We start from the raw sequence: 143,093 nt of genomic DNA, 5'->3' as shown, positions 1-143,093 counted from the left end.
GGTCTTCGATGCTCAGCTCTCGCTGGTGGTTGGCAGCAGCGTATAGAATGACACAAAACCCCGACTTCAATAACACACCAGTACAGTTATAATCAAGGGTGCACGACTGGCTACGTAAGCAATGGGTATTTATGTACCGGAACAAGAATAAACAACCCTGCACACAACTATGGACATATAAGAAGATGCCACAGAACAGACGAATATAAACAACACTGTACACAATTGTGAACATGAACAAGATGCGAAACTGTGTGCGATTATTGAGAATCACTTCGCTGCTTACACACGAGTCCACAAAAATGCTCGAATTGTCACCCGGTCTCTATTGTCGTCCGTTTCCTCGAAGCTTGCTGTGGGTGTCCAATGAAAAGGGAAACATTTGCCGACAATTGAAGCGTTGATGTTTCAGCGTAGGCCTCGGGGAGTCCCAGAACCGTTGCCTCCGACAGACGCAGCACAATCGCGCCAAGTTAGTGTCAAGGTAGAAATCGAAACTAACGTACGTTCACGTTGTGCTCCCTCTTGAAGCATAATATCCCTCATAGTGCTCCTTCGAGGTTCCGCGTGTAATTCCAATGCTTGCTGACAAGCGTATAGCGTAATATTTTGGTGACACCTACAAACTCGCACCGACGATTTGCCTGCCTCACACGTAAAGAACCTGACAAATGAGGTAACGAAGCAGGCAATACTAAGTGACCCGTCCATGCACAAGCGCTCGGTGAACTGCCCACGAGGATATTGAGGGATGGGAAACCAGCGAAAAAAAAAAGGACGCAACATAGAAGGAGAGACGCGACATCACAACGCTGGACTAGCAACTAGCAACTCAGTTGCTAGTCCAGCGTTGTGTTGTATCGTCTAAACGTCTCTCTCTCTCTCTCTCTCTCTCTCTCTCTCTCTCTCTCTCTCTCTCTCTCTCTCTCTCTCTCTCTCTCTCTCTCTCTCTCTCTCTGTTGCGTCCTTTATTCGCTGGTTTCCCATCCGTAAATATGTACTAACTGGCCCAGCAAGCTGCACTTCTGCCCATGAGGCCTTACTACTGAAGAAGCCGCTCATCCCCATCCCGTCCACACCGTTACGCTTTCAGCGATCCATTCACTATACGCGTCAACCCACAGGTTTCAGAGTCACACGTGTACATGTGGGACGCCGAAAATGCATGCGCACTGGTCACTTGTTTAGGTCTCCAAACGATGGAAGCATTCACGCCGTCACTATAAAACTTGACAAGCACGCAGAGCTCTACCGCATGCTGTCCCACAAGCGGCCGAGGCTTAATCAGCCAATGACTATAAAAACAAGGCGGCGTCGATATAACCCCCCTGGTCACTCCTGCAGCCGACCGAGCACTCCGCATAAAAATCTGCCAGACTAAAAAACGCGGTGTTATTTTGGAGGACTGGCCTTTTCAAATGCACTTGGCAGCCCTGTTTGCGTTAGCGATATTCGAATGTCAACACGGAAGCTAGCAGGCACGCGTATGGGCAGGCTGGTAAGTAAACACAGAGCACGAAACGTCCAGGTCAACCGCCGCATTTTATGAATATAGCATCCCTTTAATCTATGCCCTCGGCCCCACGCTTTCGAAGAAACATAGAGGAATAGTAAAAATCAAAGCCCCTTTTTTAAATGATTTCTCCCTGCATACCGAGTCAAATCAAAGCCCAGAATCCAAACTGCCAGAGTCCAAAGCCAACGCCCGTGCAACGAACCCAAATGAAATGCTAGGTTCGTTGCGCGGTAATGGGTTCGTTACCGTTGCGCGATAATACGATAATGGCGCAATCCAATGCAGAAGAAAAAAAATTACCCCACCTTCCCGCGAGGGGAACCCTGTGGAGATGCGACGCATCTTGGGGGTTCACTTGCTGTTGCCGTTGGGTTGATTCTCTAATTGCGTGAAACGTGTGAGGAGCGCGTATGATGTATTCTTTATTTCTTTGGCCGGTGCTGGAACGACCGCGGCTATGACGCAAGGTGGCGCGGCTATGACGCAACCCAATCCAACACAATCCACTTTAATCCAATCCAAATCCAAGCCAAGCCAACCCAATCGAATCCAATCCAATGACCCTCGCGAGAGAGTGTTCGCTATCGGAGAGGAGGGGGGGGGGGGTGAGCGGCGGAGAGCGCAGCTCGCGCGGCGAGGAGAATGGGAGAGGGGGGTGTGGACGGACAACAACAACAACGCCGTATTGAGGGACAAGGCGAGTGAAGAGGTGCCGTCGCATCTAAAACAACCGACCGGACACCAGCACCCAACACAACGGGAGATAATAGAGGCAAACGCAGCTATGCCTGCTAGGCTACTTACTGCACATTCAACCACAGTTTTGTGGTGGCGCTAGCTATTGGCACGCGACATTGTGACGATGATAGCTAATTCACTCGGGGAATACACAGATAGACGGCGGTTCTATTCAACGCGAGAGTTGCAGCGCCAAATTCCTAATACTGATGTTCCAACGGCGAAAATAAATTATGTGCGTTATTCTGAAAGATGCGCCATATTTAAATTGGTAATTCTGAACTATTTTTACATTGAAAATATTGGCAACCTGTAGGGGATTCTTAAAATATTCGTATGTTCGAGAAATTTGCTATTGTGGGGTTTGTATTGACACGATTTGACTGTATACTGGCCCATACATCTACTAATACCTTCCTCCACAAAATCGCATGTATTCCTGGGGAGCGCTGTAAGTCATTGGCATATGAAAAGCGAACACGCAAAATCGAAGAATTTCGTTCGTAGAGATCACATAATGACGCAGTTGTGGTATATTTGTAAAGCCACGTTTGCAAGCATTGCTGCTGTTGTGTAGTGATGCGGCAATTTGGGTTGCATGATAAGGAATTGCCCTAGTTGTGCACTCGTTCATATTTTCGCATTTCACCAGCCTATGACTGCACATCGAGCGCATTTGAAACCGGCTTCATTACAATACAGTGTACACAAATGCATTACGTTTTCTAGCGGCAATATCAGCGGTCTAATGCCAAAATATTAAGACATTTATTAGCAGCATTTTTCTATGCGGCGGAAATGTGACACATCAAGCCTTAGACAGGTTTCCTCGTTCAATCCGCGTAGAAATGCTTAACCATTAAAAGAAACAATCGGCTAGTGCGCCGTTGGAGTTCGGGGATCACCACAGCTTTTTGATTGATTGTAGGGGTTTAATTAACGAGCCGACGCAACGCAGGCGATGAGGCGCGCCGAAGTGGAGGGCTCCTGATTAATTGTGACCACCTGGCGATCTTTCACGTGCTCCGAAGTCTTCTACACACGGGCGTTTTTGCTTTTCGCCTCCATCAGAAAAGCGGCCGCCGCGGCCGGGAATCAAAACCCGCGACCTCGTGCTCAGCAGCGCAACGCCTTAGCCACTAAGCCACCGCGGCGGGTATCACCACAGCTCTATACCATGTTAGTTATAATGCACTGGATATCATACAGGGGTGGAAGCCGGCTCGAGCCTTTTAGAGCAGCTGAGGGAGCAGGAATAGTGCGATTATGGAGCAGCTTTGTAGCAGTAAAAGGGCAGTTTTAGAGGGCCGAAAGGCGAGTTTTGGAGCAGAGCAAGTCTGCCTGAGAGCACATTTCTAGAGTCAAACGTTATTGATTTGCAATATTTTTTTTTTTTTCATTTCTGGTAAATACACGCGCATACACAAAAAAATTCAAATGGCTTTTACTCAACTTTCTATCAATACTGAGCAGACGACTTTTTTGACAAGTTAGAAATGTGCATCTCCAGAATTGAAGCATCACAATGACAGAAAAATCCCCCACCAAAAAAAAGCTGGAATAGGTGATGCTTTAAATAGCTGCACCTAACTAGACTTCAGACAAATGAAAAATAACACCTTTCGAGTCATAAGAAACAACCAAGAGGAGACCAGAGCTAAGAGAAATGATCTTTCTTGTACTGGCAGACTTACTTCATTTTACACCAACGAGTCTATAGACAAATAAAAAAACTAGGAGAGGAAGCAGTTAAGAATGAAAGAAACTAAGAGGATACAATAGTTAATAACTATACCTGGGCAGACTCCAAAGAAATTAAAAATACTAATTAAATGTTCATGTTCACAAAACAAAGGAAAAACATAATCCAGCGTATGGTGTCTAGCAAACTGCCTAATTCAATTTCCCTGACTTTTCCAGGTTTTCCATGACCATTTTAGTTGAAATTCCCTGACCAATACAACACGCGCCATTTTGTGGAAACGGTCCATGAAGCATATCAAAAGCGTAGAGAAAAGACATCCTATCATACAGAAAAACGCATTTGTTGCAAGTGCCCTAATTCTCAAAATGCACTTTGATTAAATTCAGTTTGTTCAGTTTGAGGTTTGCGTGCCTTCAGTTACGGCTTCAGAGAGTTTATTTCATCTTGCGGGATAGAAACTTCAACTTGCGCTTCAGCAAGCACCTTTTGCTTTTTTTCTTGATTGTCCTGGCTTGACATGCAACGTGAACCGCATGGTGCGTTGCGCGTGCGCGTTGCGCGTGGGATTTTTTGACGCCCGCGTCGACGATTCGCGCGCGCGGCAGCTTCTGCCTCGCTCAGAAAATGACGCGCTTCGCGCGCGGCAGTGGGAGGAAACTGACGACTTGCACCAATGGGGAGCCGCGCGCCTCATGGCGGCAGTTTCGAAACTCTCGAGGCAGCCGGCTGGCTCCGCCAGACATGTTAAGGCTTACCACCCCGGCAGGTATTGCACGGGCCCTTTCAGTAGCGGCGCGGATGATGTTTTATTGTACTGTTTTCGCCCACATTATAAGCTCCTTTACTTCACAAGCAACTTCGTGCGTGCCTTGTGCGGCATTTTAGAGAGCGCTTAGAAGCGGTCGCTCGAGCTCCCGTCACCATTCTTTCCTCCATGCCCGTCACCTCTTCGCGGTCGAAGCCGCCGCCATGTTGCTGCCGCCGGCAGCACCACGCGCAGCGTGCGGGTAGTTCCGCGGCAGCGCCACCGCGCCTGTGACGTGCGCTGCGCGTTTTCGCGAGCAGAAAACACCCCATGCGGTTCACTGGGTTCGCGCTAAACCATGTTCCTTTTTGATTATGTAATTCCGGCTCCTGATGTCATAAGGAAGTTCTTTCAAAATTAGCCTCCCAAAAACGCTGCCTTTTAAAATTCGCTGGATAAAAAGGCCCGTTTTGCGTGCGATTTGGGCACCACCTAGACGTCCCTCAGTCGCAAATGCACCCAGCAACCTAAGCCAGGTGCGTGAACCGCACGGCGTGTTTCTGCACGCGATTCGTGCGCGGCATTTTCACGGCCGCGTCGACGATTTCGTGCCTGAGGTGCCTCCTTTCCTGCACAAGCAAGTGCGTTTGTGCCTTGAGTAGCATTTTAAAGAGCGGTTAGAAGCGGCCGTTGGAGCTACTGCACTACTCCGCGGCCGGTGCTGCCGCCATGTTGCCACCGCCTACCGCTCGGCACGCACCGTGCGGGTGGTTTCCGCGGCGGCGTCAGCACGTTTCGGGCGTACACGCCGCGTTTTCCAGTAGTATTAACTCTATGCGTTTTCCCTTGCAGAAAAACCAGAAAACGTTTCATCCGGTTCACGCTTTCGTCGCCCGCGAGCGTGTTGCGTTCTGTTTGCGTTCGCGTTGCGCTCGACTGGTTTCCCCTATTCTAAAACTGTGTGGGCAGGCCCCAAAGTGGTTTTCCCTGACTGGTACTACTTGATTAAAAAATTCCATGACAATTTCCTGACTTTTCCCGGTGGCTAAAAATTCCCTGACTTTTCCCGGTTTTCCCGGTCGTTATTCCCACATTTCACCGAGCAGTCTAAGCAAAAAAGGCATCTAAACAAAAAATACTGTGCAACTGTGTCGTGTTTATCGAAATGACGTACGTACCAGTGTTTATCAATTTGTTTTTTCGAGCGATAACAGCGTGCTTACCGGATGTAGAACAGGGAGGGGGGGGGGGGCGAGGTCGGAGGGGGGTGCGCGCCTACCACCCGTCACCCCCCGCCCCTCCCTCGCAAGGAACAGGCGGCGTTGGGCAAGACACGTCTACGGAGCGGATCACCTGCAGATAGCTGCTAGCTTAACAGAACCTCCCCTCTCGCTTGTGCCAGGGCATCACCTGTTACAGTAAAGCCCGCTTATATCGAACACGGATATATCGAATTATTGCCTATATCGAACCGTTGTATAATTCTCGGAGAAATTACATGCATTTAAACTTTCTATTGTCGGGCACCGCGGGGTCGCAGCGGAGCGCAAGAGAGCAAGTACCAGCGTGGCAGGCTTTCGGAATCGAACTGCCCGTGCCGTGCTGGCGCACCAAGCACGCGCCGCTCGTTTCTTTATTCTCGTCTTTCATAGCTGGCGCCAAGGCGCCGGCTAAGAGCGCCAACCAGAGGGCGCTACAGGGCCCTGTTGTTCGGTCCGTGGTTCGCCGTGGTTCGGTCCAGAATACCCTGCTTGAGCCGCTGGTACGGAGCATCGTTCAAAGGTACACCGATGACGTCTGCCACTTCATCAGCCACCTCCGGAGGCAGGTCGCAAAGCAAGTGGCGAAACCGAGTAGGCTCCGAGGTGACGCGGTGCAGATCGAAGACGGCTTCGACCTGGGCGAACCAGACGTGTGGGTTCTTGCGCACGAAGGTGGGCAGACGGAGCTGTATGACTGCGACGTCCGGCGGCCGCGAGGAAACGTCAGGCAAAAGAGGGCCCAAGGGCGCGAGGTTGCTGGGGTCGGTCATGTCTCAGTCCGGAGTCACCACTGTCGGGCACCGCGGGGTCGCAGCGGAGCGCAAGAGAGCAAGTACCAGCGTGGCAGGCTTTCGGAATCGAACTGCCCGTGCCGTGCTGGCGCACCAAGCACGCGCCGCTCGTTTCTTTATTCTCGTCTTTCATAGCCGGCGCCAAGGCGCCGGCTAAGAGCGCCAACCATAGGGCGCTACACTATATCGAACGCGATTTTGTTCACAATGGATATATCGAACTCTCCCGCCCGGGATTTTTCACTCTCCTCAGGCATGCGGCAGGCTTTCCCGCAGTACATCGGCGCGAAGCGGTGGCGCGGGTGCAGCTTCGGTGTCACCGAACTTCAAGTCCGCGCCACTCTCTGCGCGCACTTGCTCGGTTCGCTGGGTTCGCCGTTATTCGCTTGTATCCATGCTTGCTCAGTCGAAGACGCCGAGGACTCCGTACCGCTTCCGAGCACGAGCGAAGCCGTCGCTGCCGTGGCCCTGCTACGGCGATACTGCAGTGCCGCGTTTACATGAATGCGACAAGTGGCGCATCGCATCGTATCAATTTTCTAGCGCATCGCATCCATGTAAACGGGGCTAATGCGCTAGGAAAGCTCGACGCATTAATGCGCCAGACCGGGGTGGATTGAGACGCGTAAGTCGACTTTCGAAGTGCATGTAAACGCGAGCGCATCGCATTAGGAATTACGTCGACAATATAAGTAAGCTCTGCAAACGCATTTAAAAACGTCTAAATCAAGTGTAAGACGCCAGAAAATGCGAGTCGTGAAAAAAAGAACAGAACCAGCCGTGCCAGAAGCTTTGGAAGCGCCAGAAACGCTGCTTTACCTTCGATGTGCGACACCGTATACATGGCGCTACCATCGCACCAGGGGTAATGCGCTACATGTAAACGCTAGCGCATCGCATTACTCGTGATGCGCTAGGAAATCTGACGCGCTGCTATCGCATTCTGTCGCATTCATGTAAACGCGGCTTAGGCGGTCTTGCGCTTGTCGACTGTTTAGATACCGTGAAGCAAGCAGTCACCAGCAACGCGTTGCGCTCCAAGAAGCAGGCTACAATCATGCAGTTTTTCCGCCCCAACAAATTGTTGTTTTCTTTCCGAGAAAGTGTCGTATCAATAGTGAACTGCAGGGTGGTAACAGCTCGTTAATCCGTCGGCAAGACTGCTCTGATATAAGCTTTTTTTTTTTTGCTTCCCTTTCTATATAGAATTTTTGCTCCATCGAACTATTTTACAATCCTCGCGCTGTTCGATATAAGCAGGCTTTACTGTATCTTATCCTATTCGACACAGCCCGGTGGCATGTAGCCCTTGGAATGGCAAGCGCAATCGCGATAAGATAAAATGGCGAGAGTCCTACAGAAAGATAAAGCTATTTTACTTCTGCTTTTTACACTACGTGCAAAAAAATCAGCAGCGGCTTAGCTCGGCTATGCCAGGATATACGTAGCGTGAGCTAAGGTTCAGCTGGTTATTCTTAAGTTTACCGGTTGTCTAGGATTAGCTGGTTATCATGCTTACCGCTGCTAAAACGATTTCCAATTCAATCCAATCACTGCTCATCGCTCCTGCGCAGCACGGCTCTCCAGGAGCCACGCGAAACGGCTATTAAGCGGCTCCGGCGCAGCGTCAGACTTGGCTACTGTGCAACGGAGGCGCACAGCTGGGCACGCGCCGGCGCCAGTGCGTCTGCCGCGGCTATGACGTCACTCCTCTGGAATGCGCAGACCGGCGAATGTGCGCACCCAATTCTCAATACACCCGCACTCCGATTGGATTGGATTTCCAATACAATCTAATTTAATCCAAATCCGATCCAATCCAATGCTCCTCACGCTTGCGCAGCACGGCCCTTCAAGGTCCACGCCAAACTGCTCAACATCGGCCAGTGTACCTGACGCTACAAAATTGCAATGACGCTGGTGCCAACTCGTGCATCACGGCGCACCGCGCTCTGCGGTGAAGCCGCATTTCGGGCCAAAGTTCGCCTAGCCCTTGCGTCCCAAGGTCACACAATGGGCCATTAACCACAAAACCGCGCCGCCACTTAGACCGGGCAAATGTGACGAGCGACTCCGAGCGTTAGTTCGGGGGGGGGGGGGGGTGCTCCCCACGTCGTGTATGACAGCTGAACGTCTTGAGTCCCTAGTGCTCCCTGCGACTACCAGTGACTACCTAACAGTTGCCTCACTTCTCGAGGCGCTGCTTTGGAGAAGTTTCGGCGCAATACTTCCCTTGGAGCTGGCTGGCCCAAGAAAAGCTGACGGGCGCAGCATATTTTCACCCCTCATAATAGGAACTCGACTGCCTTTTGTGAAGCTGGCGGATACAACGCGCCCCGTCTCGTCTCCACGTGAGGTTATTCTTATTAAAAGCCAATAATTTTGTCGTGCGCACAACTGTAACAAGGTTTTACATTAAAAAAAACGTTTCGGTCTGCCGCAAATCCGAAATCACGGACGCTTAGTCTTGTGTAACTTTAATCGATCCTATAAATCACAACCCCAACCTATGAAGAGGCCTCAGTACTTAAGTCTTCCTGGGGATCCATTTTTTCCGGGGCGGTATATTTGATACGATTGCGTGTTAATTATTGGCCGAATGGCACTTAATTAAAAATCTTCAATTCCCCATAAATCCACATTCAATACAACCGCAGCAAATAGTCTTCTACGAAAATACATAGGCATTAGGCCCTCATAAATACCACTTTCACATGCGGCGAAAGTTTCACAGATCGTGTTAAAGACGGCAAGATGAATTTTGTCAAACCCATACAGAAATTCTTCAGCATTGAAAAAAAATCGCGCGAAGGGACATAGCGGCCGCTGCGGCGAAAAAGCAGTCAGCTGACTGATGTAGCACATCAACAAATGAGTCCAGCGGGCCCCTATCAAATGAACAAGACGCGTACCTCGAAAGGCTGGTCCCGACGGCCATCCCCTGAGCAAAGGCAGTCGCAGCAGCCGGTCCACTTCCGATCGCAGCCCCCGGTCTGCGTAGAGCACGGAGTCGACGGAGTCCAGCCACCGCAGCTGGGCCACTTTCTTTTCGAAGACCTCCCGCGAATGATAATCCCTCCCGTAGTCGACATATTCCTGCCGCGACAAGTCCATCGGCGCCGAGCCGCCTTTGGTCACGGCCCGAGGCCTGCGACAGCGGTCGGAAAACTCACTCATCTCGGACGCAGCACAAGCAGCAGCTGATGCTCTCCGGTCGGCGACACTTCCGTAGAAAGACCGTCAACGTCCTCTCACGACCAGCCACCAGCGGCTATGCACAACATCGAAGCCCGTACGCGAAGATGGCAGTTAGAATGCGATCCCACATTTATAGCCGCTCACGGGCGTCTCACTGACGTACACCACCGCACACAGGCCGCCCGGCGTCAGCCGCAACCGATGGCGTACTTGACTTCGCCACCATCCCCACACATCCCCATCCAACCGAACGCCCGGCACGTCACGGGACCACGGCGACAGCCTGGCGCCTAGAGATGGAGGAGGTTCCGTCAAGAGGGCGCACGGGGGAAGTCCGCACAGACGCGCATTCCGGAGGATCTTTCCTCCATGCGGTGGATGCATCCTACGAGTCACCTTGTTTCTCGCTGTCCTCCTCTCTCTCTCTCTCTCTCTCTCTCTCTCTCTCTCTCTCTCTCTCTCTGTTTCTTTTTGTTCTTTCTTTCTACGGGAGGAGTCAAGCGGGAGAAGGGGTGAAAGTTTCGATAGCCCTGCTGCGGGCGGGCCTTGAGCGGTGCGGAGAGGCGCCCAGCTGTCCACGCGACACCTTGGCGCCGGTGGCGTCGGGAGGCTCTGCTGCCGCTACTGCTTGCTACTGGAAGCCGCCGATGGAAAGGCGAACGGAACCGTGCATGCCAAAGAAAGTAATAATAATAACAATAACAGGGGATTGAGCTGCCGGCCTCCTTTGGGGTGTATTCTATGCGGACGGACGGTAGCGGGCTTCAAGTTAGTCCGTTGAACGTTATTTTATTTGGGATGTGTTTTGTTGCGGTGTTCTCTTCTGCGAATCGTGCGAATCAGTGATGTGTTGAAAGTTGTTGCGCGCAGCCGAATGTCAGTGCTTTCAAGTGCGTATCGCAGTGACGTTTTTTCTCGTTCAGTCAGACCGTCCGTTGGCTGCCTGTATTTATTATTCTGGTGGGTTCGCTCTCTGTGCCTCAATAAATTATGATAAATAAACAAATCAAATAATAAATAAACGAGTCGACTGCCGGAAGCAACTCGTGTCAGTCCAATCGGTTATTATGAAACACGTCAGTATTCGATTACATGTTAAGGTGCACGCGCCTGAAACCGGCAGAAAGTTCACCAAGCAGCATTTACAGTTCTTTTCGGCAAGTACCGCGCTTTCTTTGTACGAGGCGCGTGGTATCATATGATGCCCTAAAAAGCTCCCGTACATCGTTCTCTAGCAAATGATGTAACAGCGAAGCTCAACATGATTATCGCAGGATCACACGGCATTTTAACGGGAAAATCGTGGGAGTAATAGACGGACAACCTGTTCTTAGTTCCTCCTCTGACCAAGTTGAAACTACTGCGTGAATCTTACTACCGTGTAAGCCAGGTGCGGAGTTATTGCGTTTTTTTTTTTCTTACGGGCTCAGAAGTCAGCGCCAAGCGCCGTTGGAAGGCAACTTTCTAATCTCACGCACTGTGACTCGTGATGCTCAAGTTACCTAAGCCGGCGCCAGTATCGCGTGTCGGCTCTTCATCGGCGCTCATCTTGAAAGGCACCGACAGGGCGCGCAGCCGCCCAAGGGGCGCCACAACGTTTCGCACTCGGATTTTTTGTTTTGTTTTCTTTTGCTAGGCATCAAACGAGCAACTTGTTTGCTGCCGAGCCAATCCAAGCTTCAGGACCTTCTTACATCCCCTGGACATCACCCAGGTATCCTCCTTGCATCATCTGCGCAAACCTTTCAATTAAGAACATGGACTGCCATGGTCGGGGGTAGGACTCTTGTTTCACGCAGGTGCTCCGCTATGCCGAACTTTTTTTAAGCCTCACCGTTCGGGTCAATACACGTCCAGACATGCGCTCTGCACCTTCGGCTATGCCTAACCAGTGGTTCACGAGTTTGCCCATTGATTGAGTGATTGTAGGGTTTAACGCGCCGACGCAACGCAGGCGATGAGGCGCGCCGTAGTGGAGGGCTCCGGATTGATTTTGACCACCTGGGGATCTTTAACGTGCGCCGAAATCTCGAACACACGGGAGTTATTTGCTTTTCACCTCCACCAGAAAAGCGGCCGCCGCGGCCGGTAATCGAACCCGCGTCCTCGTGCTCAGCAGCACAACGCCTTAGCGCGAGTTTACCCATCTCTGTACATTACGTATACATTTTGTGAATTCTGCCAATAAAGTTTCTTTCAAGCTGTACTGTTGTACCCTTCGTGACCTTCGCCTGTTTTATGCTGGGCGCCATTGTTACGAATCCTTCGGCCTCCTCGACGCCCGCCTCTGGCGGCACAGCAGATTGTCGGCCACACCTGCAAACCTCTCGCCTGAAACTCTTGCTAACTGCGGTTCGAGTGGATCAACCCCGGGGGCAAGGATAAAAAAATTAACAGTGGCTTAGCTCGGCTACGCCAGGATATACGAAGCGTGAGCTAAGGATCAGCAATCCATTCCAATCCAGTCCAATCCAATCCAGTTCAGTCCGGTGCAGTCCAGTCCAGTCACTGCTCCTCGCGCATGCGCAGCACGGCTCTCCAGGAGCCACGCGAAACGGCTATCAAGCGGCTCCGGCTCAGCGTCAGACTTCGCTACTGCGCAGCGGAGGCGCACAGCTAGGCACGCGCCGGCGCCAGTGCGTCTGCCGCGGCTATGACGTCACTCCTCTCGAATGCGCACACCGGCGAACGTGCAGACCAAATTCTCTGCACACCCGTACTCCAGTTGGATTGGATTGAAATTCTGTCCAATTTTATCCAATCCAATCCAATGCTCCTCGCGCTTGCGCAGCACGGCCCTTCAGGGTCCACGAGAAACTGCTCAACCTCGGCCAGTGTAGCTTACGCTACAAAACAAGCCAAACGCACCGATAACGGTGGTCGGCATCGGCGGTGCCAGCTGAAAGCGAGCATACGGTCCAACGACGATGCTTGCACGCATTGGATGGAGGAAAGAAAACTTTTGAACGCATGAGCGTTTCTATGTCAACTAAAGGAGGAAACTCGTTCATCCGTCTATAACACTAGATATGACACACTTTCGGCGAATGTATTAAGGAAGGGAACCTGGGGCCTTCATAGCTTGATATAAGACCGCCAATATTGCCCTTTGGAAAAGGCCTTCCCCGCAATTCATTTCTGCAATGGAGCCGAATTTTTAAGGGGCTCTGTGCATAGCGACCCCTAATGGTGCATGGGCTGCTCTGAAAGTAAAGGCTCTACTGCCTTGATACTTTGCTATGCGGACCCTTGTATTGCCCTGGGAAAACGTATTCTCAGCATTGCATTTGCGTAAAGCAGTGAAACCGATTTTAAAAGGGCTAGTTCTATGGCGTTCCATAGCAGGCAGGGGTTCTTGAGGAGGTAAAAAGCTCTGGGGCCTTCCAATTTTCACTTGAGACTGCTTTTATTTCCCCTGGGGAGATGTCTCACTAGCAATGCATCCATGTACAATGCTGAGGCCTACTTCAAAGGGCTCTGTGTATAGCAGGGTGTTGAGGGCCATGAAAAGGGTCATGTCTTTGCTCGCGACAATTAACCGAGCAACCCCACTCCTTGGCCGGAGGATTACGACCCGATGGACGGGTGGGCTAACCAGGGAAAATACAGTCGCCAGGAACTGAAAGGGCTCCGCCACTTCCGCGGCTTTCTTCCTCCACCCTCGCCGCACTTAACACGACATCTAGCACCCTACATCCGCCAAGCCGAAACTCTTTGCAGCGCTACCTTTTTCAAGTGCATTTGTCTTGTGAAGTGGAGCCGACTGTATAGTTGAGATCGGTGTAAGCTTGGTCTTCGTAAGCTGGCTTTCCCACATGTGTGTTGCGCGGTGAAGCCTACTCACTTCTCCTCACTTCGACAAATCCCCTGCCTTGCCCTAACCCGCACCGGCCTAACCATCCTATCTTCCCCCAAAATTAACCCGTCCATCCCTCCCTCCTACCCACCCTTCCCATCACTCCAGAATATCGAAAGGTTCTCTATCTCCTCCGCACCCCCCGCAACAGCACCCCACCTATCACAGAAACCGTCGCCTGACGTGAGCACACCACCATGCCAAACACCCCTGCCCCCACCTCGTCGTCAGAAACCCCACCATACCTACATTATAGCAGCAGTGAAGCACATCCCAAACCCATCAACCTCGGTTACCATTCACACTGCACATCCCCATGAGGTGGAGAAAACTGCAGTCGCTCCGCCCCGGCTCGTTCTCTCCCGGAGCCGGAAGTTGCTTCTTTAAGCCACTTCCTGGCGAAGAGCGATGTTTTCTGGCAATCCGGAAACGAGTGAAGCGATGAGCGGATTCCTCCGCGGCGAAAAGTAGTTTTTTTTTATTATTGGGGAAGTTCGCTATTCAGCGTAAGGAAAAAGTAAATGTACAGATACACTCCAGATTCCCGAAGGAATCGGAGTAGGTAGCCATGATGTGGACCTTGTATCCACGCCACGAAATCTGGCGGACTTATTAGGCGCGGGCCGCAGGAGGCGATGTGCCCAAGGCATAGGCTTCGCAGAGCTGGGCAGCTCCACACCAAAGTCTCTGCTGTAGCCTGTTCAACAAGAGCGGGGCAAAAGGCCAGGCCGTGCCAGGGGGAGCACACCGGTCCCGTGCCCCCCCCCCCCCCCCCCCTTCTTCGAAACTTTTCATCTCGGGCTGGCGTGCGGTTCAAGTCGCCTGCAAGCGCGGAACCTGAAGATTTGAGGGAATTCTTGTTCATTCAAAGCTAAAAACAAGGCCTGAGCCAATGTCTGATCCTTGTGGCCGCTTCAGGTACTGTACATGTCAACATATACAGCCGGGGTTCGCACCCGACTCCGAATAGCTCCTGCTGCATTTCGCTGCCAGAGCCGAGCTGCGCCGGGAACCCGCCGCGAAGCGATCGAGGCAGTCCCGCTGTTCCGCTGGCGGAACAGCGCGGCCGGGGAACGGCGGAACAGCAGGAAAAGCCTCATATGGGCACACATGTGGTCTGGACTTTACCGTGTCATTTGGAACAAAGTTTAATAACATGAAAGAGCATGTCACTGTGTTTTGTTCAGTCAACTATCAATCTTTGATGTATTAATTTTCCTCCTACCGACATCGCTTTTCATTGACTACTGCGGTTCAATAATTTCCGCTGTATGAAAAGCATTCTGTTGCTCTCCCCATCTATTGCCTCCACATCAACAAAACTGCGAAATTCTATTTATTGCGGAGCTTTGTCTTTTTGGCGCTATTCCATTGCTTCTTTGCCTCCCTCTTGGTTAGAAGCAGCATTCTGTATTTACTTAATTAACCGCAATTTCGCCGAAACAAAGTCTGTTCGATTTAAAAGCTAATAGAACGAAATTTCAGAAACGTGCAAGAAGCTCAACACTGATCAACAGCAGTGCAATAAGGTGTTCCGCGGAGTGTAGGTTTACTAGTGACGTTATACGAGCACAGAAAATAACAAATAACTTGAGCACTGAGACACGCGTTTGCTGGCTTCACCGCCATACTGTACGAATGGGCTGCAAGTACAGTCGAGTGCGATTTGAAGGTTATCGCGTAAGCGCAACTTGCCCAAATGAAGCATAGGAAACACCAGCTTGAGTGGACCTTCCCTGCCAATTTTGTTATCGTCGGCGTAGACAAAAGGCAACCAAGTCTGCGCTTGATCACAACGAATGTATAGCTTAAAACAGACATGGTGGCAAGTTGGTTGTGGCGGTTATTGTTGCGGCAGGGAGAAGTCAACAGGGGAGAGAACAGTGGGAAATCCGCGAAGTCTTGATTTTCATGGTTCCGACGCGAACCGCTGGGCCCTTGGGACGCTTGGCCGGTCAATGCTCGGGTGATAACGTTGAAATTGTGATCGACTGTAGTTCATGGCTGACTAGAAAGAAATTGGGCCCATCTCCCCGCGAGGGGGACTCAAGTAAATGCGTCGCATAGGGGGTGGGTGTATTGCGTTAACGTTTAGTGTTTGGGGAGTTGGTGGTAGTGAATGCGTTGTATCAGCAGCTTCTTGACGTAGTTTGAATGAGTCAAGGATATAAGGCGCGTTCGTAGCCTCCCATTCTGCGTCGGCTTTGTGGCGCAGTGGGTAGAGCACCATGCACAATGCGTGCCGCCGCAGGGTCGAGGGATCGAAACCAGGCGCCGGATAGTATTTTTTTTTATATAGTGTAGGGGGAGGGGTGCGGACTACGACTACGGACGTCAACGCGGGTGACATCGTGAGTTACTGCAATGCTCTGCATTTAAAATTACTCGTCCCTTTCCGAAAAGAAAATGCAAAGCGCGCGAATCTTAATAGTAAACACCCAACGTTGGCCTCCTTTTGCCTCCTGATGAACTTCGGGGTCCGCGCGCCGCTCACGAGCCCGCCCCCTTTAACGCTCACGAGCGCGTGCCCGCATAACCGCCCGCTCTTCGGTCGAACGAATCACCTGTGGCTTACCCATACACCTGCGAACGTGATATTCAGGTCATCAGCATCATCCAAACTCCTTAAGGTGGCCTTTACTGTTAGCGTTGAGCATGCACACATCGCACGTTCAGTTATTTCAAGCTTCGTTTGAAAAACAACGCCCAAGAAGCCTTGACTTCCTACCTCCCCTCTCCCATCTTTTGGTCGAGCCCCCCTCCTCCCCCCTGAAAAAAATGCCTGGCTACGCCCCCTGGCAAAATGGACAAGTGGAGTCAAACGGGGCATGGTACTGAGGTGGCCACGTCCTCGTCACAGCCGGCGTGAGGGTGACGCCCAGGCGAAGACGTCAGAGCAGGACCTCATCTTGCCGAGGCAAGCCGCCAGGGAGATCCGTACCGCGCGGTGCGCCGTAGACGTTCTTTCGCACTGGCAAGGCGAACAGCGTTTGACGAAGGTGCAAGAGGAGCGGGATATTGCACACGCACGGGTTGCGGGCCGGCATCTGCAGCCTGCATTGCGGGGGGGGGGGGGGGGGGGGGGGGGGTTGCGTTGGCGCCATGACACGCGAAGACGGCATGGGTAAGGATCCAGTATGTTCTGAATTCCTAGCAGAACGTCGTTGGACGTAAGAGTTTTTAAGAAGCTATGGTACCGCTGCCGATGAATCTGTGTAAATTGTACACTGTGGTGAAGCCGGGTTGATTAGCAACGATGTGTGTAGCAGAGCATCCCGCACTGCGAGGAGTTCTGCCTGCGTTGATGTACACTTCTCAGTTGTAATCTAAGTGCACATCGCCGGATGGAGAACCACAGTCGAACAACGGTATGAGGGAGGGTATCTGAAGCACTGGCGTCGACAAACATCAGCGTAGGGGAAGGGCTAGCAAGGCCCATAGAAGGCGGCATCGGAGCACCAACCATCCGGGGATGAATACGGGTGGCACGTCGTGTATCTGGTAATCGAGGAAACTACCTTGGGGCCGTATAGGGACCGGGCAGCTGAACGGGTGGCGCCACCACTCGGCGCTCCCTTCGTTAGTGGAATGGGCAGGTGCATTGGACTACGCAGCCTCCCGCTGTTTTTGCCGTGTTTGCTCGCGTGCTTTGAAGGTTTTGGTAGTGCTGTGAGCGGATATATGCGGTGAAACGAAGTGTAGGCAGATGTGTTGGGTTCTTCGATGCAATAACGGCCACGTAAACTTGTCGAATGCTTGTAAGGTTGGGTACGGGCTACAACGACATGGGCGCTTTTTGTAGCGAGCTACGCTTGCATTGTGTACCTGTTGCCTTGTTAAAAGAGGCAAGTGGTCAAAGACATTCACCCATGCTGCTTAGCTGTAAAATCCTCACGTCCTGTATAATGAAAGGGGTCGCACAATTACTACACTTCCATGAACCTGCCCACAAGTACAAGCAGTCTTTAATAGCTTTACATAGTCATGTATAGCTTTGCTCTCATCAGCAGTCCATTTTAGCACAGTGCGCTGCCTTGACTGCATTTGCCTAAAGTAGCACGCATTTGTTTTTGCACTATGCATGCACACTACTGGGCGCACACACACACATATATGTATGTATGAATATCAGGGGAAAAACGAGCGCATAAAAATAGCATGAGTGAAGCGTTGGATACGCGAGAAGAACAATAACAAGTACGTTTACATATGTATCGGAACAGGGGCGGTATTCTCGAGTTTTGTCCCTTTTGCGTCCCTTTGAAAAGCGTTCTTTTGGCGAGCCTTGATTGGCTAAAAGCAAACAACCGGAAGTGACGTAACGCAAGCGCAACAAACCTACTGCCAACGGCCACTGCTTAACGGGAAGTACGTCACGATGAAAGGGACTCAAAAGAGACGTTTTCAAAAGGGACAGTGACGAGAATACCGCCCCAGGACTTGCCTTCATCAGATTAAGGGTACAGATGTACATCACATTACATTTAGAACGCATGGAATGAAATTTTCAACCTGTACGCGCTCTCTGATGCAGGCAAGTCCCTTGCCAATACGTTAGTGAACGTCCTTGTTATTGTTTGTCCTGTGTAGCGTCACTAAATCAGTGTTGTACGGAACGCCGTTCCAAGGAACGGCGTCTCTGCAACTGGTTCCTTTTGGGAGGAACGGAGGAACGCCACCGTTCCATTAAGAGTGCGTGGGACTGTAACCGTAACTCGTTACGCTTACGGAGGAACGGCAGAGGGAACGTCGTTCCTTCTGTAAACGTTCCGTCGCAACCTTCCAGACAACTATGTCTGGGAAGGTTGCAACAGGACCACAGGAATGAAGAGAGGGAGAAGTGTTGGCATGCTCATTAAACAAGGGACCGAATGGCAGAGAGCGCATGAAAGCTGTAAAGAGCATCTATGGAATTAGAGGCACCATAGAGGTGGGAAATACTTGGTTAGAGGTGGTGTATCTGTGGACCGGAAGTAGTGCTAGGGAGGAAAATGAGGAAATCGTAAACTGTTTGAGAAGAGATATAAACGAGTTCAAAGATTCGGGTGAAATGATCTTAGTTGAAGGTATGAATGCCCACATGGAAGGTTCAAATGGATACACAGACCACAACGGTTCTCTAGTGATAGATCTATGTCAGGAAAGCCGGCTTGTAATAGTAAACACGGAAAGCAAGTGTGACGGACAAATAACGTGGGAAAGTGGCAACAGACAGTCCAGCATAGACTATAGTCTAGTATTCGAGACAGTATACGAAAGGTTGCGGGAAATGAGGATAGAAGAAAATGGAACAGACAGTTTAGGAAGCGACCACAAGCGGTTTACCTTGCACTTGGAGGCGCAACCCGGACAAATTTAGAAATACGTACAATCGTAGGAACCAATTTGAACAATGAGCAGTTAAAGATAATCGCTGATAAGATTGGTAGATGAAATCAATAAATACCCAGACAAAAATTGGTATTACGACGAAATGATTGCGTTCATAAAGGGTAAGATGAATGAAGCAAAGCAACGAAACCGATGGAAAGGGAAGAGAAAGCCGAGAAGCTCGTGGAATAAGGAAATAAAAGAGGCTGTTGACCAGCGAAGAAAGGCGTCGAGAGAACAGAGAAGGAAAACGAAGTGGTATGGAATCGGAGGTAGTGAAGGAAAAATGGGATATCTACCCGGGGGAAAAAACTAGAAGTGCAGAATCAAGCAAAAAAGTAAACAATGAATGAAAGAAATACGGAAGAAAGACAAAAGCGCATCCAAGAAGTTTTGGAACTATGTAAAATTACTAAGTTCAAAAAACGAGATCCATTAAGAATTCTTGATTGATGAGGAGGGGAAACATTCAGAAGGAGAGCACGCCTTGGCGCATATTCATCGAGTGATTAGGGAGAAGTTTAGGTAAATAGTGGTAGGGAAGCCTGCATCGACAACATCAGGGCCACAGAAGACTGCGGAAAGGCAAATAAGTTTGAGCAACCTTGATTGGAAAAAGCAGAGCAAAAGGTTGGGGGAGCAGAGCACTCCCCCAGACAGCAGTTGGTCCGGACGGAATACCAATGCAACTGATAAACCTGCTTGGACCTAAAAGTAAGGAATCGTTTATGAGGGCAATAGATAAGGTGATAGAAACCAAACAAATACCAGAGGACTGGCTAGAAAGTAGGATGAATTTAATATATAAAGGCAGAGGCAGCAAAGCCAGTATAGATTCATACAGACCACTCACAGTAACGTCAGTGGTGTATAGATTCGTAATGCAGGCGATAAAATCAGAAATTCAAGCGTGGATGGAAGAAAATTAAATACTTCGGAAACTGCAGAATGGATTTAAACAAGACAGGCGATGGGATGATAATTTATTCGTTATAACGCAATGCATGAAATTGCGAAAGCGCAGAATAGACCATTATAGATTACGTTCTTGGACATTAAAGGGGCATATGACAACGTAAACAGAGAACTGCTGTGGAGAATGCTGAAACTCCAGGGATTAGATGACGAGTTAATACAGTTCCTTATAGCTATTGTGAGCACAGGAGTCATCGTTCTCTCGTAACTGTTAGTCGACTGGCCAATCCCACCTAGCAACTCATCATCAGTGTGGCGCACGCGAGCACCACTCCATCTTCTTCATCTTTCATCCTCGCGCCTTCTTGACCATCGCTTTTCGCAACGGCCTCTCGGCGAGGTTGCGTCGTCATTAAATGCGTCCTTCGAGTCGCCCGTGTCCGAGTCTTGCACTATCTATAAAGACAATAGAGTGCACCTTACATGGGAAGGACAGAAATGCGCCCAGGTCAACACCCATCGGGGACTGAAACAGGGATGCCCTTTGAGCCCAATACTGTTTATGCTTTACATGGCAGGGTTAGAAAAGAAACTGGAAGGAAGTCAAGTAGGGTTCAGCCTAAACCATATGCTGCAAGGGGAAGTGGTACAACAGCGTATTCCGGGAATGTTATACGCAGACGACATTGTTCTTTTGGTTGATAACCAGACCGATATGCAACGACTAATAAATATTAGTGGCCAGGAAGCCACCTACCTCGGGTTAAATTTTAGCGCGGAAAAATCGGGAATAATGGTTTCCAATGACGCTACCACTGACGCAGTGTCTATCCATCAAGGCGAATTACCCAGAGTGAAGGAATACAAATATTTGGGAGTGTGGATAAACGAAGGGGATAACTACTTCAGAACTCACGAGGAGCAAATTAAGGGTAAGGGGAAGCGAAACGCAGCTATAATGAAGCAGAGCTCTGTGGGGGTATAACAAATATGAAGTAGTGAGAGGAATGTGGAAATGAGTAGTGGTTCTCGGTCTCACATTTGTGAATGCTGTACTGTGCTTAAAATCAGACGTTCTATCAGGCCTTGAAGTGAACCAGAGAACGGTGGGACGTTCGGCCTTAGGCGCGCATGGAAAAACAACGAAGAAGTGCAAGGAGATACGGGCTGGGCGTCATTTGAAGTTCGAGAAGCACAGAGTAAAATATGTTTTGAGATGAGGTTGAGAGCAATGGATCAATGAAGGTCGGCAGCTAAGGTTTTTAGGTACCTACACTTGAAAAGCGTGGACACGCAGTGGTTAAGGAAGACTACAAGGCAAACGATGAAATACGGAAAGAACAGTGGAGAATTCAAAACAGCCAAGGTAACGAAAAAAGAGGCAAGGCAGATTGAAACGAATAAATGGAGAGGAAAAATGGAAGCTAAAACGTCGTTAGAGATGTACAGGGCCGAGAAATTGAACATCAGAAAGGAAAATTTCTACGATAATTCCCAGGGCAGTGCTTTGCTTTTTGAGGCTAGAGCAGGTTGCTTGCGAACTAAGAGCTTTGTGGGGAAGTATTTACAAAATGATGGGGTATGCGTGGACTGCGGAAAAGAAACAGAAACTATGCGGCACATAGTGTTAGAATGCGAGGGTATCCATCCAAATGTATATGAGGGAAATATATGCGGCACATAGTGTTAGAATGCGAGGGTATCCATCCAAATGTATATGAGGGAAATATTCGGCTTCCAGAAGCCCTAGGATTTAAGGGTAGCACAGAGGAAGTTAACTTCAAGGCTGTCGAGGCGACGTAAAGAAGATTAGAATGCTGGCGGACGAAAAGCAGAGAGAGGAATATTGCCTAGGGCAGTTACCACCTGTAACAGAAAAAAAAAGTATTTTGTGCCTAATAAGCTTTTTGTGCCTGCCCTAAGCAGCGCTAGTATTAAACCAAGAGTATAAAACATGGGTATATTACTCCCTTTTGGTAAGATGACATGTCATCACCCCGCTAAAAAGTGGAAACCAATACCAATAATCATCATTATATCAGACCGTGTTTTACACATATATAAAATGCAGCTCTAGAAACCCCACGAAACAGATATTACTAGTTTCTGTCCAAAGCCTAATTCCTAGAACAGCACTGGCATGACGTATTCGAACCTTCTGAAATACAGATTGAAAAGTCTGATTGACATTGCTCCTAGATCGTGTACTTCCGAAAAAGTTTAAGAGCGTACTTCCGAATCCGCCGGACATTAGGCACGATTTAAAATATCTCTAAAATTGCGGGAATGCTTTATTGAGTTGTCAGGGCTTATAAGACAGGGTTATAAGACATTTATTTTGTGTAAGAAAATTGTTATAAAAGTGACAAGGAATTGGTCTGGCCAGAAGATCCGACGCTGTCATTGTCAATTAAGGACGGCACCGAACTGCTCCAAAGCAGCTTCGTATTTTATTTGATCATACAATTTCGATTGTGAGAGTAGTTGTAGTTTGCCCAGAAACTGCTCAATTGCTCTGTAGTTGATCACCTGCCCACAATTTTCTGCATAGGTTTTTGGACGGCGGTTGGGTGGTCACGGAGCTGCGTAAGCACAAATCTCCCGTAACAACATCATTCAATAAAACAGCAGCCCATAACCAGTGTTTTCTTTCTTTTTTTGCAACATTTGAATACAGTCTAACCTCGTTATAAAGAAGTATTATCGGGGCACTATATAGTATGTTATATCCGATATTCGTTATAATCGTAGAGGTAAATCGGCAATCTGGCTCGCGCAACAAGCCTACATGGAAACGCATTGTTCTAGGCTTCGAACCCTCTATTAACGAGGTAGAACTTATCTGTCTCCTTGTGGAATTTCAAACTAAACAGACCGGAACGTGAGAACGTGAAATTACAGCAGAACAAAGTTCGTTCGGCAAAACAGGCCGACCTTCTTATTTACTTGAAGGAAGATGTGGTGGCTTTTCAAAGTCTGAGCGGAATGAAGCTTTTCACAGTGTCCACACAATAAAGGGCCTCAAGAAACTAAAAAAAAATGTTTTGTCTCGCTTTTTTTTTTTTTTCTAGCTGCCGAGTTTTTAGCCCCGCGGGAACCAAATATTTCTTCGTTATAGACGATACCGCATCGAGGTTTCGGTTTCGTTATAAAAAGAATAGGTGTCATTGAAATTAAGCGTGACCAAGCAAACTTCATATTTAGTTTGCTATATCCGATATTTCACTATATCAGTGTTCGCTAAACGTCTGTAAATGGAACCGACTTCACCGCGTTCATGGTTCTAACTCGGCACTTTATTCCGTCGACCTTCACTATTTTTTTTTTGTTGGTGTGGGTAACGGGTCTGTGATGCAGAAAGAGAAAATGAGCCATTTTTGATGGGAAGGAAGAAATAAAAAGTGAGAAAACGCAGGTTGTCTCCTCCTTCTCCCTTCGCCTCTGTTGAATATTTCGGGTTTGAACTGTTATCGCTGTTACGAAATGACCACTTAGCCTCCGGTCTGCCTTCCTGCCCCAAAATTTACATCACAGTTACTACTATCGCATTTAAATACAGAACCCAACCACTTCATTCTTAGTCAGTGCTGTCTGCGCAACCATAGCAACCATAGCACACCACGGAAAGAAATCCCTCTTCGCCCCATCAGCTTTTCTCCGTTCTCGGCCGACTCGTCGCTGCAGCCAGCAACAATGGGCTCAGCTCATGATCGCTGTTGGCCCTCTTCGAGTTCGGGAAATTTCCTCTTCTCTGCATTGACGGTTGCTGCTCGTACAAGTGATCACAGGTCAGCTGAACTTTCTGTCTTCGCTGAAAACGTTGTCTGGGAGTCTCTGAAACGCTTCTGAATGGGGAGCGCGCTCCGTTTGCGTGTATCGACGCCCAGCTTTTGTACTGCATTCCTATGGTGTCGTAATCGGCTTTCGCTTGTTTGTAAACTCAAGATCCCACCACCACTTCCTCGTCTATGCTTAATGCTTGCACCCGTTCGAGTTGCCGAATTTTTCTTTTTCACCCGCTGTGAAATCAATGTGAACTGGTCGCCCAATCCGTATACTTGACAAGGCGCGAGATTTTTCTTTTTTTCGTTTTGACGTCAACAACCGTTAGCAGCGCCGTAATGAGCGCTAACGCTTATGGTTTTCTTTGCGTGCTGTCATGTGCGGGCTGTATTATATATGCACTAGTTTAGGAGCTTGATGAATATCAGTGGTTAAATTAAGAAACTCAGCCTCTTAAGCCGTCGCAATGCTGAAGAATCTAGGAGAGCATGTTGGCTTTACAGTTAACGCACTTGACGTGAACCTTGCAACTTGCAACATTGATTTGCCATGCTTTATTGGACTTCGTCAGTCACGCATATTCAGCCGCGTTTTGAGAAATGCCTGTTTGAGAAATTGAGATCTCATTGTACGGATCAAGACGGCAAACTTGCGGCAATGAACTGATGACAGCTGATCTCGTCAATTGTTTAGGTTGCTTTTAGCAGAACCTAAGCAGCAAATAAGGCCAGGAAAACTCACCTGTAAGGTAGTTTGAATTAAAGGCTCTAGCTGTGTGCGTCGCGCGGCTGAGCGCTAGATGAGAATCTAAAAATAGAGCAGATGTCAGCGGAACACCGTAAGACCAAGAGTCAGTTTTTTGTAGAATCCAGTGTATTCGATTCTTACCTGCCCTCAACAACTGCACTTTTTTATTCAATTTTACTACTTCCAAATCACGCCCTGGTGTTATGGCAATTGTAAGCTGGTCCCCAATTTCTGAATGTCAAGGTCCTGTTCATATCGCAACAACGAACTATCGACCTCATTTATGTAACATCTGTGGCGTTGAATACACGTTAAGCAAAAATTTCTACACTTTCTGGAACGCTGTATCAGGGGGCAGCTATTGCATTGATAATATAGTCATAAACGATGTGCTGTGGAGATGCTTTGTAAAGTGTATTGTTCAGAGCTTCAGTCCAACTTCTCGCTCAATAAGTACACAGTTTTTCTTTGCGGTGGCCAAGGGGTGTTGGTGGAGAACAAACTCGTTCCGCTGACATAGCTTGATGGCAGCTCTAGAAGCAGATCTTTTGCTGTTAGTCTCCCCCTGAAACCTGGCTTCTCTTCATTGCAGCCATTTTATTCTGTTACATTGTTCCTTTTTTCTGGGTGCTGCAGATGTGGGTAATTGGTAATGTGATGAGGGCAATGGTTTGCGTTGTGTCATCTAGCGTTTCTTTTATACATTTCTCTACTTCGGGGCCTCACTAAAATCTGACCATTGTCGTTTCCGTCCAAAACGCAAGAGTGCTGCCCAGCCCTGGAGGTGTCTTCAGCGAGTGCCCGAAGATGGCAGCGGCAGCAACGTCAGTGGCCCTGATATCCGCTGGCCGTGGCTGCTGCACCGACGATGCTGCGCATTGAGCACCAGGAGCGCCGGTTGCCCCTTCACCTATGGCCTGCCCTTGTCAGTTGCCTCTTGCACCACTCGCGGGCTGACATGGGCGAGCAGGTTTCCCCGGGGGGCTCGCCCCACGGTCGCTCTACTCAGGATGACCAAAGATCACGGGAAGACAGTCTTGAGCAGCCGCTACGTGCAGGCCACCCGGTCATCTTCCAGGTCGACCTGCACCCGTCATCTTCCGGCCAGAACGTCGGGGTGTGGGAGGCAAGAGTGCCGACGGTGCGGCCAGTGTCGCGAGGCGACGAGGAGCGCGGTGCGACGGGAGGTGGTGAAATGGCTTCGGCTGCGGATTGGCTCCCCCGAGAAAACACGGGAGCCTTGCCCCTGAGCGTGTACATGGCCTGCCTCTCCCTGGACTCGTGCAACGTGTCCACCCAACGCTGCCGCCTCGAACCCGCCTGCTGCTGCGACTCGCGCGGCGCCCGATCAAAGTCGTCGTCGTCGCCTCACGGCACCGCATTTGGCCACCACCGGTCATCGGGCCGTGCCGACGGCTCCGCCGCAAAGGCCTCGTCGAAAACTCGCGTCTCGTCCTTACTCGATGAGCCCTCGAACTACACACTCGTTCTCAAGCCCAAAGCGCTCAAGCCCTGCCTGGCCGGAGGCTCCGTCCACTCCGTGCACTCGACTCACTCTGCGTCCTCCGTTGGGGCTTCGTCGTTTGAGAGGCCAGAGGTCGTCAGCCGTCCGGGAAGCACCCCCTCGCAGGTGCTGGGGTCAGGCGAGGAAGGCCGCGAACTGCTCCCCCCGATGCCGTACAGCAGTCCTAACAGTCCCGTCCCGTTCCTCACGGCATCGTCGAGCGACGCAAGCGCTCGCAGGAAGGAAGACGGCAAGACGTCGTCGACGTGCAGCAACTGCCGTCGTTCGCGCTCGGCAACGGTCGAGTCCAAGAAGCAGCTGAGGAGCAAGAAGAGAAAGGCGAGCTCCCGCGCCGAGCGATGCTGCTCGGAAGAGCTTGGGACGCACGAATCGTCTGAGGAGCATGCCGGAGAGGGCGTTTCTTCCGGCCAGGTCGGAAAGGCATCCCTGCGCACCTCGCTCGGCTCTTGCCTCGGTGCCCGGGGTCAGAGTGCGTCGAGGGCCGCTGACAAGGGGTCGTCCAAACGGCGCTTCTCGTTCACGCTTCCCAGTGCGTTGCTCAACGTGTTCCGGCGGGGTGGATCTAGTGCGGCGCCCTCGGTGCGGAACAGTTCGAGCCAGACGGATCCGTACCCCGAGGAGGTGGTCCACTGCAGCGAGAAGGCCACCAGCCCGTATGCAGTGCGGGCGCTGCCTCCGCTGCCCGGCGGCAATCCGGCGGTGGCCCTGTGTGACCACTTTGCGGGAGCCGACACGGTGAGCTGTGCGTCGGACGACTCGGATCGGAAGAGCCTCGACTACGCCTCCAGCATCGAAAAGGTTAAAGACGTGAGTACCTGTGCATGTTGTTGGCGGCTATTGGTTTTCTATGTGGCTCGATTTTGCCTTGGAAGGTTTGAATGGTGTCACTTTGTGCTGTAACTTGTCTGGAGACGAATGCATAACCAAGACTGTCGGGGATTAGGACTATTTTTTTTATGCGAGCAGCATGCTCCTTTCCTGGCAGGATTGCTTGTCTCTAGCACTGGATATGCAAAAGTCTTTTCTTTTTTCTTCTTGGTATTGTGGGTGTAGTTGCGGTGCAAGAATGATACAGGGTGCAGCAGCTGCGCCATTGAGCGTCATACTCATTTATTTACTTGCGCCATCCGTGGCCAAACTGCCTCTATTGTGCCAAACTCTATTATCAGCACTGTCCTCTACCGCATAGCCCGAAATGAGCGAAAAGATACGACCACCGGGATTCCCTGTGCCCGAAAACGGGGCTGAAACACCGTGTTTTTGGTTTAATTGCAGTTATGTTTCAGTTTTATCGAGGCAATAATTAGCGGCTTTGGACGTTGGCTTTTGCTTAGCCGTAAGGCCGCAGGCACTAAGCGCCTTCTCCGCCTCCGCCTTGGATTTATTTGCGTTGCATTTGCACAGTTCTGTTTGCCGGGGTCGGCCACTGCACCGCAATCATTTTAAAATAACCAAAAGTGAGCGAAATGTTTTTGTGCCGTATCGCAAATGGATAAAAACGGTAATATTCGCTAGAAAGGTTGCAGTTTATTGGAGGTGAACTTAGTTACTGTTTTTGACAAGCGTAGCTGCACGTATTGAACGAACAGGGTCTTGGACGCTTTGCCCTCCCTTGTTAATTTAGTTTGCCTTCTTTGTGAGGTAATTACTCATTTTTCGCCTGTGAACTTTGAGGTTAGCGTTGCTTATCTGGAGGATGGTCCAGCATAAAGGACACGCTCTTGTTTCATAGTCTACAGCGTTACAGGGGCCCCGAAAAGTAAACGGAGCATGGGCGGGAGATTTTGAAGGGATTTCTCTGCCATGTGCTTAGCCAGCAAGCTCTGAGTGACTTTTCAAGAAAGTCATTCTAGAATAAAATCGGGGTGCAAATATTTTGTTACGGCTGGCAGCCACATAAAATTGAAATTATTCTAATTTCGCCTGTACATTCGTCGACTCTTGCAGCACCGTGACGGGCGAAGACAAAGCTAATTTCTGCTTCGCAAGCACTGAAGCTGCTGTTCGCTAGAAAAAATGCAAGCGAACGCTTTGTTTTAGGCACGGAGCAAGAATAAGATAAAAGGCAAAACTAGGCTTCCTAGCGCGGCCAGATAATGTCACAAGCGCTCGTCACATGTTAAGCTAGCGGCATCTGCCGCGGGTGAAGAAACTGCGTGGCCGCCACAATCGGCATTTCACTGCTCAGCCGCGGCAGGAGTGCGGCCGCTATCACTTCGTCCATCAGGTGCCGCTACCCTCTCCTTCGCCGTCGCAGCTACGAAGCTTTGCAATCCGCCTTGGTTTTCATTGTGACATTATCTGGTCGCCCGTGCGCGCTTGCCGCAATGGGCCGTTTCACCTCCTATATATCTTTGCTCCATGGTTTTAGGGAATACCGCCGTGAGCTCGCTTAACAACACTGCCATCTACCGGACACTAAGCAATGGCCTGTTATCAGATCCCCTTTGATGTGCGCATGAGGTTTACCCTTTGAGTGGTGATGTAACGTGGTGCACTTGCTGGGGCTGAAGGTAGATAACTTGCATATTGTAAATTTCCAGATATAGTACAAGAACTGCATTCCAGGTGCGGAGTAGCTTCTAGTGCAAGTTGGAATGCCTAATATAAAGATAGATTATACTTAATTGACAGGGGGCTACTACAACAGCCTGTGCCGGCCCCCTTGCCAATACGGCCTTTCTGGCTGGTCTGTACCTGCTCCAAGCCTGCTAAAAAAGGAAATTTTTTCTGCACCCAGCACTGCTCCCAAACCCGTGGACTCTGTTCCACACCTGGTGGTAGCGACGTGAGATCAATTGCCTTTTATCTCCGTAGTACTGTGAAAGGTAAAAAATGGGGGCGTGACGGTGGCACTAAGTAAGGTACATGGTGGTGTGGTGTCCTTGTACTCTGTACAAGAGAGGTGCCATTGATGGGTTTGCATGCAACTAAAAAAATGAAATTCACTTGACCGTCAAGTGTCTCGTAGAATCACACCATTTGCGTGTTTTGACCTTTGTGTCCTTTATTATAGGATTTGTAGAAAGGCCCGCCTTTTGCTATCTATCACGTGACAAATTGGATTCTTGTTGTAGCGCAGCCGTAAGTTCCACCCGCTAAAACTTGTCTTTGTCTTGTGCATTGCTGCACATTTTCAAGCCTTGGCTTTCGTAAAAACAAGAGAAAAAAAAGGAAAAAGAGGAAGAAAAAGAAATAAAGTCTGTCATGTATCTTTCACAATTGCGCAATGTCACAGGTCACAGTGTGGAGCATGATCTGCGGTGGGGATTCTGGCATTTACTTTTCACTGTTTTCTTAGTTTATCAGGGAGATGTCACCACAAAATCTGCTGTACTATTTGGGGACTTGGCCCATCAGTCTATCAGTGCAGATGACCTTGCAGGGTTTTGCTAAAAGCTCACTGCTTTGTTGTCCTCACAGCAATGCTTTTAGGGGTGAAGCCCCATAGCGGTTGGGGCTGTTGGCGTCTCCTGTCGTCGTCGTAGTTGTCATCTCACGTGGTTACGGGACTAAAATACTGGGAAACTCGTTTACGCCTTGCGGTAAAACAAACCGCGTACTACAAATACTCCGGGACACTCGTTTACGCCTCATGCTAGAACGCTTCAAGCTTCAAAGACGAGACTTTCGCAGCAAAGCTGTATACTTCTACCAATGGTTTCATTTTCGTTGGCAAGAACGCCAAGGCGCCAAGAACGCACTTATAAACTGCATGCTTCGCCCCTCCCCAGGTTTCACAGTAGTGGAGATGGCCCGGGATTTTGTTTTTTTAAGAATGGCCTGGAAAAGAGGTGGGAGCAGTATTTAGTGACACTATGGTGTTTTTGTGCAGTGCGGCTGGTACTGGGGCCCCATCAGCGGGGAGACGGCGGAGCGGCTGCTGGCCCACGAGCCGGACGGCTCCTTCGTGGTGCGCGACAGCTCGGACGAGCACTACATCTTCAGCCTCACCTTCAAGCTCAACGGGCTCGTGCGGCACGTGCGCATCGAGCACGACCAGGGTGGGTGCCCCCTCTCCTCTGCTCTCTTCCACGAGTGGCTGCGCACTCCGGAGTTGTTACTCAACCGGGGCGTCAAAGGGAAACCGCCATCAGAAGGACCCACAGCGGTTGCTCAGTGGCTAAGGCATTGTGCTGCTAAGCCAAAGATGCAGGTGAAATGCTGGTCGTGGTGGCTGCTTTTCTGTTGGAGGTGAAAAGCAAAAACGCCCACGTATCAAAATTTTGGCAGACATTAAAGATCTCCTGGTGGTCAAGATTAATCCGGCGCCCTCCACTACAGCACGCCTCATAGGCCTGGTGTAGCTTCAGTGTCAATCATTCAACCAATCAATCACAGTTGGAGGGGAATCACAGGGGCTGTGAAAGCAAAGCACAGTCTCGTTTAATTTGAAAGGTCGAGCCTTTGGTAGATCACTCGGTTCCATTCCAGCCCCAAAAGACTTTTTTTCAAACAGGAAAAACGCAAGGAAAGTTGAAGAAGTTCCAAATTCCATGCTGCAGTGATGCCATAGTAGCAGCACTGACACTGTAAAGGCCAGCAACTATGTTTTAACGGCGTAAGGTTAGTGCTCAAGCGACAGACACGATCAAGAGGAACTAGAGGCCCCGCTACAATTTTCCAGTCATGTTTCTTGGTGGTTGCTTGAGTTGGTGGCACAATTGCGCAAATGAGATTCTGTGACGACTTAAGGGGCTGGGGAGTCACCACTGCCTCATCGGTTTTCCTTGATATCTCGATTATTTCTTTGCAGTTTGTGATTATTTCTTTGCAGTTTGTGATAAAATTTGTATTATCATCATCGGGACTGAGTAGTCTCTGTAATAAATCGAACTTACATTTTGTCTTCATGGCCCCTGTAAAACCTCATCGGTGGTTCGCGGTTCGTTTTCGTGGTGAAGGAGTCCTTCGCTGCTGATACTCAATTGTGACGGTGATGAACAATGAGAAGAGAGGACAGTGACAGCAGGGCACGATGGAAAAGAAAGAACTGTATTCACAATTACAGTAGACTCCCATTGAGACGAATTCGAAGGGAGCGTAAAAATTTGTTTGTATTATCAGAAATTCGTCTTAAGCGAAGGGATTTTGCATTGTGGACGTTACAATAGAGCAAAAATGTTCGTCGTAACCATAGTGCTTGTCTTAACTGAGTTCGTCCTAACGGGGAGTCCACTGTGTTTACAATGGTATTTACAGAGCATTGCTGTCTTAGTATTGAGTCTGAACTGAGTTCCACCCCAGAACTTCTTTCTTGGTGATCGACTGTTTTGCAGGTACGCCCTAGGTGGCAAGCTTTTACGTGCACTTAGCACGGAGGCCCGCAGGTTTTACTTCACACCCTTTGTGTGCAGTTCAGCACAGCTGATTGGTGAGCCAACCTGCCAAATAAACCAATGGTGGAGCCGAACGCTGTCCCACCAATGTCCTGATGTTCCTCTCCTCTCCCACCCGCAGTGGTTGAAGGAGAAAGAAAACATGCTGGCAGAGCATGTTTTTCACAGCTCGTAAAGGTTTCAGGTGTCGTCGTGCGCGCTAGTATCATTGCCCCTTTCAAACTGCAAGCGCAACACATTGCTTTTGAGGCACGCGTTTGGCGCCCGCAAGTCTATGTCGAGACAACTCCCCAACGACACTTTGTTATTCCTTTGTGGGTACGTCATCCTGGGGTGTCTTCAGCTGGAGCTGCGTTCCTGAAATGCCTTTACGGCAGCAACTGCATGGTTAAGTTTCACTGGTTATATGGGACCCGCGCACACGCGTCTTTCATCTCCCATCTCCCTCCCATCGGTATGACAACAAACAGAAGATGTTAGCAGCCTTACAGCTCCTTTAAGACCAACCACGTTGGCTAAGGTGTGCTGCTGAGCATGAGGACCCGGGTTCGATTCCCGGCCGCGGCGGCCGCTTTTCTGATGGAGGCGAAAAGCAAAAACGCCCATGTGTACGAGATTTCGGCGCGCGTTAAAGATCCCCAGGTGGTCAAAATTAATCCGGAGCCCTCCACTACAACGCGCCTCATCGCCTGCGTTGCGTCGGCGCTTTAAAACCCTACAATCAGTCAAGACCAACCACGTCAGGTTCTCTTGTGAGCTAGAAATTATTTGATACAAGCCTGCTAATGTCTAACATAAGGCGAGAAATACCCTGTAAACTTTGGACAACCAGCTTTAACATGTGGAATAACTCGTTTCCATGAAATTTGTTGATTATTTCACCTCGTGCCCTATTGGCCCTTGCTTCTCATTGCATGGCCCCATATCCATTCGGTTACTTGCATTTTGCGCACTCTCAAGTCCGGCCAAACTAGGCCCCTTCAAGACACAATGTCGTTTATGCAAATTTGCCTGCTCTTTTCTTTATATGCTTGCATCCTCACCCATAGGGTGACATCAGTTGACGTTCATTTTTTCGGGGCTGTTCAATCTGCTGGCCTGAGTTACCTTTCATGGGGCTTTGTAAGACCCAAAGTTTGGGCCCATTGGTATGTGGTGATAGTGCACGATTTGTTTCAGCGGTAAATGTCGCCAACTCTTGACTATTCGACATCGCTTTTGGAATGTTTCTGACCCTACTTGCATAGGTTACATTCAACTTGAAAGAGCTGCAAAAAATTCAGTCTGTCCATGAAGCCGCCTTCACTTAAAAATTGCGGGACCGAATATTTCTTTTGATGTGAAGTTTTACAGCAAAGCTGTCTATGGCTTGGTTCCTGTGACAATTTTTTTTTTATGCTGGTCTGCAGAATCAGCTTTGCGGCAAGCTAGCTCCCCTTCAAATTTTCTGTTACTTTTATTCTAATTTATTCTAAAAACTCATAGAGCAATCGGCCACTGCAGTGCCTCTGTCGTTATGCCAAGTTCTATTGACTTGTCATGGTTACTTACCTCACTGTGTAGTTGTCAACAGTTTAGAGTTTCCGCTTGCTGTCGATACGTGGGTTTCTACAGGAGGTGCGGGGTTACAAAAAACGGCTTTAGCTCGTGTTTAATCAAAAATCAAACATATCAAGAAACAAATTTTTAGATTTTGGACTGCTGAAACGACTCCATAGCCATCGGCAGATTAATCTTAGTGGGCATCATGGACAACTATCAGTAAAAGTTTTCTTACAGGTAAACCGGGGCTGCCATTCCAAAGTCATTGCAGCAGTATCACAAAGCGACTGTGGAAAGGACCAGTCCCATGTTTGTCTCCTAGGGTGAAACTGTACTCCTTCTAAGGCTTGTTAGAACGCGCTTCTCGGCAGAGCTAGGCAAGGGAATGACGCGCGTCCCAAACAACAGCAGAAGGTTTATTAACGGCACTGTTCTTGAAGATAACATGATTCTTCCGCAAGCATGTACTCTTGGCATACTCCCCAAAACACCGCTTTGCATCATCACAGTTCTCCCCTCCCCCTAGTGAGTGCACCAACAACGGGTGCACTCGGACGACATGCTGTGGTCCATCAATTCATGCACACCGGAGGTCTTGTACGCCATTCAACTTGCATGAACCTTGTTAGGACTCGTTACGGCTGTCCTACGTGATCTGCTGGGAGTCCTTGTGGCGATGAGGCTCGAGGTGATGCAGGTACAGTAAAGCTGTGTTACAAGAGACACTCAAGGGACCCAGGAAACATGTCTCTTGTAACCAAGGTCTCTTGTGTGCAACTCTGCTAACATGGTGAACATGAAAAAACCAGCCAAACCACTTTTATTCAAATGTCTCTTATAACCAAGTGTCTCTTGTAACAGTGTCTTTTGTGACAAGGTTTTACTGCACTTCAATGTCATAGTCCACGTGTGCTAGCTTCGCGCAGTCCAGGGCAACGATGTTAGGACAGCCACCTCTGTCGATCGTAATAAGCTTGTCTCCACATTTCACCTCTTTGAACGGCCCGTCATACAGGGCTGGAGTGGATGCTGTACAGCTTCATGCCTCACAAACATGATGGCAAGAGGAGAGATCACGGTGCACATGGACAGGCCTTGCTGCTGGTGGACGCGGAGGCACAGCGCAAAGCTTGCTCACGATGTCTTGCAGTTGCAGGGTGTAGTCCGTGTTTGCGTGGACGTCTGCATCTTTACTGTCAGCGAAAAACTCTCCTGAAGGGTGAAGTGTTGTTCTGTACACCAGTTCAACTCAGCGGCATCCAATATCTGCTTTCAGGGCTGTTCTAATTCCCAGCAGAATAAAAAGCAGCGCTTCTACCCAACTGTGACTCGCAGTTGCCGTCAGGCTAGTGAACCACAGCGATCTTGCACCTTGTACTGTCTTTAACGGAAGCAGCAGGGCAGTTTACCAAAGAGGATATCAAAAGGCAGCATCTGTGCTTCGAAAAGTGATGCCACTGTTGTCTCTACACATTGCTCTGCTATTGAAACAGATAGAATTGCTCTGCTGCCAACTGACTTGTAGTTTTATAGTTGTGGAAATTCTAGGGGGTAATTTTTAGTAGTGGCAAATTAAGCGTGTTCAACAGCATTGCATCTGGCAGGGCTGGGTAGGTTTACCAAAAAGGGAGCCAAAATATACGTGTCTTCACTGTGTCAACATGTCTCCAGGTCATTTTGAATATGGTTCTGGTGGTAAAGTCAATGATGTTGCAAGGGTAGAATTACGTTTATAAGCACATTTCATTCTCTGGCACCATGCATGCATTGTGGGTTGCAAATCTTTACTTTACCAGAATGTTGCCGAGCATAAGAAACATTCACGATGCCTGTTATTGATTCTAACATTGCTTGAGTATCAAAATAAAACAGTCGTTTCTGTTGTTCACTGTGTAGTTTGGTTAGTCCATGTTGAAGTGACACTGCACCTGACCGCACGAATACAAGTATCCGCTATCCCCAATTCTAGTATTCTCCCCAAAGTGTCCCTTGTGTAAGGCTCTGTTAACTTTGGGATGTTCATCAGTTTGCCACTGTTCTTTGTCCTTGCAGGAAATTTCAGCTTTGGCTGCCTGCAGAAGTTCCACAGCAGCACCATAGTGGACTTCATTGAGAACGCGGTGGAGCACTCGCGCAGCGGCCGCTACCTCTTCTTCCTGCACCGGCGGCCCGTGCTGGGTCCCATGCGCGTCCAGCTGCTCCACCCGGTCTCCCGCTTCAAGCAGGTCCAGTCTCTGCAGCACCTCTGCCGGTAAGAACAGCGGCGGCAGCAGGGGCAGACCTTGCGGGCAGCCGAAAAGGGGGTTACCATTTTTTTGAGGGATATAGCCTCCGTCATTGTTAAAAGTGAGACAGAGGTATGTCCCAACTTCAACCTACCTCTATCAGCTGAGTCCGTTTTTGGCCACCGTAACTTCCTTCCTTCATTGCTCCCTCCACTGTTCAGCTTCTCCATGTTTTTCGGTCCTTCTCTTGACAGCTACTTTGTTTGTCTGTTGTACATTCCTCAAGTTGCACATGCTACCCAGCAGCAGATTTCAACCACCATGTGCTCCTCTTTAGTCTGCTGCTCTCTAATCCATGTCGCATGCTTTCTGTCCCTGAGAGGGTACTGGTTGTCCCTTCAACAGCTGCTTGTGGTTTGCTAATGGTACCTTCAGCTGGAATGGGGGTGTGGTTCATTCGCAGCATACCACATGCCAAAGCCATTCCCATTCATTTGTGCCTGTTGAAATGCACTCTGGCGTAGGAAGCGGAGCAGAAAATTCATCAGTGTGCTTAGTTCAAAATATTCGAACTCCGTCAGAGTCATGCATGGAACTCTCACCTTTTCCCCCCTCTTGTCAGCATTCTCCTTTTTCTTACTCTGCTGGCAATATATTTTCCCAGCTGTGCAAGCAGCGAATTCCAGCTGTGGTCCTTGGGGTTACTCCCATTGCTACTCAGCCGCTATGGGAGTTAGTCAAAGGTTTTTGCCTAAACTGGGCACAGAAAGGATGTTGACCAAACTCGAAGTGGTACTGCATGCCGTGTCAGGCAGTGAAGGGATAGCCTGTCCATTTTTATTATTTTTTTGTTGTTGTTGGTCTTGAACTTGTGCAGCAAAGGGCAATATGTATTAAAGACGGGAAAAGGTGCCAGCCCCTCCGCCTCACTTCTGGCGAACACGAGGAGCATTGCTGCACTTTCACGCATAGAACTCATCTCGTGCATTAGCTGTACCTCATTGTCAGGCGTGGGTTATGTTGCTAAGAAATCCAAAAGAATATCCTCGGATATTTTTGACACATTTGACTGCACAAAGCAGCGTTTAAAGATTTTCGAAAAGGAATAAATGCACTAACGGTCATCAAACCATTGTAATCCTTTACTCGCACTTTAAGCACGGCATATCTACTGATTTGATGGCTTGTAAGTTTCTTCTGAGGTTAGAAAGGGGTTGTCAAATAAATGTGAAAATCCTGGTTATATCATTCTCCGTTCAGAAGCAATTTAATAGTTAAAAAAGGTTAAAGGAAAGCTTCTGTTTAAATGGGTGGCTCTTAGGCGTTGCTATCCCATGCTGCCTTGGGGTTGCTTACCTTCACCAGTACAGTGCGCACTTCTACGCACACCAGGGCCGTACCCAGGGGGGGGTTTGGGGGTTCAAACCCCTCCTAAAATCTTTTCCAGGCAGCACGTAAACAATACTTACTGTTGCTTTCAGCAAAACTACCCCCTTCCAAAAATTCATAACCCCCCCCCGAAAAAAATTTCTGGGTACGGCCCTGACGCACACATCTGTGCACACATCTGGGCATACCTCTGCAAATCGCTGCAGTTTCTTAGCCTTGCCAGTGACCTGTAGGTCCCATGTGTCTGAGCCGTCGAATGTTATTGCCTGCAATAACTGAAAGAATAGCCCCGTTTTTTTCAGCATTGCATACATCCCCATCAGTGTACGCCTCAAGGCTGCTGTAACTCTCCATCCAACGCTGGACACCGTCCTTGATACAGATTCACTCACATTGCTTTTATAGAAGATGCTGTGCGTTCTTTCAAGCACTGCAGCCATCTGCTACCTGGTTTGGTGGTGTTGCGGCCAAGAACAAATAAAAAACTAATGGCCTTTTCGCTTGCAGGATTAGCCTGTTCTATGCTTAGGCATCTACAAGCCATTTGTAGAGTGCTGCTTCTGTGCCACTTTGACTGGTAGCACGAATCCATTTTCGCTCACTGCTGCCGATGTCATTGTCCAAAACAGCAGATAAAACCACTGGAGAAAGCCAAAAAATTCGCTTTTGCTGGAATTTCGTTCCAGCGAGAAGGAAGATAATGACAGTAAATTCGCCCGCAAACCTAAAATTTATTTCCAAAAAGACGGTTATATTACTTTGTGAACCTTACCGTGCAGCAACTTCACAGCTCAGCTCTCACACTAAAAGAAGTGGTTCATTGCTAGTCATCATGCGCACCTTAGAGCGACCGAATCGTGTCAAATGCATCCAAAACGTCCGGCGGGTTCGCCTTCTCCGCACATTTTTGTCCTTGGTCCTCGTCATAGAGTATGTCCGAGCATGCAAGCGAAGTTGAGCTTCTTTTTTTGACGAACTTTGCCACGCAGTGGCACCTCGTTGTTCCAATGCTGTTCACAAAACCAAGTGAGCACTGCTTTGTTGATGTCCAGAAAGGCCACAACCGTCAGTGTTTTGTTTCACGCACATGTGCCAATAAAGATTGGCGTTATTACTTTTCAAAATGGTACAGCGAGCTGCAGGCTGTCCCAAACTTGTCGGTGCTATCCTCTTTTCCTCCACTTGTCCAATCATGGCTGCTTTATCTTGTAGTGATAAAAACTTCCGCTTCTTGGCCAGTGGATTCATCTTACTGGGAGCACACATGCTCATCGCTGCACACTCAACGAACGCACGCGCACCACGTGCGCTGTTTGGCGGTAGCCGGCTAGTGTAGCCCAAGCCAAAGCCGTGAGTCACTGTGTGTTGCCCTTTGGTGGTGTCGCTGGTGTTGTTGCGCTCTGCTGCTGTCGCTGCACAGTCTTTTTTGCAAACAGATATGGTGGTGACCATGCAAGCTTGCTGTGGCAGAAGTTTACGCACTTTCAGTCCGGAAAAAAAAAAAATGCATTTGAGCACTTTTTGGACAATTTCAGTTTCAAATAAGTAGATAAAATGCCGACCGGACTTGCAGCGAATTTTGTTAGCGTGGTGTCACTTTCCAAAAACATTTCATTGCTGCGAGATATGAAATACATGGGCTTCTATGGACATTTGCCGGGGATCTGAAAATATTCCGTTGCCGTGGCGATTTCGTACTCATGGGATTTCATTATTGCAGAATTTGATTGTATTTTGGCAGCATTTTTTACGATTGTCGTTTAAGCTGACTGCGCTGTGTTATGCTTCCACACATTGTTTGTTTTCTCTACGCTGTTTGGCAAACTTTATCCAAAATATGGCACATTTCACTCTTGGAGAGAGCACCTTTCATTTCACCTAGGACGTTCCGAGTCTCACTGGACTCGTCATTGCCGGAGGCACAGGGTAGTAGATCAAGCTGCTACTGCAGAGAAGTTCAACCGCCCTGTGAGAGCTTTTATATCAAAACAAACTCGTGCTCATTAGTCCACTTTTGTTCGGTCTGTGCGGATCATTGCATGGGAGTTCCGCTCGGCGAAGTGGAGAGGTGGAAAATGCTAGGCCAGGAAGGGTGAGGGAAAGTGGCAAGGCGGCAAGGAGCCCATGAGCAGGCGTTGAGAGTGCATGCCTCAAAAAAAGAAACGCTTCCCATGGTCGGAATCGAACCTGGGTTCCTCCCGTTATGAAACCAGCGTCTATCTGGTTGCCCTATCATCACATTCGGGGCACACAGCATTTTCTTCGGGTTTGTAGCGAGGGTTTTGGCTTCGGACTCTGGCTGAGTTGGACCTTGGCTTTGGACAAGGGCAGTTTGCAATTCGGACTTTATCGTAGGGTGACTTGTGAACTTTAACTCAGTTTTCATAGAGAAAGCTTTGTTCTTTAACCCTCTTTCTCTTAATTAAGAATGGAGTAGACCTAAGAAAAGCCAAATTCAACCTAGTTAAGACCCCTAACTCCACTGTTTCCTCAGTCTTCACATCTTTATTTGCGAAGGTGGCCTATGGTGGCCTATTTTGTGTTCTTTTATTTTTTTTTAACCATTGAGAAGTGACACTATGTTTTTTTTTTGGTGTGGGCAGGCAGGCCGCTTGGTTTAGCTGGTGGCATTGCACCGTGGAGCAAAAGCCACTTGGAAGCTTGCCAACGTACATTGCATTTTTTTTTCTGCGATGAAGCACCACTGCATGAAGGGAAATGTGATGGGGAGGAGAGCTTGGCCCAGCAAAACCGGCAACCTTTCTGGAGACCCCCCTAAAGGGCTGCTGAAGAGCTTTTAAAAAAAATTTTATTGGTGGCATTATTTTATAGTTTTCTTGATGCTGAATTCGAAAAAACATGTTTATTTTGTGTGTAAACAGGCCCAAACCGCTTTTTTTCATGAAAACAAAACGACCCCTGCCTGGAGGCACTGGCAGAGCCCTGGCTGCCTTTTGCGATTGGCAGGCGGTAAATGACATATTCGGAAGTGCCGGCGTTGCAGTGACTGCTTGGCCCGAGGAGCTCATTCTGTTCTTGTTCAGATGCAGGCCAGGAAGTCCTCTAGGGAATGGAAGACGCGCACAGCCTTTCCTTAGAAGATGGGAGCCTGAGGGAAGCATAAACACAACAAGTTCACTCGCTATGAGCGTTAGGAGGGGTTTTCCCCCAACGACTCATGACTGAGTTCAGTTTCCCAGATGCAGGGAACTTGTGCAGATATTGGGTCGTCGCTTTCACTACCAGCACTAATCACAATTCTTAACACCATTTTTTGGCACAGCATCATTTCCTTTTTTGCATGTGTAACTTTGTTTTTGCATACGGCCAGGTGGTAACAAGCTATGTGCAGCGGCCTGCGTCGATTTATGCGCACAGGCAGCAACGATGTGGCCGCCGCCGGTTGCCGCGTTGCACAGAGTTGCTGGGGCTGGGTCGCTCCGTGGCCAGTCAGTGGAATGTTAGACCTGGCACTGCTCCACATACGCAGTCTTAGAAAAGGGGAACTGAGCATTGGGGGCTCCACAAAAGTTAGGGGAACCCAAATGCAATACGCTCGCGTGCAAAAAGTTTCAGAAGAACGCCTTCCCCAACAGCTCGGACGTGGAGAACTTTATGCTTAGCATTGAGGCAGATATTTGTTTGCTGCTATCCCTACAAATTGGGAATGCAATCCTTAACACAGTATTTCACCACACTATCATCCCCTTTCCAGTATGTGGAACTTTATTTTCACGTTGATTGCGATTTTAGCGATGAGTGCTGTGTTCGTTCTTGCGCACAGGTAGCGCCATTCTTTGGCCCCTCGCTGCATCGCATGCTCGGGCAGGTGTGATTGCTTTGTCAATTAGCCTCTGTGCCCGGTCGACATAGAGAAGTGTAGGCTTCGCATCCCTGCACAAATTTGATCGCCGCTTTCATCTCGGATGACAATCGCTAGCACTATTTTTCACCACACTATCATCCACTCTCTTGCATGTTTACCTTATTTTTCACAATTTCTGTGGTTTTGGGCAGCAGTGACAAGCGGTTGCTGTCATGGCCTGCGCTACTTCGAGCTGCTTTGTAGTCTGTGCAAGCATGATGCATGGTCAACGCATGTGCAGAACGCTTCCGCGCTCAGAAAATGTTTCACCCTTTCCAGCTTGCTTGATTTCTTGCTAACGATGCGTGAAATCTACATACTTGGCTGAGCTGTTCTCACAGCCCACAATGTTGATCTGGAAAACGAGCAAGACATTATGGAAACCCAGAGCATTGCGGTTTCCTAAATTTTCTAATCCCCTTATAATAATGGATCAGAAACTTGGGGCACTTCCACATTTATTTGAGCCAGTCTTTTTGTGTATGAAGCATGGAGCTCCGGTGACACGGCCAGCCCGGACTACTCGTGAAGGCTATGAAGTAGCCACGGGTGCTCGGGTAGGAAACCTTTAGTATCTAGGAGTCGTTTTAGAGGATAACTTAAAAACACAGTGGAATTATGGGTAAAGATCAATAAAGGCTAATAAAGTTTAGATTATACGCCTGCTTAATTCGGAACTGTGCCCAAAAAACTGGGAAACAGCGAAGCGGCAGCGCACGTCACTGGCTGTCTTCTGAAAATGACGTTACTGCTGGTCGCTTCCTGTCGATTTCTTGCTCTTCCGGCGGTGCGGGAGTGAGCAGTTGGCGGGGCGTAGGGTCAACTTTATTGACAAAGACCACTATCCCCAAGCTAAAAATGCAGAAAAGAAGTTTACAGGCATTAACTGACAAATGTATTAACAGTAAAGAATAGATTTTTATCTAATTTTAAAAGCACTTCAGCAGCCCTTTAAACCAGCCATACACCTGCAATTAGCTCATGGCATTGGAGAAAAAAATTGGCTGCGTAATTGTCGTCGAAAAATGACAGTCTTCTGCTGCCACTCCCATGTTGATGCCTGTCTTCTCTCCTCCGCCTACCTCTGACGTTTTCCTCCTCCAGTCTCGCTCTTCCATTGATAAACATGGTGGAGGTATGCTCAATTCCCGTGTTCCACTGATCACGCATTATCTTTTGAAACCTTTCATTACTGTTGGGCTTTGAATGCCATCACAATGCCCATGATCCAGCGCTAGCTCTTCCTTGCATTTTTTGATCAAAGTATTGTATCAAAGTAGGTGATTCTCGTTCGAAGTATTCTCTTACTCTTGGCTGAAAGGCTGAATCGAAGGGCAGACACACATACAGACCAAACTTTTTGGGTTTGAGTAGCTCAGGAAAGACTGCCAGCTTTAAAAGAAATAAGAAAAAAAAAAAGAGCAGAGGTGCTCGCTTGGTTTGGAGGCTACAACCAAGCAGCACTGGCTGTGTGTGATGTGGTGAAGCCAGCTTGTGCAAGAAGCCAAGCTTGGCAAAAGGGTAGGCTGCTTGATGGACAATGTTTTTTTTTTTTTTCTTTAAAAAGCACTTTGTCTGCTAAACTGCTAAATTGAATTTGTTTGCTTTGTTAAAACTGGGCCAAGAAGGCGTTGAAAATGAGGAAATTAGGCAATCACGATCACTTTGTTGTGACCACTATTTCATTTTTAGTGGGGTAATTATAGCAGAATACACAGTAACCATCATCGTGATGATAGCTATCAGTTTAGCCACTCTTATTGTTGTAGCTGTTGTTACCATCACTTTTCCTTTTAGCTTGTGTGATTTAGATCAAGGTGTGTTCGTATCTTTTATTTCTGTACGCCTCGAGCTTCGCGATCACTGCGCCGCCTGCTGCTGCTTCTCCGCAGCGATTACGGGAGCAGTGCTGTGTGCCTCATTAGGACTCATGCAGGGTTTTGGTTCTCTTTTGCTTCTTTTTGTCCTCCCGCACCCAGCTTGTTACGGTGATGTCTGTAAGCAAACAGTACATTTAGGGCACTTCAAAAAACAGCTGCGTCATGGTAGAGTGCTCGAACGCCAACAAAAGCTATCCGGTGATGCGGTTCTGCGTGCTTCTAGGCTGCTCTTACGGGCATAGGCGATGGCAGTAGCATATCACCACTGTCACCTCCGAATACGTCAGGCACAAGTGAATTCTACTGTCACCTTGTTTAGACCTGATACTGGCGCATTGAGAGGTTGGTTTTGTTTTGCAGCGCGGACAACGAATGTGGCTTTGTTTCGAATATATACGTCGTAGAAAAATATGTTTCGGGGATGGGATTACCCAATACCTGACAAAAATGTGCCTTTTATGGGAATATAAGCCACGCAAAAATGTTAAGTATATTTCAAGGCGGTGCCCACTCATGCCTTATAGCAAGGACCAAAAAAAGTTAATGAAACCACGGAAAAATAAATGATCTGCCAAGTCCGGAAGAAACAGAGCAGCTTGTACGGGTATGAAAAAACCCAGTGCAGCTTCGTAAAATACTAAAAACGTTTGTCGAAACTTAGCAAGGTAGGACTCACCGGGCTTACTAGATGCGAAATGCACTGATATTTCGCAAGACACGGGGTTGGGGGACGCTCAACTATATCGTTGTGCACAAATGCAGAGCAAAATCAAGGGACAATCGAACGTTTTAGTAATCACACACACAAGCTGCGCGTTCAGTTTCCTCTTGTTTTTCGACTTCAGCGCACAGCTGATCACTCGGTGGATGGATTTTTCGAAGTACAGGGCAGGGAGTTCACAATGATTAAAGGCGTCACTTGAAGAGTGTGGTATTTGATAAGGCCATCTGATTTAAGTTTGTGCTAGTTTCTGCAGGATCCCTGTGTCGTATGATAATGTTTCGAAGACGCGTTTAGTCACGGATGTGGCTTGCTTTATAAGCCCGTCGCCGCCCTGGTCGCGGAGGATATCTGTAGCGGATGATGAATGTTTGCGAGCGCTCACCTCAGGACCAGACAACCCCGCATTAAATTCTTTGTCGGGTGCGGACCCCCAGGTATACTTATGTATTATTTACCGTACTTCTTTTGTAGAATGTTCCTAAAATTTATGCCACATTGGTTGTCCAAGGTAGTGATCAATATCCGTGGTATTATATTAGCAATCGTAGCAGGCGTGCTGTCAGGTATGAGTGCTCCGCTGGGATAAAGAGCGCAAAACCCATTTACATCACGGTGTATAGACATCGCATGACCATGTGAGGACATGCGGCTTACGGAGACACTGTTACTAAATTGATTGGTTGATTACAGGGTTTAACGCGCCAACACAATGTAGGCGATGAGGCGCGTTGTAGTGGAGGGCTACGGATTAATTTTGACCACCTGGGGATCTTTAACAAGCGCCGAAATCTCATACACAGGGTCGTTTTTGCTTTTCGCCTCCATCAGAAAAGCGGCCGTCGCGGCCGGGAGTCAAACCCGCAACCTTGCGCTCAGCAGCGCAACGCCTTAGCCACCGCGGCGGGTGTTAGTAAATTTCAGGGAAGTGGAATTACAATCAGTCCTATGCATGTGGCAGCTTCGCAAAATTGGTTTGTAACACACACCTGGGGCTCATACAGACCGAATATACCACACTAAGACCGCGCCAGAAATGTTTACTCTCTCGTAAATACACCACATCTGCGAACAGAGCGATTTCTCCACATTAATACATGTTTCGAACGCATGCTAACGGTAAATCTCAGTCTCGAACGTACCTCAAAAGCAGCGGCGACAGTGGGGAGCGGGACGGCGGCTCCCGCGGCTGGTTTCGAAATGGGCCGCTATGGGGCTTTCAGTGGCGCCCTTACAGGCAGCGCTCGAGGCGTATAACAACGCGCATAGCTATAATTTCTATAAAAATTTCAATAACAAATTCTGCAATTTGTATAACAAAGTCAATTTCATAAGAACCTTAGACTAGCCTTCTTAGCCCTGAAGCCATAAATATGTTATTCTGGCAGTGGCTGCATAAGGGTAATACAATCTGGGTTCGCACAGGTCCTTGAACACCTTGAAAACCCTTGAATTTAGAAGTGTCAATTTCAAGGCCTGGAAAGTCCTGGAATTTTTAAATGGTCCTTGAAAACCCTTGATTTTTCCAGAGAGAATCAATGGCCCTGTTTTTTCACAAGAATTCAAAGTGTTTGTCGTGGATTTTAGGTGTTAACAAATGCAAAGAAACATTGTAACAATCAAGTTTCAGTGTATTGCGTGAAATTACAAGTTTGGTGGATTTTCATTATTACAAGGCAGCATTGGGAGCAGGCACTTCTCAATCCAATCCATGTCACGATACAATCCAGTGAAAGCCAGCTTCTGTTCTCCATCTTGCATCTTCCATCAAGTCTGTGGACGCTCGCTCGTTGCATGTTTGCTGTGCCTCATGCGCTGCATCTGCGTTTGCTTTTACGTGCAAATGGTAGACATGTACATTGTTCATCCTGCCTTGCAGCAACACTTGCTGATTCAATTTCAGCTGATACTCTTGCTCACAAAGCAGGAGATGAAGGCAACATTGACGAAGTTTTGAAATCAAACAGCCTCAGCAAACACAAAGGAAAAAGAAAAACCTCGTAAATACCAGCCATAAAATAAAAAATAAAGCTGGGGGAGCATTTGCGATCCCGTTAGCACCTATCTAAATGTGCCCTAATGTGCTTAGGCATTGTGCAGTAAAAAACTTTTGTATTGTGTTGGAGAAGTTATAAATAATCCCAGATAAAACGTTAGATGGGGACCTTGAAAATGTGTTTTCTGGTCCTTGAAAGACCTTAGAAACCCTTGAAATTTTGCTTTTGAAGCCTGTACGAACCCTGTACATGCTTTCCATGTGTTCTTTACTTCCTTCAGGGGAAACAGGTAATGGCTCAGCCTTTATTCTACCAAACTTATTTCCCCCAAGTCACCTACTTTCTGAAACCTTTGGTCTCAGTCGTTTTCCTGCTCGCTAACAGTAATTATGCCTAACTAATGATCATTCTGTTTCTTATTCGGATACTGATGCACGTAGCAACAAAACCGCGTGTTAAAAGCAGATCGAATGCGGCCACAATGTTAGAAGTACTACGTGTCCCTATTTGGTCTCACGTTTACCGTAGAACTAAATAAAAAATTAAATTTCGGGTGTTTTGCTTGCCGAAGCTGCATCTGGGCTATACCGTATTTTCGCACGTATAACCCGCGCCAAAAGTGCAGAAATTTCAGTGGCAAAGTAGGGTGCAGATAATGCGCGGGGTTTTTCCTTTAATGCAGCTTCACGGCAATGCACTGCGTGTTGTGCTGCGAAGATGACCCTGTGTACAACATTGAGGAGTCTGCGGCTGAAGTGGTAGCTCTAGCGAGAGCAGTGACACTGAGGGAATTTGGACTTTTGCCTTGTAGTCAGTGTTTCCTACATGCTAAATATACGCTTTTTCTGTCTGCATAGTGTGCAATGTGTTGCTTGAGCAGTAGCTTTGGTGCAGCCTTTCTTGTATCAAATGTGCGGGCAATACGCGAGGAAATTTTTTTCTTTTCCGGTGGGCTGAAAGTGGGGGTGCGGGTTATATGCAGGGGCGGGTTATACGTGCGAAAATACGGTAAGGTGCAATGTAATGGAGGGCTCCGGACTAACTCTGACTACCCAGGGACACACACGGGTGTTCTTGTTCTTCGCCTCCATAAAAAAAAAAGCGACCAATGGACAGGATTGAGCCCACATCCTTGGGCCCAGCAGCATAATGTCTTAGCCACTGAGCCACCATGGTGGGCATTTGGGTAGGATTCTCACAACTTACTCCAATTCTCAGAAAACGCAACTTGAAATGAGGTTGAAATTTCAAGCCGACTCAGTTTACGTTCCCCCACAATGCCACTCATATTTGTCACTCCTTTCCTTCGCTCCCGACTCCGAACTTCTCCTGGTGGAAAGGGCCGACGCAGCAGGAGTCTCTAATGTATTCCTGAAATGAGTACCCCACCCTCATTTTTAAGCTTGTGGTTGAGTGTACTTTCTCTCTCCCCCCTCCACAGGTTCTCCATTTTGAAGACCATTCGGCGAGACTTTGTGGATGCCCTGCCCCTACCGGCCCGGCTCAAGGCCTACCTGAACACGCCCCACTACTACTCAGAAGAACTCGCCGACACGGCGTCCCTCGGAAGTCCGGCGTTTCAGCCGGCCCCAGGAGATCGGTCGCCGCCCTTCAGCCCAAGTTGATGCCGCCCCTTGGCCGGAAAAGTATTTCCCTCACGTATTGCTGCTCTCATCTCTCTCTGCCTCCACGCTCTCTTCTTCCCCTGAGCAGGATTTTGCGATGTCAACTGGTAGTGGTGGTCTTTAACGTGCATCTCGTCACAGTCGAGTTGATGATTGCATAGAGTTTCATACTAATATATCCTAGGATTTCTTTTTTTTTTTTTTTTTTCTGATTTTCAGGGATTAGCATGTTGAAGCTACCTACACTTAGGCTATGAGGTGCACAGTAGTAGAGTGCTCCGGATTAATTTTGACCACCTGGGGATCTTTAACGTGCATTTAAATCTCAACATGTGGGCATTTTTTGCTTTTCGCCTCCATTTGAACCAGCGGTTACTGCGGCTGTGATCGAGCCCGCGACCTTGGGCTCAGTAAATATGTCTTGGAATGAAACCAAGCACTAGTGTTTAGGCGTGCCGTGCTTCGGCGAGTGTGCTGTCATGGACTGGGTGGGAGCATTCGACTTGTCCTTGGCTTGGCTCGCCAACAAGCTCAAGAGTTGCCCGTGGCTGCCCAGCAACACAGCATCATTCTAAAAGATGCTTACCGCTGTTTCATCTGTAAAACAGTTGAGCATAAAAAGATTTATTTGTGAGGGATTATTCAGAAACCTCATGGAAAACGAACAAGAAAAAAAATGCCATTTTTTTTTTTCTTTTTTTACGTTTTGACTTCGAGAGGGAAAAGAAGTTATGTGGCAAGCCAAGCCAAGTAGGAGAAGAATGTTGCTCGCTGCTGTGGTGGTACCCATGTTGTCACGCGATTGGAGCAACAGATTTTTCTCTAGTATGTGTTAGTATGAAACTCTATGGACGAATAAGTCGTGAGTGGGCCGTGTGGGGGCACGGTTTTCGGCTTGTAGTTTCTCCATCGCCGACATCTCGATAGAGATATCCGTGACTGTGGAGTTCTCTTTAAGATTGCCTCTGCTTGCACAGCTCTGAAGGGACTCTTTAATGTCTTGTCAGTGTTATGGTTTAGTTATAGAAGCCCATGTGGTCTTAGCTTCTTGTTCTTTTTAGAAACTTGCCATTGTTCCTCAAAGGTGTTTTTGCTGAAGACGACGCACCTTGTGCTCGATGTATTTTTGGAGGAGCAATTCCGATAGTTCATTTCCGTGCGCGCATTGTGTGTTTCGCTTTCTACTCTGAATGTGTAAGTCTGTGGGTGTACCTCAAGGCCCGCTCTTGTCCCCACCATCGTTCGAAGCTGCAGTTCTCATCAGCAACATCATGACTTGTATTTGGACTTGGTGTGACTGCCCTCTGCAGCCTCTCTGTATTGCTAGTGGGTTTAATGAGAAACCTGCCCAGTCAAGCCTTCTGTTCCTGTGTGTGGTTTAGTCACGCACTGCGTCACCTCACAGGCACTATTTTGAAGGGCGTATGAGTCGATGCACTTGTTTTGTGAAGGGGAGTGTGCTGTATCGTAACCCTAGAGAAATGTGTGCTTAGGGACCTCTCTGGGCTGGCCAATTCAAAATGCTTCCAGTCAGTTTTTAGGGTCTGAATTAGAGCATCGTTTTTGCCCAACTTTCACGATGGCGTAGATGACGTGTGTCTCTTTGGTTTGCTCCGGGGACGTGTGTCCTGGACCTGCACAATTTGACTGCAAGCAGTGCACAAGGAGAGTCGTGTGGGCACTTTTATTTATTTGCTGTTTGATGTAACAAGACTCTCAAGTATTGTCGAGACCTTGTTTGCAATGAACTTTGCTGTTCCGTGGAGTTAGTTCGTTATGGTGAGAGCGCAAATTTTGAGACTTACACTGTTATTGATGAAATAATATATGACATGCGCTTGCCTCAGCCAATACGACTGTGAATGTGGTACTTTCAAACCTTTTCGTTATTAATAAAAGGAGAAGCTTAAAAAGTTTTTTTGAAGCTGCATTTTTGTTTGGGTGGTGTCATACCGTCCTTGTCTTAAAAAGAAAAAAGAACGGGACAAAAAAAATGCTGTTTCTGTTTGGTTGGTCAACATGCAACGGTGCGCACTAGGCTTTGGCTGGTAGCTGTGGCAGTTTTGGAAGCCGTTGATACTTCCACGGCCCTTTTCTTTTTGTTTAATTTATTGTGCATAATTTTTGTTTTGCACATTTGTCCTTCCTATAATTGAGCTGTGCAGTTTTCCAGCAATGAGCACAACAGAGACTTTGCCCTTGTCATGCTGCAAAATCTAATGGTGATGAAAACTTCTTCGTAATGAGTTGGTCGAAGGTGGCTTCTGATCAATTCGAGTGAAGCAGACTGTCCTCAAACAAAATCAACCAAAAAAAGTATTTTCAAGGAAAGAAAAGTAGTTTGTAAGGATAGTACACAGGATAGTACTGGATGGCTTAGAATGGTGACTTCTCTTCCTTTTCTTGTGCCCCCCTTTTCACTGGCTAAGACACAGTATTCAAGTAACAGACTAGCCCAACTCTCAGCCTTACGTAAGTGTGTTCGTTTCCACGGTCACAGCCCCTCGTGGTTTTTAGATTGACTTGGCTGTACATTTACTGGCAACCGCTACTAGTTGCAAGTGTGTACTGTCAACTTATGATTATTGGGCTGCAGTTAAACTTGGCGGCTGTATCGTAAGCATGTGGGTGTGTAAAACAACGCGGCACAAACCAGACAATGATGAATGAGGCATTCACTGCTCTTTGGGGTGCCGCTTTGCAAATGATGCGGTTATCTGTCGAAGTTAAAAAAATATCTGTGCTGCATGTAAGAAGGCTACGCACTGTGTAGTCTTTTATTTTGTTTTAGAAACAGTCTAGGAATAAAGCAAGCAAAAGCATGTTTTGGGGCAGTTTCTGAACTGCTAAACTTTTTCTGTTGCTTAGAGTGCTCTCGTGCTCTCACTTGTACTTTGTCTTCAGCACTACCTTTGTAGTAGACCAACTTACCAGCGTGCTGTTCGGTTTGCTAAAGTAGAAAAATGTGCTTTTTCTTCTTGGTTTAAGTTTGCAAGGTGGTCTGAAACCGCTTCATCATTGCAAGGCGTGCTGAGCTGCTCGACCAGTATTAGTCTAGGGCCTAAGCTGAAGCTTGCTGTAGCTGTTGAAAGAAAGTAGGAAGGTTGCTGTTTAGTGGAACTTGTTCTCTTGCGGTGTTTGCAAAAGTTTGTAGTCTGTGTTACTGAACTGCTGGATGAAATCCTTAGTATATACATGCTGTACATATGACCATTCTGTCTGTCACAGTATTAATAAGTTAACAGCTGCTTATGCCTGAAGTCTGGGAGAAGTGTATTCATTGTGAGGCCACTCTTAGTACTGTAGGTGGCATTTAGTGACCCAGGGTTGCAACATTTTAGTTATGAGGGCGCAGGAAATTTCGTCTAAACTTCCCTGTCTGCCAGAAAGGGCACGAATTACTAGGGCAATACTAACCTTGTCAGTGAACTTTTGCACCGTGACCACGCTCGCTACAATGGTAGGTTTCTTTTTGCCAACATCTGATTTGTTTTACTGCCCGAGAGGTTGGGTATAAACTGGCAATTGCGAAACGTCGTGTTGACCAAACGCAGTGAGGAATTAGTAAACGGTTGCGTAGCAATCCCAAAAAAGAGTATTTAGCAGCTGCATCTCGCATTGAATCTTTTTGAGGGAACAGCAAGAGCATTAACTGATGGGGATTTTTCAGCGAGATGCAGGAGCCTCAAACTCCGGGGATTATTAGAAAGTAGCGGGAAACAGTGGAGATTCTTAGGGAGTCGGGTATTTTGGGGGAATATTGAGCCCTCCCCTTCCCATTTGCTTGTCTATTAAGAGGCCAGTTTGCGAAACGCACGCATTTGTCATAGCTCTCAACCAGTTTTTGACTACTACGTCTACTGCTCTCGTCTCCCTCACCACCCAATGCCTTGTGGGAGGGGAAAAGCCCTCCCTGTCGCGCTTCTTTGCTGTGATTCCCCGTAAGTGTATGCCCGGTAATCCTTGTAGCGAAGGGGTGCAACATGTTTCCCCTGCTGTTGTCCGTTGTGTGTGTTGTGGTAGAAGCCCCGTGCTTGTTGCCTGTTCAACAGGACGCGTATCTTTCGTGCGTTCTGTGTGCGCCTTTCGTGTTCGTGCATGCACGAACGTGCGTTTGAGGTCACATCTTTTTCGACGTCTCTGATTTGAAACCCTGACTCGGAAAGGCGTTTCGTTGGCTTGTTCGATGGCCGACTCAGCTGTTTTGCTGTTACGCTGTGCTAGTTGTGGATGGCTTTTGTCAGATATTAGCTGTGTTTACCGCGGGCTTCAGAACGCACAAACAAGGCTGCTTTGCATACTGCATCTAGCCTTCGTAGTTTGGTAAAACGAGTTAGGTGTGAATATCTGTTTTTCTTTGTGTCTGAGTGTTGTTTGTCGGTGCATAGCATTTGCACGAACATTGGCGTTCTTACTACAAGATGCGAAATGCTTGTGAAACTTCTAGTAGTAGTGTGTGTGTGATAGTTTAGCGTAACGGAAGTGTGTCTCGCGTGATGTCGAGTAATACGGTGATTGGATGTTGGGGAAGCGTCTTGAGGCATCCAGTTCGGCTAGCGAGAGATGTGTCCTGTTCTCTGACAGGCCAAAGCAAGCAAAAGGGTGGAAGAAAAAAATTGAGCTGGAACTTCACATTTTTGTAGACCGAATTTAGGTACTGAGCCGTCCTATGGTCATGCCGGTTTACACCTTTGAAAACAGCTCTGAGACCCTAATGCCCTCCACATAGACAATCGTTGCCGCTGACCAAAATTTACTGCGCGCAAAGTCTCGGAAACGTGATTTGAACATTTTCTAACGCACGCCCACTTGCACAGTTCGCGTTGAGCAGGCAGCCCGCACAATTTTCTCTTGGCTTTCGTATTTGCACTTTGGAACCCTTGACCACTGAATTTCTTACAATTCTTGTAGTGCCAGCTAGAAAACAGTCGTGTGCACTCATTTGATAGTAGGTGTCAGGCCTCGTTAAGCCTGCCTCTTCATCAGTCCTGCTCCAAGGGGCGCCGTAGTAAGAAAGTGTCACGGACCATGAAGACAAATACAACTTCCATTCGTCAAAAAGGCTGCTTTGTCCCGACGACAACAGTACATCGCAAAGTTCAAACAAACAATTGAGGTGTCAACCCTTTCAGCCCTGATTTCTTTATTTCAAGCGAAACAATGTTTTCTCTGTGTTTTCCTAAATTTTGGGGTCCCATAAGCCCACAAACGGAAAATAGAGCTGGAAGTGCAAATACTAACAGGTTCATTAATAAGGCAATTAATGGGGACATCTGGCAATTAAAAATTAAATTTTTAGCAGAGACATCACTTTGGCACATTTTCCTAAACCTTATGACTACATGAACCTACAAACAAAAAATGAGCTTCGCAGTGCACGTATTTATAGATTTACAAGCTTGGGAATAAAACTCTGACCGCCATTTTTTTCATCCTCAGTGTCGGAATTTCGTCTTCACCAGAGCTGCTTCTCCTTTGTAGAGTCCAGCTCCATTAAAATGAAACAACAGTAATATCTATCGCAACAGGCATCATTGAACGATTCCCCTGAAAACTAGCAGTTTTGGTGTCGTTCCCTATTCGCTAGGGGAACTTTTGGGTGATGGCATCCATTGACACCACCAGGGCCGAAAGGGTTAAAGCAAACATATTTAACAGTGGAAGCACCCCAGCCACCTTCTGGCAATTTTTTTGTGTCCCAGAGTTTTGTTTGTGTGATTGGCGGTCGTGGAAATAAGCCGTCACCAAAAAACATGACTGGGAAATTGTAGTAGGGCTGCTAGTTCCATTTGATGGTGTCACTTAAAGGGGGCACGTAGGTCTTGGGGACCAAAAATTGCCCAAAAAAGCATTTTTTTTTGGTATCACTTTTCCCTTGATTTGCACAGTTCTCCCTCTAAAAATTCTGTACGTGGAACAGTACCAGGTACTTATAAAAGCCATAGGGGGCCGATTTCAACAAAGAAATAACAATTTTTTTCCCATAATTCCCCACTTTTTTGCCACGAGTTGTATCGCGGTGATAGGATACTCTCAAGAGGTACATCCCAGCGTGTAGTGCAGCTAGGAAGATCATTTCTTTTGCACTGCGAAGTTGAATGTTTAAACCACCCAATAAGGGAAGCAGATTTTGCATTTTCTGTTTCAGTAGTTGTTTAATTAGCATTGTTTTTAATTGGTTAGCAGGAGTACTTCAAACCTAGAAGTTAGAATTGGTGCAGAACTTGTATGTGATTGCAAAACAACAAAAAAAAAGCTGCTTCCCACATTTCGTTCTCCACAACTTCTGGTATCTATTCATGCCTTGCTGGTCATTTTTTGTCGAAGAGTTTTTTTCCGTATTGTTCCCAGGAACAATCGAGAAACATTTTTAATTAACTCTGAATCAAATTACCTCACACCAAAACTAATTGGATATTTGAAATCGGCTAAAAAAATTTAATGAGCCCATGAAGTTTTATCAAAATTCATTTGAAATAATAATAATAAAAAAAAGTTTCTAAGATCAGTGCGCCCCCTTAAGGAAAACATATTCAACAGTGGCAGCACCCCAGCCACTTTCCAGCAATTTTTTATGTAACAAAATCTCATTTGTGCGATTGGCGGCCGTGGACTTAGCCACCGCCAAAAAACATGACTGGGAATATGTAGTGGGGCCTCTGGTTACATTTGGTGGCGTCACTTGAATGCAAATGCGTAGTTAACACGCTGATAAAAATGTTATTAGTTCAGGCCCATAATACGCCACCCTGCCCAAATTGCATCAATATGGCGGGAAATTTGAAAGTTGTTAAGTATTTCTTGCATTTTTTCGCTTAAAAATGTCTCATGTCTGGAATGGAGCTCAGTGAGCTACCAAAGTGTGTTTTTTTTTTTTTAAACTGCACAAAGCCGTAATTTGTCTTCATGGCTCCTTGAAGCACAAATCATTTCTGTGGGGACCATGTCACACTGCATTATGGTTGGGTATGCGACCCATCAGGAGTAACATCATCATTCATGCTCTCCTTCTGATCAAGCCGTACATGACTTGACGAGAGAATGAGAATGGGCAATTGTTCGGTTCTTTCAAACGTTTCATTCAATACTTTGCCATTTAATATTTGATGAGTCTGGAATATTGTCATTCGAAAATACCTGAGATTCAGTGTTGGTGAAATACCAAATGAAAATAAATGAATACTTTTCGATGCTCATGATTATCTTCAAGTTCCCGATTCCGGGACTCTTGGCTAACTGAGGCAGTGTAATCGCTATCGCCAGAACAGCTGTCACATTGGCCTTCAGAAAGGCAGAAGACTGATTTTCGAGACCAATTTGTTTGTACTTTTTGCAGTGTAGCACAAACGTAGACAAATAGAGGGGACACGATGCAGCAGTACTTTTATTGTGTCCCCTCTATTTGTCTATGGGCTGCTCTGTGATGATTGTTTATTGAATTACAAACTCATTCAAAAACAGTGTGTTGTGTGGAACACACCACGCATTGTGTCCTGGTCGTGCAAAAAAAAATGTCTCCTCACTTTTATGACGTGGTGGTCGTTATCAGTAGAAGTGCTTGTATCTCTGTAAACATCACCAAGATAACAAACAGCATCTGAGCGGTGTCTGGCTCTTAAATGACAACAAGATTCGGTGATGGCGATGGCACACTAATAAGCTGGCTGCTCTAAAAGATTTCTGCTGTAACTAGAATAGACGATAATTCCTGCGAGGGGTTGAAAAAAAAACGCTTGACAGAGTAAGCTTTATGCATCCAATGAGATTGATAGTTGAACTATTTAATTCAACAGTTCCTTCGAACGAATTCAGTTCGAGCTCAAAACCTTCTTTCCACCCATGCTTGCTAGTTGCATAGAGATGCTTCATACTGTGACCACAAGGAGTTAATTCATACTGCTTTGAATTTTTTTTTTTACACATTAACTTTCTGGAGCATAACATCTCTTTTGCCTATATACTCTCTAGCCAATTTTTTATGTCCACCAGTTTATTGCCGTTATCCACTTTTCTACATGTCGAATTTTGTAGATCCACCAAGGAAACTTTCAACATGCTTAAAACTGTCCCGAAGCTGCCCAGTACTGTTAAATCAAAGACGCCCCTGGTTGCTTGAAACTGTGACATCTTGTGTATAGCCAGTTCGTGGCTGAAGAGAGACGTCCAAGTACTGTATAAGGCCCATTATTTGTGATGGTGGACGCAGACGCTTTTTAGAAGATATACCACGCTTTTAAGTCGTGTGCAGCGCAGTTGTCGTGCGTGTGTAATGTCAAACGTTTGGTGTTCTTGTCAAATATTGCCCGTCTGCTTTGTGTTAGAGTTGTGCTTTGACATGCGAGTGGTTACTTATTGCTGTGTGTCACGTTCCCCCCTGTTCATTGTGCAAGGGTCGCTGACGTTTCGCTTGCGCCCGAAAAATGCAGAACCCAGCTTTAGTCTTCCGTGTAGTCAAGTGTCTCCTCTTGGAATGTGGGGCGATGTACGAAGCGTGCGTGAATGCACGGAGTTTGGTGTGCAAGTGAAGGTTAAATTTCGTTCAACCTTGCATGATTTGCAGTTTGCAGAAGCCTAAACGTGCAGATGCAGCAAATCGCACTGCCCCGCAAAATGCGGCGTAGTTTTGCGATTGGTGTAAAACTGTTTTGAACAGCTTTCATGCAGTACAGACATGAAATTTTTTGGCTACAAGTAACGTTTTGTATGCTTTGCATTTCTGCTAAAATTTTAGCGTTTAGGCAAAGATCGAAGCAGCCTGAAAGTCCTTTAGTGTTTTGATTTTTGGAATCAGCGGCTGAACCTGTTTAATTTCGGAAAGGCTAATGTGTAGGGTACCACAAGAAGACTTGAAGCACTTTACTACAGGCTGAAATCATGCCTTAAACTTGAATGCTTTAGATGCACGAACCTCAGCTACTGAACTGTTTGAATGACAGCTGAAAGGATGTGCTCATTTGAAAGCCAATTGAAAGTTCTCTTTTTTTTTTTTTAAGGGTGCATTTCCTTTCACCGAAAAAAATTCCCAAGTCATCATCCCCTCACCTTTAATACCAGCACACTTTCGCAATTATGCGTGGAATGCGTATTATGTGTATCAGTTCCTTGAAAGCTCAAAGTTGACGAATGAAGAGCAGTGCCTTCGACGTCGCTGAGGCGAGTGTTGCTTTCGATTCTCTCAAAAACGTTCCGACGACCCAGAAGAAGGGTATGAGAAGATGCTGGCATTGATGCCGTGGTGAAGTGTTCAGTGAGGGTAATTGTCCTGAAAAAGTTTTCTAATTCTTTCACGCTCTTGTGTTAACGGGAAAACTACGTAGTTGGATGTTTCACTAGGTTACACACACAGCATTCACCTTTTTTTTTGCTTTATTTATTTCTACCTCCGCTCTACCGAAACTGATTCGATGAAAAAAAAAAAACATGAAAACATTGCCTATTGGCTTTAAGTGCCGGTGTGCAGTGGTACCGTTTGTATCTGAACATTTGCACCGCTGCAGTAGATACAGCTGTCACTCTGCCGATGCAAATGTTTTTTCTCGTGGGCCCAATCTCCCGTATGTGCTTCCTAAAGATATGCTGTATACCCCATGTAAGATCCAGCTTTTCCCTTTGCAAAATGAGGGATTGGCAGTGTGTGCAAACCTTTCCTCTACAGTTCTTTGCGAGCGTAGCCACAAAGGTTTGATCGATAGGGCCGTCAGTGTACAGAGTATACAAGTGTCAAGTGGCGCAAATGCGTAAGGAGAAGAGTGCTGCTCTTTGGTGGCCGCTGCTACATGGTTGTGTGTTTCATCTCCTTCCCTGCTTGCCACCGCTGCGAGCGTGCGTTCTCTCTCCACGTCTCGAGCTGTAAAAATGTTTTTTGCAAAGCGTTTGTATAGTGGATGCGTCACATTTGTAGGCTTCCATGGAATAAAGCCCGCATGTAAATCTTGTGAATTGGGTGTGTGTTACTTTGTGCCGATTTTTACTCCTGGGTGCGCATCTGTTCAGAAGTGGTTGTAGCGTACCGCCTTTTAGATGCGGAGCATCTTATGGTCGGGGCTATGTCCCTCCCTCCGCCGTGCGGCGTCCACACCTTCACTGCGCATGCCTGGCCAGGCACTGCTGATGATGATTGTGGCAGGATGCCCCTAGGGATTGGCCAACCAAAGAATCCATCACGAGATAGCTTCGCGTTCAGCCACCGTCGTCATCTTCCCGTAGGGGAACCCTGAGTACCACACCCCCACTCCGCATGCCTGGCCAGGCACCGCTGATGATGATTGTGGCAGGATGCCCCTAGGGATTGGCCAACCAAAGAATCCATCACGAGATAGCTTCGCGTTCAACCACCGTCGTCATCTTCCCGTAGGGGAACCCTGAGTAGTATGCGAGGCATTCCTCCTCTCCTCTCCGAAGCTCCTCTCCGGGGGATGCGTTTAGGCATTTCCTGGTCAGCACAGCCAAGCGACGCATGGCGCCATCTAGGGGAATGTTTGAAGCTATGTCCACGTGCTTGTGGCCCTCAATTTAATCGCTCAGAACCACTTGGTCTCGTAGCGTAGTACTTCCGCTAACATCCTAACCCAGGTTCAAATCCCGTTACCGCTTTTTTTTTTTTTTCAAGGGTTTGTTATATTTGAATATATTAACATTTGTTATCACGCATATAATATGACATTTTTATGCATTATACATGGGAGTTCGGGCATTTTCGTTGCCTTTTGGTCAGTTTCAGCTACTGCTGCTTCTACGCTTTTGCGAGTTTTCCCCTTTTAGGTCGATTTCGGCTATTTGTGTTGAATATTTTTCTACACTGTGGTTTTCAACCCCTGCAGGTCCGTTTTGCCTGTTATTTATTTCAGTTCGGGTGGTTTAGTACGTTTTATGTTCGTTTATGCTGTGATATAATCCCCATAACCAAGCTCAGGTGACGGCTAGCTGTACTGAATAGGAAACGCATATACGCCTCCGTGATTGCGCAACGAATGGCAACACCTGCGGTAGCCGCTGCATACTCCGCTGGGGGTGCCACTGTAGCTCCGCGGTATGAATGACTCATTCCGCTCCCCTCATTCTTCTCCCGCAACGCCGCGATGAGTCAGCGTCAACGCCAGTGTCAGCGCCGCGGACAGCGCCGCGGAGAAGAAGGCTCGAGCCGCTGCCACGAAACGGCAGCGGCGACAGACCGATCCCGAACTTCGGGCTCGCGAAGCCGAAAGGAAACGTCAACGCCGCCAAGAAGCTGCTACTGATGCAACGAGGGCTCGCGCAGCTGAACTAATGGGAACTTGAGTCGACCCCGTGGCTGCTTTGCATACTACTCAAAGTTCCTCAACGGAAAGATGGTGAAATTTTTTTAACAGCGCAGGTGTTTAGCAAATCGTTATTTTGCATGTGCGCAGTTAAAATTGCCAAGGAGGTGCCGAGTTCACGTGAGTGCATGCCTCGCGGCCACCGCCCGGGAGGTAAAAGTCCAAGAAAATGGCGAGCACTTGTGTGTGCGTGCCTCGCGGCGACCGCCCAGCGTCCCCGGTGCACGCACATCAAGCCAAGTATACCCACTTGGCCAAGATTGTGGCGACCGCCCGCCAGTTAAAAAAACCAAGAAAATGTTGAGCACTCGTGTGTGCGTGCCTCGCGGAGACCGCCCAGCGTCCCCAGCGCATGTTTGTCAAGCCAGGCATACCCGCATAGGGAGATTGGTCAAGATAGGCAAAAAAAAAGAGGAAGAACTCTAGCGTTTGCCGTAATCGTGGCAACACTTGCTAGGAACAAGGAAAGCTCCAGAATTCGCTGCAATCGTGGCAACGCTTGCACGGAACGAGAAAGACACTTCATTGCACGCCCCTCCAAGGTGAAGTCTAATGATTATCACCGACAGAAAAATGACGGAAGCTCGCACTTATAGTAACAGCGATGGAGTAGAGGTCGTTGCAGCAGCGAAGAAGCAGAAGTTCGGCTGCAATCGTATGGTCTTGAAGGTTGCGTACAGCTTCGCTACCTTCTTACGCGTTAGTGTGAGCTCCCTGCATTGTTTTAATGTGCAGTGGAGTCACGGTAAGACACTTTTACCCCATTCTCAAAAGCTGAGCAGTAAATGACTGAAAAAAAAAAAAAGAAACGTCTGACACAAACGAATTATCATAGGGTTTGGTGAATTCTCGTATCCTAATGAAGTGTGTAGGCTGGAAACAACGTGAATAAGGTAGAGATGTAAGAGTTAGAAAGACAGCTGCAGGACACTGGTTTCTATACTCAGGATAAGGCAAGTGATATTAGCAATAACTATTCAGGGATGGGATAAAATGTAGGAAAAGGTACAACACTCGTTTAAGGGATGATATACAGAAGTATATGGCAAGGGTTGTTGCATGACAGGATAAAATCGGGAGACTTGGGAGCGGCCTTTGTACTGCGGTGACATGAACGAGTTGGTGGGGATGATTATGAGGATATGAAATTTATTTTTGTAAACCACATTGATTGGTTTAGAATGGCAGACCTTTCAATATGCGGGAGCAATACGTCACTGCGCAGTACTTGGAACGATTAGCTTGGTTGTGAAGAGTATGACGCTTGTCATGCAGAGATCATCCTGCGCCTCACTAAGTGAAGCCTATGAATGAGGATTAAAACTACCATCATTATTAGGAGCAATGGCCTTTTCTCGCCAATGCTGCCGCTTGCTACCTAAAGTGAAGATGAACACACACACACACACTCATTTTTTAGGGACGAAGTTCCTTAGGGGCTGGGGCTGTTGGCGTCTCCTGTCGTCGTCGTCATCGTTGTCTCATGTAGTCATGGTTAAAAGACCAGGACACGCGTTTACGCCTCGCATTAGAATGTAACGCCTACACCGGGACACTCGTTTACTCCTATAGCATTAGAACGCCGCTTCGTGCTTCAAAGACACGAGACTTTTACAGCAAGGCTGTATGCCTCTACCCCCCAACGGTTTCATCTCCGTTTGCAAAAACGCCAAGCGCGCCAAGAATACTTGTACACTGCATGCTTCGCCACTTACAAGTTGTGGTGAGAGTAGCCCGTCTTGACTTTTTCCCAACTGGCTAAACCGGTAGCGATCGCTCACTGCCGCTCACTGACCTACTACATTAATGGATTAACGCACTGGGCCTCTGCGGTTATCAGTCAGGGATTGACCATGGGGTGCCCATGGCGTGATCTGGTGCTTGAAATTTCCTGTGTATTTTTGCGAAATTTTCAGTCTGAAGGCAATCCTCGGGCTTCCCTCAGACTGCAGGGGCGAAATTCTGGGTGTTTTTCAATTGGCTGCACTCGTATCCTCGATTGTTCGAGTGCAGCGCGCAGCGCCTTAACTCTTCTCCCAGATTCTCCGACGGTGCAGAGAGTACAGGATGAGTTCACGACTTTTCCTGCGCTCCCAATAAAGCAGGTGCAGAAGCAGACGAAAAAGTCCTCGACCGATTCCCATATCGCACTAGTTTCAATTGGGACGAACTTCCGGTTGAGGAGCTTGATACGTCGTGTGCTTTCCGCAACTCTTCCACTATCACTGCAGCCAGCCTCGTGTAGCGCAAAAATCGTTCTTCAAGTATTTTTTTTTTTGTGTGAACGTTTGTCCTTTGGGGCTGATGCTAGCTTTAATCTATTTCGTATAGTCACGCCAGCACCAGCCCTTGCCCGATACGTATGCCCCGAGGTGTACGAAACGGACATCTGCCGCCTATGTCAAGACCGGAAAGCTACACTGGCTCACATCTTATGACAATGCAACAAGGCAGCAATGGGGACAACGCTTCCTCGGGAAATAGAATACGCCAAGTGCAGCGCTAACCTGGACACACAGCTCCAGGCGGTCAACACTATCATCGCAGCACTGGAGCTACAACGGCCGTCAAGTCAACGCCAGGAGGAGCCCACCAGGAGCAGCGCCCAGGGGACCACCGGGAGTGTCCGGGACCTGGATCGAGTCGCTCCTGGGATGTCCATGGACCCCTCTACCGAAGACTAACCATCGGCCTGTATTGGCGCCTTAACAGGTTGCCTCTTCATGTGCTTCAACATGGGTGTTCAATAAAGTTTCACTCACTCACTTATTTCCTCGGGAAATAGAATACGCCAAGTGCAGCGCTAACCTGGACACACAGCTCCAGGCGGTCAACACTTACGGCGAGCACAAGTTTTTTTTTTTTTTTTTTTTTTTTTTTTGCGAATGCCGTTGTAATAAAGTGATGGCACAGAAACTTGTCTCCCCAACATTACTCATCACACCGAGAAAAGCAGCTCGCATGCTGCCACAGAAAGAACAGGCCTCGCGCTTGCATTCAGACTTCAAGGCGTTGCCTTGAAGTCTATAGGAGAGCGCACTTTGTAGCTTTCTAAAAAATGCGCCCATGCGCTCCGCAGAGATGGTTAACAAAGCTGTGACATGCGGTTGGTGCTTTATGTGTGACGTATACCCATTTCCAAGTAACCTGTGGCCGGTGTCTGCTATTTCCACGTTGACGCTGCTCCGCCCGTATACCGGCCGCCGTTATATGTGCGGAGAGCGACGCGTTAACGCGCGTTTTTATTAATTTTTTTCTACCTCCAAAAGCGGTCCTGTAACCATCATGCGTGTTCCTGAACGCTGCCTGACCGCTTTCCAAAGAAAAAAAACAAAAACGCGTGCTGAAACGCGTCGTTCTCCGCACATGTTTGGCTTTTTACGCAGTAGGTCGCTCGGGCGCGCTTACCAGCGATAAGCACTTCTAACTCCTCTCCAACACGATTTTTTCGTGCATGCGCACAAGGTTGCGCCGGAGGAGTTTTCTGCGTACACAGGACTGCCGGAATATCCTTTCGCCTATCCATATAAAGCTTCGTCTTAAAACGCACGACGAAAGGGAAGAAGCAGGACTGACAGGGTGGAGCGTGACCACGCTGTCAGTCCGCGCCGTAATTCACGTCGTTCTTCGATCCTTTTCGTCGTACGTTCTCGCGTCACAAAACGCTCTTTGCGTTCTGAGATCTTCAAGCAACGAGTATCCCACTTCCAAGCTTTGCCAACGTGTTATATCTTGTCAAGTAGGAAGACGCGAGGAGCGTTAACCGCCATGTTAAAACGCTAGAAGCAATGCTTGACGTCTTTTCAGTGGCCCGGCTGATGACTCGCGGGATTCTAGTTTAATGAAAAGTCAGCACTAGTTCAAACTGCCCCGCAGTGAGGCCGTTTATGCTGTCAGCTGCCATGGTTCGAGGGCCGAGGAGCAGACGGCGAGGAGGGGGCTACGTTAGCCGAGCGAAGGCGAAGGGCCCTCACAGCGGCACGTCCTGGAAGCAGTCCTGCGGCCAGAGCTCTTCCCCGTCTCCGCTCTCGTCCAGGAAGGGCGACTTGTCGCCCTCAGTAGCCGCCGGGTTGCAATAGTTTGTCGCCGGCGGCTGAGGCTCGCCCGGGAGGCGCAGCGCGAGCCTCAGCGCGTGCACCCAGGATGCAAACTTGTTGAAGCGGTGGCGGGCGCGGGCTGACCACCTGCGCGCACCGCATGCAAGAAGACGCGGGCTGTGGTTCTTTCTTGACGCGTGACAGGTACCACGTCTATACACGAAAAATGCTATTCGCCCGGTGGCCGCGAAGCGAGATCGACAGCGGAACTTCCGCTGCTGGTCAATCACTTGAGAACCATGGCGAGGAGATGGATATATGACTTTTAAAATTAGTTTGTCCTTTTAACTCCTTGAAAGGGACACTGAAATCAAAATGCAAGTTGCTCTGGATCGATATATTAGCCCACCGAGAACAGGAATATCCCACTCTTACCCGCAGCTTTTTAAAAATAAGGTAGAAAATAGCGAAAACGTGAGGACAGGGGCCGCCGCCCGGAAGTGTTTAAATCGTCTGGCATGCGTCTTTCCTGGCTGCCGTTGGCTTGCGCTACCTGTCTATACTTGGGGTGGCGGTACCGCTTTTCGGGGAAACGTGCGAGCTACGCACGGGAAATTCGTTCGACGCCAACATTCGTGGGGCTTTAAAAGGGCAATGTGTTTTTCTTCAAGAATGCGCCAATACTGATCACGGGTCCCACAAAGGAACATTTTGCTGGCTAATCCGGAGCTGCGCAGGACGTGGCAGTTCGGGGAAGCACGACTGATGTGACCAAAACTCACCTAACCGCTCGGTACGTGGTATAGCGTTGTATTCGGTTGCTTCTATACCGCTGTACGTACATTACAGCTTCCCGGCTTGCTTCCGGTTTATCATGACACAAACAGCGATTGCAGCAGCCGCTTCTCGCGTCACGATTTGATTAGCCGTTTCTCAGCAATTAAGGCATCTTTCTGCAGCGAATCAACACTTCCGTTTAAAACCAACTCGCTGCAGCTGCCTTAAGTGTTCCTTGAACAACGCTGGAATTAAGCGGGAAGTCTGCTCGCACAGCTTTGGCTGCGCTCATGCTGCTCTTGGCAGCGGCTTCACTCGAAACCACGTGAAGGAGGCCGATTTGATTACTTAAGCTGTGTCTTAAGCTGTGGTGGAAGTCACGTTTGATCACCTGAAATCTTTTCGAAGCGTGACGATCCTAATTAACTGACCCGTCGCTGTGGCTCATTGGCTAAGGCGTTGTGCTGCTGAGCCCAAGGACGCGGGTTCGATTCCCGGCCGCCGCGGCCGCTTTTCTGATGGAGGCGAAAAGCGAAAACGCCCGTGTGTTTGAGATTTCGGCGCGCGTTAAAGATCCCCAGGTGGTCACAATTAATCCGGAGACCTCCACTACGGCGCGCCTTACCGCCTGTGTAGCGTCGGCGCGTTAAAACTCATAATAAATCAATAAATCGATCATAATCAAATGATGTTTACACAGTAGCGTCTAGCGCTGATCCAATTACCATACTACAATCAAAGGTCTTCACCTTGTGCTCTGCGCCCCTAAGACATCTGCAAGAAGGTAACGCATTAAAAACCTTAAACTACACTCTAATCCTGGTAACCCATAATGTAACTTCTAAACGGAAGTAACCTATAAAATAAAGGTTACAATGGATTCATTTTGATGTTTTCTTTATCCCAGTCCGTTCTAAGGGTTACAAGCGTGAGGTTAAAAGCGATTTATAGGTTACAATAATGATTTATAGGTTACATCAACAAAATCTGACATGTAACCTCTACGTTGTAACCTATAAAACGCCCTGTAACCTCTAAAAGATGCTCGTCGCGCCTTCTCTCCCGGCGGCCGTTGATTTCTCCGTTGCATGACGGGATATAGAGAAATGGCGGCGCCGGCAGGCCCGGTGGCCGCGTTTTCGCGCCACTCGAGCCTTTTAACCGCTGTGATACCCCTACGATGAAGCGAGGATTGCTGTTACAAGACTGATTTGTCGGCGTGAGTCGCGGAGGCTGCGGCGAGCCTATTTGTGACTGGCAGCGCTTCACGGCCCGTTCTTCTACGACCAGCATCAAGTTCGCATGTTGGACCAATGCCCCGGCGCCAGTGAAAGCGAACTCGGTGAGTATATTCCCTTAACGGTTTCCGTGCTTTCATTGGATGTATCTTTTCGCTGGGGACTTTTCAATTTGAAATTGCAGCATTCGAGAGGGATTTTCGTTACCTGACTGGTTGCTTCGCTGGACGTTTTCTGTTGTCCGCGACGGCAATTGAATGAACTCACGGGCTTGCGTTCGTTGCGTCAGACTAGAGCGGACGATCGGGAAAGCACAGATAACGGCGCCCGTGACCTGCTTTCTGCTCTGTTTGCGCGCCTTCGTCATGTGTTGAGCGTTTTGTTTACACTGATCGCTTCATCGGGCGCACTTGACGAGTTATAGGCCCATGTAATTGTCAGGTAGCTCTGTTTGAATAATTGAATTTTTTCCCATTAAAGTCTTATATTATCGCGCTATTCTCTGGGTATTATCATTTTGTTTCAGCCGTCGGGAAATGTTCATTTTTCTCGCTGCATATATTCGGAATTGTGTCTAGTTTATTGGTCTTGTAGTAATATATCCGGATAAACACAAGGTGTGTGCTACAGAAAAGTAGTCCACTTAATGCTGCCCGAAATTTCTAAACTCACTTTTGTCCAGCACAAGCCTCTTTTTTGTGAAAGTTTGCCTTACGGCACAATAAAACGTTTTCGTATGTACAACACTCCTAATTTTTTTCATTCTTTTCCTTGAGTGGGTAAATTTGGTGTTAGACATTTTGAGACAGCGGGCCATTTCCACCATGTTAAGTGGTTTATTATTCTCATTCGCACAAATCAGCCGTTTATTTATTCGCGTGGTATTGCAGGGCAAATGATTGTCTCGCGTGATCCTAGTGTAGTGCAGTAAAGCGACTTTACAGAATGGTGGTATGTATGAGCCAGCATGCAGGCTGCTTGATTGTTGTTTTTTGATGATACAGAAATTGTGACGAATTACACAGAGACAGGTGCAGGTGTAAAAATGGGTTCTGCACCCCCATCGGATCCTGGCTGTTCAAAAAGTGTGGTTGCATCTGGCTACCTATGCTATGACTTATCAGCACTACTGTTTTTTCTTGCAGGCAGTGTTCCTTGAGCTGACAACCAGGACTCCCCTGCATATGACACAAGTTGAAATGAAGTCTGATTTCAGCGGAAACAACGGTATGAATATGCAATAACTAAAACACATTCATTCAAATATTCTTTGTAAAGATGGCACCCAGGCCTGCACAGACAAAAGTATGATTCACTTGTAAAAATGCGAGGCCTTTCTTCAAGTGTTATGATGTTATATTTCGTATCTTATTTTGCCTCATGTTTAGTGACTCTTTCTATCAGTTCGTTACTACATGAACGTTATGAATTCACATAACGATTTCCTCAGCATGGAGCTTTGTAGTTTTTCAGCAACTCTAGCTATTCTATAAGATGCGTGGTTTTGCAGAACCAACAAGAAGAACTCTTTTTCTAAAATAGCTCTGTAAGAAATCTCCAGTTGTTAGTGAGTGCTTGTGCTGTGTTCTTTTTTTCGTCTTGTCAAGTTTGAAGTGTTCTTTCATTATGAATGTATACCAACTGCCCAGCTCTAAAGCCTATTACATTTTAACCCAAATAACCCTTCGAGTCATTACAGGTACAGACCTCCTGGGAATGCCACTTGAAGATCGGTGCAAGTTCTAGATGTATCCTCTCCCACAACACATCTGGACGAAGAAAAAATGTAAGTTGGCGATTCCTTTTTACTGATAGCCGAGGAAGAAGCCACCGATAAGAACACTTTACTTAAATGAAAAACGTTTCGGCTTCCACGTGGGATCCTTGTTCAAAATGAAACTGCCAGTACAAGGGGGGGGGGGAGGGGGGAGGAGGAGGAGGAGGATGTTTAAGTACAGCCAAAAATGTGACGCAGGTGGCGTCAGCATCGTGAAAGCACGTTTCCTGGGTTTAGTGCGACGTTCGCTCTGTTGCGTGTACTAGTGATTCCACATGAACGCGCGGAAACGTTTTTGTTTTCTCTTTTGCAAATGTATGTCAGTTTATCTCGTAGCCCAAAGTTTCTGCCTGTTCTGGGTGAGCATGCAGAAACATTTCGCGAGATAAACTGGAACACGGCACGATTGAAATTCGGGAAGGTTGGCCGGTATGACTATAGTGGCTTCGCGTTGTTCTGAACAATGCGGCCAAATTGCTCTGTGTAACGATTACTGAAATGTTGTGAAATTATTAGGAAAGGCCGTAAATCACTCCTCTGGTGTGGCCTTTCATTTCATTCTCTGGTCTCCGTCTTCATTTTCGTGCAATATATTTTTCGTACTTCACATGCCTGTGGTTTGGTGTGAGCGGCTTATGGTTGCACTGGATTTTGTTCTTATTCTGAAATTTTCTGTAGATGGCTCTTCAGGGTGGGGAAATCCAAGTGACGGCCCCTCACATATATACCCCCATCTGCGGCAGCAGGGAACAAGATGACCGCGGGAAGTCTTCAGCTTGCCCTGATTTTGTGCCTGCTTGTGTACTACGTAAATTGCGAAGCTTATCTCTGAATTTTTCCAAGCGCCTTTTTTCGTGCAGGAAATTATAGATACCATTTAAAGTTTGTCCAAAAGACAGATTGCAATGGGCCTAGAAACTTGTTAGTGCTGCATAAAAAACGATAACTTGGCGTGGGAATCACAACTCAGGTGGAACTGTAAAGAGGAACCTAAGAGGGAAGTGTAAAGATGGATTCGTAAAGGCGAGTGAATTCCAAGTGTAATATTAGACTGAGTGAAACGGAAAATGTAGGGAACATAGCCATAAACACTGCTTTGTATGAAAAAGTGAATTTGTAATAAATGTTCTTTCTACTTTCCCACATTCTGCGTTTTTTCTGCGGGGAACCATGACAACAACACTGTACTGGGAAAGTGCACCCCTGAGAAGAGTAGCGGTCCCAGAGATCGGCTTTGGGGGGGGCGATTTTTTTTAGGGGGGGGGGGGGGGGGGGGCGAGGCGAATAAAGAATCGGTCCCCGCCTTGCACCAATTCTGCGGAGGTGGTGATAACCATGGAGGCGTGTGCGCGTATGCGGTGCAACCCGCTGGGATTTAACTTCGCGCAAGTGGAATGCTTAAAAAAACTAAAAATAAAAAACTAAGGACCTCTTTGGGGGGGGCGACCGCCCCCTTCGCCCCCCCCCCCCCTTGGGACCGCCACTGCCTGAGAACCATTTTATAAATGTAGCTCAAACTCGAATTCGTCTGAAATTGTTCAATGGCAGTATGCAAACAATTCGGAGTGCTTTGCATACATCCGTGCAAATATTGAGGTAAATAATTTGTATATTTGGCCATGTTTGTGAAGCTGTTCACGCAACATTTATTAAATAGGTTTAATAAGGATATATGAATAAACCGAATTTTACCTGGAAGTCTAAAGCAATATAAGAAACACCCCAGGAATCCGCACTCGTCTAATACTCATTAAGGAACGATAATAACGTTGGGGTGGTTCGCAGCTTTGCTTTTTAATAAATAGCCCACAGGTGTTTCATAATAGTAAATGTGAATGTTCAAAACTACCGATGCGAAACTTCTGGAAATGGGCTCCTGTTAAATGCGCAAATATGTGTGCATGTACTGCGATTCTCTTTTGATAATCATGGCCTAGGTTGTCAGACAAGAATTTTTGGCTTAAGGCTATGTTATCATAACTTTGGCGTCCTTTTGAAGTATGCTATCAAGTGCATCTTTCCACTCAAGCTTGGTTTCACTAAAGCCTAATGTTGTTTAACTAAAGCTCAATTTAGCAAAAGACCTATCATGCATGTTTGATACCGGTTTCTTAAACGGCACAAAGCTGATGCAAACATCAAATTTAGTTATGCCTGTTTATAGGACTTAAGCGTTGCCAATACTCACGAAGATTTTTGGGTGTCAACCTGGGTAACGATTATCGAACAGGTAATGCAATGCATATATATTAAGAGAACATTTTCAAGCTTTTTGGCACTGCTGTTTTAGGAATTATAAAAGTAATTTCTCTTTTAGCCCCAGCCGTGTGGCCGGCAGTTTATTCAAGGGACGAAGAAAAGACACCCGACGCAAAAGTTTAGACGGCGCAATGGACAGCATGGTCGCACATATCTTCCACTAACGCAATGTTTGTTTACCACGCGGGAAAGGCGCCTTGGGGGTGTCGCCACAGCGGCGCCGGCAAAAGCGCGCCGGGCGCGCAACATCACATCTTCTAATTTGTGTGGCCTTGGACGGCGGTAGATGTAACTTATATAAAGGTATACATGCTGAAAGCTGCAAAGTAACCCATAACGGCGTAACGCTTACGTGTATACGTATATAAAGGTTACGAAGATATAGGTTACATTTGTACCTTATAAATTATAGGTTACAAAAATTCGAAAATGTATACCTCTATTAAGGGTTACCCAGCTTAGAGTGTACGGTGGATTCCCAATACATGGCGTAGAAAGTGCTTGGTACATAAGCGGGGTATTGAGAATACCGACTTTTTTCTGTGTTACAAAACCGCGGGTCTCTACGCGAGTGCCATTATTAGATAATGATTGGTTTCAAATGTATAATAATTTGTTAGTTAAGGGCAATATCTAAACAAAGTTAATTTAATGGAGAATGAATGCATTGAACATGAACAACTGACACTCAAGGGAAAGTAGATAATTAGTGGTTTCAAATGTGTAATAGTTTATTAGTTAAGGGCAATATCTAAACAAAGTTAATTTAATTGAGAATGAATGCATTAAACACGTACAACTGATACTCAGGGGAAGTACAGACTTGATTTTGTCAGAGTACATGCTCATGTGTATAGCGCCGGTAGTTGGTCGTGTGTCGCGATTGTTTGTTTCCCCTATTTGTAGTTTGTAAATGCAAAACAATACTTGAAATCAAAATGGGCGGACACACGAAAGAAAAAATACAAATGAAACATAAAGGAAACATTTCAGTGACAAGCTACGCTCCGGTCGAGGCCTGTTGCTCTGCGCGATAGCTTTTACGCGGCGGCCTTCGCATCTTTCAGCTTGAAATGGCGCTGCAGTTTAAACTTGCTTGGCTATACATATTTGATAGATATAGGTTTGAGAACAGGCCTATCAATATCCAGTGGATGAGTACATTTTTAGCGAGCAAAGAAAAAAATTGGGCTCGTTAGTCTCCGATCAAATGGTGGTGCGTCGAAGCTGACCATCATTCAATGATCGCCATTTAATAAACGCGTCGCCATTCAATCGGGGAAATCATGATAGGTAATGGTGGTCGCCTGTCTCCTCACTAACTTCATTCCTCCTCTTCGATAAACAAAGCACAACCTCATCACACTAAAGGGGCGATACCGCGTTGCCGCCTCCTCCTCAATCCCTCCTCTTATCGTGAGGAAGACTGGCGTAGCAATGGCGGTGCTCTTCAGTTTTTAAATGCGTAAGCATATATATGTGGACTCGACGTCGTCCTTCTGGAATGACAGATTTGCCACACCTCGCCATATAGAAAAAGGCCCGGGGCCTTCAAATTTTTATAGTTGACCTCCCGTATTGCCCCCTTAAAGTGTCTTTCTAACAATGTTTTCTTGTGTAAAGTGAAGCCGACTTTCAAGAAGCAGGTGTATAGCGCTTTGAATGGATACATGGGTGTTGTAAAGCCCGACGGCCTTCCTTACAGAGGACCATGTCGCCTCGAAAAAAAGACCCCCCCTCACCCCCCCCCCCCCCCCACGTGCATGTACTCGATGCATACCAGAGCAGCGTATACAGAATTGCATTTTGGATTCTCCATGGATTCCGCATTTTTTTTTTTTTCATGCCTACACCTGTGTCGTCGTCTGTTTACGTCGACAACGGGCACGTAAGATTGCGGCCTTTGGGCAATTTATACCTACACCGTAAAACACGCGTGAAATGCCTGTCCAACTGCATGGTGTATTGTGTTTGGTCCACAGACACTTGCGTGCCTGTATCAGCCCCGGCCGTTCTGTGACATAGCCCAGAAAACGAAAGACGACAAATGAAACAGACGTCGCCGTTCCAACCTGTTAGCTACCATCCCCAAAGCCGACAGCTCGTTTCCCAAAGGGCTGTTTCGGGGAGCCTAAGTTTTCATCAACAAAGGCTACGGCTTGACTGACATGATAGCGTTGGGGCAGCGGTCACGGCAACGAAGCGACCTCGACATCCCACCATCCCCACCGCCAATAAAGTGCTGCGCACGCGCCAGTGAAGTGACGCGTGACGTGCGTCACCTCGTTTGGGAGTGCAAGAGTCTTAATTGGATCGATCCGCGACAAGGATCGGCCCATGTCGGTGGTGTCCTAGTGCGCTCATTCTCGTCGTTTTTTTCTTTGTCCTTGTGTTTTTTGCGCAATCGGTACCATGGTCCTTCTAACACTGGATACGGCCACGAACCGATGCCAAAGAGACACTTTGCACGCAGTTTCGTCTGCGAGTCTTCCATAGGGAGCCACACTTAATCCATCCCATCCTTCCCTTTCCCAACTCTATAGGCTTAGCGCCACCGTATCTACTAACCTATTCTACTCTTCATCTGTCCGAGTGCCTGCGGTAGTTCATCATCAAGCTCTGCTCTCACTTTGAGTCCTTGTTCTTATCGGAACAATTGTGCGATTTCTACCCACGATGATAACAGGGACAGTGATGGATCCTGGAGATTGCACCCACTGCTGCGTCACTATAGACGGAGTCCATTTAGCCATGGAAGAGGCAACGCAAGGCGTTTTCATCAGATAAAAGGATTGGTGCTAGAATTTACATCTAGCTGCGAATAATTTGTGAACATAAGCCATCTTGGTTGAAACTTTCCAAGTATGGGCACGAATTACGGGGCTACAGGATAGGGCTATTCCGCTGAGTGGCACGTCCCTGATTGGGGACATGGTGGTACCGCTTCTTGCCAGGGCGAACGGAGTGTAATTTTACAAGATTAATTAATCACCTACAAATCCCTCGCACATTCGCGCTAGGATCGAGGAATACGGCACACTCAACGACGAAATGTCCGGCTGTCTTCGTGCGCGTCACTGCCCGCCCAAGGAGCCATAATCTGTGTTAGGTGTTGGAATCAGTTAGGAATTAAGGGGAAAAACTGGCTCTAAATTGACTAAAACTTTGAATTTGCCCACCCAAGGTGCCACAATCCCTGTTACTTGTTGGAATCAATTAGGAAGGAAAAAAACTGGCTCTAAGTTGACTAAAACTTTGAAACGCTCACCAAGTACTACCGGGTGATTGGTTTTCAAAGCCCGATATATTTGTTTTTTACAAATAGGGTGCTGGCACGCACACTATGATGAATGCGCTGGCTGTATTGGCCATTGTCGACGATTTGCTTTCGTCTTTTCCGAATCCTTTCAGTACTTCCGCCTTCGTACTACTTTAAGAGGGCGTTCAGCGCTAGAAAATTGTCCACTATAAGCCCCATTAGTCTCTACGTTAACATTTCGTTTTTTTTTCTTCCCGATATCACGGGACATATTTCCAGAACGACAAAATGCGCATCACGGTGCAACGCTAGTATAAGCCCACTGACATGAAGTCAACGCAAAAAAAAAAAAAAAAAAGCAACTATATATATTTCTTTCCTTTTTTGTTGACGTGTATACATGTTCAAGTTCACTGTTTCTTAATGGTTCTCGACATTATGACAAGCTCAGACACTTTTTTTTTTCGGTTCATATTACGCGTAACGACAATCTTCGGTTGGAAAATTCGATTGCAACGCTGATAGTTGGTTTCTTTCCTTTGCCACTGCAGAATAGTCCTGAACAGTCCGTGGACAGTCCAGGACTGCTTGTGCAATAGAAATTCTACGGGAAAAAAGTACGGAGCTGCAGTGTAGTTTCAAGGGTCACACCGAAGGGAGCTATAGAATAAAGTACATACATGTAAAGTGCATCGAGGCGCGCCCTATGGCCGCAGCTCCTACTAGCGGGTCTCTCACCTGGGCCAGCTGCCTTTCTGCGCGGCCTGCTTGGGCTTGGCCTGTCCTCCGTGGAGCCGGCTGAGGAAGCTCATGAACTTGGAGCGGCGGCCGCCGCTCGCCCCGCCGCTGGCCTCGGGGTCCGAGGCTCCGTACCGTCGCACCCTACTGCGCGCCAGGGACACGTCTTCGGCGCAGCAGTCGCCGCCGGTGCTGGCCTCGCCGTACTCCTCGGGAGTGTGCAGAAGCTTCCGGCAGCACTCGACCAGCTCGTCCGAGATGCCGTCCCCTTCGCCTTCGCGCGAGAAGCCCTTGCCCGTCTGACAGGACCTGCTCACTAAGCAGCGTCTCGGCTCCGCCATGCCTTTCCTGTCGTTGTGCGCAGGTGCTGGGGCCCCCACTGGAAAAAGGCTTTTTCCCTAGAGTTCCGAGCGCTACGAAGGACGGGCCGATGCTGCGGCGCGTTCAATGCGTCGTTGTCTTTGCCTCGGTGCGCGCGAGCTCGTGTCCGTGCACCCAGCTGCTGCGCCATACCCGGCATGGTAAGTGCCCCTAGGAACCTTGGTGCGGCGCCGACGGGCTTCAAAACATCCATGTTGCAGAAGCTGGAAGGACTAAGCGGGGAAGTAGAGACAGATCTTTTGTTACGGCAGAACGAGCCAGTATGAGTACCTCAGATGTCACTTTTTCTTTCTACTGCTTTCCCTTGCGCGCATGTTCTGCCGCGAGGCTTTCCCGTAAAATTCAACGCCTCCGTCCTATTTAACCCAAGTTTATGCTGCCAAAAACGTTAGGGGCTGTCAATTTTTTGGTTCGTGTTGAATTTGTCTATGGGAGTTCGTGAAATTGTCTAAAATCTATTTGTGACTGCACTGTGAAGTTTGACTTAATAATTCACGAATTGAATACTTAGAGGAAATCTAGTAACTTGGTGGGTTGACTGGAGCTGTTGGAAGCCACAAGGCCCCCGGCTGCAACGTGTATAGAGGAAAGAACAACGCGCGCCGCGTTCGCGGCCGCTGCGGCAGCTACCTTAATGACGTGACAGTAGTTTGAAATCTGTTTCAACACTACCGCAGCCTCTAAAAGTTTTATTGCCACCTATTTCAACACCCCTGTGAAAGCCCACCCTTGAGCAGTGGCAGGAGCAGCTGAGCAGCTCACGCCCTCAGGACTGGTGCACGGGGCCCAATGGACGGCAAAGGACCAACGCTTCCTGGACTCAGGGCCTCTCACAAAGGGACTAACTACTACGATCCAATATACGTTTATTCCTTCTCCTGGCCTATTTCTTTGGCATAACTGCTTCTTTTCGATCGCTTGTGCGCATGTTGTGCAGGTTAGACTATAGATGGAAATACGCTAAATATAATCGTGCAGACATACTAGTGTGCCGTCATAGCCCACGTCAGCAAATTGGTAAGGAGGTGGTGCGAGGGAAAATACATTTTTGAACGAATTTTTCCTCGCTAAAAATGTCTGTAAATCGGCCGAAAATCGACATAGAAATACCTTATTCAGGTAATCTAACCCATGTATTTAAATTTCCCTTCCAATTGAACGAAATGCCTGTCTGTATTCTTGTTTCGCAGCAAAACGGTGAAAGGAAAAGTTGAGGTGAAATGCCCCAATCGAAAACAAAACGCATGAAAAAAGAAGGGTAGTGCGTGCTTACACCACTTTACAAAGCTTCGCGAGCCGACGCCGCTTATTATAAATCTTGGCTAATTAACTTTTCAACTACGAGTAAAAAACAAATTTTTCCATTCGATTCGCATGCCTAAAGGTAAGAAAGCGACTAAAAGGACCGTATTGTTTCACACGGGCTGCGTGCTACGGTGGCGGATTTTTCGAAGCCCCAAAAATTTGCCAGTGGACTAATTTCCTACCTCCGTGTTGACCAAGGTGCGAAAGTTTTGTTCGATTTTCTTCAGGCTGATGCTATTGCATTCCTTTTGGAAATGCTGCATGTCCCACTGCCAGGCAGAGCCGCGGCGTTTCTCGAACTCGTTGCACAAGTTCTCAGAGTACTGTTACGTGATGCAACATCCAGTCCATGGGCGTCACCCGTTGTGCTGATTAAAAAGAAAGCTGAGATATGGTGATTCTGCGTGGACATACCGGCACGTTAACAAAATCACGGAAAAGGACGTCTATCCCATTCCAAGAATAGACGACGGGCTCGATTGCCTACGTAGTGCCGAGTACGTTTCTTCCACCGACCTCGGCTCCGGCTACTGACAGGTCACTGTCGACGACTATAGGGCGGCGAAAAGACCGCTTTTGTCATCCGGACAGACTCTAGCAATTCAAAGTAATGCCATTCGGCCTTTGTAATGCTCCAGCTACATTCTAGTGAATGATGGACTCGCTCGCCTTCAAGTGGTCGACTTTCCTTTAGTATCTCGATGACGTGATCGTTTTTTTTCTCCAGCGCTTCAGGCCCGCCTCCAACGCCTCTTGGACGTTTCGGCCGTCTTTCGCCGAGCAGGACTTGACCTAACTCTTCCAAATGCAAGTTTGGACGACGGCAAATCACCATCCTCAGCCACCTATAGTCGATGACAAAGGAGTACAACCTGATCCCGACAATACTCAAGCCGTGCGAAAATTTCCTGTTCCACGCTCAGCAAAAGACGTGCGCAGTTTTGTCGGTTTGTGCTCCTGTTTCCGCCACTTCGTCCCGAACTTCGCTCAGATCGCTTGACCACTGACAGAACTTCTCAAGAACGATGTCCCATTTGCTTGGGGTCCTGAGCAAGGCGCCGCTTTTTCTCGACTCGTTCACACTCTGACCAGCTAGCCAATCTTGGGCCACTTCAGCCCGTCTGATCCGACGCAGGTATGCACTGACGTCAGTGGCATAGGTTCTGTGCTGGTCGGGTCCAGGGTGGCCATGAGAGGATGATTGCGTACGCGAGCCAGCTGTTGTCCCCTGCAGAACGCAACTATTCCATTACCCTGCTTTGAACCAAAGCTGCGTGTACGAGACTGTCCGTGCTCTACGTAGCCTGCTAGCAGAACTTACTGCCATTCGGGATGGTCTGCAGACGTTTGAATCGACAGTGACTAGTGGGGTGAAGCTGCAAATTTTCACAGACTCAACGGCAGCGATTCGGGATTTGCGTCGCGTTGCGCGGTGTACAAGCCTGGCTGCATGCATTCAAGCGATTATGGACACCTAATCACCCATGCACTGTCCGTGTGTTGTGGATTTGCCGGTACCTGTTTCCTGCCCACGCTGCGGCAGATCGCGCCTGTCACCGAAGATACCTCCCACGGCCACTACCACTTCTTCCAGTATTTACCATAGAAGAACTGTTGGTGAAAAAAAGAGAACCTCCGCCGCGCCACGCGTGCTTTACTTCCACCGCGTGGAACTGACCTCCCCAGTGGGCTCGCTCGCTGGGAAGAGGTCTTGCTGCGGAGGCTTCGAGTTGGGGTGGCGTTATCCCCACCAGTTACTCACGCTTGGCCTGCCCGATACCACGCCCCGTCTGCGGACACCTGCCCCTTCTGTGTGACTCCTGCGCCAGAAGCTGACGTTGAACACCTGTTGTGGACTTGCTCAGGTCTCAGAAACGCCCGAATTCAACACCTTCGAGGCACAGGGCTCCATCCTGGGAGACCCCCAGATCGTAAGCGTTGGATATGGGGACCCCAGTACCGGTCTCTTCTTGGATTTTTGCGCGATACTGATGCAATGTTGTACCCTTAAAACTTCATGTTATGCCGTAGGGCAATCTCTCGCAATTAAAAAAAACATTCCATCACGGAACGCGAGTGCCTCACGCTGGTGTGGTCTGTCGGAAAATTTCGACCGTACTTATACGGTCGCGAATTCCTCGTAGTGACAAACCACCACGCGCTCTGCTGGCTGTCGTCTTCCAAAGACCCCACTGGGTGGCTTGGTCGCTGGGCCCTACGACTGCAAGAGTACTCGTTTAACGTATTTCACAAGTCCGGACATTTGCATAGGGACGCCAACTTTCTGTACCGTTATCCCGTCGGTACGCCTGACAACGCTGAGACCACTGAGGATGCCTATCTTTTGGCAATCTCAGATTTCTTCCAGATAGGCGAAGAACGACGCCGCGACTCTTCTTTGCGCGAAATCACCCAACGTCTCGAATGTGACCTTTTTGACGCATTGCTAGCAGCCTTCCTCCTCCGCGAGGTAGCTCTATACCATCGTAACTACCACTCGGATGGGCCTGGCGTCCTCCTTGCTGTACCTGAACACTTACTCCAAGATGCGCTACAACAGCTTCATGACGCACCCTTGGCTGGCTATCTGGGACTTGCCCGCACCCACATCGCGCCCGACACCGATTCTTCTGGCCCGCAGTCTTTAAAATCAGTCAAACGATACGTCAGCTTGTGCCAACGCCGCAAGAAATGGTCAGTGCTCCCAGCAGGCCATCTTCATCCCCGGGATAATCCTACCGAACCGTCCTTCCGCTCTGTCCTCGACCTGCTTGGTCCTTTCCCTTCGTCTCTCTCCAAAAATAAGTGGATTGCTGTTGCTAGCGTCCACGCAACCTCAAATGCCATCACACGTGCCCTGCCAACAAGCTGTACCACCTATGTTGCCGAGTTCCTCCTAGAAAACGTCATTTTGCAGCACGGTGCTCCACGGGGAACTGCTCACAGACCATGGGCGTTCCTTTTAGGGGCGAAGCCCCTTAGGGTCCCGGGATGTGGGCGTCCCATATCGTCGTCGTAACCGTCGTCTCATGTAGTCACGGTACTAAGACACTGGGACGCTCGTTTACGCATTGCGCTAGAACGCTGCGTGCTTCAAAGACATTAGACTTTTACAGCAAAGCTGTATACCTCTACCCCCCCAACGGTTTGATTTCCGTGGGCATAAAAGCCAAGGCGCCAAGAATACACTTATACACTGCATGCTTCACCCCTCCCCAGGTTTCACGTTAGTGGAGATGGCCGGGGATTTTTTATCCAAAGTCATCGCCGACCTGCTTTGCTCGTGCTCCAGCCGACACAAGTTGACCACGGCGTATCATCCCCAGACAAATGGCCCGACCGAACGCTTTAACCGGACGCTCACCGAAATGTTGGCCATGTACAGTCTCATCTGACCACAAGGACTGGGACGCAGTGCTTCCATATGTAACATTCGCTTACGACTCTTGACGTGATAATACCAGCGGCTATACCTCTTTTTACTCTTTTATACGGTCGGGAACCGACCTTGCCCATGGACACTCTACTGTCTGCTACAGCTTTCCCGCCGACAGCCTACGCCCATGACGCCATCACGCGGGCTGCGCTAGCACGGGATGTAGCTCGCGCCCGCCTGTGTGATTCCCAGGCGGCCCAAAAGAACGACGATAAGCACCGCACGGCGACTTTTCCGCCTGACTCTCTCGTCCTCCTGTGGACGTTTGTTCGCCGTGTTGGTCTTTCCGCCAAGTTGATGCCTAGTTACGCCGGACCTTATCAGGTGCAGCATCAGTTGACAGATGCCACATACGAAGTTCCTCCTCTTCTTCTCTCCCCATACCAGGCGTCTCCTTCGTCGGACATTGTTCACGTGTCTCGCCTCAAGGCGTATACCGGGCGCCTGCCGAGAGCGACTCTTAGCCGGCACCGTTACGCCGCCGGGGGTGATGTTACGTGACGCTTCCAGATGCGCCGGCAAACGACGAAGAAGTAGCAGCATCGCGGGACGCTGGTCGGTTCTTAGGTCGAGAAAGAAGAGGAGGACGTTGACTTACAGGCATGCGAACGGTCCGCGTATGTGCTACTGTACTGCCTAATCTTCTAAATACTGTAAATATTGTAAATACACCTTATTTTTAATCCAACAGTGGATACACTAGCCGCTGATGATGATGATTCCTATTGGTTTCCCCTTTGAAGCGGGGTGATGACATGTCATCTTACCAAAAAGGACTAATATAACTATGTTTTACACTCTTTGTTTAATACAAGCGCTGCTTAGGGCAGGCACTAAAGCTTATTAGGCACGAAATACTTTCTTTTCCCTGTTACAGGTGGTAACTGTCATAGGCAATATTCCCCTCTCTGCTTTTCGTCCACCAGCATTCTAATCTTCTTTTCGTCCACTCGACAGCCTTGAAGTTAACTTCCTCTCTGATACCCTTAAAGGGGCCCTGAAAGGCGTTTTGAGCACACTAAATTGACTAGCGCAATCGTTAGATTGGGTCGTCAACATCATCTGTGCCAAGTATTACTCTTCTACGCGCAGCGGAAAGCTCACACTTTTGTTGCAAAGTTTGTCGCTTTTTTCTCACCCTTTCCTTCGTGTTTTTGAACGCCGTCATCTTCACATGTCTACATCATCGATTCCCAGATGTTCGTCATGAGCTAGACATCCTGCTATTGGGCGGCTTTTTCACGCACTTCCGGCAAAGAGATGAGTCGTCTGCTCAGCGTCGGCTCGCCGGCTGATCTGCCAGCGGAGTGCCGGAGTGCTTGGACATTTTACGACAAACGAAACAAGTGTAAACAAACGCTTAACCGTTTGTATTGAATGCAACAGGGCCATAACACGACATGAATATTCTCTTACTTGAGTACGTTCCATAAAGAAAGCGTTGAAGTCCCGTGGCACTTCTTTCTTGCAATCGCAGAGAACGCCTTGAGCCGAATGCCCGGGTTTGACGCATACATTTTATTCAACTTCCAAACAATCCAGAGATGCGTTTCGAGCGAACACAACGTCACAACATACGTTGCAAGTCCGAACCGCGATTGACAGACGATGGGTTGCCTCCTCCTGCCCCTCGTAAATTCGGCACTCACCTCGCGCGCGGTTTGCGGGGACGAACAGCAAGTCACTTAACTCTGGCGCACAAGCCGAGATGGCTTTTAGCCACGCACACTGCACTTACCTCATGCGAGGTTGAGTCGTACGCCGCTTGAGAAAGATAATCCAGACCATGGGAAGCACTATCCACCCGCAGAAGCACAACGTCGCATTTCATCGCGAAACAAAGGCGTCCACAACACACACACCATCGCCTCCTGTAATGCCAAACGCATCTCGCACTTCCAAATGGGAGTGAGTAGTATGCCTGCAGTGCCCATATGCCGCGAGGTGGGGCGCCAAGCTGAACCGGGACCACGCAACCGTAACTGACTTCTAGAGCGGTTTGTGCCTTGTTGCCAGGGCAACCGATGTTTGATATTGTCAAAGAAATGGTGCTCGCCCCAGCGCGAGGAAGCTCAGAGCCGTGGCGGAGCATGTTTTGCCAACGTTGCCGCTCTCCACCACGCGTCGCCCCAAGCTGAACTGGCGTTTCGTGCACGGGTTCTGTATCGGTTTAAAATGTCTTTTTCACATGCCGCCGGAAGGAATTACCACCGCCACAAAATAAGACCCGGCACCACTGGGGCCACATCTGATACGGCGCTTTTTGGATAAACAGTGCGCTGTGCATCCAAGGGAGCGAGGGCAGGATCCTCCCCGTGCGGCTGCGAGTTCGCCGCCGATAACAAGTCCCGTGCCGCCGATAGCAAAGTTCTGCAGCAACGTACACCGCGAAAGGGCAAGGCCAGGCCGCCGCACACATGGGGCCAGATTTTTCGTTCGCTTTTCCAGCCTTGAGTGGATTGCGGGATTCATGATGTCAACAAAGCTTGCCCGTAGCAGACGGCTGTGTGAGCAGCGCAATAGCGGAAGTACGTCACCGCCGAGGAGCGCAGCATCATGGGAGGGAAGGCTCGCTCGCCGTCTACAGCGGAGAGTAAGTTGAAAGGAGGAGGAAACGTGGCGCGACGATAATGCGCGGTTTTTGATTTACGATTTCTCAGCTAATACTCATCGCTTCAACAAAATTCTTGCGGGAGGAGATTGCTAATACATTGCTTTATTTGGTTACATGTACATCCACGCATCGGCGGAAGGTATTTCAGGACCCCTTTAAATCCTAGGGCTTCTGGAAGCCCAATATTCCCTTCATGTAGATTTGGATAGATACCCTCACATTCTAACACTATGTGCCGCATAGTTTCTGTTTCGTTTCCGCAGACCACGCATACCCCATCATTTTGTGAATACTTCCCCACAAAACTCTTAGTTCGCAGGCAACCTGCTCTAGCCTCAAAAAGCAAAGCACTGCCCTGGGAATTATCGTAGAAATTTTCCTTTCTGATGTTCATCTTCTCAGCCCTGTACATCTCTAACGACGTTTTAGCTTCCATTTTTTCCCTCCATTTATTCGTTTCAATCTGCCTTGCCTCTTTTTTGGTTACCTTGGCTGTTCTGGATTCTCCGCTATTCTTTCCGTATTTCATCGTTAGTCTTCTAGTCTTTCTTAACCACTGCGTGTCCACGCTTTTCAAGTATAGGTACCTAAAAACCTGCTGCCCACCTTCGTTGATCCATTGCCCTCAACCTCATCTCAAAGCATATTTTACTCTGAGCTTCTCTAACTTCAAACGACGCCCAGCCCATATCTCCCTGAACTGCTTCGTTAGTTGTTTTTCCATGCGCGCCTAAGGCCAAACGTCCTACCGTTCTCTGGTTTACTTCAAGGCCTGATAGAACGTCTGATTTTAAGCAGAGTACAGCATTCGCAAACGTGAGACCCGGAACCGTTACTCCTTTCCACATTCCTCTTACTACTTCATATTTGTTATACCCCCACAGAGCTCTATGCTTCATTATAGCTGCGTTTCGCTTTCCCTTAACCTTAAGTTGCTCCTCGTGAGTACTTAAGTAGTTATCCCCTTCGTTTATCCACACTCCCAAATATTTATATTCCTTCACTCTAGGTAATTCGCCTTGCTGGATAGACACTACGTCGGTGGTAGCGTCATTGAAAACCATTATTCCTGATTTTTCTGCACTGAAATTTAACCCGAGGTCAGTGGCTTCCTGGCCGCAAATATTTATTAGCCGCTGCATATCGGTTTGGTTATCAGCTAAAAGAACAATGTAGTCTGCGTATAACATTCCCGGAATATGCTGTTGTACCACTTCGCCTTGCAGCATATGCTGTTGTACCACTTCGCTGCAGGGGCTGCGATGCCCTAAGTGGATTTAGGTTCTAGATCGGTGGATTAGATTGGCATGCTGGATTTTTAGCGCCTGCAGTTATATATATGTTGTCGTTATATAACTGGTGCAATAGTTATATGTATAATGTACGGGTGTCGCCAAAAGAAATTGTAACCATGATTCGGCGGCACCTGTACATATAGGTGCTTTAGTCCAACATAGACGCAACGAGGTTATAGGTACACTGGACCTCTGTGTACAATGGGTGGTTATGACTCCCGCTTCACAAGCAGGAAGGAGGGGGGTGGTGGGTGGGCTGGGTTTGATTCTCAAAACTTCGGAAAGGCTAAAAAATGAAGGAACCTCACACTAACGCGAAACACTTGAAGGTAGCGATGCTGTATACGCAACCTTCACGTCCTTCACGATGCTTTTAAGTCCACGATTGCTGCCGATTTGCTTCTTCGCTGCCGCAACCACTTTTACTCCATCATTGTTGCTATAAGTGTAAGCTTAGGGGACGCTGGGCGGTTGTCGCGAGGCGCGAATACACGAAGGCTAGACATTTTCTCGTTTTTTTTTAACTGCCGGGCGGTCGCAGCGAGACCCGCGCTCACGTGTGCGCGCTCGGCAATTTCTTGGTATTTTTAACTGCGGACACGAAAAATTTCGATTCGCTAAACAGCTTCGTGGTTAACACTTTCTTTAGCTTATCTGTGCTCGGTAGCGCGTGTGCCCTGATACCGCGGTGACGCAGACACACGCTTACATACACGCGCCGAGAAAAAGTGCCCCCTATAATAAGCAGTTTAAAGATGCCGCTGTGAATCTCGCTGCCGCAGCCCCAGACTGATGGCCACATGCTCACGAACGTATGCGGAGGATCAGCAAAGTTGGCGAGCGCAACTGCCACATATATCCGGACGGTCATTCGGTGTCTGCAAACGGAACTTATTCGGATTCATACTTTCGCTGGGGATTGGCCAAGAACGTATTGGAAGTATGCTCCACAGACTATGGTCACTTGTTTTTTTCACTTGCTTCCTGGCTTGCTTGGTTGTCACTTGAGGCAAGATTCATTTTCGCATTTCCTGCGCCCTCGAACTTTCTCCCGGGGGTGAACTGCAACTTTATTTTATCGAGTACACTTACGCAGAGAGCTTCTGGCCTGCAGCGGAATTATCGACTTCAAGTCTTTGTTCATGGGATCAGGGTATACATTCTATTTACTACTTCACATCTCTCAGGGAGAGGGAAGAAATGATGTCACAGGAGCAAGAGCACATGATTTAAAAGAGTTCAGAGCAATATCTCGAGCAGAGTAATGGGCCGTCGCGTTTTAAAGGGGCCATGGAGAGCAAATGCAGCTTTGTTTAATTTGAAATAACTAGGTAGACTTTAGTACTTCCCTCAGCCCTATTCCAGCCATGAAAGACGTTTTTTTTAACGATAAAAAACATACGAAGTATTGAAAGTGTTTCAAATTTCGCGCTACCGTAACGTGTTACGGGCAGGAGTCCAACATTACCTCATTGAAATGCGCAGCCTCGGTGTTGGTGAAAAAAACGTTGATTTTATTTACAAAAATTCATTACATAAATTTTACAAAGTGGTCTAACATCATGGTGCAACAAATGTAACGTGGGCGAAGCACTTGAGCAACATCAAACAATAACGCTTTGCTTCTTTTCTTCTTTCGGTGCCAATGACTAGGGCCTGAGAAAGATAATGTGCACGTGTGTGACAAGAGTTTCAACACTCTATTGCGTGCATATACGGTGAAATACCGAGCTAGCCCTCCATCACCATTAAGATAACTATAACAAAGTGTGCGCTTAGTGCTCACGGGATTCGAGTCCTGGCTCGTGATGGAAGTGTACACAACCTATGAGTAATATCCAGGGAAGTGCTTAAGTGTGTAGGTATATTCACGCGAAAGCACTGATAGCCTATTGTGCGAAAAAGCCAGCGTCGACGTCGGAAACTGAGAAACGGCTTTGACGCGACTGCCAAGCGTTCCATAGCACAAGTTTCGCGTTAATAAAAACACAAGTAAAAGACTGTGCTGCTAGACAACGCCTAGGCATTCGCAGAGCCACATATGTAAAGCCGAGAGTGCAACCGTGCATGTGAGTGCGGTGTTCGGCAGCGGCGCGTCACATCAAGCACGCGTCCCGCTGACCTCACACAGCGGCGCAACTGCCACAGCTACTCGCAGCTAAGACTGGAAAAAGTACTCAGCGCCGTTCAGTTGTACCTGAACAATTTATCACTTTCGTATTCACAACTAATACGAAGTGCTTAGGTGTCTTCAGAGTTCTTTATCGCGAAAGTGTAAACCGCCGCAAACCAGAGCCGCCCGGATAACTCAGACGGGATACCGTCTTTAATTAACAGAAATACGCAGTGCTGGGAGCTGTACGCGGAGTTTGCATAGAACGAAATGACGTGAGGGTCCTATGACGGAAGAGTCAATGGCGTCTTTCTCGTACCGCCCGCCATCATCCTCTTGCGTGGCACCATTGAAAAGTCGAAGCGGAAGACAGACGATGTGCGAATTTTTACGAACGTACATACCGACGCAACATTTTACAACATTAGTTAGGCGAGCAGCCTACGCGTAAAACACGGTACGGGTCTCCGTGTAGTACTGCAGTCAGTTCCAAACGCTATATCCCCATGGCCTGTGGACTTTTCTGGCTATTTTTACAGCCTGGCAGTGTGTAGCAAAACTTAACTTAAACGTTCTGGTTCGTCGTAGGGCCGAAGGTGTGCGGCGGATGACGCGGCCGCCGGTAACAGCAAGGGTGCAGGTAATGACAGAGTCGCCACGCCATTTTGTTGAGGAATCAAGATGGAAAGGATGCAATTTTTATGACGAAATACTTTTGTGCAAAGGAAGGCAATAGAGGTGCAAAATATATTCTTGCGTAGAGAAAATGCACCAGTTTCACGCTTGAATCGCTTCTGCTTGAAACCCATTATGCTTCACCTTTGTCGGGCTTTAGCAAAGCTATACATACGTTTTTTTTTTGTAGCTATAAACAGGTAAGTCTTTAAAAAATATCGCCAGAGCATTTTCTTTGTTAGGATACGAAAAAGGGATGTTTTCGAATGCATTGTGACATATTGCCCTCATAAAAAAACTACACCGAGACGAGCGAATAGAGCGAGCCAATACATAACGGTGAGCATGTGTGCGTCGCTCGGGTGATTCCTCTGGGCAGGCACTTCGTGGTGGTCCTGAATGCTACTTTAACCCGCGCATGTTAACTTCAAAGTAAGGTAGCACCAGGTGCGCGAGCCTCCGTCGGTTTTCGTGCCTAACGAAAGCAGCAGGCTTTCCATGAGAGGACGAATGCATGGAAGAACATTCTAGGCCACGTGACCAACCTGCCACTACACTTTGGCACTACAGGGGTTGTCTGGAACGCGTTACTCGACCTTCCTCTCTAGAGGTCAAAGTAACGCCTCCAGAAGTTGCAGTTTTCCTCCTGGGGTCCCTTCTTGACTGTGAAGCTCTTGAGACCGATGTCCACCATGTAGGGACCGCTGGCCGAATACCGAGGCCACGGCACCTTGCCCAGCGTCGGCATGCGCCTGCGAATGAGAAGTACGCACAGAATGTCGGTCAAGTCCGTGCTTTGAAATGTCCTTATTTCCCATTCCCTCACATTGTTTTTTATGCGCGTCAGTGATGTAAGTTGCCTTCAGAGGTTGTTGGCAATGGGCCCGCTGCAATTTAGTGACTAAGCACAAGGACGCGGGTTCGTTTCCCAGCCGCGGCGGCCGCTTTTCCGATGAAGGCGAAAAGCAAAAAACGCCCGTGTGGTTAAGATTTCGGCGTGCGTTTAAGATCTCCGGGTCGTCAAAATTAATCCGGAGCCCTCCACTACGGCCCGCCTCATCGCCTGGGTAGCGTCGGCGCGCGTTACAATCAACCAATTTAGTGACGATTCCGTAGGGACAAAACAATTGCATTCGATTCGGTAGCTTAAGCAAACAGCAATTCACGAACCAGTAATTCGAATCAAAGCGCAATATGTGCGTCACGAATGGGGAAAATAACTAAAAAAAGATTGCCGTTGTTGGACGCGGTTAAACCAAGTTTATCGAGCTATAGCTCGGTTCTTGCGCCGAGAGCGCAGTAAACGCGCACACAACTGCACCGTAAGACTAAACACAGGCGCTGTTTGGCGCTTGCTTCCCGAAGAGCAATAATGCAGCCAGCGCTTTCGATACTTCTATCAATTTCTGATGGCATGCACGCACACTTACTTCTTCCCACTACCCCCCTTTCCGCACTACTTCCCTTGGAACGAATGAGAAATTAGACGCTTACCCTGCGCAACCGTGCGAGGCGCTGGATTGACCTTGGTTAAGCTTGAAGGTCAGATTGACGTTACGAGGAACTAGTCGTTTTATGGGTTGGACCTGGAGAAATTAGGTTCGCTTAAAATTACTGAACAGCTGGGAGCCGAGATGACGGAAATCCTTAAAGTTCGCTGGAGTCAAAAATGGAGGCAAAATGGTCTAATGGGCAATGCGATTTTCCTGACTCCCGACGTTCATGTACCCAGCACATGCTAAAATAATTTTCGTTTTTTTTGTGTGTGTGATATTATACGCATGTATGGCTTTACAGATTGATTCAAATGGTGTATGGAGATTTGTGCGAGTGATGCCGTGCTTCGAAGCATCAAACGAACGAGGCTGTATGACTTCAGCGTTCGGTGGCTCGCATGTATACTGCCTTATTTGAGGTCATCAGCTGGCTTTGCTTTTTGTGTAATATGCCAAATTAATCAAAGGTGGGCTGTTGGCTAGCTGGGTTTAGGTAATGGTAAAATAAATGTTGCGTTGCACAGCTTTGACAAAGGTATGGGGTGGGGGATGAGAAGACGATGGGAGAAGCGCCAACTGGTACCTGATTTGTTTCACTCAGAATGTAAAGCGCTATGCATTGCCAGATACAGAGAGCAAAAGTGACAAGACGCAAGTGAAAAAGCACCACTAGAAAACCAAACAAGAAGATAAAAAAGCACGCGAAAAGCTTTCCCAGAGAGCAATTATTCCCAGGTAGAATTATTGACCAACGCATTTACAAACGTGACTTCATAGGGCGAAGTCCCGTAATGGCGTAACCAGGTTCTTTGTCCTGCAAGCATGCCAAATGGCACCAAAGATTCTAACGAGGCTCATGTCTTTTTTGTGACGAAAAGTTCCGTCCACCAGGGCTGATCGACGTTGCGATAACACGTGAGGGGCTCAATCAGAGTTCCGGACAACGTTAAGTACGAAGTTACGCAATTATTACGCCTCGTCGCCCCAGGGGCCTGATATCAACGCACGACGGCGGGTGTCTCCCGGCGTGGTCGCGTGATGACGTTGGAATTCGTAAAGAGGTACGGGCATGTTTCCAGGAAAGGCGACTGCACTCTACTCACCCATTGAGGTTTTCGAAATGCACAATTATGCCTCTTCTTGACAGCCTGCCAAACGCGTGCAGCGCGCGAACACGCGTTTCTTGTGGCTGCGTTTTGTTTCTTAGATGGAGTTGCGGAAGTTCTGGAGACTTCTCTTGCGAAACGCGGCGATGTCGTTGTCTAAAACTGCGCCCACTTGCGTCACACGGGCATGCAGATCTCAACGTTAGTGTCTGCACGTGCACTACAAGCTTCTCTTGCCCATTCTCCCCAATCGCGATATAGAGCGATGCTTTGGGCAAAACGGACGTGCCCGGCAATTAAGCTGCGCACCAGCATGCCCAAGATTTGGCACACCGGGTTAGTCAGGAGTTCGGGTAGCAGTGGCATGTCTGTCCCCTCTTGTCCTACACAGAAATCACGCAGCACTACCGCCTGCAGTGAACAATGTGCCCTCCTCCACACAAAAACCTCACGAAAGAACAAGAACACCACCTTCGAGGCATCCAAACCAACACATTTCCCTACCTAACTAGAGCCCGCATTCTGGTCCCCACCCTGTACTCCTCGCAATGCCGCTTCTGTGAGGCTCCGGGCACACTTTACCACATCGTGTGGAGCTGCGAGAAGAAACCCAACCTGATGATGATGATGATGAGGATTTCTATTGGTTTCCCCTTTGTATCGGGTGATGACATGTCATCTTACCAAAAAGGACTAATATACCTATGTTTTACACTTTTGGTTCAATACTAGCGCTGCTTAGGGCAGGCACAAAAAGCTTATTAGGCACAAAATACTTTTTTTTTCTGTTACAGGTGGTAACTGTCCTAGGCAATATTCCCCTCTCTGCTTTTCGTCCACCAGCATTCTAATCTTCTTTTAAGTGCAATGCACTTCTTAAGCGACCCTAAACCTGCGTCCACCGGCGATGTCCGCGCACGTGGAGATGGGCGCGCGCAGCCTGGCCGCTGACATAGCACATACCCACGTGGGGGATTGGCCAGGAATCTCCTCGTCTTCCTTGGCAACGGGGGGAGATGGGCGCGCGCTGCCTGGCCGCTGACATGGCACATACCCACGTGGGGGATTGGCCAAGAATTGGGCGTGAGAAGGGCTAATGCACCTGCTTAAAGGAGTACTGACACGAAATTTCAAAGCTGAGATCCGCTCTAGCAATCAAGTACAACGACAACACAAATAGGTGTCTGTGAATAAATGCATCTTTCTTTCTTTGTAGTTGTGTGTGTGTGTGTGATCTCTCTTTCGCGAACATTACCGAACCGCGCAAATTCAACTCGTGCATTCGCACTTTCACATTCTTCCCCTCGGGGAAATGCGGGGAATTTTTCGTCCCCTCGACAGCCTTGAAGTTAACTTCCTCTGTGATACCCTTAAATCCTAGGGCTACTGAAAGCCCAATATTCCCTTCATGTAGATTTGGATGGATACCCTCACATTCTAACACGATGTGCCGCATATTTTGTGTTTCTTTTCCGCAGACCACGCATACCCCATCATTTTGTGAATACTTCCCCACAAAACTCTTAGTTCGCAGGCAACCTGCTCTAGCCTCAAAAAGCAAAGCACTGCCCTGGGAATTATCGTAGAAATTTTCCTTTCGGATATTCATCTTCTCAGCCCTGTACATCTCTAACGACGTTTTAGCTTCCATTTTTTCCCTCCATTTATTCGTTTCAATCTGCCTTGCTTCTTTTTTGGTTACCTTGCCTCTTTTTCGGTTACCTACCCCCCCTACCCTTCCCCTCCCCTGAGAGCACTGGGAGAGAGCACTGTCCAGCTCGGACCCTGACGACCAGCTTTGGCTGGTACAGCGAGCCTAAGAAGCCGGACGGTCTCAAGGGGTCCTGGAATAAGGACTCTTCCCTAAGGCGAACTGCTTCATAGGGACGTTTATTCCTCCTCCTCCTACTTCTGATAAACCGCCAACACTCTTTTCTAACAGCCTAGTTGGTACATTTCTCCTCACTATAAGGCGTTATTTTCTATGCTGACGATTAATAAGAGCTAACAGCGTATCGTCCATCCGAGCATAGTAACCCTGTGTGGAGGCATTGTGTGCTTAAGGCGGTGGCTAAACCAGCACCCCTCTTATTGAGTTGCATCACGCCTTGCGCATAGAAGATATTTTGCTACAAATTCACTATGCTAAAAATTTCTCGTAGTGGTGTCTTTTTATTCAGGTACGATATACTTTTGGTAGAATTTTTTTCAAATTCTAGCGTAGGCAACGCTACTTCGGCCGGAATCAATAGCCCGGAAAAAGCGCGTGAATCGTTCTCGCTGGATTCCTGGCTTGCTTGCTTGCTTGCTCGCTGTCTTTTTTGCTTGACTGCGACAAAGCCTCGTGTTAAACGATTGAGCTTTCCCGTAAAGCTTAGTGTTAGGACTGCTTGCTTCATTTAATGCCCTCGACTTTTTCTTTTTCTAAGGCGTCGTAGGTGTCTCCTAGACTAACCACCGGTCGACAATGTTTTTAGTCGCATCTCATACTCTCGACAGCTTTTTCACGCACACATACACACACAGACACAAAAAATGTCGCGAATGCGACAAAATGCAGCTAACCTACCGTTAAGAAAGTTGTCGAGTGCATGAGGTGGGAAAACTATTCTCCTAACTGATCGATCCAGCAAGCAAGCAAGCAAGCAAGCGAGCAAGCAAGCAAGCAAGCAAGCAAGCAAGCAAGCAAGCAAGCAAGCAAACAAGCTGGTATGCCGTCATTACTAGCCCATGGTGTCAATTCTTGACCAATTCGACGCGTGGGTACGTGCCATGAGTGCAGGAATAAAGGCGGGAGCCCGCGTGAAATAGAGTAAAAATTTGGCTTCGCAATTTCGCGTTTTTCTGAAAGACCAACCGATTCGATTTTGTATCCTGTGACCTGGATGGAGCCCTAGAGCCTGTTATCTAAATCTCGGTGTGCTCCTGCGGCCCGCATTTTTCAATTTGGCCATGACCCAGGTCGCGGCGGCGTTGAGTGGAACGTATCGGCTTGTTTCGCCGTTTACGTGGGTGAACGACCTTTCCACCTGGCATAGTTATTCACTCTGGTGACCGGACAGATACATTTCGTCTGCTTGCCGACCCGCGTGAACTCAGTCGAGCGTGCTGAACGAAATATGCAACCCCGTATGCAGGATTCGATTACAGGAATAACTTAAAAACAATAGAGATCAGTTAACGCGGACGCCGCTTTCTCGCCAAACGAACACCTCTGAAACCTGAGGAGGTGTACTGTTTCAACAACAACCTCCGTGACAGGCATCGGTAAACAGCCATTGCGCTAACCATCAGGGATCGAGTCACCGTTCTAAAAAAAAACAAAAAAACTTGTAAGCCAAGATTTGGTAGTGTGCCGTCGCACGGTGCACGCAGTGCTCACAAAGCGGGGGTCGAAGGCCTTGCCACGGCGAAGCATCACGCGGTCGAGATAACCCCGTAGCTCCACATAGGCGTGCGCGAAGACAAATAATTGTTTTCGACGCCGAGTGCAGTGTTCGCGCCGTGCAGGGACCTTGAATGCCACCCGCCTCGGTTCTGCCTATACGATTAGGCTGAAGGGCGCGCGCTGACAGCTACGAACTCTCCGGGGCCGATCAACGAGTGGGCACGCATTATCACCACCATGACGTCACACGAGCGTCAGTATCTTTCGCAGGTATTGCTTATTTTGGGAGGCCGCTCAGGAGAAACATGCCGATGAACGGCTGGAAAGTTCTCGGAAAGTTCTCGGAACGAACCCGTACACATTACACGAGGAATATTAGCAAACGATCATTCAACTGACGCCCCAAATGCACATGCCAATGGCTTCAATGTCTGCTCACTGCCGCTTCGCCCGTCACTCGCTCGGAGCAAACACTGAATACGCTGTGTTTACGCCATAATTGTGTGTTTTTGCTTAGGTGTTTTTTTGGGGGGCCTCGAGAGCATGATAATCACACGTACAGAAGCGGATAAGGGGGCAAGGCGCCAGACATTCGATGTCATGTTGGGTTGCTTTTGGTGGTCAAATTACTGGGAAGTCTCTTTTGTATTCGTGTGTGATTCGAAGCGTCATGTTTATTTCTATCACGCGGAGCGTTTACCCTGCTATATTTAACGTTGCCCCTAAGACATTCTTTACACGCTGGTATACGACCTGACTTCGTAGAAACTGCACCCTTTCCCTATACTCACTTTGCACAAGGCGGAGACCACAAGTTGCTATCTTTGCCGTAACAAAGATATCACCGCCTTTCAATCTCTTTTACGGCAGACCGCCGTCAACCTACAGCAGCCTGGCTCGTTTGAGTGTAGATTATAAACAGATTTAGTGGACGCTTGAATATAATGGCGCGAAAACAAGAACATTTGTTAGGTCAGTGAGCGTTGGACCACGGCTGTGTGCTGACGATATGCACTGTATTTCTGGCCCCTGAAGGTTTGTCGCAAACGCAGCGACGAATGGGATGAACTCCGTTACCTCTAATAAATTTTAAGAATACATAAAAAAGTTTGTTTATACAAAATGTATCGTCATATCTTCAGGAACCCGTGACATTATAGAAACAATGCTCAAGAATCTGCAAAATGCACGGCTGTTTTTTTTTCTTTTTTTGGAACTGGAACAAACGGCTCGCTTACATTCTTAGTTATGATACGCTTGAGGGAAGGAGGGTTGAAGCAAAACAATATCACGTCATTACAGTATAGCCGTGAGAATAGTCCGGTACATAGAATGCGAAGGCAAAGCGACCGACTAGACAAAGCATGCAAGAAAAGCAGGCAAAGAACGGCAGTCGAGTTGTCAAGGGACGAGCTAGTGAACTTTTCTTCGAATACGCACGGAGCAATGTTTGGGATAACTTCGAGGAACGGAGCGGGTTATGTAGGCTTGGGTTTTTCGTGGGCAGATGTGTTTGTATAAGAAGATAAGATAATAATAGGCTATCGGGAAAATGTGTCAGCTGAATCACCCGAGTAGGGCCAGGTATACGCACCATTAATCCTGGAGCATTCTGGTTATTATGGCAACATAGACACTTCTAGATTTCTATTTGACATGGGATGAGCCCGGAGCAGCACAATAGTACCGGGCTGATAGCTTATACATCGCTAGTGTCTTCCCAATAAAAATGTAAAAGCTTCATTTTGAAGACAGCCAAAACAAAAATGAACGAACTTTAAGCTTAACCAACTTTCATTGAAAACTGCTTAGCCCTGCCTTAAAATCGTCGATGCCGTGGCAGCGATATCATTTGATTCTGTTTCCCGATCGGGTCGTCACGGGTTGATGTCCCCGTACTGCCAGCAAATAATGTTCATTCCTCTCACCTGTTCTGAGGGTATCGCACATCCGCATGAGCGAAAATTTGGAGGTATAAGTATTGGTAAAGGTACTTTTCTACAGTCTAAAAAGGAGGTCCCCACGTCCGTCCAGTCAGAAGTACGCTGTTGAACACCAAGTTACAAAAATCACAGGAACCCGCGAATTTTTTTTTTTTTTTAGTCGGGAAACTCGTAAAATCGAGAAATCATACGGGCAATTCCTGGGTAATCGAACTCGTCCATTGATTTGGGAACTTCGTAAAATCAAGAATGCATAAAGGAATTTCGGTGGAACCGAAATTCGTTTCTGAAATTGGCGTTTATGAAACTGAGGTTCACCTGCATCACGATATGAACTCCGGAAACGACGTTTTAAATGCATGGTATGCCCACTCAGTGCGTTTTCTAAATACGATCCCAAAGCTCAAACAAGTCCTACGTAAGTTCGCATGGGTGAGAACATTTGAAGGTTTGACATTTATTTTGCTCCAAGTTTTTTATTTCTAAGATTGGAATATTTTGTTGTTACGTGAGTTTCACCTTCGCTTTTCGACGGTATTTATTAGCACTTTAAAACCGCCAAGCTGAGTGAATGAACATTCGCGAGTAGGATAAATAACTACTTCCTGTGTTCACAGCCGCGCGTGTCCCATCAGATGTATGCTTTGAAGCGATGACTACAACACGTACGTCCTGCAACTTCCAAAGTATATTGCTCGGCTCTGTAATGGAGCGTAATGGTTTTTACCAATTTTATTTCCCCGGCAGCGCCTACGCATCTCCCGGGCTTTGGACGACGGCGCCTCTTCGTCAGGTCGCCTCGCTAAAAGACAGGCCGTTGGACGTGTAGAACGGGGCTGTCACAATACTAATGGCCTCCTCAGTTTGTCAATCTATGCTGCTTAGGAACTGTCCAAGAGGAGCTCCGTATTTATTCTTCTTGCCCATAGACGCCTGTTGCGAGAGATCCTGACGACTAACAAACATTTTAAGCCCTCGGTAAACAGGGGCCTGAGGAGTAAAAAAATAAAATAATAATAACCAAAGCAATGAAAAATCAGACGGTTGCCATGAAGTGAACGCGTATACTTCGCGTGAGTGAGGTATTTCTCGTTTATACCCTCGTTGTTTATATAATTATCCTGTTTTTGTTTACCTTATTGTCCACACGACCGCGAGGTGAGGGCATGTACACTCACGCGTGAAAACTCAAAGTTGTTTCACTTACGAAAATGTCAGCACCTGCTCTTGAGCAGGGCAAGCGCCATTTTGTTACGCACCGTAGCAGACGACGTGCTTCGAACGCTCCCGCCTGCAGCGACACACACCGACTATCGTGGGTTCTGCCTAGCAAGCGTTTTCTGACTCGCGTGGCACTCTTGCCTTCTTGACCCTGGTATAGAGAATTCACGCTCCTCTGGTTTTTTGTTTTTTTTAAAGACGATAGTCTTTCATGGGCTACTTAAACCCAGAAATATTGGTCTGTCTGTATGTCTGTCTGTCCGTCTGTCTGTCTGTGACTCGATTCAGCCACCGGGCCAAAGTAAACCAATCCCTGTGCAATATTCTTATATGGTCACAGCTAAATCTACCCATCTAAGTCAGGTGTAATGTTCATACTTGTCAACATTGTTGAAGTATTATTACGCATATTTAAACATTACGCATATATAAGACAACAAATTAATACAAAAGTGATCTTTGCAGCGTTCCTTTATAAAAAATCGTACGTTTGATTTTGGCGACATTAAATACTTCATCAACTGAAGAAAAAAATATCACTCAGCCGTCGCCTGCTGTCGCCCGCGCCGTATAGCTTCTGGCGGCATTTGAAGAAATCAAGGGGCAAGAATTACGAAAGGTTCCACTAGATAGGTTCCACGTTCTGCTTGCAACGCACGTGGAGTATGGAAACGGGGTTCTATAAACGTTGAAGTAGGGCGCCTCGACTAACGCGCGTCTTCGCCGTACGGCAGCGATGGCATCTAGACACCCGTTTTTGGAGCAGTGGACCGCGGGAAATTTAAAGTGATTTAAGCAAACCTTTGGCGTCTTTACCTTGGGGGGAGCGCGCCGCAAGAGGAACAACATGAGAGGTGAGGGGGAAAGCGAAGGGAGGCATTTACTTCGCAAAAGCCGATAAAGACTATCGTCTTTTAACGGCATTTGCAACGAAAGGAGCAGATACGCGGCCAATTTTTTGTTTTGTTTTTTGTATGGCCGCACGAAGCAATGTTTGAGATAACTCCAAGGAACGGAGCGGGTTATGTATGCTTGGGATCTTCGTGGGCAGCAGTGTTTGTATTTTATTTTTACTTTTATCTTTCTTTTGCTAAGTTGTTCTTCTGTCTACCTTAACAAAATTTTTTTGATCGTAGGAGCCCCTTGCTCTTTTCTTTCCAGCTAGAATACCTGCCACAGCCGGCTGGTGCAGGCTTTTCACCCAGAATAAGAATAATGTTTATTATGTGTTCATAAACGGCATACATAGGCGAATATACAGAAGTAGGTCCCATAGCACGAGGCTGTAAGGGGACCAATTTTACTAAGTTTTTTTATTCATTCGCGGGCAGTAATAAAACGGGTAAAGCATGCTTCACACTCCTACACAACCGCGTTGCCTAACAACTTTCCATCCAAGCTTTTATCGCCGCAACGGGAATCTTCAAAGTGTAGCTCGCCTAAAATGCTAAACGCGCCCAGCACTAAGCACTGCGGTCACTTGCGTGATGTCGTCAGCGTGCGTGGTTGTACGGAATGAGAAAATCGGCCGAACGGTAGAATCAGCGACGCGGAACCGAATCACCTATACGCGCAGTCAAGACTGAGCCAGATTTGTGTTCAGTAAGCAAGGAACGTGCGGACCGTGCACAGTGCTACTCGTTGTTTTGACGCGCAAGCAAGACTGCGTAATAGCGGCCGCGACTTAGACGACCCGTTTTCTCCTGCCCTCGCAAATTTTCTCTCACCAGCGCAGCGCACTGCAGCCATTGTTAACGCGACTGTTCTTCGTCCTCTGATCTTAAATTCACTCAGAAGAATGGAGTCATTAAGGAGCTGCACGGGATTTAAACGTTTGTTGACCGGAAGGACGCCGAAGGAGGAACCGTTGGCGTCGAGATCCTTGCTTTTGTTATGGCGATCTTTTCGGCTTCGTTAACACACTGAGCCACGGTCGCTGGACGGAAGATGAGAACGAGAGATAACGTGAGCTGGTTTATGGAGGTGTGCAGAAGAAAACTGGGGAACGCCCTGTGTGTGCGTGTTAGGGGGGGGGGGGGGGGGAGCTCGAGTAATACACCAACGGCGGGGCACGAACGGTGAAATAACGTGGTTTTCTTTCCCAGCGCGATACACGCAAAGTCGTAACGTCGACCTGCGGCAGTACGAAGGCTTGCAAAACGAATTATAGCTAGGAAACGGTTATGTGAGTGGGGTATGTGGAGGTTACTTTTTAGCGACTTCAAGTTCATTAAAAAAGAATGGTGAATTTGTTCGAAATGCGCCGGTCAGAGTAAGCATTTCGTGGGGCTGTTACTCCTGTTACAGTAGGTGACCGTGTGGTTAACAAAGTCGGAATAGACTCGGCGCGCGGCGTCATTTACTGCTGGGATGGCGTGTTGTGGTGTTCAAGCAGGCGAAACAATTATGTGCTCATCTAAAAACTAAAAAATCCACTAGGGGCAAAATAACTGCCGTAATGGGAGCTGTTATACAAAAAATGTACTGGATATAATACCGCTTTTTGTGTCGGGAAAGTAAGTTTTCTGTCAGATAATTGTGAGTTGCAAAAAAATCCGAATATGATTTCGAGAAAGATAGAAAGTGGACACGTGAACTAACAACGTTTATGACCTGGCGCTTGCGCCTATCAAGTACCTGCTTATTATTGTCATGAGCAACCCTCCTAGAACTTGATAGGGGAACCTATCAGCCGAAATGGTCGGAACCGTTACTCTGCCACTTAATGTTCCACGAGCCCCGGAGGCAACACGCACATCACATGCCATGCTTGGCTAATTGACTAGTTTTTGATTCAACTCTAGAATGTTGGAAGCCCCTTTGCTGGTCACTACTTAGGAAGTAATTGTGAAGAACTGACGAAAAAAAAAGGAAACCAGTTTTTAAAATTTTGGTTCCCTATAATCAAATATTACTCTGTACATGAACGTAGGCATGCTCGCACGGAAAATTGCCCTATTAAGCACTATATTGATACTTTAGTTCGTGCTAAACTTCACGACGTTCTTCCACATGCAAATTGCATAACACACCGACCCGCCTCCTCAATGCCTTCCTCGCAAACTCACCCGGTTTTGGCGAACGTCGTCCAGACGTCCACCAGCTGCCTGCTCAGCGTCACTTCCTCCCGCGTCACCAGCTCCGGGAAGGCCATGGCGTGTCCGAACACGAAGGGGAACTCGTCGAAGTGCGTGGCGCCCATCCACGAGGGCCACACGCTGAAGCTGGGCCGGTGCGAGAACTGGTAGTAGTAGACCGGCTGGCCCTTGCGCTGGTACCTCTCCGCGAAATAGCGGCTCGGGCAGGTGATGAGGAAGTCGCCCACTGCATCCGAACCCTGCTGCAGCACCTTCTCCGGGTCGGTGGTGTTGAGCTTGCCGCCCAGGTAGAACTCGCGAATCTCGTTCGCGCCCGTCTCGATCATGGTCCTAAAGAAAAGCACCATGTAGAAGCCCAGCTCGTCTTTGTTGATGCGCTGTAGGTTGTGGAACTTGAGTCCCTTGGCGAGGAAGTTGTAGACGAAGTAGGTTCCCTCGTTCTTGTTGTTCCCTATGAGAAGCTCCACGCCCGACGTCTTCATGGCATCCATCAGCACGTTGGCGTCGTCCGGAAAGAGCTCGCCGTCGCGGCTAGGGAAGAACGTCTCGGCCTGGGTCCCCAGCACCTCCGTGGCCACGCTCACGATCTCGTTGGCGTCCTTCGAGCGCAGGCAGGAGACGACTTCGGGGTCGTCGATGGCCTTGTCGAAGCCGCTGGCGCAGCCCAGGGCGTTGGCCAGAGAAAAGCTCTTCTTCAGGGCGGTGTCTCGACTGTCGTGCAGCATCCAGAAGGGGCTCCCGCTCTCCATGATGGCTCGCCTGAAGAGACCTCGACTCAACGGGGACACTAGTAGGTAGCCCACGGAGATCGCACCGGCGCTCTGGCCGAACACGGTGATGAGGTCGGAGTTGCCCCCGAAGTGCTTGATGTTGGACTTGATCCAGGTCAGCGCCAAGATCTGGTCGTACATTCCCTGGTTCCCGTTGAGTCCATCGAGGGCCGAGCTGAAGAACCCGAAAGGACCGACGCGGTAGTTGAGAGTGACTACGACCACGTCTCCGGCGGAAGCGAAGTGGATGCCGTCATAGAAGGACCAGCTACTGCTGCCGTAAGTGAAGGCTCCGCCGTAGATGAAAACCATCACAGCCTTGGGACCACAGGTCTTCACGTCGCGGCAGTACCTCGCGGGAGTCCAGACGTTCAGGTAGAGGCAGTCCTCGGTGGAGTTTCGTGTCTGTATGGTGTAGTTCTGGTGAATGAAGAAGTCTGGCTGCTTGCACGGGAAGGGCGGTGTCGACGCGTCGCGCAGGCCCTTCCACGGCGTGACGGGCACGGGCTTCTGGAAGCGCAGGTCGTCCAGAGGCGGCTGCGCGTACGGTATTCCGTAGAAGACGTCGACGGGACGGCCGAAGGCTTCCTTCTTGAGTCCCACGACCTTGCCCGAGGTCGTGTACACGGCGGGCCGGTAAATCTTGGCGGCGGAAGCGAACGCCACTGATGTGGCTGCCGCGATGACCAGGAAAAGGGCGAGTTGCGCCGGTTTCATGGCTGCTAAAACAGGATAAAACAACAAGAAGGTAAGTACACAAACCTTCGTTAGCCAGCAGAGGCCTTTAAATTGTCCTTCATTACGTCGCTTGAATAGAAAAAAAAAGAAAGATCTCGCGATGAACATGCGAGATAAAAGCTAAAGCAGTCCAGCAGGCAACTTATGGAATAGCCTTAGATGCATTGTAATACCATCAGTAGTAACATTTGAAGGCTATGAGTTGAAAGGTTACTGCCTTACAAGGACTGATTTAGCTTGAAGACTCTTTAGTTCGGGGTGATTTCTTTCGTAAATTTTGAGGTTACGGGTCCAATATTTTTATGTCGGTGTATTTTTAAATAGGGCCTTATACTTTCTTTTAATTACATTTTCCATGGTTAATACTCCTAGAATACAGCTCTTAAAACAAGGAATTTGCTTCGAGCCTCGGAACAAGCATTGACACGTTTAGTGTAATTTCTTCATGACAAATGATAGACAAGCCCGTATTTGCATCAGTTGGGAATTTGCACAAAAGAATCTCCTTGCCTTTTTTTATTTGTTTCGAATGCAAACCAAACCTGTGCGGTTAAAGAAAAGTTGATGTATTTGGTTCAACGCTGGTATCGGGTATCACAGTGACACTATCAAAGCAACCGCTATGTCAGTAGGGCTGAGCTGAAAGCCACAGCAGACACCAACAAAAATCTGGAATCGTCGAAAACTTAACGCGCTAATAGTCTGATCTAAAAACACGGATATTTTTTCCAACAAGAAACTTCTGAATTTTGGAAGGTTCACTTGGGCTACGAGATGCCATTTTTTTAACAAGTCTACTTGTACTGCAATTATGGCACTCACACAAACGCAACCACTCATCAGCAAGTTGAAAAAAAAAAACCCAACAAATTCTTAGTCGCCAGCATTTTCTACATATCCCTTTTAGGTTTCCTTTATCATTGAAAGACCCATGACAAGAACGACTGGATTAATAAACGAGTTCTATGCTAATAGAAATTTTTGTATCTCATCGGTGAGGTAAGAGAGCAGTTTGTGTTATACTAAGGGGACAGATAACGAAGTCCAGGGATTATTCTGTCGTCCCTTTCCTAAATGCATGGCTGAAACTCCTTAACCAAACTTTTGACCTCCGCTCAACCGATTCGTCATTTAGCCGTATAGCGACTCAATGGCTAAGGCGTTATGTCGCTGCACATTTCGATTTCAATCCGCAGGGTGCTTTCTTAGTGGAGAAAAAAATAAATGCGCCCGTTTGCAAAAGATTTTTCTGCACGCCGAATATTCCACAGGTGTTATAAACGCATCTTTATCTCTTCTTTACAGCGCATCTCATAACACAACGGAAGAACAAGCCGCAACAAAAGCCAAGCTCACCCGTAGAATCGTCGCTGTAACAACTAGGAGATGAGGAGAGCAGCGAAGACGAGCGAGAGGCCGAGGATGATATCCAGAAAATCTTGGGAACTCCAGCAGCGCTGCTTTGTTTCTTGTTTCGTTTTCGAAGAGATCTTGTTTGATGCCGCCAGCACCGTCCGCCTTTTGGCCGTCGTCCGGGTGTATCCACTGGCTACGCGTATTCGCTACCGCCCGGCCACCGCCGTTGTGTTCGCCCTCCGCACTGGGATGCACGCTCTAGCAGATGTAGCCGAGTTCCGGGATCCCGGATGGTGTTGCTATCCTCTTCCAACTCCTCCGCTGCCGGACGGCGACGATGCGGAGCTCCTCCGGACGACCGTTTGCGGCGAACTCGGCGCGGCAGCCAAATGCTTCCGGATTCGCTTTCCTCTCGGCTGTGTTTCGTCGCACCGCTCTCGTCTTTGGTCGCTCTCTCGTTTGCCCCGGGGGCCCTCGATTTCTCCCTCTCTCTTCTCTACTTTCGCCTCTCTCTGTCTTTCTGTGCGCTGGCCGAAGGCGAGGGTCGCGAGCGATTGATGATGAAAGTGGAACGCTCGCGCGCGCGCGCGTGCGCGTTCCTTGTCGAAGGTGCACTTTCACTCGCAAGCTCACGGCCCCGGCCGTGTGGTGCCTCGGGGCGTCTGGCTAGACCACCGCTGTCACCACCCCGGGGCGGGTTAAACGAACGACGCGCGGTGCTTGCCTCCGGAACGTCCCGCCCGATGCTTGCGTCACACGTGTTGCGTGTCTACGCAACATATTGGTATAGCGTGCGGACGACGCCCCGTGTAAAAGAGCGCCGAACTAGTGGGATCGAAGAGTAGAAGGGGGAGGGTGGCTGGTTGTCAAGTCAGTGAGGGAGATTTCTCAGTGGAATTTAGATGTCTTTGATGATAAATCGGCATTGAAGGAATTGAAAGGTGCAGCGATCTTTTTGAACAGAGGTGAAGCATTGTTCTTTGTTGTCTTGATCTCGCAGTCCAGATCCTTTTCAAATAGCTCGGAGGAGTTGACCTCATATAAAAAATCCATTATAGCCAAGGTGCCAGAGTTTATAAGAATATGGCGCATCCTTTGCCATGGCCTTTACTGAAGTCGTTACCCTGATTATTACAACCAGGCCTCAAAATAATAATAAAGACGCCTTACAGTGGCGTCTGATGTGAGGCGTAACGACCAAGCAGAAAACATTATTTATTTATTTATTTATTTATTTATTTATTTATTTATTTATTTATTTATTTATTTATTTATTTATTTATTTATTTATTGTAGGATTTAACCCGCCGACGCAACGTAGGCGATGAGGCACGCCGTAGTGGAGAGCTCCGGATGAATTTTGACCACCTCGGGATCTTTAACGTGCTCCGAAGTCTTGTACACACGGTTAACGAGTTGGTAACCTCAAGGCTTGTAATTTTCGAAAACATTCTTGAAGGTGTTTCTTTACGCCATAAGAAAATTTTAACGTGAAATTCCAACTCATCCGGGACAATTTACTAGGTGGTCAAGGCGGAAGGGGGACGGCGCGGAGGAAAGGGCTGCGGATAGGAACGCGGAAATCGGAAAAGCAAGTGGCGAAATAATTGCTATGGAGGACTAAATTAGCCCGTTGTCTGTCGCCACTACAACTGAAAAGGTTTGGCGGTCACTAGAGAGCGCTGACGACATCTCAGCGACACAAGCACTATTGAAAACGAGTAGGGAGGGTTTTGTGTGCAGAAGTAAAGTATACAGCGCACTTTCATCATTGTATATACCTATAGCACGCTGGACGTAACCCGTTGCGACACTGCTGAGCGCACGAAACGTGCGCGCAAACACGGAAATGCAAGCTTGCGTAACTATGCCGGAGACATCCTACATCTTGGAAGACGCGAGCGATGGTGGCATTACCGCACCACGCCCAGGTTGCTGGCCACCACAGCTTGTCTCTTTTCCAGCAGTCGCTTAAATAATACACCATCGCAAGCTGAGACTTCTCCTGCGAATTCGGACGACGAATGCGCTGTTCCATTGTGTGGGAGGTCGAAATTGGCGAATTTCTTTTCTAACAGCTTACGAACTGATAACTGTCGAGGTCAGTATACCACGGCATTGATCCAAACTGCTTCTTAATCTGGCCCCGGTTCACACGGCCATGAGAGCCGGTGATAAAGCATATCAATCTCGCACTGTCGACCGCTTTCTGATAATCATTACGTCACCCTGCTGAACCGTCCACTACGCGTAGTTGTCACTCCCTCAACGTCACCCCGTATTTTGCCTGCACTTATATTTTCAAGTACAGTATATTTCCCCTTGCTATAGAAAAATGAAATTCTCTCCCCGGCTCAACCCGCGCCCTGCCCTTTGATGAATTTGTGTAGGAACATGTGCAGCTTTCCCGCTCATGGCAGTCCTTTCAACAGCGATTATCGTGTAGTTATTTAGCGTAACGGAAAATTATTTTGCGCTGCTAATATTGGGGGTGAAACCTTGCTTTGCGCAGAGTTTCAAGTCTTGCACGTTTTGCGGCTAGGTTCCTGAGCCATGGAAACTATCCCATACAAATGCATGGGGAGTAAGATTTGACAGCGAATTGCACATAACATATTCCGAATCCTGGAATGTACTTCTAGTGTTTTCATCTCCACGTTGACTTCTTGCTTTGTGCCAAATATCACTTTCCTGAAATGGTTTCCCTAGGTTCCTGAGAGGTCGGAATTTTGATGAGTCATTGAATATTATTGTGTAACTTTCTTTTTAAGCTTACCTTGTTTTTATCTCATGGACTGTACTTGACCCACTCCCGCCATAACCCACTTGGGCTGCAGTATGTAAAAATAAATAAATAAATAAATAAATAAATAAATAAATAAATAAATAAATAAATAAATAAATAAATTGACCGCGTATCTGCTTGCTTTGCTGTAAATGTCAAATGACAATAGTCGTCTGCCGCCCGGCCTCCTAACGTCCTCTTCTCTAACCTCCTTACACCCCCTGACGCGCCTCCTATGGTGAATGCAATGGTGGTTTACTCGTTCCATTTGACTTTTCCCGCGTTCGTACTGGTCGCGCGCCATGGATTTGCTTGGAGTTTTTGTTGCTGTTGTGCTCGAAGCGGTTCGTGAACACTTGTTTTGCTTTTATCGCCTCTCTCTGACACTGTTTTTAACGCGTTGTTTTCTTTTTTGTCATTTCCTATTACCTGAGAGAGCTTAAAGGTTGTCGGACGATGAGCAGCGCGTCAGCGTGTTGTGGCGCGGTTTCGAGTATTTCCCAGTGAACGAAATTGCTGTAATGCCCGGAAGAACCATGCGCTCTGATTCCAGCGGACGGAGAGAGAGAGAGAGAGAGAGAGAGAGAGAGAGAGAGAGAGAGAGAGAGAGAGAGAGAGAGAGAGAGAGAGAGAGAGAGAGAGAGAGAGAGAGAGAGAGAGGGAGAGAGAGAGGGAGAGAGAGAGAGAGAGAGAGAGAGAGAGAGAGAGAGAGAGAGAGAGAGAGAGAGAGAGAGAGAGAGAGAGAGAGAGAGAGAGAGAGAGAGAGAGATGACTTTATTTGTGATGCCCGAGATGGGTTCTGAAGGGTAGACGACTTGGACGGTCTCCCTCCCTCAGCCGTCAGCCAGGATTTTAAATGCGAATGCATTTATTAGCCGGGGGTTGTCTTGCTCCGGTGCCTGCATTCCTCCAGAGCGCGCGCACGTGCGCTCGCGCCTCGTAGTTCTGCCTTCGTCATCGTCGTCGTCGTAAATGCAAATGCATTTCTTTCGCCGTCGTCGTCGTCGTCGCACGTGCGCTCGCGCCTCGTAGCTCTGCCTTCGTCGTCGTCGTCGTCGTAAATGCGAATGCATTTCTGGACGCGGCTATGGAAAGTGTGCGCGTGCGCTCCAAACCCTCTGACCCCATAGTCTTGGTTGGCGACTTCAACGTTGACGTGCGCAAGAAGAGTGGCGAGTGGCTGCTCGAGTGCATGCAGACCAGGCACTCTATGCATTGTCTCTCTGCCGGCTTCGACACGTGCTCCACTACCATTCACGGGAGTTGCATTGATCTGGTCTTTACGCGAAACTGTGACGCGCGTATGCTTCTCAAAGACCCTTTGACCGTGCACTTTAGCGATCACAAGGCAGTGATTGTGGCCGTCAGGTACAACGATAACACGAACAGGTGCTGATGAATAAATGATTACGTTCACACTCTCGTCATTAATTACGCCATTACTCGTAACACACTCATCGGTGCACCCAATGCATTCGCATTTCTGCACGATTCCCTTCGGGGAGGTGCGGGGGAATTTTTTTTGGATCCTCGCGGCGGCTTCGGCCATCCGGACTGCTGTGAGTTGTGCCTCCGGTGTGGAGTTGAGCAGAACAGTCACCCATTGTTCTACAGTCTTTAATTTTGTATCTTTTAAGTGTAGTTACACCGGATTTGCTATTATAGCCGGTCGTATTTTTTTGGAGCTCATGGCAGGACCATATCATGTGGTGTAGGTTGGCTCTGCTGTTGCACAAAGTTCAGAGGTTTGAGTAAAGGTCTGGATAGCAGCGGTTGAGCAAAACAGGGCTTGGAAAAGTGTTTATCTGCAACCGTCGCCACGTGACTGCCTCTTTCCTGGACAGGGTGTGGAGGGCCGTGGATATTTGCAGCTGGATAACCTGTAGTGATTTATTATATTCCTGCATGTGACTAGCATGTCTTTGTGAGATCTAATAATGTGTCCTTGTACTTGGCTTTCCTGTGGGGCGGGTATGATTGGTTGTGGTGGCGTCGTAGGTAACACAGCTCGGTTAACCAGAGCTCGAGCGCTTGCGTGGGTCAGTTCATTCCCCTGTAGACCGCAGTGGGCCGGAGTCCATATCAGAAGAATTTTTTTTTGGTTAGTAGTCTTCTCTAACAGCGAGACTGCTGTAGAGGAATTATTTTATTGACATGAAACGTCAAGAATAAGATCACTTTCACAACTGCAAACAGCAAAAGGCATCGCTTCAATCCGTGGGAGAAAGAGAGACGGCGAATTAAAGTGCCCTTTGTCAGTTCCACGCGCGGGTTCTAGCGGGCAGAAGCAGTTTGATGATCCACAGATGGGGCGCCCTATTCTGCCAAGATAAAAAAGAAAGCCACGCCGGTCAACCGCTGCTGGGTTGCTACACACGCAGCGCATTTTCCGAGAAAGAGCGACCAACGCTTACATTGCCGGCGCCATCACTGAACTCATCTCTTAGCGGATTACCTAATGGAAACAAGGAATTGACGTCGCAATCATTGCCACCGTAGTTCGAGCTCGACCGGAATGTCTTAGCGCCAGTGATACTCTCTTCGTTTCCTTACTTGTTTAACATTCGCGAAATCGCTTCGGCGCACACGGCACGCCGCCGAGCGTCTCGAAGCGCTGGCTAAGTCGTTCTACGCGATTTGAAACCGGGCTGCTCTGATTCTTGGATTCAGCGATGGCGGCCTTTATACTTGCTCGCTCCTTCAAATTTGCAATTTGACATGCATTACGGGTGACGGTGCGGTCTAGATAAAAATGAAGTGTCAGGTCGCGTCCTGAAAATTTTAAAGCTCTTTTTCTGCGTTTAATGCGAGCAAGTTGATTTAGAGAAAGAGTGCGTTGTACAATGCCTACTTTACGCGGCATCAAAAAGCAAACAAGCAAAAAATAATGCGCCGAAATTTTTAGAATTGTATACTAATTGACTAAGGCATATTGCTGGGCGAGTTGTTTCATGATTTTGTCTCGTGGTAGCCGCTGCACAAAGAAAGAACACACACACGCACACACACGCACACACACGCACGCATGCACACACACACACACACACACACACACACACACACACACACACACACACACACACACACACACACACACACACACACACACACACACACACACACACACACACACACACACACACACACACACACACACACACACACACACACACACACACACACACACGCAAAACGTCCACTGAACTTGCAACTGTTTTATTGAAACAAAGCTCCCCTAACTAAATAAATTTTTTTTCGTGGTGCAAGCATAGATTTTTCGTCACCCTCTCTCATACAAAGAGGCCATGAGCGCAAGCATTGCCTCTTTGTATAGGAGAACCTATAAGTAGTCCTACGTCGCTTCGCTCCATTTTAAGTTGTTAGGGGTGAAGCTTCTTAGGGGCTGGGGCTTTCGGCGTCTCATGTCGTCGTCTCATGTCATTACCGATGTAGTCATGGTGCTAAAGCACCGGGACACCCGTTTACGCCTCGTGCTAGGGCGTAACACGTACTAAAAGAACACACTCAGACACTCGTTTTCCAACGCCTAGCGCAAGAACTTAACGCGTACTAAAAGAACACATCGGGACACTCGTTTTCGAACGCCTCGCGCTAGAATGCTTCGTGCTTCAAGCAAGGCTGTATACATATATCCCAAAATCGTTTCATTTCCGTGGGAAAAAATGCAAAGGCGCCAAGAATACACTTATATACTGCATACTTCGCCCCTCCCCAGGTTTAACGTCAGCGGAGATGGCCCGGGATTTTTCATATCGACGAATTATCTCCATTTAATCCGTTACAACGATTAAATGTGTCAACTTCGCCAGTTATGCATTCGTGTGCAGATACAGAGCATCACACGGTTGGTGTTTTCTCGCGTTTTATTTTCGTGCTTCGGCTCACTTCTTTAGAGGCCCTTTTTATTTTGATGTTCGCCGTTCAAGGGTGGTGTATAAGATACATACTTTTATTTGGCCAGTTTATCCATTATTCTTTTGTATGTTTTGTTCATTTTTAAAATTTGTTGACCAGTCCTAAGGACTAAATCTGTTAACTTTGACAATTAGCATTCTTGTGCAGATGCAGGGCGTCACAAGCTGGGGTGCACGACTGGGGTTTCGAACTACCCCGCTGGCAGTCCTGGCACTGCGCGAGTATTTTTAATTAATTACAAATCTATCCCCTCAATGCATGTATTTCATGCAATTTGTGGATGAGGGTGAGGGGGATGGATAAGAAACTGGGGCCGTTTTTCCCCCCAGAAAAATACGGCCCTCCCGATCTATCTCCCATCGCATACACCCTTGACGGATCTCCACCAGGAGCACGCCCCAAATGTGAGCGTGGATATGGATCTGTGTGGATGTGGTGTAATACATCTGTACCCTTGTCGTTGTTGGTTCCAGTTTAGACAAATTCTACGATCCTTCCTACCTCGGCAGTTCATCTGGTCCAAGACCTAAAGACTTCGCCCCTCCACAAAAGGATGTCTAGGTCCAATTTTTAAGATTCTCGCTTTCAGATCAAAGAATTCGCCTTGGTTCAATCTTTTGAACTGACGAGTACTCGAACGAGTTCTCAAACAGTGAACGCTTTCTGGTGGCACTCGAAAGTTTTGGGCGTTGATTTGCTCATCTCACATTTCTTTTGTTTTTGTTTGCTGTTAGTGTTTACCGTTCACTTGTGTATCGCAGAAATTTTATGCCATTTTTTTTTCACCAGTGCCTTCAATGTGCATTGGGTTGTCATTGTGGTATTGTTTGTGGCGGTGCTTCCTTGTTTTATTCTTTCTTGATACTTTCTATGTTTTCTAAGCATTGTGGTTTATATGCTGTTTTTGAGTGTTGTATGTATGTACTAAATTTGGTTTGCTTTTCATGTGCGCGTTTGCATTTTGCTTGTCTCCTAAACCCACTCCCTCTATATGCTGTATGTCCTGAGGGCACACTAAATAAATAAATAAATTTGAGCTGACTGTTTCCACGAACTCGCACGCGACATTCAAAGGCACGTGTTGGGGGCTGGTGAAGGCCCTTGATGTTTACCAATAACTGAAACCTTCTGACCAAGGTAGAAATATGACCATTTTCTCCCACACATGTTTCAGGGGTTCGGGAGGCTCCACATTTCATGTAGTGCCGCAATTACTCGACGCAACGCTGAGTTGTGTCATTACAAAAAATCAAAAGCACCTTTCTTAAAAACGCGAAGCTCTCTCCCATGCAACCTCAATCAAAGTCAAAGTAAAAAATCCGAACGGCTACGACCGCATGGCGCAATCGGATAGTCGTCGTCTTCCTTACGCCAGGGACCCGGGTTCGATTCCGACCACAGGAAGCGTTTTCTTTCTTTTGAGGAGCTTCGCATTTTACATCGCCACCACCACCAACACCACCACCACCATCATCATCATCATCATCATTAATGTGTGCCCTCCCATTGTGTAAAGTTTGCTTTCCTGCAGTCAAGTTTGGTGTTACGATCTATGCGCGAGTTCGGCATAAAAAGCTGCGCTTTAAAAAATCGGGCACACATTGTTTGTGCCTGGGGTAACGGTCATAACAAACTGTTAAACTACGTTGCAAGCATTAGTGTTATATGATTTAGTTCTTCATGTTTAACTTTCATAGTTTGTGCTAAGGTGCGGACATCGTTCTGCCTTTTTTGTTTGCTCAGACAAATCCCGTTTAACGCCTTGTAAACGTGTAAGTGGTGCGCTAGATGTCATACATAACACACCCTTTCTGAAAAAAAAGCAAGGAGAAAAGCTAATACACACTGGGCGAAAAGGAAGGTTTGAGGCGTTATAGTGAGGGCTGTACACACGCACACACACACACACACATACATCATAGACACGCACACACATCATACACACGCACGCATGCACGCACACGCACACTCCGCCTTAATTCGCACGATGATTCTTTCAGTAATTCCTGGGCTGTCATAACCTGAATTCTAGGCGATATTTTCGCGTGACAAGGGGCACGCAGTGAGAGTTCGTCGCACTTCATGGGCGGAGACAGGCGGGTGCCCTTGACGCCACCTTATCGTAGAGCTCGCTTGCACTGACTAGCGCGATTAAATCGACAGCGCCGTCTGGGGAGGTCGCTACGGAAAGGAAACGTTGTGGCAGAAAGAAAAGCTGGGAACCGGGGCAGGGTTGGCCGCTTCCGTAGCGACGCTATATAACGACGCGCACGTTGCAACAATTAGCGCGGTGCGTGGTAGGTGTCACTGAAGAGAAGGCGGAAGTAGCACAAGCGAGCCTTCTATGTTTACTGGGGTCTACAAAATGCTCTTGGAATGGACTCTTCTTTTATAGCCATTCCATTGAAAAAATGTAAGCGCACACTAACGCGTAATAGTTGAAGGTAGCGAAGTTGTACGCAACCTTCACGAACATCACGACGAATGCAACCGATTTGCTTCTTTTTCGCTGCCGCAACGACCTTTACTCCATAATTGTTGCTATAAGTGTGAGCTTCTCTCAGTTTTTTGGAAGTGATGATCATTGGACATCACCTTGGAGGGGCGTACGCTATGGCATGTCTTTCTCGCTCAGAGCAAGCGTTGCCAGGATTACGGCGAACGCGGCAGTCTTTCTCGTTCCGAGCAAGCGTTGCCGCGATTACGGCGAACGCTGGAGTCTTTCTCGTTCCGAGCAAGCGTTGCCGCGATCACGGCGAACACTGGAATCTTACTCGTTCCGAGGAAGCGTTGCCGCGATTACGGCGAACGCTGGATATTTTTTTTTTGTTTTGGCCAATCTTGGCCAACCTCCCTAAGTGGGTATGTTTGTTTTGACAGACGTGCGCCGCGGAAGTTGGGCGGTCGCCGTGATGCTCGCACACACGAGCGCTCGGCATTTTTCTTTGTTTTGTTAACTGCCGGGCGGTCGCCGCCAGGCTCGCGCTCACGTGCACGCGCTCGGTAATTTCTAGTTATTTTTAACTGCGGAGACGAAAAATTACAATCTGTCAAACAGCTTCGCTGTTAAAAAAAATGTTTATCGAATTTGTGGTGACTTTGTGTTGAGTTCTTAGTGATCCTACAGGAAATAAACAGAAATTCAAAGCTTATTCAGCTGAGAAAAATGAAACCAAATAGTTTTGTTGGCAGTGGGAAATTATTTTTCCAGTCCTGGGTTTTTGTTCATATTTTACTGTATCGTTAAAACGTCCTGGGGTAGTTATTCGTATGCAAGTTATCAGCTTGTTCTGCCGTATGCTACCTACTGCACTTGCTTGAAATAAATAGCCAGGTGCGTCATAACTGTCTAATTCTAATGTGAACTAGTTAGGCATACTTATTTCATAATTAGGCATAGATAGGCTCATATATGTCGGGAATTGTTGCTTTACGGAATCGAATTAACTAAGTACTGCTTCATTTTCGAGGAACCTAATTTCCGCAAAGAGGATTTTAAAAAATACAAACTTTTTTACTGTGCAGATACCGGTGTCTGCAAGTGTTTCAGAAAAAGGCAGAATATGTAGGTCTTATGCAGAGATTAGCACATTTTCTAGCATTGTTTTGTGCATGAGCTTTGTTTATTAATGAAAAAAGTTGGCCGCCCATCTGCTCACTTCGTTGCAAACGGCATTTCACGACGATAGTAATCTGGCGGCTCTGCCCTAGCTGTAAATCAATTCAAGTTTACCGTGTTCACTGCTCCGCTATGAAGCCCTTCTCCACACTAGGGTGCCTAGATACACGCGCTTCCCGCGCTCCACAGCGGGGGGAGCGCGTGCATCCAGAACCCCAGCTACCCACGGGGGTCCACGCGTCATCTACTAGAATATTTCATTATGTTTGAATAACTTGGAATGCCGCCAGGGGCTATAGTGGCGCGGGCGACAGCAGGCGGCGGCGGGATACAGCTGATGCAGAATTTCATTTGCTATCGCAAAAATCAAGCATCACTGAATTTTTCAATAAAGGAACACGGCAAATATCACTTACGTATTTGATTCTATGCCGTAGATAATGTCTTGTTTTTGTCCGACAGTTTGACAAGTATGAACACTGCCATCAGACCTAGATGCTTACGAATGGCTGTGGGTATATAAGCGTCTTGTTCAACATAAGTTTCACTTTGGCCGGGCGGTTGAGTCGAGGGACAGACAGACAGATAGACAGACAGTCAGACAAACTAAAATTTCTGCGTTCAAGTAGCCCAAGAAAGACTATCGTCTTTAAAAATGTCAGAGGTGTGCTTGACGTGATGAGTGGTACCTTGGGCTGAGGCGCGACGGGAGCGTATTCGCTGCACTCATATTTTGGAGGGGCGTACGCTATGGCATGTCTTTCTCGCTCAGAGCAAGCGTTGCCAGGATTACGGCGAACGCGGGAGTCTTTCTCGTTCCGAGCAAGCGTTGCCGCGATTACGGCGAACGCTGGAGTCTTTCTCGTTCCGAGCAAGCGTTGCCGCGATCACGGCGAACGCTGGAATCTTTCTCGTTCCGAGGAAGCGTTGCCGCGATTACGGCGAACGCTGGATATTTTACTGTGGTTCATCTTGCAGATAAACCACGAAAGTGGTTCATCTGCAAGATGAACCACTTTCCTGTTCGGCATCATCGTTCGGCAAACGCCGTCCCTGACAACCGCTTGGCGCCCCACGCAGCAAGTGCTGCAGAATTTTTTTTTCCCGCCGGTAGACTATTAATAATTTCCCGCGGTGCGCCACACAGGCGACACGGAAGTGTGTAGGGGCAACACTGCCGCTGTAATGGCCAGGGGCTTGATGAATGGTGATGGTCTTGGGCTGGTTTCACGTTGGGCGTAGCCAACCTTGCAGCAGCGTAACGCAATGGTCCACACTAAGCATAATTTCCCACAGCCCGAGCGCCTTTACGGGAACGACGAATGTTACGTGTACAAACAAAGCAACGAGGAACGTAGCCACGAGCCGTGCATGTGGCTCTTTCACACGCTTGAAAAGCGCGCCAGTTTCAAGGTAGTAGCCTTGCACACCACACCATCAGCGCCTGGCGGTAGTAGGCCTTTTCGTCCTGCATTTCTGCAGAGGCGTTTGCCTGCTAGCAGGATCGAAACGTTCGTCTTTAAAATGGCCATGAAGACAACATAACTGCTTTGTCCTGATCATAATCACCCTAGTTATATCGCAAAGTTGAAACAAATGATCTAGATATTAAAGGGACCCTGAAACACTTTCGATAAACGCTTTCTGTCTTTCCTTCGCATTTGGAAGCACTGCGTAAGCTATAAACCTTTTTTATTTCCTTCGTCCCGGGAGCTTCCATTTTATCATTGGGCTGTGCTAGCGACTGTACAATTGGCGCAGTCGACAGGAAGATGAAACTGCGCATGCGCAACACTGCCCAGAACATTCTCTGATCTTATCAAAGATTAACGGTTGAAAATGTTTATCGTGATGACGAGATCGGAGCGGAACTGGGGCACTGCATAATTTGCTCGTCGCACCAAATACGCCTTCCGTTTCGGCTTTGTTTTTGCGTCTTCATTTTTAAAGTTGTATCGAAAAGCTGTCTTTGCTGCAACTGAAGAAAAATCGGCCAACAGTCGCTACATGGCCTTAGTGACGTTATTCGAGCCGTCGAAGAACATCAAGTCCGAGAAAGAGAGAAAAATCTTTTGAGCGAGTTTACAAGTTCTCTGATGCGGGCATAGAGCAGTAATTTTTGGCCGAGGTACTTTGCGACCACCTAATCTAAGTACTAGGTGTGTTGGATGACTACGTTCTGCAAGCATTTAAGGTTTCAAAAAAAGTTGAAAGAAGTGTTGCAGGGTCCCTTTAAGGAAAGCGGGTGAAGCAGTGACCACAGCCCAGCCACTTTCTTGAACGGTCTCTATGACGTCACATAATCTTATTTGAGCGATTGACGGCCGCCGACTAAAGCCACCGCCAAGACACATAACTGGGCGATTGTGGAGGGACGCCTACTTTCGTTTGATCGCATCACTTGAATGCGAACGTTCAGTTAACACCTTCATAACTATGTTTTTCAGTCCTGGCCTCTGTTGCGTCATCGCTGCCCATCTTGCGCGAGTGTATCTCGAAATTTGAAGGTTGTTCGATACTTATTGCATTTTGTCGGTTTAAAAATTCCTTCGCGACTTGAATAGAGCTGAGTTCTTTCAAACGCTAGTTCTTTCAGCTCCGACAAGGTTGTATATTGTTTTCGTGGCCTTTTAAGTTCACTAAGAAACACTTTTCCTGCAATTTGCTGCTAGATATATGATTCTGTGCCGTACACACAATAGTTCATGCGTTAACACGGGCTGCAACCTCATTTAATTTTGCGTTGCACCGCTGCGTGTGGCCGCACTCTTCGGTACGTGGGCTGCTCTGCATTCATTTACTCGCAAGCACAAAAATAATGGGTTTCAAAGGACCTCCAGTGACACTTAATTAAGGCTGTCAGCGGCTGACCCACATACGCTCGAAGGTGGCCTTGGGTTGAAGTTTTATTCGAAACCACTTATAAAAAAAAGAGTAGCAGTGGAGACAGCCAAGGAACGGCTGAAATGCCATACACATCTCAATACTACAAAGCGCGCGCAAACGAAAGATGTTGAAGGTCATCTCGTAATAGCTTTCGAACAGACTGCGACGCCGGAAACGCGATAGTGACGTCTTGCCACCTTGGCTTTCATTCTTCGCTTAGAGTATAGCGTCGTTAGAACGCATGGTCATCGTTCGGCATCACGCAAGCGACGACTTCCTTTTTTAGGACGGGTGTATTGTGTGTGCGTGGGTAAAAAATACAATGAAAACTGTAATAGCTTGAAACAGAAGCGAGTACGAAGGTACGGTTTTCCTCGAGGGTTGCCTTGAAGTTGCGCGGACAAGGCATTTTGTTAAGCGCTTACCACTTAAGTGCCCGTTGTTATTGTTGTTATTGCAGCGCTAAGCGGTGGGATTCATTTCCCTCCCAGGGGAAGTTTTTGTAGGCGCTAGCTTCGTGCGCACCCTTTAACCATTAGATTAGAGGAAAGAAACACTACTAGACGCATCAGTGCCAAGTGATGTTTAATGAGGACCACGTGGATGCATGATCACACGCGCAAGAGAAAGGCGGATAAAGCAGCAGCTAGTTGTTTGCTTTGGTGGCATTGTAATCTAGTGGGTTCGTCTGCCGGGCGTGTATATAGTCTAACGGGGCAGAACGCAAGAACACCGTCGTACTTGCGTAACGGCGCTGGTTGTGTGCCCAGATTGCAATGACGTCACAGTAACTGCCATGTTGGAGAACAGCGCGGACGGTAAAAGGCTGGGGACTTATCTGGTGCTCTTAACTCGATAAACGCCGAGAAAGCTGAGAGAAGTAGCGGAAATGGTGGTGGTGACGCCATGTGCAAGCTGTGTATAACAGCCATATCTAAGCCGCGCCCTTATCTAATGTCTTGAAGGCTCTCTGCAACACTTACGATAAATGCTTTCACTCTTTCCTTCGCGTCTGGAAGCACTGCGAAAGCTATAGTTACCGCCAGCACCACGGAGCGACACCGTGTGATTTGCTCGTTGCAGCAGATACGCCTTCAGTTTATGCTCTCCTTTTGTGGTTTTCTTTTTACAGTAGCTATGGAATGCGTTCATTGCAGCTACTGAAGGAAAGCCGCTACACCGCTGTAAGTACGTCATTCAAGCGGTCGAAGAACGCCAAGGCCTGGAAAGAAATAAAAATTATTTCAGCAAGTTTCTAAGTTGTCTGATGGGCATGGAGTCGTAATTTTCAGCTGAGGTATTTTGCGACCCCCTAATTTAAGTACCGGATGCGTTGGTTGACTAGGTTCTGCAAGCTGTTGAGATTTCAAAAATAAAGTTAAAGAAAGTATTGCAGGGTCTTTTTAATTAAAGAGCCTCATATTTGGTCTTAAATGGTTCGAAGGCAAGTCGGCATATATGCGGGGACGATTGTGGCGACAACACACAACTTTGCAGGGCCCGGCCCCTAAGAAAACTATTACAGAACAAAAACCACGAACAACACGAGCCTGGACATTGGCGGCGCACGTTGAAGAGCATAACGAAGATAGCAGTAGTAGTGAAGACATCTTTTTTTCTTCGGCCAAAAGTAGAGGCCTAGCATGTCGACCATCTGCTAAATTAGAACACCGAAAGGATTTTTAAAACGTTTATTGAAATAAAAGAAGAAGAAGAAACCGGGGGTTTCTTGCTAATGCACCAGACGCCCCTAGGGTAACATGAAGCTGTGGTGCACAGTGGGTATGGGGTGGGAAACAGCAGCGAAAAAATAGTGGGTTGCGATATAAAATACAAGAGAGTGTTCCAGGAATAAAGGACCCTATGGATCAGGTCGCCTTGGGGAGGAGTCCTTATTCCAGGACCCCTAGACCGTCCGGCTTCCTGGCGACCAGCCAAAGCTGGTCGTCAAGGGCCGAGCTGGACAGTGCTCTCTCCCAGTGCTCAGGGGAGGGGAAGGGGAAGGGGGGGTAGGTTATTTTGCTAATTTGGGAGGGTATGGTGGACTAAGGAGTTCATTCAAGGGTTTTGCTTTTAAGATAGCGGGAAGGGTGCCAATGAGTATCTCTCTTTCCTTTTGAAATCAAGGGCACGTTCAAAGAATATGTTCAGTAGTGGCCATAATTTCACATATGATGCATAATGGCTTAGTTAGCACAATCCTTTGTCGCTTAGCAAGGAAAAGGTCTTTGCCAGTCATAAGTTGTGCCAGGCGGACTTCTTTGGAGCGAGAGTTCGACGAGGGAATGGGTGGGTTACCAGAAAGGCGAGAATTATTTCCAGCGCTGTTTGTAGTTGGTCTGGTGTTCTTCTGGATCATGTCCGCGGCCTGAAGGTACACAGCTGGCTTGGTGCATGGTTGTGCGCGACGCACGTGCATGCCGCCAAATTTCTGGATGCCTTGTGTCGTATTTTGTTCCCGCGTAATCATTTCTTTCCCCATGGGAGAGTGATACGACTCCTAGTTTCTTCCTTTTTGTTGGCCAGCATCTGCTTAGCGTTTATTCAGACGCAATTAATGTGGGACTTACAGTATTTCATAGAGTTTCTATACCACGGAAGGGATTGGGCTTACAAACTTAGCTCCCTAGCAGAAACAAAGTATTTAAGCCAGCAACGAGGTTTGTGCCTGCTGCCATAACATGAAGTGGTTGCACTCGAGAATTGAAATGGTTCTGAAGGGATCTCTGGGAGCGCTACGGTACACATGTGCACATATGGTCCCTCAAAGCACAGCCCAACTTATCAGCTCCGTCGAGAATTTTGTACAGGTTCAGTATTAGCGGAGTAACGGTACCTCCAAACGGATCACCTTCATCTTACTCTTTCTCGTCTCATTTTCAACCAGGGAGAAGTTAAGGCGGGCTGACTGGTAGCGATGACTGGACTGATTATGCACGCGTTTTGCACAACTCCAGGTTTCCGACTGCCCCTAACAGATGTATCACTAAAAAAATTACACCATCTTCCCGTAGGGGAACCCTGAGTAGTATGCGAAGCAGGCATGGGGTCGATTCAAGTGCCCATTAGTTTTCAGTTCGTCGTTTCTGTGAGGTTGAGGTACGTAGCTACCGTTATATTCACCGTTTGGTTTCCATGGTAACTACCACACTTTTCACTCGACGGAACTACGAAATGGGAAATTGCGTTGACCCCATGGCTGTTTCGCATACTACTCAGGGTTCCCCTACGGGAAGATGGTGTAATTTTATTAGAGGGGGTGAGGGGTGTTAGAGTGGAGAGACATTAAAGCGAGAAAGAGAGAGAGAGAGAGAGAGAGAGAGAGAGAGAGAGAGAGAGAGAGAGAGAGAGAGAGAGAGAGACGTTGTACGTGGTATGAGTTTGCCTTTATTTAAGCATTATCATCATCATGTTCAACGCAGGTGACGTCGAGCTGTGGTTGGCGTTCCGCTTTCATTATGACCGCCTTATGGTCTGTGAAATGTAAAGTCAAGGGCTATTGTAGTGGATGAACCCTAAAGTTGCTGAAAATGAGGTCGATGCACGTTCCCCGGATGGTTGTGGGCTGCTTGTAATCACGGCCCGCCGAGACTCGCCGACGCACGCCGACGCACGCCGCTGCCGACGACGATGAAACGTCGAAGGCGCGTGAAACGTGCTCGCCTCGTGCCGGCCCAAGAAGACACCGGCAACACTGTCGCTCCAGGAGCCCTTAAAGGGGAAGCGTGCTCGTGTCGTGCCTTCCCAGGAAGACACCGGCAACACTGTCACTCCAGGAGTTATTAAAGGGCAAGACACCACCGGGCGTTCACAAGCCGAGCATGCGCAGTGGGGGTGTGGACGGCGCAACAACAACGACAAGGGAGGGACATAGCCATGACCATGAGATGCTTCGAATCTAAAATACTCGGGGTGGTGGCGCATTCTATACCGGCGCGCGCGCGTCAAACTCACCGTGACCTTTTACGGTGGCCGGTTGAAGAAAAGGCGTTCTGGTTCCACCTGCCGAGGGGGGGGGGGGGGGCACAGCTGTACTTACAAGAAGGTCCCAACGCCTATTATCGCATCTCTTCAACCATTTATTCAACTCGGCGCCTTCAACATGGCGCTTGTATCTGCCGCATCTTTTCTTCTTACCTCGTCTAGTTTGACGCCATGTTTTCTTTTCTATAGTCACGGTGAGTTTGATGCGATAATATGCGCGGGGGATTGAGGACAGTGTAGCATCCACTGTGTTGCAAGCAACTTGTGCAATGACAGAAGCTTGGGGGAGTTCGTAAATAATGCTTAAGAGTAACAAAGGGCGAAGAAAATGAGCACGACAGAAGGCACACGTGCGACAACACCTTGTGACTGCCGTCCCCGTTTTATCGCGGGCATGTTACCCTCTGAGCTTGAGAATTAGGTGAAGTATATGTAGTGATCAAAGACAGGTAGGTGCACGTGCTGTTGAGGGAAGTTTATTTTTTTCCCTTGAAGTGTTCCGGACGACGTTGTGGGACCGGTACTGGCAGTTCTGTCCATGCCTCCCTTGCCGCCGCGCCAGCGAATCGGGCTGAGCTCAGTGCAGACAGCTCATCCGCCAAGTTTTTTTTTCAACTTAGTCGTGGTCAGTGCTGGGGACCTTCTGGAACAAAAAAAAAAATGCCATGGTTTAACGCGGTTAAACCAAGCTCGTCGAGCAATAGCTCGGTTTTTGCGCCGAGAGAGCGCAGTGAACGCGCACCCAACTGCAACGCAAGACAAAACACAGTCGCTGCTGGGCACAGTCGCCGCTCCGGGCGCGAATCAGCAGTGAATTTTGAGTCAGCCAGCGCCTTTTTGTACCGAACGAGTGATTAGACGCTTTCACGGCGCAACCGTACGAGGCGCTGGCTTGATCTTGGCTGAACTTGAAGGTCAGATTGACATTACGAGGAACGAGCCATTTCTGGGTTTGTACATGGAGTAACATAGCTATCGCTCTAGGAGGAAACGTCAGGTGACGGAAACGGAACTTCTGCGTGATTTTGGAGTGCGGCGCGATGGCCGGTTTAGCCGAGATTTGCTTGTTATCATAGACTACGCCGCGTGTCCGGTTCCAAGGAAAGCTTTGTCCGCACGTATGCGAATGCCACAACGCAGCGCAATCGCTACCATCATGACCCGCTCCTCATTCGCGAGGAAAAAAGATCGATGAGTGCAATCACGACGCTGGTTCACAGAAGAGACCAAGGCCGGACATCTAGCTCTCCTGCGACATGTGGAGAGGGATTCGCTTCGCGCAACAGGCAGGTGTTTCTTGTCGGGTTTAGACGAACCCCTTCCCTCCGGAAACAAGGGTGAGCGGGAAGATTGACTTATCGAAAACGAAAACGACCAACATCGAAACGCAATGACCGCAAGAAGAAAACGAAAACACCTGCCAAAATCAAAACGCGATGACGGAAATAAAAACGCAAAACCATCGATCAACCAAAACGAAACCCTTTCATTTTGCTGAGCTTTACCCGAACGCAAATGTTTAGCATACGTTATAGTAGATCAACAGATGCGCCCGCAAAGCACGTCGGTAAAGTTGTCTTTGACGCAAGGTGTTTTCGAGTACGCCACTACCGACGGCGCATGTCAGCCAATACAAGCTTCGCTTGCAAAATGGCTTCGTATCGGCTTCCATCGTTGCAAAGGACGACGAAAGACGATAGTAGTTTTTCACCGCCCCCAACGGCTAGCTTAGTGTTTTCTGTATTTCTCTAGTTGTTGATAACGTGGGTGTTTAAATTGCGATTGGGTCAACTAACTTTCAGCTGTGAGTCAGTGCTGTTTTTGTTTTCCCCTTCCTATCCTGTGTTGGGCTGGTTGTGCTGTTTTCTAGTTAAGATCTTTAAAAATGGTCGGTGCTTGCGCTTCTCTGCAACCCGAATAAGTGAGCACAACTGAGAGCCGATCATGCTGCACACATGCACCCGAACGAACTTTATCTTATGAGGCACCGGAAAATCATTGTTGCACCCTTATTCTTAGCTAGCCTTGCTTTGCAGCTCGATGGCACCTTGAATGCACGGACGGCAGGGTCTTCTCGCCGGTGGCACTTCGATTTTGCTCCGGTGAAGCACACCCTCCGAATCTTTTCGTCTGCACGCCTCCGGTGCTTTTCAGGCAGCGTGTTTCACGGCAGCCACTGAACATTAACTCTAGCCTACCTCCACTGTACTCTTCTCTTCCGCCTTGCTCATCACACTGCCGCCGTACCGTCTTTGTTCGCTCCCATCGCCAAACGCTGCTCACTACCAATTTTATTTCCCTGCCAGCTTTGCTCTTATTTCGCTCCTGCCAATTGGTTGAGCATCGTTTCGTCAACAAACCCGTTTACAGAGCTAAATACGTCATCCTATAGTGGCCCAATATTCACAGAAAGCACGAAACAGAGCCACTTAAGAGGTCTTTCACTCTGTAAAGCTGTTGAGTTTTGGAAACGTTGTTGGTGTGTTGCACCGATATGGTTCAAGGCGGGAAGGTGTGCTTCATGTGCAAAAGCAAATGACAAGACAAAACGCCATGTACAGAGAATTTCTACAATTTGCTAGAGTACTTTGAATAAGGCGACTTACCTGCGTGGCCCCCGAATGGTCAGCAACCGGTAGAGCCGAGGCCCCACTTCTTCCAATGGTAGTCGGGGTCTGCTTGCCCGCCTGATCGCCAACGGAAGACGGAAAGCGCAGCACTCCCAAGCGTCGTTGCAGAAGACTGTCAAGATCCTTCTCGGGTGGAGGCTGACCTCGCACAGCCGACGGATGCAAGGCTTCGCATTCAAGACTTGAGCCCTGGTTCCCGTGGGTAGGGCCGATGTCGCCACCCACAGCGCCGTTAATGGAGCGACTGACCTCACTGTTACGGCCTTCTGGAATTCCCTCCTTAGTCTCGCTGACATTTTCGAAGAGCTCGCCCCGTAACGCTTCGCGTGAAGTTCTCGCAGCGTCACCCGTCGTCTCCTGGTCTGGCGGTTTGTGAACGGCGTAGTAGCGCCTGAGTGCTAAGATGATATCCGTGTCTGGAGGGATCGAAATCATGGTCTGGGTCCCGTTCGTGGCTCTTCTGGGCATCCTTGGTGCAGCACCGGTGTTGCTTGCAGCTGCACGCCATCCGCTCACTACCGTGGGAGACATCAGAGGGCAGGTGTCAATCGCGTTGCTCAGAAAGACACACCACCCGCCTTCTGATACTCTTGTTCGTGGGCCGTGGGTGCTACTGTTAGTGTCGGCCGGCCATGAAGCAGCCTTCAGAACGCTGGGTCAACAGAACGAACGGTTCAATTTCTTTACGGGAAGGGAACGAAGCATCCAGGTGTCCGGGTCCCACTTCGAACGGGTTAGTCGTGCTTCCGCTTCCGCTGCTTCGACTACCGGAAAGGACGTTTCCTTCTATGGCTGCTCACTAAGGAATCTTCATCGTCTTCACTTCCGCCCGAGGGCGGTTCTATGCCGGTCATTAACGAAGTTCTCGGCTCCAAAAACACACTCAGGTACTTTAATTCATTTCTCGTTGAGCTGCACGGACTCCGACAGATACTGCAGGGAGACTTGAGAAGGTCGCAGCCTCAGTGTTCTCACAAAATCAGCGCCACATAGACGGGCGCGTACACAGAAAAGTGGACGGAGTTGCACGTAACCCTATGGGCAGAACTTTTTATTTGATGATGATGATGATGCCTTCAATAAATATATAATGTACCCACAAGGCGAGATTGGCTACGGTTAAATGCACACTGCAGTCAAAGTAGCTGTTGCTCTATATCGGTAGTTTAGCTCACCGAAAAGACAAATATGCCACTCCCACGCGTAGCTTTTTTCATGGTGAGGTAATGTAGGAAATAGCGAAAATGGGAAGACAGGTGGCGCCTCCACTAGCTATTTCGCACAACTTGCAGCGGAAGTGGAAAAAATTGCGTGGGAAATATTTTTGCAGTACGCCTTCCCAGGTTTATAAAAAAGCGGGAGTTTTTGTAGTGTGATGTTAAACGTCGAAAAACAAAAAGAAAGCGTAAAACAACATGATGGGAGCTGAGCTGATGGATAAGGCGGGGACCCAAACGCCAACAAGATCGTTTCGGTTTCGGTGTACTACCTGCTTCAATACACGGCCAGATAATTGCGTGACTCTTGTACTGTACTATGTGCACAGCCATTTTATTTATTACGGCTCCGGAACAGCAAAGGACGTGGGAGTTCGGGAAAGCGCGACTGATTTGACCGAGGCTGACGAAACTGTTTTGGTACGTGGTAGCGTTGTATTATGTTGCTTCTATACCGCTATACATCAGCGCTGCTTTGATTGCTTTCGGTTTATTGTGACGCAGCCGCTATTTGCGTCATGGAGTCGCTGCGATCGAAATAGGGAAGGGAAATGCGTTGTTTGATTAGCGATTTCTCAGCAATTAGGGCATCTTTCGACACCGAATCAACGCTAAAATGCCTATGGCTAGGCCTGACTATCATTTGGATCCAACTTACTGGTTGTTTTCGGTGTCCCTTTGCGCCGCGTACAGCCCTCAGGGACCAGTATGTAAACACTCACGTGCCGAGAAAGTGAGAAAACAGAAAGTAAATAGAAATAAGATGCCAAATAACGCAATTAATAAATTACCTTTAGCCCACTCTTAACCTCCTCCATCTCGCAAGATATAACGGGGGCAATATGGTGATGAAGATGCATGACGTGTGCTCGTTTATATATAGGAAGCCCAAATCCAAAGCCGTACTGAGCTGATGCCAACAGCTGGAGTCAGTCAAGATGGTAGACTAGCTGTACGTTTACCATTATTTAAAGGATTTCTCAGGAGCACGATGCCGCGGAGGTAATTCGACGGTTGGGCAGGGTGTGAGCTGAATTATCGGTTTCTTTATGGGTTTCACCATGGAGCACTTCCAGGTCGTGTGCAGCTCGCTAATGCCCCTTGTGCGCTAGATTTCTCAGAGGCGCTTCTTTATGTCTGCTGGGAAGATACTTAAAGGGACCCTGCAACACTTTCAATAAGCGCTTTCATTCGCGTCTGGAACCACTGCGAAAGCTACAATTATCGCCAGCACGGAGCGGCACTGCGTGATTTGCTCGTCGCACCAGATACGCCTTCCGTTCATGCTTCGTTTGTGTGGCTTTTTTTTAAAAAGTTGATATTGAAAAGCGTTCATCGCTGCATCTGAAGGAAAACCGGCCAACAGGCGCTACATGGCCTTAGTGACGTAATTCGAGCCGTCGAAGAACGTCAAAACGGGAAAAAAGAAGAAAATATTTTGAGCGAGTTTACAAGTTACCTGATGGGTATAAAGCAGTAATTTTTGGCTGAGGTACTCTGCGACCCCCTAATCTAAGTAGTGGGTCTGTTGGGTGACTACGTTCTGCAAGCATTTAAGATTTCAAAAAAAAAAAAATTTGAATAAGGTGTCGCAGGGTCCCTTTAAGATGACCGACGCATAGTTTTTTTGTCGGCCTTGGGCATGCAGTCAAGGATTGCTCGTTTTACGGAATTGTACAATTAGATAGCTGTAAAAGGGCCATCGTAAGCTTCGTCATCCCAGAGGGATCATCCCGCTGGTACGTAGTTATAGAAAGGGAGATGTGAGAGGGAAAAATAGCTCTGATGATTTTTTAGGGAACTCGCCTGTGCTTACGCCTGAATTCGCTAAGCGTGACAAGCATTGAACACTTACGCGTTTTGCGATCACCACGTAAAGATCAGAGAATTCGTTTCTCCGCTGAGATGAGTGACCTCGTACACGTCTCTCTCGCGCAAGGTGGCGAAAGCTGTAGTGTGACGACCGATTGCTTTCTGTATATCGATATGTGTACGGTCCTATGCGTCTGCAAAAGGGGGAGAGCAGATGACCTCCTTCCACCCGTTAAATTCTCTGAAGGGGGGCCAAGACTGCCCTATACTTTTACTCGGTCGAACCAGCCCGTCATTGTTTAAATAGGAGGGTCATGGCCACGCAGGCTTTTGACAATAATGGTAGCCGAGGACCCTTGCTGTCGCATTCAAGGAACGGATTACTTCCAAATTTTGCCCCCAGAAAGTCGGGGACCAGAGGCGGTCCGTTGTAAAGAGAACGTCATAACTCCGCTTTCATGTTTGCATCCATCGTGAAGCTCGTTTTCTTTCGCACTCGATCAGTGGTTCCTACGAAGGCCATTTTTCAACAGTATATCTGCTGAACACGAGGTATGTAAAAATCACTATTTTTTACGACCAGGAGCGTCTAAAAACGCGACGAATTCTACTTAATTATAGATAATCAGATAGTGATCGTCATTAAGCAAAACGTAGTACCAGAAACATGTTTTATAACCATTACTCGTATTTGCACTGCGTTCTGACCATTTGGGCTTCAATGGGACGGAATTCGAACTAGGGAAGGGGCACTGCGGTGAAACTTGGCTCCCCCTAATAGCGAACCGTGCGCATGTCTATTTATTAGTATGCACCTCTAAATGTAGTGTGTGGTCAGGCCCTCGATATGGAGCAATGATTGGCGCCCAGTGGTTCCACAGCGCCCCGCAGTGACTGCCCTCATCAGGGTGATGTGGGTTCAATGGGTACGTTGTTTCGCCTCACCCAGCCGGCCCGTGAGGCGCGACACGCCGACGCCATCTTGTTGTTGTAGTAGAATGCGGAGATAATAAAGGCGATAGTCTTTCTTGGGGCACTTAAACCCAGAAATTTTGGTCTGTCTGTGACTCGATTCAGCTACCCGGCCAAAGGGAAACGAAGTCTGCGCAGTAGTCTTATATACTCACAGCCAAATCTAAACGTATAAGTCCGGTTTTATGTTCATACTTGTCAATATTGTTGAGCAAGAACAAGACATTACGCAAATTTAAGACAGGAAATCAATACACAAGGGATATTTACAGTGTTCCTTCATAATTCACAGATGCTTGATTTTTGCGAAATGAAATACTGCATTCACTGCAGAAAAAAAAAAAAAACGCACTGTCGCCTGCTGTCGCCCGCTCCACTAAAGCTTCTGACGGCGTTTTAAGGAATCAAGCGGCAATAGTTACGAAAGGTTCCACTATATAGGTTACACGTTCTGCTTGGAGCGCACGTGGACTAGGGCAACGCGGTTCTATAAACGTTGAAGTAGGTCGCCTCGATACACGCGCGTCTCCGCCGCCCGGCAGCGCTGGCATCGAGGCACCCGGCCTGGAGCAGTGCATGGAACGCGTAAAATTTAAATCGACTTGAGCAATCCCTTAGCGTGTTTACCTTGGAATGAGCACGACGCAAGGGGAACAACATAAGAGGTGAGCGGGAAAACGAACGGAGGCATTTACTTGGCAAATGTCGGCAAAGACTATCGTCTTTTGTCTACATTTGCAACGAAAGGAGCAGATACGCGGCCAATTTTTGGCTCACTGCGTCACCTGCGTGGGCGTTTATCCTAGGCGGGCGCATACTGGATCGTGAATTACGCTTTTCTATTAATTCTCCCTTCGACACGTATTAACAGAAAAGCTGTTTAAGCTTGAGCTGGGTCCGGTGGCGTTCGCAAAAAAAAAAAAAACAAAAAAAAAACAAGAAGAAATACCGAGCGCACGTGGCGTACGCCTCGTGAGGAGCCGCCGGAGGTCGTTCAACTCGACCTTCAAGAACACTCTGCTCAGCGTTCGTAGCGTGACCTCTCATGTGCTTTTCTACTCGCCAGTTCACGAGCGTTCGCGCCTGAAGTGGGCAGCATGGACGCCGAATTCGCGAAGCCGCTTGCCACCGGTTTTAGCGCGTGCTAACGCGGTACACTTTGGGAGAGATGTGAAAGCCTGCGGTCAAAACGATCCGGGCCTCTCAGTCATGAAGAACTTTCAGCCGCAAGTTTGGAAATCTATATAAAACGCAACAGCCGGGTCTCTGACGAAGGGGGAGGAGCCGCCAGCTCTGCCGTTAATTCAGCCTTGCACGACTAGTGCAAGCTGCAAAATGCGTCATTTTTGTTTTATTGAGCCAAGCCTTATCTGTATTACCTTTTCTGTATTGCCAGGGGTGGACGAAAACTTTCAGTAACATCTCAGTGGCACACCAGTCATTGCCCATTGGCTTACTTTTGTGCTCCTTTATAGACAATCCACCAATCATTTTGAATTACAGGCGCGTCCAAGCATGACCTTGCGCTATAACCCACACTAATCTAATCCAACCTAGCATTTAACGAATAAACCATACCAGGCACGTTTTTTAGTTGCGTCTTAGGAGGCCATTCATTTGCTTGCTGAGCATGAAACAAGGAATAGAATAACCAAATGAAGGCCATGGACCCTAGATTACAACAATTTTGACGAAATAAATGTTTATTTTTATTCAGTGAAATACGAGGCGGGTCATTACGAGCAGGTGTACGTCGTCTGGGGATAGTTGATGATTTGTTTCCTTCACGTGTCGCGGACGATGTGTTGTCTCCAGTACCGGCAGTTGTGTTCATGAACTCCCTTGCCAACGCGGTAGTGCTTCGGGTTGAGCTCCATGTAGAGCGGTGCCTCCTCCAAGTACTTCGGCCACTTCGTCCCGTTCACGGCCGGGGGGCTCCTGGAACGCAATAAAGAACACCGCAGGGCTTGTTGATGATGATGATTATGATGATGATGATTGATAGTGGTATCCTCTTTGTAGCGGGGTGATGAAGAGTGTCACCTTACCAAAAAAATAATATACCTATGTTTAAACTCCTTGTTTAATACTAGCGCTGCTGTTACGGCAGGCACACAAAACTTATTAAGCACAAAGTACTTATTTTTTCTGGTCGAGGTGGTAACTGTCCTAGGCAATATTCCTATCTCTGCATTTTCATCCACCAGCATTCTAACCTTCTTTTCGTCGCCTCGACAGCCTTGAGGTTAACTTCCTCTGTGCTCCCCTTGAATGCTAGGGCTTCTGTAAGGCGAATATTTCCCTCACGTAGATTTGGATGGATACCTTCGTATTCTAACACTATGTGCGGCATAGTTTCTGTTTCTTTCCCGCAGACCACGCATACCCCATCATTTTGTGAATACTTCCCCACAAAGCTCTTAGTTCGCTAGCAACCTGCTCTAGCCTCAAAAAGCAAAGCACTGCCCTTGGAATTATCGTAGAAATTTTTCTTTCTGGTGTATAATTTGTCAGCCCTGTACATCTCTAACGACGTTTTAGGTTCATCTTTTCTCACCATTTATTCGTTTCTATATTGCCTTGCCTCTTTTTTGGTTACCTTGTCTGTCTTGGATTCTCCAATGTTCTTTCCGTATTTCATCGTTAGCCTTCTAGTCTTCCTTAGCCACTGCGTGTCCACGCTTTTCATGTATAGGTACTTAAAAACTTAAGCTGCCCACATACGTTGATCCATTGCTCCCAGAGTAAGGCTAAAATCATAGCAACATCCCCTCCCCCCCTCAACTCAAATGGGTCAACCTAACACGAGTTAGACGTGGGTGTTATAGAATATGGCGCGCCCCTCATTTGGAGAAAAGCTTTATCGTTATGCGCGCCGTAGATAACCACTGGCATGTCTCAGTTTTTTATCATCCATGCAGAGAGCTTATGCATAACGGTGTGACGTCTGTTCTAGATTTTCCAGAGGTTACATAAGCTCTGAAGATCAGCCTTCCGTCTCTGCTGTTTACACCACAGACTTCCGCACAGTCGGTGGCATTGCTATCTGGCGCCAGCATCAGTGAGTATCCGCGCTAATTGTTCTATGTTGGTCACAAAGTGTATTTCGAAACATCTGCGAAACTTAAAATCCCGGGAAAGGCGTTGGCCAATACATAATGCGGGTGTGTGTACTGTAGTCATTGTTAGGCTCAAAAATACGTAGTCCTTACGTTTAGCCTACTCACCTGCCAAGCAAGGTCATACGTCAACATCATACGTTGAGCTGCGTCTACGTAGTTAGCTGTTAACGCCCTTAGTCTTCAAAGCGTAGCTTAAGATGTAACGTTAGAGCGTTGGGTAAAGCATCACTGGGGGCATGTTATACTCCGGGTTTCGAGAACATGCTGAGTCTTTGCTCACCCACAAACGACACCAAAAATGAAAGCCCCTTTTCTAAGAGAAAGGTGGTTAAAACGCGAAGCTTCGTTCCATGCAACCTGACTCGAAGTCAGTCCAAAATTCAAACACCTTCGACTGTTTCGGAGTGGCGCAATCGGACAGACGTCATAACTCGAGGGGCACAGGTTCGATTGCGAGCGCGGGAAGCGTTTTTTAACGGCGGATATGTTGTAGCTGGCCGTTATGTGTGGCGCGTAACGCGCTAAAAATACCAAGAAAATGCCGACCGCTCGTGAGCGCGTGCCTCGCGGAGACCGCCCTTCGTCTCCGGCTGGCAAAAAAAAATAAAAAAAGAACACGCGAAAACTTCGATGCGCGCCTCACTTTGCCTAGCAACCAACAACGCCACAGCTGGAGCAACACCTGCTCCACGGAACTTCGACGCGACTCCAGGAACACCGCGCATGCGTCATGCAGGTACGCGCCGCCGCTGCGCCCCAGCTGTAGTCAAGCGCTACCGCGCATGCAATGCTTGGCATAAGGAACACGACGATATCGATGCACATGGCGATGACTACTACTAGCACAGTGGACAGCGACAACGGAACACGTAAATAAACAATGTCAAACTCGCACAAATGCGTGGTGACATGTCCTTTAGTGCTCCCATAGAAAGAAATCGTGCAGCTTCGCTACTTGGTGCAAACTTCGCCACTTTTTTTTCTTGAGGCGCTTGTGTAAGTTGGCTTCACTGCAGTGCGTTCTGGCGTAACGACGGACGGCACCAGTGAGGCATACGAAAATTCGCTGAAAAAACGCAACCAACTAGAAACTTACAGCTTTGCTGTAAACAAATCTCTAAAAGAATCATTGTCGGGCTGTTTTTAGCCATTGAGGTGTCAAATTGTTAAAACATGCGTCGCGATCAATGTGCTATTCTTATATTCAAGCCGCGGGGTTAGGGGGTGGGGTTAGAACTCCCCGAACGTTGTTTTTTTTAAGCTCTACTTCAACGTAAAAAATAAAAATCATGCACCCCTCCGTCTAACGACGGCGATGGTTGAACGCGACGCTTTCTCGCGATGGATTCGTTGGCTGGCCAATCCCACACAGCAAGTGTGTGCTACTCCGTAGGTATACGCACCAATTTTTGGAGAATACCCACAGAAACTCTCGGGTGTCCACTCCGTAATCCTAACGCTTGGGTTTGGGTTGTGTACGCCGCGAATCGGTACCTGCTGCTTGGCGTTCGCTTCGACCACGTCGAAATGCAGCAATAGGATAAACGCCGCCATCATAACGCGAGGAACCCAGGGTAGATTCCGGCCACGAGAAGCGTTGTTTTCTTTCACTCCACCCACGATCACTCATCATCATCGTCAGAGAAAGGTGGCTTTCCTGCAGGGCGTATTGGCGTACAAGGGCATCAGTGAGCGCACAAAAGCTTCGCTTTAAAAACAAAAACGATTTGAATAGAAAGCACTACGAGTGCCTTCGCCCAGTCCAAAGATATACAGATGTTTGTTAGTTTTGTGGAAATGCGCCAAAGTGAGAAAAGTTATAGTGTTAAAAGGATATATAGTTGAAGAAACTGGTTATCGCCGACCAAAGGCTTAGTTAAAAAAGGCTAAAAAGACGTTTCGGCTTCCATACGGAAGCCTTGCTCACTTTCATACGGAAGCCTTGTTCACTTTCACAAGGCTTAACAAGTGAACAAGGCTTCCGTATGGAAGCCGAAACGTCTTTTTAGCCTTTTTAACTAAGCCTTTGGTCGGCGATAACCACTTTCTTCAACTATGTATCTTTCACCCGACCAGGCGAGTTTTCGTCAAACCTTAGATTTCGTTAAAAGGATACCTCAAGGAAAAGGTGAATGCAGATTGAAGGCCGTGAGTCAGACAGACAGACAGACAGACAGACAGACAGACAGACAGACAGACAGACAGACAGACAGACAGACAGACAGACAGACAGACCCAGATTTTGGCGTTTAGGTAACCCAAGAAAGTCCATCGTCTTTGAAACGGGGGTTAGAATTGAGGGCATCAGTGGCGGGCCGCGGCTGCTTCAAACACGTGCGCTGCTGTCGTAACGCGTACTCGATCCTCGCCGATGCGTTTTCGCTTTCCGTCACACCGAGAAGGTGTCGCAAAGCGGAGATATCGGCAGAGTAACCGAGGCGGAGAAAAGGCCGGTGCGAAGGTTAGATTCGGCGATCATCTTTCATGTCATCGCCAGCGTGGCATACATGCCGGGCACGCAGCCTGCGTTCGCGCGCGGAACTCGAATCGACTGAACGAAAGTTTGTAACAGACGACGGGCGAAACCTGTGTCGGGATGGCGCAGTAAAATGTAGACACGCACGGGCAACTGTACCTCACCCTTTTAAAGACGATAGTCTTTCTTGGGCTACTTAAACGCAGAAATTTTGCTCTGTCTGTATGTCTGTCTGCCTTCCTGTCTTTAACTCGGTTCAGCCACCCGGCCAAAGGGAAACAGAAGCTGCGCAATACTCTTATATACCCATAGCCAAATATAAACGTCTAAGTCTGGTGTCAATGTTCATACTTCTCAACATTGTTGAACAAGAACAAGACATTACGCCAGTATAAGGCAGAAAACCAATACATAAGTGATATTTGCAGTGTTAATTTATTTAAAAAATCAGGGATGCTTGGTTTTTGCGATACCAAATGAAATACTACATCAACTGCAGTAAACCGTCGCCTGCTGTTGCCTGCAGGCGACAAGAAATAAATGGCAACAGCAACGAAAGGTTCCGCTAGATAGGTTACACGTTCCGCTTGGAACGCTCGTGGAGTAGGGCAACGTGGTTCTCTAAACGTTGTAGTAGGGGGTATCGATTCAGGCGTGTTTCCGCCGTACGGCAGCGCTGACGTCGAGGCACCCTACCCGGAGAAGTGGAACCCGGTAAATTTAAACTGACTTGAGCAAACCTCTAGCGTGTTTACCCTGGGACGAACGAAACGGCAGAGGACCGGCATGAGAGGTAAGCGGGAAAGAGAAGGGAGGCATTTACTTGGCAGGGGCGCCAGTCGACTATCGTCTTTCGTCGACATTTGAAACGAAGGGAGCGTATACGCGGCCATTTTTTCTGTTTGAACACTTAACGTTAAAGACCTCGTGTTGTAGAAAAGCCGGTGTCGCCCGCGGTGTTCAGCGTGAATGAAAAATGACCGTGAGATGCTGATGATGGATGATTGCTATTGGTTTCCCCTTTGTAGCGGGGCGATGACGTGTCATCATAACAAAAAGGGCTAATATACCTATGTTTTATACCCGTGGTTTAATACTAGCTCTGCTTAGGGCAGGTATGAAAAACTTAATAGGCACAAATACTTTTTTTCTGTTACAGGTGGTAACTGCCCTAGGCAATTCCACTCCGTGCTTTTCGTCTACCTCCATTCTAATCTTCTTTTCGTCGCCTCGACAGCCTTGAAATTAACTTCCTCTGTGCTACCCTTAAATACTAGGGCTTCTGGAAGCCGAATATTTCCCTCATGTAGATTTGGATGGACGCCCTCGCATTCTAACACTATGTGCCGCATAGTTTGTTTCTTTTCCGTTGACCACGCATATCCCATAATTTTGTGAATACTTCCCCCCAAAGCTCCTAGTTCTCAAGCAACCTGCTCTAGCCTCGAAAAGCAAAGCACAGCCCTGGGAATTATCGTAGAAATTTTCCTTTCTGATGTTCAGTTTCTCAGCCCTGTGCATCTCTAACGACGTTTTAGCTTCCATTTTTTTATCTCCATTTATACGTTTCTATTTGCCTTGCCTCTTTTTTGGTTACCTTCGCTGTTTTGGATTCTCCAGTGTTTTTCCGTATTTCATCGTTAGCTTTCATTAACCACTGCGTGTCCACGCTTTTTAAGTATATATAGGTACCTAACACCTTAGCTGCCAACCTACGTTGATCAATTGCTCTCAATCTCCTCTCAAAACATATTTTACTTGGCGCTTCTCGCACTTCAAACGACGCCCAGCCCATATCTCCCTGCACTGCTTCGTTGGTTGTTTTCCCATGCGCGCCTAAGGCCAAACGGCCTACCATTCTCTGGTTCACTTCAAGGCCTGATAGAACGTCTTATTTTAAGCACAGTACAGCATTCGCAAACGTGAGACCCGGAACCATTACGACTTTCCACATTCCTCTCACTAGTTTATATTTGGTATACCCCCACAGAGCTCTATGCTTCATTATAGCTGCGTTTCGCTGTCCCTTACCCTTAAGTTGGTCCTCGTGAGTTCTTAAGTAGTTATCCCCTTCGTTTGTCCACACTCCCAAATATTTATATTCCTTCACTCTGGCTAATTCGCCATGCTGGATAGAAACTGCGTCAGTGGTATAGCGTCATTGAAAACCATTATTTCCGATTTTTTCTGCGCTAAAATTTAAACCGCGGTCGCTGGCTTCCTGGCCGCTAATATTTATTAGCCGTTTCATATAGGCCTGGTTATCAGCTGAAAGAACAATGTCGTCTGCGTATAACATTCCCCGAATACGCTGTTGTACCACTTCGCCTTGCAGCATATACGTTATGTTGAACCCTACTTGACTCTCTTCCAGTTTCTTTTCTCACCCTGCCATGTAAAGCATTAACAGTATTGGGCTCAAAGCGCATCCCTGTGTCAGTCCCCTATGTGTGTTGACTTGCTGGGTGAATTTCTGTTCTTGCCATGTAAGGTGCACTCTATTATCTTTATAGAGTGCTATAAGGAGCTGCATTAACTCGTCATCTAATCCTTGGAGTTTCAGCATTCTCTACAGCAGTTCTCTGTTTACGTTGTAATATGCCGCTTTAATGTCCAAGAACGTAATCCATAATGGTCTATTCTGCGCTTTCGCAAGTTCAATGCATTGCGTTATCACAAACAAGTTATCCAATCGCCTATCTTGTCTGAATCCATTCTGCAGTTCCCCAAGGATTTCATTTTCTTCCATCCATGCTTGAATTTCTGATTTTACCGCCTGCATTACGAATCTATACACCACTGACGTTACTGTGAGAGGTCTGTATAAATCAATACTGGCTTTGTTGTCTCTGCCTTCATATATTAAATTCATCCTACTTTCTAGCCAGTCCTCCGGTATTTGTTTGGTTTGTATCACCTTATCTATTGCCCTCATAAACGATGCCTTACTTTTAGGTCCAAGCAGGTTTATCAGTTGCATTGGTATTTCGTCTGGCCCGCTGCTGTCTGGGGGAAACCTTTTGTTCTGCTTTTTTTCCAATCAAGGTGCTCAGACTTGTTTCCCTTTCCGCAGTCTTCTGTGGCGCTGGTGTTATCGGTGCAGGCTTCCCTACCTCTATTGCCCTAAACTTGTCACTAATCACTCGATGAATATGCGCCAACGCGTGCTCTCCTTCTAAATGTTTCTCTTCCTCATCAATCAAGAATTTTTTATAGATATCGTTTATTTAGCTTAGTAATTTTACATGGTTCAAAAACTTCTTAGATGCGCTTTTGTCCATCTTCCGTATTTCGGCCATCAATCGTTCGTTTTTCTGTTTGATCTTTGCTTGAATCATTTTCTGCACTTATAGTTTTTTCCCCCGGTGGATATCCCATTTCTGCTTCACTACCTCCGGTTCCATACCAGTTCTTTTTCCTTCTATGTTCTCTCGACGCCTTTCTTTGCTGGTCAATAGCCCCTTTTATTTCCTTATTCCACCAGCTTCTCGGCTTTCTCTTCCCTTTCCATCGGTTTCGTTGCTTTGCTTCAATCATCTTACCCTTTATGAACGCAATCATTTCGTCGTAATCCCAATTTTTGTCTAAGTATTTATTGATTTCATCTTCCATTCTATCAGCGATGATATTTAACTGCTCATTCTTCGAATTACTGCCTCCGGTCGTACCTATTTCTAAATTTGTCCTGGTTGCGTCTCCAAAGTGCAAGGTAAGCCGCTTGTGGCCGCTTCCGAAGCTGTCTGTTCCATTTTTATTTATTCTCATTTGCCGCGACCTTCCGTATACTGTCTCGGAGACTAGACTATAGTCTATGCTGGACGGTCTGTTTCCGCTTTCCCACTTTGTTTGTCCGTCACACTTGTTTTCCGTGTTTACTATAACAAGCTGGTTTTCCTGACATAGATATATCACTAGAGTACTTTTATGGTCTGTGTATCCATCCAAACCTTCTATCTGGGCATTCATATCTCCAACTAAGATTATTTCACCCGCATCTTTAAACTCGTTTATATCTCTTCTGAAACAGTTTACCATTTCCTCATTTTCCTCCCTTGCACTACTTCCGGTCCACCCCTAACCACGTATTTTTCCCCGCTATGGTGCCTCTAACCCATAGATGCTCTTTACAGCTTTAATGCACTCTCCAGTCGGTTCCTTGTTTAATGAGCATGCCAACACCTCCCCCTCTCCTCATTCCTGTGGTCCTGTTGCAACCTTCCCAGACATAGTTGTCCATGACAGGTGGGGCTTCTAGGTCTCGGAGGGGAGTTTCGGCTCGTAAGTGGAAAATCTCGTAGCGCCACCTAGCGGCGCCCAATGAACCCCCCGGAATCGCATAGCTCTGCCCTAGCAGGTGGCGTGCGAGCAAGAGCGGAAAGTTTTCACCGCTCGCGGACGCTCTGAGGGTTCGAATGACGTCGCTGACGTGTAATGCAGCCTAGTACTTGCTCGCTTTTGATATATGTGTGTGAGGGATGCGCTGCGATATCTGTGTCGGGAGTACTACTTACTCAAGAGTATGAGAAGAGAATCATTACGCGATGCGAAGAGGGCCCGATAACGGTATCGCTTTCCACGCTTTAGGGGGAAGCTTAGGCCTCCTCCAACTATTTTTGTCATCGAAATCACAAGACGCATTTTTTCTCCTCGGTAAACGAACGTAGGCCATAAATCCGGTCTTACCAAAACTTCGAATTTAGGGATTGGTGCGCTCAATTATCGCAACACACAGCAGGCGCTTTCCTACTTGTTTGGAATCAGCCGCAGCTTTTGCCCCAATTTACGGTCTATTCTGCGGTAATCATCAAATAATGCGGAGCTGCGATGGGCACATGTAGCACTGTGCAGCAAGTAACAGAAACAACTCCAGTTCACTAGGCTTGTTAATTACGGACGATTCAAAGCGTATGCAACAATGTTCACCATAGCCGGCCCTGCCAGCGTTCGAAGTTCTGCTCTTGTCAACGCTGTAGTGAAATAAAAAAAGGAGGCTATCTCCCTTAAATAATTTTTAATTTATATTTTTGAAAATTTAAACACTGCAGAGTTCTGGAGGCGTGTAAATACCAGTGTGCTAGCTGGCGTAAAAAGTAGTAGATACAAAAGTCGAAGCCCCTCTTTTAAGAGAAAGATGGCTACACCGTGAAGCTTTCTACCATGGAACCTGAGTCAACGTCCAGACTGCTTTTGGCTATAGTGTCACGCGGGAAAAAATTATATAAGGATGTATGCGATGTGGTCTTACTTGTACCAATGTACAGAGTTTTATACTGTGTAGGCCCAGGACAAGATGTTCTAAAAAGGGTTAGGGGAATGGAAGTATCACCAGGAGCGAAGTATTTATTCTTTAAACTACATACGGGCACGCTTTCATTTGCAAGATGGATGGAGGATAAGGGGATTTGTATGCCATGGGGAACTGACTGCTCTATTTGCAAACAACCGCAAACGGTGGAGCATGTCTTTCTCCATTGTTGGGCAGCAGTGTTTCTATGGGATGTCCTCCAAAGGACACTTCGAAAGGACTTTCCACTGAACCCCCATGGAATATGGTTTTTGTGTATAGAGATAGAGGATGGGGTGCCGTATGATCTCGTCATGTTGTTGGGCCTCCACAGTATTTGGCGGTCCCGCATGGCGTGGCTCAACTGGGATGTAGACGCGCGGCCGACGCGACAATATTTCCGCGAAATTTTTAAATGCGAATGCATTTATTAGTCGGGGGTTGTCTTGCGTCCATCGAGCGGCGTGCGCCTGCATTCCTCCAGCGCGAGCGCACGTGAGCGCGCGCCTCGTAGTTCGGCCTTCGTCGTCGTCGTCGTCGTAAATGCGAGTGCATTTCTTAGTCGGGGGTTGTCGTGCTCCGTCGGCGTGCGCCCGCAGGTGTTATCTCTCCGCGCTCAATGCCGAACGCATGCGCTTGAAGCGAGCTGTACTAGTTTGCTCGAAGCGGCAAGGACGGCGAGTACTGCGGTGTTAGTCTCGTGTCTAACCTGTATGGGAACTTGATATCGCACGCCGTTGCCACGTCTCCCGTTCGAGACACGTCTCCGTACAAGGACTTGTACACCCTTGCCTACACCGGAGACGGAGTCTTTGTGGTGACCGTGTACCTCGCGCCCAACCTCGCTCGAGACGCCGTTGCCGCGCAGCTGGACGCGGCTATGGAAAGTGTGCGCGTGCGCTCCAAACCCTCTGACCCCATAGTCTTGGTTGGCGACTTCAACGTTGACGTGCGCAAGAAGAGTGGCGAGTGGCTGGTCGAGTACATGCAGACCAGGCACTCTATGCATTGTCTCTCTGCCGGCTTCGACACGTGCCCCACTACCATTCACGGGAGTTGCATTGATCTGGTCTTTACGCGAAACTGTGACGCGCGTATGCTTCTCAAAGACCCTTTGACCGTGCACTTTAGCGATCACAAGGCAGTGATTGTGGCCGTCAGGTACAACGATAACACAAACAGGTGCTGATGAATAAATGATTACGTTCACACTCTCGTCATTAATTACGCCATTACTCGCAACACACTCATCGGTGCACCCAATGCATTCGCATTTCTGCACGATTCCCTTCGGGGAGGTGCGGGGGAATTTTTTTCCCAGTTCATTGAAGTTCAGAGAGCGAAGTTTTCTGTTCCTGAGCGGTTGCCAAGGGTGGAACCCCTCGCCACGCTTAGGGAATTTTAAAAGACAACCCCAGCCCACCATGGCATGGCGGCCTTATTGTAGATTGTTTTTTTCCGTTGTACCTTTGTGTTGTGTTGCACAGTCGAAGACCGGCAATAAGAAAATGAAGGAATGGCGCAATCGGATAGTGGTCGGCTTCATAACGCGAGGGACCCGAGATCGAATCCGACCACGTGAAGCGTTTTTTTTTCTTGAGGCGCTTGTGTAAGTTGGCTTTCCTACCGTGCGTTTTGGCGTAACGGTGGACATAGTGTTACTAGATAAAATTACACAGTATCGGCACTATTTTCCCCTATTGTTCCGTGCCCCCGCCGCGATCATTGGTCGGTTCACATCACGTGACATTTGTTTACATTGCGGTGGTTCATAGGCGCCGCCATTTTGTTGTTTATGCGTTTTGTGTCGGTCAACTGTGCTAGATAGCCGCGGCTTGTCCTCCGTGCTCTGCGGCTTCCCACGACTGGTGCGTTCAGAACGCAAATAAGAGATAACGCTCTTCATAGCACATCAACTGCGGAAGTGTGTCCTAAGATGCCGTGTTGCTGGGCCTTCGGCAGTGTTGTTTACAAATGACCTCGTCAAAGCTAGCGGTGAGGCCGCAGAAGCGGCAATCTGGCAACACTGATAAACAACAAAATGGCCGCCGTTGCTGACTCGCATGCCTCAGTGACGGTACCCTATCTTATCTAGTGACACTAGGTGGATGTAACTAGTGAGGCATAGAAAGCTTCGTTTAAAAACAGTTAACCAGCTGGAGGCTTGCAGCTTCTCTGTAAGTACCTAAAAGGATCCTTGGCGGGTTGCGTTAGGCTCTTAAATCATGAAATTGTTAAAAAGTACATCGCGGTCATTGTTCTATTCTTATGTTCAAGCCGCTGTATTAGAGGGCGGAGTTAAAACTCCCCGAACGTGGGTTCGCACACTCTACTCCAAGGTAAAAAATAAAGGCGATTTGAATAGAAAAGAGTGCGAGTGCTTCCGCCTGTTCGAAAGGAAGAGATGGGGGTTATTTTTGTGGAAATGCGACAAAGTGGGAGTAGTCCTAGGATCATAATGATATCTCAAGGAAAGTGTAATACAGATTGCATGAACTCATTCAGTGCGTCCTGCGTTGGCGGTGGTCCGGTGACAATTAGGTGATCCGACAGACAGACAGACAGACAGACAGACAGACAGACAGACAGACAGACAGACAGACAGACAGACAGACAGACAGACAGACAGACAGACAGACAGACAGACCTCGATTTTGGCATTTAGCGAACCTAAGAAAGGCCGCAGTCTTTTGAACGTGTGCCAGAATTGAAGGCAGCAGTGGCAGGCAGTTTCTTCAAACACTCGCCCTGCTATATTTCTCAAATTTAAAATACTGCAGACTTCTGAAGGAGTGCAAATACCACTGTGCTAGTTGGCGTAAAAAGTAGTCGTAATGAACGGAGAGAACACTCGAAATTTTAATTTACCTTGTCGCAGCCCGATTAGTTGCCTTCAATTCCATGAAATTAACCACCTAGCGGTCACAGAGATTACCGAGGATGTACAACATTGTCACTAGGTCTCCTAACCTGTGGGAACAGGTACATCAGTACGGGTATCGAAATTTGCCATCTATTCCTAAAGAAAGTTAAGGGAAGTACGAAAGCTGAAAGTGCGTTTAACCTTCGCAGAAAGTGCCTCTAATCGATCGTCAACCCTTCAAAGACCCAAATCGGGAACGAAGAACGAGCCCCTGCGACGATTTTTCGCGCGGTAAGTAAACGCATGTACGAACAATCCAAACGTGTACCGATACGAGGTTTATGAGATAAAGACACAGTGTTGCACTCCTTCATAATCGATGTGCCTATTGTCGTATCTAGAAGCGTTCCTTATTCGCGATTTTCAGGTACCCATTTTGACGAAATGGAAGCATGGTTTCACGCACGCGCCGTGTGTCTACAGATCTTATCAGAGCTTTGCGGTCGACCAACCGGTCTATGGGGAAATGCATTGGTACTTTTGAGAGGACGCCATTGGTCTCACTAACAAAGCTTTCGCTTTATTAAACCTTGATGATATCGCTGCCCCCACGCGCGCGCAACATTCTCCGGGTAATAATAACTTGCAAATTCCCTGAACGATGCCAATACTATTAAAGTTGTTCTCTAGCTTCTCATAAAAAGCTCTGGCCACAACCCTGTAGTGTACGTTTCTCAGTTTCTGCAGATTACATTCATTGTCATTGCGTTATTTGCGCCAGTATAAAATATCCCCAGGTGCCTCGCTGTTTCTGATTACTGATATCAAACAGGTACGCATATATAAAAATTCGGGTTCCACTTGGGAAAGCAAATATCTCGCAATTTAGGAGATCCCGGGTGGGGAGCTTTTGAGGGACATAACTTGCCAAAAGCTCTTCCCCTGCACCCGAAATTTTTTGTGTGGATGTCTATGCGTTTAACCCGAATCATAAGTAAACAATGCCATTGTAACCGAGCACGGTAGCGCTTACACGCATGACACCTTAGCGATTTAAGCATCGTGACAGGTGCCTCTGCCATAATAATGGTGGCGTTTTTTCCTGCACGTTTGTTTTGTAATGGGTTTTCTAAGTACCTAGTCATTTCTACGCAGCATTGCAAACCACGAAAAAGAAAACGATATTGTCGACCCGCAGGAGTAATAAGGTGCGAGCATTTCATTATATAACAACAAATACACCCTGTGTCATGGCTTAAACGAGTTGCCCTGAAAACTCTCGTGTTTTAAAGCTCCTTAACTGAACGTTAACACGGTTGAGAGGCTGTATCTATTCTTAATTTTTATTTATTAGCAGTGGCCGTCTCCCATTCTTTGTTTTTCTGTCTAACGCTCAGAACAATGCGGCAACCAAGCGAGTACTTCGTAGTCGCGCAAGAAACAGCCAACCGAGCCCCTCACCCTTCTTTTGCGAACGTAATCCAGATGTCCATGACCTGTCTGCTGAGCTGTATCTCTTCTTCCGGGTATCGGAGCTCGCAGCGGAACGGCAGGCCCACGACGAACGGGAACTCCTCGAAGTGCGCCACGCCCATCCACTCAGACCGGCTCGTGCGGGCGGAGCGGTGCGTGAAGTAGTAGTAGTAGACGTCACCTCCGCGGCGCGACACGGCTTTGGCGAAGTAGTTCACAGGGCAGGTGAACGCGTAATCGCCGACCGCATCCGACGCCGTCGTCAGCACGGTCGAAGTGTTCGGATTGTGCAGATGCTTGAAGTAGAAGTCCCTAACTTCCGTCGTAGTCCGGCCCATGAGGTACTGAAACATGAAGATGAGGTAGAAGCCAGCCTCGTCCTTGGACAGATCCACGACTCCGTCGTGCGGGAAGATCTCAGGAAGGATCGTGGTCAAAAAGACAGAGCCTTCGTCCTTGTTTGTACCCAAAAGCACAGGGGTTTTGTGGTCGAAGTTGCCCCTCTCGAAGCACACTACGGGGTCCTCGGGCAGGAAGTCGTCCCCGTAGCTGGGAAAGAACGCCGTCGACTGCTTCTTACCGTAGAGTAGACGGCCTGCGTCCAGGATAGCTTCCCCGGAAGCGTTGTTTCGCATGCACTCCAAAACAGGCTTGTAATCCACCCTGAAATCTGCAGTCGGGCTAGCACAGCCCACCTGCCTAGCGACGTCCAAGACCTTCTGGGGTCCGCTGTCGCTGTTGTCCCCGATCCTCCAGTAAGGGCTGCCGCTCTGCATGATGGCCCTGCTGACCAGGCCTCTGGCCAGCGGAGACACCAGGAAGTAGCCGACGGTCACGGCACCAGCGCTTTCGCCGAAGAGCGTGATCTTGTCAGGATCTCCGCCGAAGGCCAGGGCGTTCTCCTTGATCCATTTCACCGCTAGGAGCGTGTCGTAAAGCCCCTGGTTTCCGGGCGCCTCGGGTACCTTGCCGTTGAAGAAGCCGAATGCACCGAGCCGGTAGTTCATGTTGGCGTAGATTACGTCGCCGAGGGACGCCATCACTCCGCCGTCGTAGATGTCCCAGTCGCTGGAGCCCACGCTGTAGCCGCCGCCGTAAACGTTGACGAATATGTTCTTGAGCGAGCAGTTGCAGTCTTCCTGGGAGCAGGGCGGCGTCCACACGTTGAGATAGAGGCAATCTTCGGAGGCACTCCGCTTGCTTCGTGCCCAGGACATCGGAAGCTCAAGGTCCATTTGAAGGCACGGCGGTGGCAGCCGATTCGCGTTGCGAATGCCGTGCCAGGGTTTGACAGGAACGGGTTTCTTGAAGCGGAGAGCTCCCACCGGAGGCTCGGCGAACGGTATGCCGAAGAAGACGTCCACGGCTTTGCCCATGATCAGGCGTGTGTTGCCTCGAAGAACGCCTGACTTTGTGTAGGCCAGGACTTCGCGAGATGGTGATTCGGCTCGCACGAAGTGGAGAAGCAGCGGGCACAGGAGAAGCCACGAGAAGGCTGATTTAGCCATAGCGATAGTGAAACCTGAAAGGAAAAGTCCCGTTCATAAAACGCGGAAATGTTGGAAGGATTATGACAACAGTTCTTTAAACCGTCACTGGAAGAACCTGGTCCGGCGACAAGGTTCTTCCAGATGTTACGGTAGAGTGGAAAATATTGCGGATATATCTGCCCAGGATAATTTAGCCTTAGTCGACTCGAGCCCTTTATGTAAACTCTAGCACTTATAGTTAGTTAACTTAGGCCGGTAAAAACGTCCCTGCGTATGCAGACCTTATGATTACCTTCAAATATCAGTAAAGAAGTCATTACAGGACATATGTTTTTACAAACTACTAACAGTTACGCATGACATATGTAGTCGGTACCAGTGGGCTAAAGAAATCATATATCTGCCGGAAGAGGTACTGTCGCCACTGCATGCATGGGCATTGTGGCGTGATATCCATTTCATTTTTTTTCGCGGTTTTTGTTTCATTTTATTACGTATGAGGTTCGTGAGGGATGGCAGGAATAAAATAGCGCATCGTCAGCCTGGAGTTCAGGTGAGTGGAGTGACTTCGCAGGTTTTGATGACAAATCAGCAGGAAGAACAATAAAAAAAGAGAAAAAATGTTTGCCTTACAAGCGTTCATTATGGAATATAGCAACCTAATCCTAAAGGTAAGAGGGAACACTCCGGGCCATGCATGAATTCAGTGCGCATTGAACCTTCCATTGTAAACCGGATACATACTTTTTGGCGCTCTTTGCCCTGGTTGGCCTGGCGCCACTAAAGAACCGACCATCATCATCATAAGCCGAATATATCTCACGGCTAAACTAGATTGTGGTAACGTATTTGCGGGCAATAACAACGGGAACCAAGTCTTTCATCTGATAACCAATCAAATCTTTCTTTTATAGCGCAGCTCAAATATTCCCGAAGAATAACCGTATGCAGTACGGTTATTCTTCGCACAGAATATGCGAATCTAAGATAATTACGAGAACGAGGACACCAGGTAGCGGGATTTACGTGCAGATAATTAATTGCCTTAATGATTTAGAGCTTGGTTCAAAAATAAGGCGGTCCCGTGTTATTAGTTCGGCTAAAGCAGCACTCTGAGACAAAGCACGTGCAGGGGTAAACTTAGCGCTCTTGCTACTGCTTTGGTTCGTCTCGTCGCATTCCTCGCAGACAATTTCTACGTTACGTGAATGAATGTGCCGAGAATTTTGTAATTTCACCAGCTTGATTTTACCGACAAGTGTTACGTACGGAACGCAAGATTCGCGCTTACCTGGGGATCGCTTCGTAGAAAAGAGTGGCTCTCCCGCTCCATTCAAGGACGGCCCGCTGTAGTACGCGGCTCGAAGAACTGGCGAAAGGAAACGCCTCCCTGGGCTGGCCGAGAAAGACGATCTAGGTTAGTGCCTATATATAAGCGCGGCACGCCAGAGAGATTGGCCGGCGGGTCTCGTTGTCAGGAGGCATGACCCGAATCCGACGACGCCGGTGAAAGTTTGTTCCTCGGGCAAGGGCGCGGGACAAACGCAAATTCAGGAAGGATCCTGTCACTGACACACGTACCGGTGTAATAAACCACCTTCTACCAGCTGAAAGCGTGCGGTCAGTGTACGCTGTCCGACAGAAACGAGTGAAACTCTGACACGGACGTATAACCACAGGGGCGGAGGGTTGGAGAGAGGGGTTCGCAAGCTCGCAAAGCTCTTTCTTTCCAACCTAGCTCCCCCATCCTGGTCAGTAAGAATGGCAATCCGCAACTAGAAAGCCGCGCAGGCAGCCTTGGGGAAGTCCGGGGAGGCGACAATCCGTTCCGCGAGAAGGGTCGTGCTGGCACAGCGGCTTTGAACGCGCCATTTCTTTTCTCCCAGTCGGCTCCTCGATGCCATGCACGAAGTAATCCCGGAGGCCCACGGGTTTCCGTTCACGCAGCGAGAGAGGGGGACGGTTCGCCTGTAATTGGTGTCTAGCTTTCGCGGTGAAGAACACGACAACACGGCAGAGGTGAAAACGCCGGGACCTAAAAGTGTCATTGCCCCGCAGTGGTTCCACGGTCTTGGACCTGGAGCTGTACCAGCTGCACCATGTGACTTTATTGGGTTCGCAGATGCCTAAAAGAAGATGAAGAGAAAAGACACTTGATTGTCGTGCATTTAGCATTGGAAACTGCCTGGCTGGCTGGCGTGTCATTATTTTACTTTTTTCCCGTTCCCGCCCTCACTGTTTTTACGCTGGATGAAATGCTTCTCAAGCCGCCCGCTCTCGTAGCTGTCTGGCCTTCTGACCGAAAAGGCAACTCGTTCGCCGTTTTATAACCTCATTTATTTTTCACAATTAGCTCACAGTGAACAGGAGTCAACGTTGCATATGGTCTACTGACAATACAAAGGCTTTGGAGTGAAACGGACAGCACCGTGTTTGTCTGACCGGAGAAAAAACTGCAATCCTCCCAAGTTTCCTATAGAGTAATTACAAAGTCATAGTCACTACCATTACCAGATGGCCAGGAAAGTAACTACGCGGGCATTCTGTAACCAGGCCAGTGATGTGTATTTTATAAATTTTCGACGGTCATGCACCTTCACTGTGTGGAATGGATCGTATTTTTTCGCTTGCTTCAAACCACAACCCGGTATTTGAGCAGTGCGAGGGCCCGACGACCAGCTGAGACCCCGATCACTCCAAATTGCCCCACCTGGAGGTCAACCAAACAGCTTTGACTGCTCTAATTAATAAGCTTTATTCCTACTCCTCCGTCTACGTAGACGATGATGATGACAAGGGCACCAAAGATTCTGACTAGCGCATCGCTAACAGCTCTGCCACGGAACAGTGCCGAGCAGCCTCAAATTTGGTGTTATAGGAGGCCAACCTTTATTCAGCAGGCCGGTGACCATTTGTTGCGACGGCGGCGACAAAACGGCGATTTTCTTTTTGCGGAGAAATCAGACATGCAATTTCCAAATACTCAACTCTGGTTATGCCTGCTACTGGCAATGTCTTATAGATCAAAAACAAAGAGAATCAAGGGAAGTCTGAAAGTCAAGTGAAATTCAAAACGGAGAACGCGTTGGCTTTCCGGTTTTTGGTCGCGTGTTCAGCCGGCAAATGCTAGAGCTTTTGCGTTTGCCCCCTCTTGAAACGAGCAGCCTATTAGCCAGCAGACAAGCAAGCCAGGAGCAAGCAAGCAAGCAAGCTGGCAAGTAAGCAGACGGGAAGGCGGACAGGCAGGCAAGCACGCGCACGCAGCAACGCCTCGCGCTATTTAACGCCTAACACTTTAAAGATGCGCGGTTAAAGTTGAAGTTGGCTTTGTGGTAAGACGTTTTTTAGGACACGAGGTGACTCGGCTCTGCATGCATTCAACTTTCCGTCTGGAAAGGGCGTGCGGTGATTTCCCCATTTGTCGCCTTGGTTTAAAACGATCATACTGCACGGCAAAAGAAAAAGGTAACCCCCAAGTCAAATTCCGCAGCCA

At 48.0% G+C, this 143,093-nt stretch overlaps 5 protein-coding genes and 1 long non-coding RNA gene across 6 annotated transcripts in view; 2 read left to right on the top strand and 4 right to left on the bottom strand.

The window, feature by feature from the left end:
• Window positions 1–10,157, bottom strand: part of LOC144180487 (uncharacterized) — a 13,668-nt gene extending 3,511 nt beyond the window's left edge. The window contains exon 1 of the mRNA XM_077708826.1: window positions 9,670–10,157. Coding sequence (XP_077564952.1) covers window positions 9,670–9,934 — 265 coding nt within the window. The 5' untranslated portion in view covers window positions 9,935–10,157. The remainder of the gene's footprint in view (window positions 1–9,669) is intronic.
• A 13,568-nt stretch (window positions 10,158–23,725) lies between these two features.
• Window positions 23,726–56,673, top strand: LOC144179256 (uncharacterized). The gene is made up of 5 exons (XM_077707542.1): window positions 23,726–23,884; window positions 25,391–26,958; window positions 29,987–30,155; window positions 35,085–35,283; window positions 46,551–56,673. Exons 2-5 carry the CDS (start codon window positions 25,495–25,497, stop codon window positions 46,732–46,734), a joined length of 2,016 nt encoding a protein of 671 aa, XP_077563668.1. The 5' UTR covers window positions 23,726–23,884; window positions 25,391–25,494; the 3' UTR covers window positions 46,735–56,673.
• Window positions 56,674–62,001: 5,328 nt separating this feature from the next.
• Window positions 62,002–72,610, bottom strand: LOC144179921 (uncharacterized). Its single transcript, XM_077708341.1, has 2 exons — window positions 72,117–72,610; window positions 62,002–62,215 (listed from the first exon to the last, which is right to left on the bottom strand). Exons 1-2 carry the CDS (start codon window positions 72,455–72,457, stop codon window positions 62,002–62,004), a joined length of 555 nt encoding a protein of 184 aa, XP_077564467.1. The 5' UTR covers window positions 72,458–72,610.
• LOC144180486 (uncharacterized) lies at window positions 63,901–66,916 on the top strand. The gene is made up of 4 exons (XR_013324434.1): window positions 63,901–64,187; window positions 65,229–65,310; window positions 65,783–65,869; window positions 66,539–66,916. It is a non-coding gene; the product is annotated as an uncharacterized LOC144180486 (long non-coding RNA).
• Window positions 72,611–84,126: 11,516 nt separating the features above from the next.
• On the bottom strand, window positions 84,127–97,675 carry LOC144179255 (acetylcholinesterase-1-like). The gene is made up of 2 exons (XM_077707541.1): window positions 96,158–97,675; window positions 84,127–84,687 (listed from the first exon to the last, which is right to left on the bottom strand). The coding sequence occupies exons 1-2, from the start codon at window positions 97,672–97,674 to the stop codon at window positions 84,540–84,542; spliced, it is 1,665 nt and encodes a 554-aa protein (XP_077563667.1). The 5' UTR covers window position 97,675; the 3' UTR covers window positions 84,127–84,539.
• Window positions 97,676–124,635: 26,960 nt separating this feature from the next.
• On the bottom strand, window positions 124,636–139,628 carry LOC144180485 (acetylcholinesterase-1-like). The gene is made up of 2 exons (XM_077708825.1): window positions 138,099–139,628; window positions 124,636–124,830 (listed from the first exon to the last, which is right to left on the bottom strand). Exons 1-2 carry the CDS (start codon window positions 139,616–139,618, stop codon window positions 124,677–124,679), a joined length of 1,674 nt encoding a protein of 557 aa, XP_077564951.1. The 5' UTR covers window positions 139,619–139,628; the 3' UTR covers window positions 124,636–124,676.
• Window positions 139,629–143,093: the final 3,465 nt, after the last annotated feature.

Source organism: Haemaphysalis longicornis, unplaced genomic scaffold (genome assembly GCF_048455015.1).
Source record: "Haemaphysalis longicornis isolate Haplotype H1 unplaced genomic scaffold, Haemaphysalis longicornis Haplotype H1 scaffold_4, whole genome shotgun sequence".
NCBI classification, from domain to species: Eukaryota; Metazoa; Arthropoda; class Arachnida; order Ixodida; family Ixodidae; genus Haemaphysalis; species Haemaphysalis longicornis.
Note: the sequence above shows the minus strand (reverse complement) of the source record. Positions and strands in the feature narration are given on the sequence as shown.

Coding starts and splice junctions, on each gene's coding strand:
- LOC144179256 (XM_077707542.1), top strand. CDS start 25,495: ATGCTGCGCATTGAGCACCAGGAGCGCCGGTTGCCCCTTCACCTATGG. Junction 30,156..35,084: donor GCGCATCGAGCACGACCAGG/GTGGGTGCCCCC, acceptor TTGTCCTTGCAG/GAAATTTCAGCTTTGGCTGC. Junction 35,284..46,550: donor TCTCTGCAGCACCTCTGCCG/GTAAGAACAGCG, acceptor CCCCCTCCACAG/GTTCTCCATTTTGAAGACCA.
- LOC144179921 (XM_077708341.1), bottom strand. CDS start 72,457: ATGGCGGAGCCGAGACGCTGCTTAGTGAGCAGGTCCTGTCAGACGGGC. Junction 62,216..72,116: donor CAGAAAGGCAGCTGGCCCAG/GTGAGAGACCCG, acceptor CGGTGCGCGCAG/GTGGTCAGCCCGCGCCCGCC.
- LOC144179255 (XM_077707541.1), bottom strand. CDS start 97,674: ATGAAACCGGCGCAACTCGCCCTTTTCCTGGTCATCGCGGCAGCCACA. Junction 84,688..96,157: donor ACGACGTTCGCCAAAACCGG/GTGAGTTTGCGA, acceptor TCTCATTCGCAG/GCGCATGCCGACGCTGGGCA.
- LOC144180485 (XM_077708825.1), bottom strand. CDS start 139,618: ATGGCTAAATCAGCCTTCTCGTGGCTTCTCCTGTGCCCGCTGCTTCTC. Junction 124,831..138,098: donor ATTACGTTCGCAAAAGAAGG/GTGAGGGGCTCG, acceptor ATTGCGTTCCAG/GAGCCCCCCGGCCGTGAACG.